This window comes from Lingula anatina, chromosome 7 (genome assembly GCF_051362555.1).
Source record: "Lingula anatina isolate TDL-2025a chromosome 7, LinAna3.0, whole genome shotgun sequence".
Classification (NCBI taxonomy): Eukaryota; Metazoa; Brachiopoda; class Lingulata; order Lingulida; family Lingulidae; genus Lingula; species Lingula anatina.
Window position 1 is genome coordinate 22140541 of NC_141773.1, and position 121896 is coordinate 22262436.

At 36.8% G+C, this 121896-nt stretch overlaps 10 protein-coding genes and 1 long non-coding RNA gene across 13 annotated transcripts in view; 7 read left to right on the forward strand and 4 right to left on the reverse strand.

Moving 5' to 3' along the window:
• The window catches only part of LOC147760902 (uncharacterized), a 2485-nt gene extending 1688 nt beyond the window's left edge, over window positions 1-797 (reverse strand). The window contains exon 1 of the long non-coding RNA XR_015335492.1: window positions 1-797. This exon is cut by the window's left edge and continues 251 nt beyond it. This is a non-coding gene — a long non-coding RNA (uncharacterized LOC147760902).
• An 8991-nt stretch (window positions 798-9788) lies between these two features.
• Window positions 9789-28832, forward strand: LOC147760903 (uncharacterized). The gene is made up of 25 exons (XM_087018108.1): window positions 9789-9903; window positions 10840-10930; window positions 11430-11753; window positions 12095-12418; window positions 13375-13668; window positions 14041-14370; window positions 15123-15410; window positions 15937-16266; window positions 17141-17428; window positions 17717-18046; window positions 18361-18633; window positions 18948-19280; window positions 19500-19790; window positions 22788-23081; window positions 23345-23614; window positions 23833-23964; window positions 24211-24269; window positions 24549-24650; window positions 24898-25087; window positions 25530-25637; window positions 25963-26150; window positions 26672-26791; window positions 27045-27155; window positions 27401-27498; window positions 27967-28832. Exons 2-25 carry the CDS (start codon window positions 10846-10848, stop codon window positions 28142-28144), a joined length of 5340 nt encoding a protein of 1779 aa, XP_086874234.1. The 5' UTR covers window positions 9789-9903; window positions 10840-10845; the 3' UTR covers window positions 28145-28832.
• A 7940-nt stretch (window positions 28833-36772) lies between these two features.
• LOC106160585 (contactin-5-like) lies at window positions 36773-53520 on the forward strand. Its single transcript, XM_087017557.1, has 12 exons — window positions 36773-36887; window positions 37037-37131; window positions 37603-37917; window positions 38299-38613; window positions 38983-39270; window positions 39849-40124; window positions 40329-40619; window positions 40977-41288; window positions 41949-42224; window positions 51572-51694; window positions 51943-52016; window positions 52166-53520. The coding sequence occupies exons 2-12, from the start codon at window positions 37086-37088 to the stop codon at window positions 52259-52261; spliced, it is 2412 nt and encodes an 803-aa protein (XP_086873683.1). The 5' UTR covers window positions 36773-36887; window positions 37037-37085; the 3' UTR covers window positions 52262-53520.
• On the forward strand, window positions 47429-50553 carry LOC147760904 (cell adhesion molecule CEACAM5-like). Its single transcript, XM_087017558.1, has 4 exons — window positions 47429-47688; window positions 48480-48767; window positions 49349-49624; window positions 49824-50553. The coding sequence occupies exons 1-4, from the start codon at window positions 47478-47480 to the stop codon at window positions 50120-50122; spliced, it is 1074 nt and encodes a 357-aa protein (XP_086873684.1). The 5' UTR covers window positions 47429-47477; the 3' UTR covers window positions 50123-50553.
• A 3136-nt stretch (window positions 53521-56656) lies between the features above and the next one.
• Window positions 56657-67797, forward strand: LOC106156959 (uncharacterized). Its single transcript, XM_087018109.1, has 20 exons — window positions 56657-56666; window positions 57172-57558; window positions 57980-58246; window positions 58548-58835; window positions 59108-59437; window positions 59852-60124; window positions 60670-61002; window positions 61397-61687; window positions 61835-62128; window positions 62449-62721; window positions 62996-63127; window positions 63244-63311; window positions 63492-63572; window positions 63746-63923; window positions 64035-64148; window positions 64374-64561; window positions 64884-65006; window positions 65563-65674; window positions 66058-66154; window positions 66934-67797. Exons 1-20 carry the CDS (start codon window positions 56657-56659, stop codon window positions 67109-67111), a joined length of 4017 nt encoding a protein of 1338 aa, XP_086874235.1. The 3' UTR covers window positions 67112-67797.
• Window positions 67798-68382: 585 nt separating this feature from the next.
• On the forward strand, window positions 68383-75935 carry LOC106156958 (uncharacterized). The gene is made up of 8 exons (XM_013532408.2): window positions 68383-68875; window positions 69701-70034; window positions 70653-70744; window positions 71176-71487; window positions 71912-72229; window positions 72601-72729; window positions 72952-73025; window positions 74526-75935. Exons 2-8 carry the CDS (start codon window positions 69973-69975, stop codon window positions 74625-74627), a joined length of 1089 nt encoding a protein of 362 aa, XP_013387862.2. The 5' UTR covers window positions 68383-68875; window positions 69701-69972; the 3' UTR covers window positions 74628-75935.
• A 1082-nt stretch (window positions 75936-77017) lies between these two features.
• LOC106156957 (adhesion molecule nephrin-like) lies at window positions 77018-85347 on the reverse strand. The gene is made up of 14 exons (XM_087017556.1): window positions 85281-85347; window positions 84662-85021; window positions 84096-84428; window positions 83576-83881; window positions 83004-83300; window positions 82471-82734; window positions 81946-82218; window positions 81432-81734; window positions 80804-81118; window positions 80148-80423; window positions 79666-79794; window positions 79297-79327; window positions 78845-78971; window positions 77018-77237 (listed from the first exon to the last, which is right to left on the reverse strand). Exons 1-13 carry the CDS (start codon window positions 85333-85335, stop codon window positions 78857-78859), a joined length of 3057 nt encoding a protein of 1018 aa, XP_086873682.1. The 5' UTR covers window positions 85336-85347; the 3' UTR covers window positions 77018-77237; window positions 78845-78856.
• Window positions 85348-85566: 219 nt separating this feature from the next.
• LOC106160587 (uncharacterized) lies at window positions 85567-91365 on the forward strand. The gene is made up of 10 exons (XM_087017140.1): window positions 85567-85622; window positions 85757-86131; window positions 86577-86864; window positions 87111-87293; window positions 87748-87885; window positions 88351-88376; window positions 88729-88853; window positions 89193-89265; window positions 89571-89630; window positions 90041-91365. Exons 1-10 carry the CDS (start codon window positions 85568-85570, stop codon window positions 90137-90139), a joined length of 1422 nt encoding a protein of 473 aa, XP_086873266.1. The 5' UTR covers window position 85567; the 3' UTR covers window positions 90140-91365.
• Window positions 91366-91857: 492 nt separating this feature from the next.
• LOC106156956 (kinesin-like protein KIF28) lies at window positions 91858-109616 on the reverse strand. The gene is made up of 25 exons (XM_087017139.1): window positions 109407-109616; window positions 107544-107752; window positions 107130-107262; window positions 106697-106776; window positions 105908-106022; window positions 105471-105582; window positions 105040-105147; window positions 104383-104513; window positions 103880-103950; window positions 103609-103669; window positions 103151-103333; window positions 102738-102865; window positions 101774-101943; window positions 101297-101428; window positions 100330-100484; window positions 98731-98879; window positions 98145-98279; window positions 97559-97642; window positions 97182-97244; window positions 96449-96595; window positions 95951-96076; window positions 95358-95510; window positions 94951-95031; window positions 94608-94749; window positions 91858-94198 (listed from the first exon to the last, which is right to left on the reverse strand). The coding sequence occupies exons 1-25, from the start codon at window positions 109450-109452 to the stop codon at window positions 94158-94160; spliced, it is 2955 nt and encodes a 984-aa protein (XP_086873265.1). The 5' UTR covers window positions 109453-109616; the 3' UTR covers window positions 91858-94157.
• A 617-nt stretch (window positions 109617-110233) lies between these two features.
• LOC106160590 (uncharacterized) lies at window positions 110234-116323 on the forward strand. The gene is made up of 4 exons (XM_087017143.1): window positions 110234-110394; window positions 114488-114666; window positions 115092-115227; window positions 115644-116323. Exons 1-4 carry the CDS (start codon window positions 110252-110254, stop codon window positions 115936-115938), a joined length of 753 nt encoding a protein of 250 aa, XP_086873269.1. The 5' UTR covers window positions 110234-110251; the 3' UTR covers window positions 115939-116323.
• On the reverse strand, window positions 110340-119977 carry LOC106160589 (uncharacterized). Of its 3 annotated transcripts, none has more exons than XM_087017141.1 (4): window positions 119531-119977; window positions 112518-112685; window positions 112117-112200; window positions 110340-111721 (listed from the first exon to the last, which is right to left on the reverse strand). In XM_087017141.1, exons 1-4 carry the CDS (start codon window positions 119886-119888, stop codon window positions 111099-111101), a joined length of 1233 nt encoding a protein of 410 aa, XP_086873267.1. In that variant the 5' UTR covers window positions 119889-119977; the 3' UTR covers window positions 110340-111098. The 3 variants fall into 3 exon arrangements, with proteins under 3 accessions (XP_086873267.1, XP_086873268.1, XP_013392685.2); XM_087017142.1 differs by lacking the exon at window positions 119531-119977 and adding an exon at window positions 112807-113228; XM_013537231.3 differs by lacking the exons at window positions 110340-111721; window positions 112117-112200; window positions 112518-112685 and adding exons at window positions 116316-117660; window positions 118907-118990; window positions 119230-119397 and having other exon boundaries at window positions 119531-119957.
• Window positions 119978-121896: the final 1919 nt, after the last annotated feature.

A 121896-nucleotide genomic window follows, 5' to 3' on the forward strand; every position in this document is an offset into this window, starting at 1 on the left:
AGTTGCTCCGGTGATAATCCTAGTACCCGCCATGTTGAATATAGGTCACAGAGTTAGCATCGTTATTTTACATTTAGTTTCTACAACATAAACAAATTTAAAAAATGTATTTTCGCTTCATAAGTTCGTCTGCAGGGCAAACATATTTATTTTAAGGGCTTCTCACAAACCTATACATGGTTTTGACCTATTAATTTAGTTGAAGAAACAGTTTAGCATTTAAGTAGTATAAAAATTTTCGTTTTTAGGCCCTTTTTAAAATTGTTATAGTTCTTATTTTACAAGGTTTAACACAGATTTTATTTTACAAAATTTATTTTTCAACCCTTTTCTATCAGCACATACCAAAATTATATGGATACAACCTGCAAAAAAGAAGTTGTGTGCATTTAAAGAAGGGGAGGGGGTCAAACATACGGAAAACATGCCATATTAGAATCAACCTTGTGTGGTCATGACAGTGCCTTTTCAAAAAATCTGTACTGGGTATTAAAGGTCTTTCCTTAACCTATCATGTGGCTTACCTAAATAATTCCTTATGATGTACATGATTTTTTAAAAGAATATTTAAAATTATAACTTTTCAAGAGCTAAAATATGCTATATTTTGGCAAAATTGCCAATAAAAGATCTGCCCCCATATCTCTAAAACTAATGATCCAAAATAAGAAAGCCAGTGGCTCACAATATCTTTTATGTTGATGGTTTACCACACCAAAAATTATTAAAATCTGCTGACCCCCACCTTGCCGCCTTCTGACTGATCTGTCTGGCTTTCTCATGGACACGCTCTTAATGCCTCTCTTTATTTGTAAACTGATGAAATGAAGTTTTGCCCTAAGCACAGTATTCAAATTGATAACAATAGCACTAAAAGTGACAGCCAGTGAAAATGTGGATGGAAATTGATGACACTCACGCCTACCCCTTCTCAGCATTTGGGTTTTGCATGCATAGATATTGAGTGTACTGATATTGTCGCACCAAGATATATTGTTATTTTGACGTTTACAAGTAATTCACTGAGAATAATTATCTATTACTACTTATGAATGGTCCAATTGGCAAACATTTTAATATGGTAACCCAATGCCAAGTCGTTTATATTCATTAACATCTACTTCCGTGATTCTAAGATAAGTTATTGTGATGACAACTGTTTGTTTGAGAATCAAGATTACACAGATTGTAAACAACATATAAAAAATATTATAAATTGCGTTTTACGACTTAAACGGCGGTTATTGCAATCAATCTGAAATCAGTGGTAGTAAATCGGGCTTTTGATGCACTTATTCCCGTTCATCAAGCAAACCGTTACCAGTGGCGTTGGGGTGTCCCATCCATTCTCACGTTCATTCGAGACCAAAACAAGAAACTGTCACATAAGGAAGCAGACGTGCGATGCAGTTCTCAGACAGAGCTGTAAGTTGTGAGTAATGATACATTGCGTCACGAAATAAAAAGTCCAGTAATACATGTTTTGCATATATTATTCGTTATGTATACTTCGTGTATAATGTGACGCAAATGTCTTGAGGAACGTCTACGTCGTCGGGCTTTATAAATCCCAAAGTCGAGACGGCCAACTAAATGATAAATCGCGTTAGGATTATTAGCTCAATTCAATAAAGCATAAAGAATAAAGAATACGGAAGAGAAACCTGCATGATTGGACAGAGTCGCTGAGTGTGGTTACCATCAATCTTCTGTAGCCAGCGGAGAAGTACTCGGTCCCAACACAGTTTTAGGCGGCCATCATTAATTACGTACCTTTAGGCGGAAAACCGAACCGGAAAGCGTCCCAACAATAATCTCCGTGACTTTCAGTTGCGGAGAGAGGTTTTTAACACTTGTCCTATCAGGTGTGACGACTGTTTTAAGATGTAAGTAAACAGGTCCTCCAACCTGGTACGAACGTTTCAGCAGACACGGATTATTGTTCCTTTTTCATACGAGAAGTGGCCTTTATAACCAACCAATAGGTTTTGTGCCATGCTCCTTTCTTCTGTTTATCCTTCTTTTGTGTTCAAAAGTTGTTTCTTCGTAGCGACCGGCGCATTGACTTGTTAAATTAGAAAAGTCGCGAGGTACTCCTACTCACTTGGCCTTCACCGATGGAAAGGAGGTCAAGCAATTTTCAACACTTCCCCCCGCCTGATCATTTAAATGCTAGTATCTCAGTTTAGTGACACACAATAAATGTTACAATTGTTGAATTTTAAATAGTTTTTGTCTATTTGATGTTTGATGTTCTGAAAAGGGCGTTTTTTTTTTTAAATCATTTTCAACTAAAACCACCTTGTTTGCACGTTTAGTAACACCATTTCGTACTCCAAAACCCTGCAGGCGACACTAATAATGTACCAATTTTTTGTGAACATGCCCAAAATATTTCATCTCTATCGGTTAGCGAACGTTTAACTGCGTGCTCGGGGCGTTTGTCTGTGTTTGGACATTTTTTTCTCACACGTAAGTGTCACAGGTGTGATAATTGTTTTTTTTTTAATAACGCCACCTCCAGTTCAATCATTCAAAGACATTTTATCTGCAGCATCTCCTTTACGACAAGAAAACAGTTTATGGTAATTGAAATACATGTCATAATATTCTGAAATACGTTTGTATTTTGTCCAAATTTTATATTTTTCATCTTATTTCTTTCAATATATTATTATTATTACAATTAAGGGTAACTCAAAACAACCCAGCAGGCACATTATGTTGTTTTAACGTTGAAACAACGTTGAAACATAACGTTAATAAAATGTTGGGATTTAAAAGTTGTGTCAACGTCAGATAACAACGTTGTATCAACCCCAGTTGATAGACAATATGTGGGTAGGCCATTACTAGCGGAAACAACGGCCTACATGTCCTACAACAAAACTGGACCAAATTAGACAGATTTTGACCAATGCCTGGAATATTATTTCAGATTGAACTATAAAAACCCATCCCACGGAATGCCTTCCCGCTTGAGAGCGCTGGTAGCCCCCAGAAGAGGTCGGGCGTAACAGCGACCGTTGCTGTGACTAGACACTGACATGAGGGTCCTTTGTGGAGCGTGTAACTTTTTACAGTCGATAATTTGGAAAATATGGAGATCCAAAGTATCTCTTTTAATGGTTGTCGTATGACATACAATAGGCAATGTATATTTGTTCGCTTTTCTGGCGAATTCAGTTAATGAACTGATGTCACAATGGCATCAAAGAGATAATTTAAAGTTAATAAAACACGATGTTAATCCTTATTGTCATTTATCAGTTAGCCAAATAAGAATAAATGATGAATAATAATTTGGAAAAAATCTTTCATGTTAAATGTCAAGGCTGTATAAACAGGGTACATGTGCTTGTGTTTATCTGAGGCAGAAACGAAAGGGAAAGTCGGGGGCTTGCAGCTTATTTAAGGCCGGTGATAGGGTTAAATACGCTTAAAATCATGTTTTTGAGTTTTTTGTGTGTTTATATTAATCAAAAAAAGTATCTAACGTTGGATGTAATAATTTTTATGAATTTGCATCGCAAAATGTGTCTTTTGATGAGTTTTTCAACCGGCACGCGCCCCAGTCAGGCTGACAACTAAGCCACGCCTCTGTTACTAAGGGCCGTTGCCATGAGGGGGTCGGAGCACAGTTAATGAGTTATAAGCCGATTACATGTGCGGTAATAGGTCATAAGTCTTACATCAGCTTAGCAGCGAAGAAGTCTAGCTAGTACACTATGGGGAAGAGAAAAGTTCGTGTTAAAAGTCCATTTCCAGAGGAAAGAAAGAAAATTTTGAAAGAGAGTAGGGCCTATGCGAGGCGGTTGGGGAACTGATTTCTGTATACCTAATAAATGGGTGAAAGAGTTAATCGAATCGCCTAAATTAATTGACAAATGAAAGAAAAATCGATAAATAAATTTAAAAAAACGCTAAAAAGGATACTTTTAGCCTAGCTCTTAATTTTTGCGATATATATCGGCGAGCGTATCTGCGACACGTTACGAAACCGGAAATGATTGTTGGTCGCCGTTTGCAAAAGGTAAATCTAATGTTGACAAAATAAAATTTTATTCTCCAAGAAATGATATCATGGAGCTTGAGAGACACGCGAAAAATTGTGATGTGAATGGCCAAACGAGAGAAATCCAAGCAAGGGTTGACAGCATGATTAAAACAATAAAAATAAAAACGCATGTTAGCGGCTTTGCATTTTGCGATGTTTGGAGAAAAACAATTTCAAAATCACTGATCAAGCGGGAAGAAAGAGTTCAAAATGTATCCAAAAATGAAAATCACAAAAAGACCCCGAAAATAGTCAAGACTAGCAGGTAAAAAGCAAATAGGGTCTAAGTGTCATGTGTGTAAAAATAAAATATTTATTCAAAAGCCTTCTCTCAGTCACTTTTACCGCTGAATCTTGTGCAGCTGAGCGTCTCCCCTTTATCTTAGCTGGCATTTTGAGAGAGACCGCTCTGAAGTAATCACTGGATTTTTCCGTTGATCTGACGATTACCAAGTGCCGTGCAAAATAATCCTGCAGCGTTATCCGTCAAAAAACTCTTATTAACACAAGTGACGGCCACTTGCTCTCGACAGACAGTTTTATCTGATCACTTTGCCGATAACAGAAAAGGAATCTCTCAGGTAAAATTACTCGTTTGCCGAGGAAAAGCCATTGAAACGTTCAAATGCAACTTCACACCTCTTAATTGCGGTTAAATGTAATCGCTTTTGTTAGCGCTTCCTTCTACATATCCTTGACACCCTACTGGGCATCACTAGGCTAGGGCCCTCTCCAGAGCTGTCAATCAAAATGGCGGCACGCTTACAAGCCTAACGAGTGGTCGGAAAATGTAACAAAAGCACGATTTTCTGCCCTTTCAAAGCACCCAAACAAAATATTTTTAGATGACAATGAGCAATGGTTCCACCTGATCGTATAACCGATAACAGGTAAATTTGCCAGCTAAGCATTTGACTAATAAGCTCTGTTAACCAACCTGTGAACGTTTTTGGCTGTTTAACAGCTTTCTATATTGACGAGATAAGTGAATCGCTGCCAAGTATATCTCACTATCTGAGCAACCGATCGTTACAAAAGTTGCACCTATTGTTGTTGGGAATGTGGACTACAGCATGATATCAGGGGTTTAAGAGGAAATTGTTTGTTTGAAAGTTATCGTCTTTTGAAGTGAATAACCCATTGAAATATGGGGTAATTTAACATAAAAGATGATAAAATCAAAAGTAAATAGTTTAAGACAATTCCCTGGTACCGCGCTGAAGTGCTTTCACCCAGCTTTATGAGGCCTTTTGAATCACTTGAATAGCTGTCTTGGTTATAGAGAAAATCCCAATTCCGAAAACGGCATTTCCCCCCCAAAATTGGCGCTATAGCGTCATCCGTTGGACACTGTACTTAATCCCCGTCTTTAATTGGCCTTTTGGGAAGTTTGTTTTAATTTTTTATAAAAAGTTATAAGCCCAGGGCTTTGTTTCTATGACTTTGGTCCTTTTACTATTAGTGGCCTTAAATGTTATATATGCTGCAACAAGTACCTGCAAGCCTAACTTTCGGAGATTACCGTCTATGTTATATCTGGATGCTCTATATAAAGTGATTTGGTGTTCTGTATGATATGTATCTGAAATAGTTTGGTTGCTTCCATCCCCTTTTCTTTGGGCACGTGGGCCGTGGACCTCGTCTTCTGCTATGGAGATGGGGTGAGAAGCATTATTTGCCATCTTGACCAACGTGTCTGTATTCTTAGTTATTTAGAACATTAAAGTAAAACTTATATTACTTTGGTCCACTTATGTAGATTGAACAGCTACATGTACACGCATTACTCGTTTGTAAAATTTAATCTTGAGAGCAATTTTATGTGGCCTTGAACTTGTTTACGCAGCACATATTTAGTTATGTCTTCCACGTGATTATCACCTGCTGAAGCCCCAAGGACAATGTTATGATCTTAATGCGTAATCCAGATGGAGTATGTACCAAGTTATCTTGGAGTTACTCAGAGCAATAGGGTGACGTTGTGATTAAATAAAGAACACTGTGTTGCTCTCAGGTGGGTCACCCCGTGTTCTTGTAGTGTATTGGAAATTATATTGACATCTTTTTAATTATTGATTGCAGTATGACCCTTTCTTGTAAAATGTACTTTTGAAGATAATTCAATAGATTGAACAACAACATGGGTGTGGTCGCTTGTGAAATGCGCTCTTGAAGACCATGTTATAGAGCGCACGTTATCTGGCCCTTAACTTGTTTACGTGACCCAGTTTTAGTTTTGACCTAAATAGTGATCATCACCTGCTGAAGTGCAAGGAACAATACTGTGGTCTCTTAATATGTAATCAAACTGGACTTTGAAACCGTTGTGCATGGCTTTCGTGATAACTTAACTGCCTTAACATTGTTTTACCTGTGGGAATTGAGTTTGTGGTCTGACGAGTATGTCATTGTGCTCTTTGAGAAACACATGGCAGCATGTGGTCATTGTTTCCCCATGTTACTTGCCGAAAATATTAACAATTATATTTAACCAATGATATCAAAGGCCGAAGTTGAATTTAGTTACACGATTCACTCGAAATGTTACACATAGGCACTGTGGTCGGTTTGTCAGCATACATCTTTATAAACGCTTTGACCGCAATATCGCCACCTTCACTGTAGTAGAGTGGAGGTGAGACGACTGATACTTGCCATAGCATTTGTTAATACGGTGGTCAAAGAACAGCTTTTCCCTGTCCCTCATCATCTCGCAATCGATTAACATTGGTTGAAACCGAACCGACATGAACAATAATTTATTGACGCATGCAGAGGTGAAGGCAAATACATGTAGCATCCATTATATCAGCTCCCAGCTCTGATCGTGAATCAAAACTCTGAAAGGTTTTAAACAAAATTATTGACATATGCCAATATATCAGCGATCAATTAGTTTGATGTGACATAAATATGTTCATAATAATCTACCAACATCTTATTTCATGATATTCAAGTGTCATTTTTAATATTAGCCATCGTAACAAGGACTGGATAATTAAAGTTGCGGTGATTACTTAAAATAACAAACTGAAGATGTTGAACTTTACTTAAAATATATAAAGGATTTCAAGTTCAACTTGTCTAAGGGCAAGTTATACCTTTGATCATTTTGTGTGGGTTAAGGACTTTGTAATTTGCAAAGCTATTTTGACAAATTAACTGTCAGAAAAGGATGATTAAATGAAAACTCGTTAAGTAGGAGTGTTGAGCTTTCAAGGGGTACATTTAAAGGAGACTTTGTTCCACTTACTTGGATCATTATGGTCAGTATGTCCTATAAAAAGAAGAAATATAAAAAAATGCACGACAAAACATATTCTTTCCAACTGTGCCCAAATAAATAAATTATCATAACAGCCGCCATTGCATCAAGAATAACTGTGTGATTCCAAAACTGCACTGCTTATTCTTGATATGCCTCAACATAACTGGCATTGGGGAATGGATGCTTTAAGGGTCAGAAATGTAATTTTCTTTCTCAAACAGGCCGGAAAATTCCAGAAAGCCATAAGGTCTAATTACACACACTGGACAAAAGAAGTGTCACCCCTACTGAGCCAATACTATGGGGGAGATAAATGACTGTGGAATGATATGCTCCTAGTATCATTTTATTAACATCAAATTTCACAAAAAATCACAAAATGAGAACAAAATATACATTCTACCAAAATATGTAGTTTCAAGTCCAAAATTAGTACTTAGTGGCATAGCCACGTGACCTAATAATAGGTGCCAGTCTACGAAGCAAGGATTCATTTAATTGTCTGATGCGTTCAGGGCTATTGCTGGCCCAAGCATGAAACACTGAATATAACAGAGTTTCTCTGCTGGTTAGACGGGCATTTGTAAAAAGTTTTGACATATCATTCCACACGTTTTCTATTATGTTTGTATCCGGACTCTGGGCAGGCCACATCACCCTGCGAATGTACTGTTGGTCAAACCAATCATTAACTGCTCTGGGCCTGTGACAAGAAGCATTGTCATCCTGGTGAACAGATGGATTATTCCTTTCACCAAACATGTTAGTAATAGATGGTAGCAAGCCTGACTCCAAAACATCGATATATTTCTAGTGATTCATGTTTCCATTAACCACTATCAATTCGCCCAAGCCATGGATGCTGATGCAGCTCCACACCATGATGAATATGCTGCTCCGGGTTGGAAAATTCAGTGCATGTGGTTCAAATGCTTTACCAGCAGTTTGCCAGCATAGTACCCGTCTGTCATCAGAGGTCAGACCAAAGCGACACTCATCAGAAAAAATATATAGGACCAATTGTCATGAACTGTCCAGTTCCAGATCCTGTTGACCCTAGTTTACTCTACGTTGCCTGTTTTGTAACGATTTAAGAGGTTTCAGTCTTGCTACCCTGCTGTACACTCTCTGAGCATGTAACCGACGCCTAGCAATTTTCACAGACAAATTCTTATGTGTGAAATTGTTCCACTGTGTTGTCAACTGACAAGCAGTGTCGAACTTTGGCAACCTGGACATCAAAATAAGTCGTCGGTCTTCACGGCCAGTATTTTTTCTTGGACGACCCATCAGAGGCAATTTGTCTCTTGATCCAGTGTTTCTATACCGAGACCAGACCCTCTGCACGGTTCTGACTGAACAATTCAATTGTATCGATATTCTGACATTGCTTATATTCCGCCTCTTCAGGTTAATAACTTGCACCTATAACCGTTAGATAATTACCTGTATCTTGCCATACTGGAGGAAGACAGGAATAACATTTGCTGTACATGTACAAGACCAACAATACAATTCCTCGGTATAGCGGTTTTATACTCATTAGTCACATTATAAGTAGACCAGGCATTATAAGTACCCAAGATCTGCCTACTTTCATTACTCTGAGTTAGGGGGTGACACTTCTTTTGTCCAGTGTGTGTAATTTTTTCAATATTTTTTATCAAAACATTAAACCGAAAATCCACTTATAACATCCGCCAATTGTTTTTATGTAAAATTAAAATTATTACAAATGGATGAAGGCATTCTATGCATCGTACTTTAAAGACAGACATTTCAAATCTCCCTTTACCTGAATGATTTCCTCAGGAAGACAAGGCCCCACATCAATGTCTACCATATCTCTAAGCAAACATCAATAAATATCCATTGAACAAATCACGAGTGTCGAAACCTCTTTGAAATCATTTGGGATATATCATGTAGTATGACCTTGGTTTCATATTCGGATCATTACAGATTTAGGATCATTTTTTTTTACATACCGACTTTTTTTTCTGACTATGGAATAATCTTAACATTGTGTACAGCGTTTATTGTTGACAGAGCAGGATTGTGGAATAAACTAGTGTGAACTAGAAACAGAATATTCTATTTTGCTTTAGTTAGTCATTAACAGAAGAAAACACCACCGATGTTTTTTAAACACTGTAGAAAATTATCTTAGATAACATGAAAGTCAATAAATCAACTACTCAGAAAGAAACCCCGTTTCTTGTTTACTAACATGCACATTTTAGGATCTCCAACCACCACAGTAATGACAGAAGTCATAAGCACAATAAGTAGTACCAGCACCATGGTGATTAGTACAGTTGGTGAATATAATAGCATCACTACGGTTTGTTCATTCTTGTTTTATATGCCAATTAAAATACCCATTTGTTGTCTCTCGGCCAACCTGGTTTTCATCTACTTATCTAGGGTCTGTCGGATGAATTTTTTTATTATTCTTAAAGGGTGAAAAGTGCACGTAGACGACGCCAAGCCCAGGTGATAACTTTATGTGCAGACGCATAGGGTATGCAAAAAGAAACTGGTTTTCAAGTCACCGACTGTGTTGTCTACAGTTTGGGTAATGTATAACTACTGATACTTAATGTATTAACATTTATTACTTTCATGTGACTTCGATATCTTAAATAAATAACCTTTAAGGGGCAAGATAACGCAGAATGTTTTGGTAGGCATGCTCGCACCAGGTGCAGTCATATTTCAGGTCAGATCACGAATCCTAAAGACAAGGAAGACGGGAAATCACAGAGAGTTTAAGCAGAAAGGTATCACATAGTCGGTATTGGATTAAAATAGCTATTCACGGCGTGCTATACATGTGTGTGTGTGTGTTTGTGTGTGTGTGTGTGTGTGTGTGTGTGTGTGTGTGAAGTGCGGGGGCTGAACAAAAGTACTGTGGCTTCCACTTGCTGCGGTGACCTTTTAATTGGGCTAGCAGATTTGGCTGCCCGCCAGCTTTTCTTTTGCTGCATAATATGCTGAGTAATTACTGCGGACTGCTATTTGTGTCAATACAAATTTCTAACATTTGAGTCGGTCACCTTCAAAAAATGCAGATACATGTACTATGCAGAATTTGAATGTTTTAACTTCACACGCTAACGACCAGCGAAAGAAGGGGTAAAAGGGAAAGAAATAGCTACATAAACCTCAGAAGCTAATAAGGACCCGACGCTGTTATGTGTGCATGTGACTTTCATTTTACTCAGATTTTTGGACGGAATATACATACAGTTATGACCACCTATTGTTTACTACAAAAGGAAATAGTGTCATTTTGATTTAATATTTAAACTCTACGGAAATACCACAGTGAAATAGTTGCATAGAGTTTTTTTTATAATTAGAGTAGAAAATAGACAATAAAATTGAAACACACACGCTTATCTTTGGCACGTTATATTGTTCAATTGTGGAACTTGGAACTTCGCTGATTTATAACTATCATATACAATGCGATTGCACTATTTATATGCATACGTTTATTTTTTTAAAGACCATCATGGTTTACAGCAACAGGAACGTTCATCTTAATTGGGCATGTGTCATGGTGTGGCTTTGCACCAGTATTACCTGTACGCTAAAATGTAAGTATGTCAATGCCGACACACACATGGACGTCCACTTACACATAGAAAGATTGCTGGAATTGAAATCTTTCACAATTGTCTTTAAACTTATTTTTATTGAATTATTTATTTAATTATGTTTCAGTTTTCAGTATACTTCAAACTTTATTTGCCATTTTAAGAGATGTTATTTTCAGGGTGTCGGGGAGGCATAAGGATTCCTCAATTAGTTTGATCTTATTTAACAAAAATATACTCAAACACATGTATGTATGGCATCTAAACATTTTGGCAAGTGCTTACAAGTTTAGGTAATTACAATATTATGTAGTTGAACATGTATTTTTCCCGTTTGTTCATTACAGAATAAAATCTGTCGAAAATGACAATTATGGGAACGATTTGGCAAAATGAGGTTTAATCTCATAATAAACGTATCCCATATCTACCAAAGGCATACATATCGATGTCTTTGTTTGAAAAGAAATACTGTTAACGTTTCTGTCGCTTTTTCCAGACGCCGCCTCTGCCAGTCCAGTCATTGGTTATGAAGGAGAGGCTATTGAAATGCAGTGCCGCTCTGATTCATCAGGAACAATAACCAGTATACAGTGGTACCTGACGGATCCTGAACCTGACAAGAGAGTAGCCTTCTGGACAGGATCGGGTTTGCCTACGTATATTGGACCACTGACCAATGGACGAGCAACTGTGGCGACACCTTCAGGAAACCTGACCATACACAGTCTGATGGCATCTGATGCTGGAGGGTATGAATGTAGAGTGTATGATGAGAGCTATTTCCAAATACTTGTAGTGGAGTACATTTTGACAGTATTTGGTGAGTAAATTGTATTATAATGCATGATATTATAAAACGTAAGACAGTTTCCGTTATTATCCATATTAAACCTACCACATGCAATTTTGTGGACACGCTGTTCTTTTTTTTCCAGAATACACCACTGCACCTCCCCTACACACTAATGCATTGTATTTTAAAATATATTTACAAAAGATTGGTGCCAATTTGGTGGCCTTTTCATGGCCTCCTTTTTATTACCACAAAGGCATGCGGATCCCTTGCAAACTCTTAACACTGGTGTTACAGATAATCGCTATACATACATTATTCAAGCTGGGCCAATACCATGAAGAGAATTTCATTTTTTTTTCTTCCAGTGAGGCCCACCAATCTCCAGATAACAGGTCTGAGTGGACTGGTGACAGAGGCTGTATCTACCAGTGTCCAGTGTACTATAGGAAGAATACTTCTACCACCTACAGCTACATATGACGTCTACTTCAAACAAGGAGATGCTGCAGAGTACAAAGTGACACGTTTATCAACCTCCAGTAATTCTGATGGTACCAAATCTGTCACAGCGTCTACAACTGTCCAGCTTAATAAGTCAGACAATGGGAAGCCATTCCAGTGTATTGTGAGGGACAGAGGAGGAGGAGGAGCTATCTTAGAATCTACCAATACCACTATGCAGGTGGCATGTAAGTGTGTTTTTACATATTTGAGTACACACAACACGGATTATTGTTCCTCTTTCATACGATGAGAAGTGTCCTTTATAACCAACCAATAGGTTTTATGTCATGCCCCCTTCTTCTGCATATCCCTCTTCTGTGTTCAAAAGTTTGTTTTTTTTTCTTCACAGCGACCGCCGCATTGACTTGTTAAATTAGAAAAGTCACGTGGTACACCTACTCACCTGACCTTCACCAATGGAGAATAGGTCAAGCAATTTCCAACACTTCTTCCCGCTGTTCATTCAAATGCTAGTGTCTTAGTCAAGTGACACGCAATAAATATTACAATCGTTGAATTTGAAATAGTTCTTGTCTATTTGGTGTATAATGTTCTGAAAGGGGCATTTTGTGAATCATTTCCAACTAAAACCAACTTGTATGCCCGTTAAATAACACAATTCCGTACTTCAAAACCCTGCAGGCGACACCAATCATGTGCCGATGGAGCTTTATTTTTATTTATTTTTCTTATTTTTTTATTCTTATTATTATTATTATTATTATTATTATTATTATTATTATTATTATTATTTTATTTTATTTTTTGTGCACATGCCCAAAACATTTCATCTTCATAAATTAGCGAACATTTGACTACGTACTCGAGACGTTTGTCTGTGTTTGGACAGTATTTTCTGGTACGTAAGTGTGACAGGTGTGATAATTTTGTCTTTAAGTATGCCACCCTCAGTTCAATCATTTTAAGACATTTCATCTGCAGCCTCTCCTTTACGACAAGAAAACAGTTTATGGCAATTGCCATATGTTATGATATTCTGAAATACGTTTGTATTTTGTCCAAATTTTATAATTTTCATTTTATTTCTTTCAATCTGTTATTATTGCAATTAAGGGTAAATCAAAACACGTGCGTTTGAAAGATTTTAAAACGATATCAAAGGCAGAATGGTTTGTTTCAGACCTTCCAACTTCAGTCTCCTTATCTCTAGAAGGGATATCGTCATCAGACCCCATATTGGCTGGAAGTTCTGTCCAGTTTAACTGTACTGCTATTGACGGTAACCCACTTCCACTGCTTCAAATAAATCGAGCAAATACTACCTTGGCAAACTCTAGGGGCGCCACGAAGACATACGTTTATACTAGACATGTGGACACTTCTGACAACCAAGCGATATTTACATGCACAGCTATATTACCAAACAGCAGTGCTTCAAAAACTTCGGAAAACCTGACTTTGTCCAATGTCCATTGTAAGTAAAAAAGCAACAAATTAATGAAAATATAAGCATAGCGACTTGATGAATTTTAAACTAAACACCTTAATATAGTAAATATGTTGTTTAACTTCTTGGCATGAAAAGGGTATTAATTGATGACTTTACAGAATTATAAAGTTTATAATGACACCCCATGAATTCATCCTTCTAAACATTGAGAATTTATTTTGCTTTACATTATAAAACATCAATTTCTTAATGCTGCATTATTTCTGTACGTAGCCATTGCAGAATGTTTTCAGCTTCCAATACATTGCAATAAATACTTTCTGAATCTCCGTTTGTAAAACAGAAAGTATAAAGTTGTAAATAATTTATATTAATATGCATGTTTAAAACATTTAGTTCCCCCAAACGGTGTAACCCTGGTGAAGTCCCCAGTTGGTCCAATAGTAGCTGGCAGTCAGGATATCACATTGACCTGTAGCACGTCTTCAGCCAGCAACCCGGCTGTCTCTGTGACATGGAGTCGCTTCAGGAATGGAACCATTGCTGACATATCTTCCTCTGCCACTAACCAAACATTAACTGATGTATCAAACCACGGTACTAATATAGTCAGTATTCTGACTCTCACTAAACCAGGGACAGAGTTTGATGGTGATCAGTATATGTGTGGAATGGAGTACAATTCTTCTCTACACTTTCAGAATAATGCCACTATTTCATTGCTTTGTAAGTAAATATTTGACGTGTTTGTCATCATAATCTATAACCTAGACAATGGAAATTTTATATGGTCGCAAACCTAATTTTAACATCATACTGTATCTAATCTACAATTGCTTATATAAAACAGTTTAACATTGCAAAGGATTATGCCCCATTTTCAAAATCTTACAAAACTTATGCTGAAATGATGCACGTGTTTTTCGTCACGTTGGGCAATGGGGTACCTGATAATTGTCTAATTAAAACTGAATGCACGCACTTCTGTGACAAGGATTTTTAAAATATCAGAGCAAGGAAAGGCTACGATAGAAAATTTACTATACGTACACATAACTACATTTAATAAATATGTAATTAAAAGGTGACTATTTAGCACTTAAATAATTAAAAATAATACGTAACGCTGTTCTACTTACGAGTTGCATTTTGGAACAGCCCAGTATATATGAGTATTATTTGTGTAGAAATACTTGAACTGCTAGAGGTTAAGTTTTTTCAATATGCATATAATATTATAACATAGCCACTAACAGGCCCACGGGTTTATAGTAGCTGTTATTTTATTATTTGTGATGTTTATATTTTAAGAAACCACACCATGCTTAATAAGAAGGCAATCTGCTGAAACCATACGGAATCAAACCATACCAACATACATATTTGTATAAATAGAAAAAGTAATAATATAATGAGATGGAAACTTTATGCGCTTGAAATTTTATTTATCTGTTCAGACCAAGTTATTTTAATTACAGACCTCCCAACATCAGTATCATTATCCCTGGTTGGCAAAAGTGCATCTGACCCCATCCAGGCAGGTTCCCAGGTTGTATTCCAGTGTACAACACCAGATGGTAACCCCGCACCAATACTTCAGATATACAAAGGAAGTATTAATGTATCTAATACAGGATCCTCACCACTGAGCTACACTAGAACCATATTGGACAGTGATAACCAGGCTACATTTACTTGTAATGCCACTGCTACCGGTCTTACAGGAGAAGCAACATCTAGAGAAATAACTTTGACCAATGTGCAATGTGAGTGTTTATCTGATATTTTAATGTATAGCAGTATATCCTGTGGTTAATGTGTGGAATGATAAGGTGTATGGTAGCGGGTGAACGGCATTTACCTTACAGTTAATTCCATTGTTATTTTACCTAAAGACATTCTGGATCAAAATGCGTTGGAGTAAATGTAAACGTAGCCACAATCAACATTTTGTATCGGCCTCACCAAATCACCTTAATATCTAATCAAGCAATTTACTTTCTTTAATATTCTATGGCTCTCAAACCAAGCCCCACAATCTCATTTTCGTCGCTCTTTTACAGAATTATAAAAAAAGTTTATAATGACACCCCATGCATTCAGTCTTGTAAACATTGAGAATTCATTTTGTTTTGTATTAATAAACATCGATTTTAATGTTATTTCTGTACGTAGCCATTGCAGAATGTTTTCAAATACATTGCAATAAATACTTCCTGAATCTCCGTTTGTGAAACAGAAAGTATGAAGTTGTAAATAATTTATATTAATATGCATGTTTAAACCTTTTAGTTCCCCCAAACGGTGCAACCCAGGTGAAGTCTCCAGTTGGTCCAATAGTAGCTGGCAGTCAGGATATCACACTGACCTGTAGCACGTCTTCAGCCAGCAACCCGGCTGTCTCTGTGACATGGAGTCGCTTCAGGAATGGAACCATTACTGACATATCTTCCTCTGTCACTAACCAAACATTAACTGATGTATCAAACCACGGTACTAATGTAGTCAGTATTCTGACTCTCACTAAACCAGGGGCAGAGTTTGATGGTGATCAGTATATGTGTGGAATGGAGTACAATTCTTCTCTACACTTTCAGAACAATGCCACTATTTCATTGCTTTGTAAGTAAATATTTGATATGTTTGTCTTCATAATCTTTTACCTAGACAATAGAAAATGTATTGTTCCAAACCTTATTTTAACATCATACCGTATCTAATCTACAATTGCTTATATAATACAGTTTAACATTGCAAAGGATTATGCCCTATTTTCAAAAACTTACGAAACTTAGGTAAAATGTGGTTTCTATCATGTTGGGCATTGTGGTACTTGTATATTGTCTAATAAAAGCTGAATGCACGCACGACTGCGACAGTAATTGTTAAAATATCAGAGCAAGGATAGGCTACGATAGAAAATTACTATATTACCATTTGATAACCGCTTTTTCTTCGTAAACATATACATCACTACATTGACTTGAAATGTAATTGAAATGTAAGTATTTAGCTCTTAGAAAATCCAATTCGTAACCCTGTTCTACTATTTGAACACAATGTTGTAATTTGGAACTGTCTGGTAGATATGATTATTATTTGTTTGGAAAGACTTGAACTGCTAGAAGTTAAGTGTTTCCATCATGCATATAATATTAAAGCATAGCCGTCCACAGGACCATGGGGTGATAGTAGCTGTTATTACATTATTGTGACGTCTATATTTTAAGAAATTAATAAGGAGGTAAACTGTTGAAACCGTGCGGAATCAAACAATACCAACATACATATTAGTATAAAAAAGAAAAATAGTTTAATGAGATTAATAGTTTATGTTCTTGAAATTTTATTTCCATATGATACACAACAACTATGGTGTTTATAACATTCCATGGCAACTAATATATTTTATGTTTTATTTTTTAACATTTCATGACAATATATGAAAGACCAATATATCCAGTGCTGCGTAATTTCATTCAACCATTTGTTACAGATCTCCCAACATCAGTATCATTATCCCTGGTTGGCAAAAGTGCATCTGACCCCATCCAAGCAGGTTCCCAGGTTGTATTCCAATGTACGACACCAGATGGTAACCCAGCACCAATACTTCAGATATACAGAGGAAGTATTAATGTATCTAATACAGGATCCTCACCACTGAGGTACACTAGAACCATACTGGACAGGGATAACCAGGCTACATTTACTTGTAATGCCACTGCTACTGGTCTTACAGGAGAAACGACATCCAGAGAAATTACTTTGACCAATGTGCAGTGTGAGTGTTTATCTGATATTTTAATGTATAGCAGTATATCCCGTGGTTTATGTGTGGAACGAGAAGCTGTTTGAGTGTATTGCAGTGGGTGAACGGTATTTACCTTAAAGTTAGTCTCATTTGTTATTTTTACCTAAAGACATTCGTGATCATAACACTATTGACGTATAAATAACAACAATTAACATTTTGTATCGGCTTTACCAAATCACCTTAAGATCTAATCAAGAAAGTTACTATTCTTAATATTCTATGGCTCTCAATCCAAGTCTCACAATCTCATTCTAGTCGGTCCGCCTAACATATCCCTGTCCCTGTCACCAAGTGGTCCGGTAAGAGCAGGTTCCGGGGACATCACACTGACATGTAGAACATCGTCTGCCAGTTACCCTGCTGTCACTGTTGCCTGGCAACGTGTCAGGGGCGGGGCTACCACAATTATTACAACAGCAGCTCAGACCAACATCAGTACAGATACTTCTAACCAAGGCATCAATGTGATCAGCACACTTACTTTTTCCATACCTGGGAAAGAGTACAATGGAGATCAATATAATTGTTTGATGACTTATAAAGCATCTACACCATTACAGAAATATGCGGTTTTAAATATCATATGTGAGTAGGTCTTGCTATTTCTTGACGTAATAAACATTCTGTTTTTACTATGTAATGGAGAAGAAAATACTTTATAAAAGATACACAGTATCATTGATAATGAACTACAAATGTTGTCTCTGACATTTATCATATGAGTCATAACGACCACAATTCTATTTTAATTGGAAATCACATTTTGAAGGATATTACCGCGGGGTAACTTTGCAGCGTTTTGTAACGTTTATACTAATTTTATTATATTTGCTAGGTGAACAGCCTTTTATAACACAATATGTTATTTTCCCCCTGTACCTGTCAAGTCAATGTTTCAGATCCTCCTGATAGTTCAAGGGCAGTGGTTAGTCCTGTGACGGTCACAGAGGATCAGACACCAGGTCCAATACTAAGATGTGAGTTTGTTGACAAAGGGAACCCAGAGGCCGTTTCCTTTGAGTGGATTCTTCCTGGACAGTCTAATGTAGCCAGGACAGGGTTAACATACCAGATATCACCAGTTAGCTTAACATCTGCTGGCACATATCAGTGTAGACCATATAGCAGTGTTGGCAGCGGTCAGGCGGCTAGTATTATAGTGGTAGTGCAATGTAAGTACCTTTATTCCTACTGCTCTACTAATGGCCAGTAATATCTATATTTCAGATGATTATAATCTATGTTGTGTTATTGAGATGTTACATTTTAGGAAAGTTAGTACCATATATATCAAATGTTTGGTACATTGTTTCCACATTAATTGACACGATCATAAAGTCATTATCAGGTCCAATTTTGTCACATTACAATGGTAACTCTTTGCACAGTAAACTACCTTAAATATAATGGAATAACATTATAATAATTGGATTATTATTATTATTATTAACATATAATTTAAGCCATACCGCATTCAATTCTTCAGCTACCAGTTATATAAGCACTGGACCACAGAACATCACAGTCAATGAGAATGATGTATCTGTCCAGTTAAGATGTGAAGCCAGGGGAAAACCAGTGCCCAGTGTAACGTGGATATTTAACAGACAACCTGTCAGCACCCAGTTATACACAGTACAGAACACAAGCCAAATTAACAGCGAGACACAGTATGATACGGTGAGCAGTACCTTAACACTGGCTGGACCTGGCCGTATTGGGAATACAGTCAATAGAACAGACCAAGGATTCTACACATGTGAAGCAAACAATGGAGTGGAAAATACAGCAGAAAAGACGTCTTACATCAATGTTCATTGTAAGTTTTTTTGTTTTTTTTTTTGTATTCTTATGGCCTATACGGACATGTACAAAAAATTATGTATCTCCAATTATTTGGAAATGATGATTGATTCTTGATTACACTGAATATTGATCATTGCATTTGAAAATACCTTTGTTCTACTTCCAAAGTTTTGAAGCCAGTCTATAATTGCATGTATATTATATATTTTACTTTTGTCGTTTGCTATTTCAGATCGTGCTGATCTCAATCCAGACAAGATAACAAACAGAGAGGTTGCCATGGATATCAACACAGAGGCAGTGTTAACACTGTATGTCACAGCTAACCCTGTTGCCACAGTGTACACGTGGTCAAAACAAAATGGAAGTCTACCAACAAATTCAACACAAGAAACAAATATCGAAAGACAGGAAGCCACACTAAGAATTCTAGATCTTGTGAACAGTGATTACGGCACATATATTTGTACCGTTCTCAATGCTGTTGGCGTGTCACAGTTTGTATTTACATTAGAAATGACAGGTGGGTACGCACTAAACAAGTGACAGTTATAACCTCTTTTTGTATGTTATTACTTCGTCTTTTAAGCCTCGGTCACAACCGGTCGTACGGGCTCTTACGTGCTGTTTGCGTCCAAATTTTGAGCAGACTCTCACGTCCCACGCAAGTCCTTCTTACGCAATTTCGAGTTCGCAGACAGCCCGTAAACACGTAAAGCTACTCTTACAACCGGTCGTGCGTGCTTCTACGAGCGGTTTGCGTGCAAAAAATGGCCAAGTAGTAAGATACACGCACGTGGAACGTGCTTTTTTTGGTGGACGCAAACACGACGCAAAGCACGCAGCCCGAAAACTGGCCGGCCAGTTTTTCGCTACGACCTATCTGCGACAATTAGAACGCCTGGAGCACGCTCGTAGCACGCAAGACAAAAGCACTGAGTAAGTGCGCTAGACGTGCGTGTAATGCAGGAAAAGCATGCCGAAATTCCGGGGTATTTTACCACGAAGACGTACTTACCACGCAAGAGACTCGTACGTTCAACTTGCTTTCAATGTACGTGTTAACGAAAAGGGGGGTGAGTGCACTTCCTCCGTGCGTTTATCTTACTTCCAAAGTGCGTGGCGAGTATTTCTACCATACTTGTGAAGTGCGTCACACTAAGACGACGCACGTGCCCAGCACGATAAAAGTGCAGGCGATCCCGAGCAACCACTGCAAGCATTGCGTCGCGATCTTCGGCCTCCTCTAGCATTAGCAGCTGTAGAAGTCGATGGCGCATCCTTCTTGGAAGTGCCATTTTGGAAGCCAAAACAGTGAATGATGAAGAGACTCGGTGCTCCCTTTTATATTATTTTGATTATCCGTGCGTTCCACTTCCGTGCTCATTACGTTTCTCTTACGTTTCTCTTACTTCGTAAGTACGATTTCTGAAAACGTACGCTTCACTTGCTCCTTACTTCCTCCTACTTCCAAAAAAAGGCGTACAGACCACTTGCTGGCCCCACGTTTAGAGCACGACACACCTACTCTTAAAGTACTTACTACTTCGTCCGCTGCGATTTAATTTTCATCCTGCGACAACGCTACGTCTGACGAGAACTCCGAGGACGCACGATCTCTAAGCACGCACGACGGGTTGTAAGAGAGGCTTAACCCTCAAGAGACCAAGCTATTTTACTGACTGAAATGACCAAGTGGGGTCATGTATGACCCCATTGTGCTCTGTACAGGGATCCTTATTATAAAAGGCTGTTGAGGCTTTATCACACCCATACTACTCCCAGGATTTAAGACAAGTATTTAAGAAAGATCTAATGTAATAAGTATTTGGTAATAATACTTTTATTGCATGAAATAACCAAGCACAGATTTTAAGAACAACATTACACCAGTATTTAGACAGACCTTGTCAGTTTCCACTTGCAGAAATATTTCTCTTTTTATTTACCACACTAAATGAAAAAAGTACATTACAAAATTACTTTGAGTAAAAATATTTTGATTTATGTTGAGATAGCATCCTGCTAGCTTCAATAAGAATAATTAGCGGACTTGCTGAGTAGGGAATACCCTAATGCTGGTAAGGAAGTCATACTACTCAGAACACATTCAATCAACCTACATGTATGTTACTACCACATCTGTGTATAAAACAAAATCCACACAAACAATTTGTTAATATATGTATAAAATGATATCGACAGAATTCTTTAGATTTTCGAAATACCCGAAAATTGTAACCGTCAAAATGAGAGACCCAGTTATGAGAACAAGTTCCAACAAAGCTACTGAAATTAGATTCAGCGATGCACTATTAGTAACACCTCAAGCACAATCTTCACAAACCACTTATTTGTGCCTATGATTTGGGCACACTGGCGTTGCATGAAGCACATGCATGTGACATTTTCCTGTCAGTGTTTCGTGGGCAAAACATTTGAATAAAATTTAAAAACTTATATTTAAAAACCAATGCTTCTCTTTGGGGTCATAAATGACCCCACAAGAGTTTGTGATGTATACGTCACACCAATTGGTTGATCCCCACAAAAAACTGTGAAAGTGTGTAGGATAAGTAGACTGACAAACTCATGCAAGGAAAGAAAATTCGAAGAAAAAATAAAGAGATGGCACAATAAATCATATGGCTGGGGTCGTAAATGACCCCACTCGGTCACTTGAGGGTTAAGGAGGATGTTGGACATGTCCAAAAAGATTCTACGAATAGCCTGCGAACAGCGAGGCCGCAAGCATAACTTGCTCCCCTCGCCCGGGGTTAGCAAGAGAGACGCGCGTTGTGCAAGACGCACGTCGCAAGCAATGAAGGAGCAAGTGCCCTTTGCGTGTTGAGTAAGGCGCACGCCCTCCAACTAACGAACAAAGTCGAGAGCACACAGGGAATGCGTCGCACGTACGTCACCCCCACGCCTGGTGTACGCTCGTGTCTTTACAATGAACGTCGACTGTGTAACGTGTACAACAATTTTCAAACTTTTCAAATTTTTGCTCAGTATAATTTCTAATATGCCTCCAAATGACAAGAGAAAGAAGCTTACATAGTAAAAAAAGGGAGGAGGAAGAAGAAAGAAGAGGAGAACAGGAAGCAAAACTGACGTACGCCGTCATTACGTCACCACAAACGTGTGAGGCAAGTGTGAAGCAAAACTGAAGCAAAGGGCACTACTTTCGCTGTGCTTTGCATTCCCTTCGTAAGTGGTGAGTGTGTTCCACGTACACAGGAAGCAAGACATACTCAAGAAATGAGTACAATTTCCACGGCCACCACTCCTTGCAATTAGCGTCCCTGCCTGAAAGGACATCTCATGTGTCCCTTGCGACTCGCAAGGCAGACTTTCCTCTACCTCTAAGACCTCCACGGCCTCCGCAACGCCCAAAAATCGCAGGGGACGTACGATCCTGAAATTCGTGCGTCCGGTTGTGACCGAGGCTTTACAATGTGAAACGTGAAATGACCTATCAATAAGTGTGGACACTTTTAATATAAACTTTTTGTTTTAGGTATACCCGGTCCTCCTTTGGACTTGAATGTAGTTGCTTTATCTGCCATATCTGTAACCGTGGAGTGGACATCAAACAAAGACGGTGGACATGTACAAACGTTTGTGGTATTTTACAAAGAAGCAGATGGTGACTGGCAAACTGTGGCGAACATACCCGATGCTGGATATAGGCAACCTGTGCGACAAAAAATAGAAAATCTCAGAGAAAACACAGGTTACATATTCAAAGTGGAATCGACCAACTCCGCTGGTAGTGGGGGCTTTTCTAGCGAACTTAATGTGAAGACAAAAGGTAACATTTTTAACGTATTTTAGAAAGCGTATTAACAAAAAATTTCCTTTAACCTATGTATGCCTACATTCAATGCTATTAAAATGTTTTGTCAACTGACTACATTGTAGTTGCATTCTGCTTTATTGCACATTCCATTTAACTCATTCTGCGGCTATTTATAGATTTTGATGTCGGTCCTGATTTTTATTTGGCCATTTAGCTTTATTGTAACCAATTAAAATAATGAGAATATATATATTGTATACGTTCATTGTTTTCAGCTAAACCCACTATCAGTCAGACAGATTTCTCGGTGCATATCGTAGATCAAGTTGCCACAGTTACGTGGTCTCGGCCAGAAGGAGAGTTTACAAGCCTTGGAATACAATACTGTTTACAATGGACGGCGTTGCATTGCAATATGCAAAAGATCACCAACATATCTGCGACATCGGTGAAAATCAGGCTTCCAGACGACCGCCAGTATGACTTCTACTTTTTTGTATATCAAGGCGATGACGTTGTTGTAACTTTACTCCCACCTACTAAAGGTAGATTTTCACACTTTCAACACAGTTAGTCACTTTGTTGTTTTAGAGCACGATATTTAGCAAATTATTTAATTGATAATAGATAGTATTTACATTTCACGTTTCACATTTCATGTTTTATTACTGGTGACCCAAGTTCCACTATAAAATCCAATAGTTGACAAATTCACGTTTATTCAATATCATAGTTATGCTAAGAACATATAAAATCGTTTTAGAAAATGTAGCTACAGAGCAGCCACCCGTAACGAACAACAACGGTGGCCTTATTGCAGGAATTGCAGTCGGTGTCGGTGTACTAGTAGCAATCAGTATTGCTATTTGTTATTTTTGCCGTCGCTGTCATAAAGGTAATATAACCTTTACGGTATAAATGCTGCGGAACCGCCCATTCTGTAAACGGAATCTTCCTTTAAAATGTAATGTGTTTCGTAATATTATCAGTATAAACGATGAAGTGTAAAATTACATTTATCTATGCTGTATACGGTAAGTGTTCATATGACACGTTGTAACACTTGAATTGTGTATATTTAACGCATCTTTATCATTTAATTTTTCATTTTTTTTTCAAATTTTGAATATTTACATCTAAGGGAATGACCATGTACAAGTTGATGTCACTGACTGTAACGAGTTAATTTTAAAACATAAGGTAGTGTTACGTTTAATCCATTTATTTAATAAGTCATCTGTAAAAAAGAAATACCATTTTCTAATACATACAAATGGATGCGGTATTTAACTATCCAGTTACATTGCAATAATGCCCTTTTTGCATTTGGTCATTAAACTTCTTTCTCCAGGTGTGATTAGATTACATTTTAGTTTATAGTAGACCTAATAAGAGAGTGATATTCTTGCACTAATGGTGTTTTAATGTAGATTGCATGTGCATGACGTTCCTTCATTATTGTCATGTTTTCTGTTCTAGGAACAGGTGTCACAAACTACATGTAATCAATCCGAATATGAAAATCCTGTGGAGGTGGCTGAAAGCTCTTTCTACGCAGGACTGCAAACTACAGAAGAAAAGGTAGAGTCAAGAAATGACAGGTGTATTCCTATGTCGTATGTATCCGCATGTTACCATTAAAAAGCATTTCTCTGTATGGATCTTTTTGTAAAAACTATTAAGATAGGTACTTATGATATACATAGTGCTATTCAATACGATTTTAATACGATTGTGTAGTAATTTATTTAATTACACTCACGTTTTCGGAAGAATACTTAGGAAATGTTATTTATTTATTTATTTATTATTATTTTTTTAAATAAAGGTACTTCATAAGGTTACCGACGATTCGACATATGTAGATATTAAGAAACGAGACGTCGAGATAGACAGACGTAATGTCAAGATTTTGGAGAAAATAGGGTGCGGAGCATTTGGTGTAGTACACAAAGGAGACGTTTTCGACCTAGATGGAAAGAAAAAGTGGATAACTGCTGCTGTTAAATCAACAGAAGGTTACTATCATTCTAATTAAAAGAGAGTGTTCAGGATAAAGTTATTGAGAAGCTGGGGGTAATTAACTTTTGTATGCGGCTGGCTGAAATATGCCTTTAGAAGCGTGTAATGCAAATAAGCTTATTACGCTGACAGCACTTTAGCGAGAATCACCGCATAAATAGATCAATCCTGCTGGTACGATAAGTTTATTCTGAACGCTGACTAATATTTTTGAATAATAATTAATTGTTTATAGTGCCCTCTATGTGCCCGCTTTATTTTCATAAGCAATTTAAGATAACGTTTCGATTGAAGCTGGTGACAATTCTATATAGTTTCAATGGAATTGTACAGTAGAGCAGTTTTAAAAACAAATGAATTAATGTGATGGTCTCAGCACCTAAACAGATTAGCGTTTCCTTGTCCATGGTATAACACTGCATATGTTATTTGTTACAGATGATCCAGCTTTTGTTAACGATCTCATGAATGAATTGAAAGTGATGCTAGAACTTCCACCTCATCCAAACGTAGTCAGTCTACTGGGATCCTGCACACGAGATGGGGGTATTATAATAATAGTATTATAATAGTCATCGCAAATTTATATTGTGTAAATCGTAATATGCAACTATATCTGGAATATTGTCAAATAAGTATGTGATATCGTTATTTATAAGTTATTTCTATTTCGTTGTGTCACTATATTTTATTCTCACTTACCTTTCATTTACATTCAATATATAACTGATGCAACGTTGTATTGCTTGTAAATTGGCACTTAAAATAATGGTGTTACGTTTACCATATATGTCTAATATTTTTGATGCAATTTGGTTTTCATCATCCACATTTTGTGCATACGATATTAGCATTTAATTGGATATTTTAGAGACACCACTGATTATTACTGAGTATTTTCCAAACGGAAACCTGCTGGAATTCCTAAGAAAAGACGGATCTAAACATAAAACAACGTACAATAACTTGCATGGTACAAGCTCATCTTTGACTTCACATGACCTGATGAAGTGCGCCTTAGATGTGGCCAATGGGATGGCCTTTCTCTCTTTAAGGGCCGTATGTATGATTTAGCAATGATTTCGACAAGTCACTGCACATGAATTCGATGTTATATACCATTTGCGTGAAATTATTTAGATCTAATGGTATATTAACGAATTAACCAGCATATATTCCTACATATTTGAGAAGGAAATGCCGACAATTACTATTATTTGAGGGATATTTCCGCTGATAATTTATTTAAATTAAGAAACTTTGCAGGATATATGCATATGGACATAGTTGTAGAATATGTGACTTTGGGGTAGTACCAACAATAGATACGATACATTTAAGTAACGATCTCTCTGTGGAGAATAAAAAGTTCACAAAATGTGTCTGCCCAAATGATTTTCACCAGTCTAAATTAATAGATATGTTAACTGGCCGGCTGAAATATTTTACTGCGAGTGAAAATGTTTGTCTCCGTCTTGTATATTATGTAATGCTAAAGGATGTAGAATCCAGCTTAATTTCATTCACAATCCCCATGATCATTTCGATTTTTCCTCCAAATTATCATCTATATTATTTAGATTCTTCACAGAGACCTTGCTGCTAGAAATATTTTGGTGGCCGAAGACAAGACCTGTAAGATTTCAGACTTTGGCTTTGCCAAAGACATCAATGAAAGTCACAGCTGTGAGAAAACAAAAGTAAGCATACGTCATATTTGGTTTTCAAAAACCTTACGTGTCTTTTTAATCGGTTAAAATGCATAATCCCAATTTTACGGCACAATAAAATATGTGTCTGACACCAATTACCTAGATTTGATCTATGTATGATAGTGTTTTTCATAGTATTTACTAACATTTGCATTGTTTGTTTTGTGCCATATACGTGTGTACCGAACTGTATTGAGAAATTATACCCCAGTTATGCTACAATCCAAAATATATTTTGAAGGGTCGTTTACCAGTCCGCTGGATGTCTCCAGAAGCTCTGCATGACAACATATATTCCACGCAGTCAGACGTCTGGGCGTATGGTGTACTGCTATGGGAGATCGTCACATTGGTATATTGATACCTTACCATAAACTATTCAGTTATATTTATATTTTCCAACGCTAGACAGTTTAAATAACATACCATATTTTGTCAAAACAAAGTATAAGGATGCAAAGACAATACAACTGCGTTTTAAGCAATGGCATGTGATGTTGTAATTAGACACTAACTATTAACAATCTGGATAAATGTGCTTTATTCAAAGAATCAATAAATCGGTGTATGTTTTACTGCATGTGGTATGCTTTTCAGGGTTCCAGCCCATATCCCGATATGTCAGCTGAGCAAGTGATAGAGGCTATAACTAAGGGATACCGGATGCTACAACCACCACACTGTTCACCGGAGCTGTAAGTATATACACAGTATAGTACACAGTCTATATCTCAGTATATCAGCCAAGCATGTGATGGAAGCTATAACTGAGGGATACCGGATGCCACAACCACGGCGTTGTTCACAGGATATGTAAGTATTTAAGCATGCCAGTTTAGTGCACAGTCCATATGCCAGTGTGTCATCCGAGCAGGTAACGGAGGCTCGTTTCATGTGAGGAATAACAATAATGTCTAACTCTGGTACATGTATGTCAAGATAGCAGGCGTGGAAATCTTCATCAGGGATCGGTAGATTAGAACATGCCACCCTGTGCTTTATTTCTTTTATCTAATTGAATCATTTGGAAAAAGGACATTAACCCAATCTCACCAAAATAATATTTTTAGACTTTTAAAAACTTAACTCAAAGTAAGATAAAATTAAACAAATTGAAAATGTCCACTCCTCGACTGGCATTAAAATTCACATTCATATTTCAGTTATGATATCATGCTGTCATGCTGGGAGAAAATACCGAGCTCACGACCTTCATTCAAAGCATTAACGACATCCCTAGATGACTTGCTGTCTAGAGACTACGACGTCCTTAAACTTGAGGAGTTTGATGAGCAGATATATGAAGAGATTGGCCAGCACAACTCTTATGAGAAATGCTAACTGATTGTTGCTAAAGCAGATTAAGAGGCAATGCATACGTTGAAGTATCTTACCAATTATATTGAATTGAACTCATATACTATTTCAATATTAGATATCTGCAAAAAAAAGACACGATATTGCTTGACGGTAGTCTACGTTTTGTTAATGTACTACGGAGTGTTTATGCGTAATATGCGCAAATCTTTATAACGGTAGTATGAAAATATACATATACATGTATATTGTACAATTTTGCTATGTTATTCTCCCTGGGTGTGCGAGTGCCATTTTATTCATTTTATTAATTATTTTTACTGCAAAAAAAGTTTTTTACTAATTCACATAATTACCATTTTAAGCATAATTTCCAAGGCGTGTCACCTGAATTGGGGTATCAAGTGCGTGTATTTTAGAAAACGGCTCGTGTGAAGACGGGTAGTGGGGTCGGTCTCTTTTGCAACCCCACAACTGAAATTTCTGCAAAATTATTTGTAAATAATAACTTTTGCTTAATCGTCACATCATAATTTTTATTGATGATTTTTATCGATAAGTCTTATTGAAAATTTGATATATACTGTTATCCCTAAGACCATAACATTTAATGCAGGGAAAATTTTGTTACATTGTTATTATTGTTAAAATTATTAGGATATTGCCGGTTATATAATAAAGGCGGTCTTGCTTGGCGAAATCTCGAACAATCGATATTCTTTGTTGCCTTCTTTCTTGTCATAAATGGGTATTTGAACGTTTGTGGTGCATTGGGATGGAGGAGACATAAATCAGATTCTGTAGGTTTGTCATTCATTCTTTCAAACATTCCACCATGTTATGAGACCCAGTAGGTAAAAACAAGTGCAGATGAAGCAGCCAAGGCTATAAACATAATAAGTGAGCTATTGGATGGATGGGTTTTATAACCTAGATTTGTTTTGTTCAGGTCGACGACAATATCATGTTAAAGAATGTTTAGTGATATATCCCTGTCTGCAACATGAGTTTTAGTCTACCGATTACAATGCATGTATTATAAGCAGTGGATTATGTACGTTGTAATGCTGGTTTTACAGCGCAATTTTTTGCACGATGTCTGTTTTGTTACATCAAACAATACGGGCAGACTGCCGGTTTTGAACATTCTGCTGATCAAATTCATATATTGGTGTTCTTCTCTAACTTATATCTCGAAATGTTTAAGCCACAATCAAGAAGAATGTATGCAAGTTATTGTGGCTTGCGTGTTTATCTGTCTGTCTGTGTGTGTGTCTGTGTGTGTGTCTGTGTGTGTGCATGTGCGCGTGTTCGAGTGTGTGTGTGTAAGTGTGTGCCTGTATGTGTGTTTGTGCGTGCGTGCGAGTGTGTATGTGTTAATGCTCATTTTTTAATGTTTAACTTTAGTAGCATATTTCATAAATTCTACATAACAGACACTCGCAGACAGGCAGACAGACAAACATATGCGTGTGTAGACCTGGTGCTGTTTCACCACAATCCAGACCACAGTTTCAAAAAAATTTGGACTGAGATTTTTTAAAAAAGCAGTATTAGCACTCTAACATTTCTTTTGTACAGAAGCACATCGTCTTGTGAGATACCAGTTTTATTTTAACTGACCGGTTTTACGTTTATATTCAGAAATTAAAATACCCGTTCAAATAATGTTGCATATCAAATACTTCGAACTGGATGTACCGTATTATCACATGCATATTCATATTTTTATGATTTCAAAGTGGATGTGGATATGTTGCAAAAACCGAACAACACGCAACGACTGATCAGCATCCGACGTCTTTATCATGCTAATTACCACCATGGAATGGGAAAGCTTTTCCAACATATAACAAGTAGTTTTCTCTTTTTCCTTTGCTGATCACAGAGTCGGTAGAACGCAAAAGACTGGTGTGGACAGCCAAGGTAAATGACTTTTTTTTCTTATTCAAGTTTGTGGATAAAAGTAATGAGCTTATAAACCATTGATAAATACTAATATGATCCATAAAACAGTATCACTTGCTACAGAACTACACACTCTAACACTGTCCCAGATGTGAGACAGGTTGCGCCTCCCCCGTCTTTGGTCATTGAAGATCTTTGACCCAAATGTAGATGACCCCCTGTACCCTTCGGTTGAACCGCAGGGGGTCATGGGGGTCATGGGGTCATGTCCACATTGGTCCAACTGATGGTGTGACCAGATGCTTAAACGTTGATGCGTTTTTCGTTTATTTAAAGACTGGCGACATTAAGAAAATGGCCGCTAGCTATTTATTCAGTTATTTAAAAAAAAAAAACATTATTCACGTAGGCATTTTTCTGAGACGTTAGGCAACATACTCACTTCCTGACAAGTGGCATGTTCTTCTACTCTAGATTGCTTGGGAAATGTGACAGTAACGGAGGTTTAAAATGATATTTTTCAGATTTCAGAACTACCATCGTTGTAGAAAGACCTGCACCCAACCATGATGTTCTCCAGTCTATTGATACTGTGTTTGTCACCATGTTGACTGGTGACATTGATTCCTTAATGGTTATACGGGATAAAAAGGTATCAAAATTATCTTTGCTGACCTACCAAAATTCACCTTTATGTAATGGAAATATTTCTCGCAAAAGTTATGACAAAGAAATCGTATTTGTCATTTTTGTTGTTTGGCGGTAGAAAAAAACATACGGTTTGGCTAAACTAATGTTGAATTGTAAGGTCAGTGTTAGCAGTTCAGGTTCATGCTTATAATTCATTCAGAAATAGTGATAAGATCCATAAGACAGAACTGCTCTCTACAGAACTGCACACTATAACAATGTGAGCCATAGGCAGTAAACAGTGATGCTCTCAGCACAGACTACCAAGATACATAAAAACCAAAAACATGTTATTATATTACTATAATTATGACAGACAAAAAGTATCGGGAACATCAATAACGGTGAAAAATTGATAGAACCCTAAATCATAAGATGAATGCATGTTTCTCTTACAGGTACATGATGAGCCACCAAGTGATATTTGGGCTGCCAAATGGAGATATTTCATAGATATCCTGGACATAAACGGAGATGGAAAGCTGGATAAAAACGAATACGTAAATATGATGGCAGCAAGAGTAGGTGCAATAACGAAGTCTGCTGAGAAGGAAGAGGAAATAAGAGCTTATTTGCAGACTGCATGGGACAAATGGTGGAAAGAGCTTATGAATGACCAAAACTTAGAAAGCTTAACCGCAAACGATGTGAGCAAAAACAAAGCTGAAATCATTGTCAAAATGGTTGAGCGACATAATCTCGACATCGAAGACAATTGGGCTCTTACATTCCTTAAGCTGGTGGATGCAAACGGGGATGACATTCTCGATGCAAAAGAGTATGACAATTTTCTCAAAATCTTCCACGCTATATTTTCTGCAGACATTTTCTCTGAAGTGGATTCCAACAAAAATGGTGCTATTAGCAAAGATGAAATGGTTATAAATCAGTTGCTGTTCGATACAAGTGACACCATGAAAGGGGCAAATTTTTACGGGAAGGTAGTCTTACCTAATGGCCCTTATATAGTCTCAATAAGTGAACGACTACGAGGTTACGAGTCGAACGACATATTTAACCAGAGTAGGGCCTCATTTGTTATTTTTGCTTGATTATCAAGCTGAACGCAGTGTCGAATGAGCCTAAAACTACACTAAAATGTTTTTAAGTTCAGTTGTATGAGATTATGTAAGAAACTGTTATAAACTGTTTTAAAATGTTATAAACTATGACCAAATATATATTCGCAATGTACAATTCTTGTGTTTTGATATACAGGTTCGTCCATAAGAAACCATTTGAATTGAGATGGAAAGTAAAACAGGTAGTTTTTATGGACCACCCTGTGTATTCAACTGATCTGCTAGTTATTCTGTGAGGGAGTGTAGTACACGGTTGTTTTGTCAATTTGTGAATCAAGAATCTTTTGTCATTTAATCTGTGCACCACATAAGACACATAACGCCAGAGATGCAACGCCGTGAAGCATTTTACTTGTAAGATATAATCAAACAGGTAGTTTTTATGGACCACCCTGTGTATTCAACTGATCTGCTAGTTATTCTGTGAGGGAGTGTAGTACACGGTTGTTTTGTCAATTTGTGAATCAAGAATCTTTTGTCATTTAATCTGTGCACCACATAAGACACATAACGCCAGAGATGCAACGCCGTGAAGCATTTTACTTGTAAGATATAATCAAACAGCCATAAAAGTAATGATGCTTTCATTACATGATATACATGTAAGATACTACATAATCAAACAGCAATGAAAGTAACAGTTCTTTCATAAGTATTGTGAATTCAATGTATTGTGAAAGTCGAGACATTTGACTGTTCAAGTATTTTCCGTAGCAATCATTTTATTCTGACACCATATGAAAACAGGATGTTTTTGAACAGACATGTTATCAAAACAGACAAAAGGCACACACGTGTCGCCGGTCTAGTATCTTTATCATGCTAATGACCCTCATGTGAACAGCCCTACGACAAGGGATTACGTATGCAAAAGGGAATAAGAATGCAATACCCATTTATTCCTGTGCTGATCAACGGGATCGGGAGATTGCAAAAGAGCTTTCTGATCAGTAAGGTAAATCAAAATATTTTTGTATGTTTTCCAGATTCAATATATTACTATTAGTGACATATATTCTAAGTTTGATTAGTGTTAATTTTCATGACGTATTTTGTCATAATTCATGTTTGCCATGAATTTCTACAAAGTTTGTAGCTAAATCCATATTCCATGCGTAGGGTCTCCAGTCACCTATTACTGAGAGCGATGAAATCAATGACACGCTTCAATCCAGCCCCGCTTTTGTAGGATCCATTGGATGTCATATAATTTAGTTTTCATCTGTTTTGGATCAAATATATTTTACTTCAGTTTTACAAATGACGGTATTTCATTAATTGGTCTCCTGTTGTTTTACATTGTAATCCTTGGCAAACGTACAAGTGTGAACCATTCTAAGGGCTCTCTTTTTCCTTTTACTCCGTCTTGTCAAACCCTTCATTTTTTCTGCTGTGTGTCTTTATGCAAGGCATGATTCGATGGATATTAAGGTAGGGATAAGACCTAAGTGTATTCATCATTTGCTTCAAGTTAACATTCAGATATTCCAGTATTTATTTTCTATTATAAAGTTCTTTAGTGTCACTTCATTACCACAGTTTGTCTTTAAGATCTGTGACTTTTTTTTCTATTTTTTTTTTCTAATTTTTTACAGACCTGCACCGAACCATGATGATCTCTTATTCAATGGTAACCGTTTTTGCTGCCATGTTGATGAGTGACAGTGTTTCCACGCTAGTTATACAGGATAAAAAGGTACATAGGTCATTATCTATACTGTCACTAAATGGAGTTTACTTTTTTATCTTAGAAGATCTATTTTGGTAAACAGTTATTTCAAGTTTTGGTTCGTACGGAAGGGTCATATAAGACAATGGAATTGGTATGTTTCCGGAAAAAGTACATGGGGATCGTTGTACAGTGCAACAAAGGGACCGCCGCCAAGTGATTATACCACTTCAAATCCGTAGGAGCTGCAAAAAAATAAAGAAATTAAGAAAAATATTTCAAATACTGTGTTGACTTTTATCAATGCACTGCGGTATATGTCTATCAACGTTTCGACTTTGATAATTGATTAAAACAGACTAGTAGATTTTAACCATGTACATGTAAGTCTCATCATTTCCACATATTTCGTACTGATATTTAACACTTACCTTTCAGACGCCTGGCGGTATGGATATTTGGGCATCCAAATGGAGACATGCCTTAGAAGACCTCGACGTAAATGGAGATGGAAAGATGGATAAAGACGAATATGTCAACGGGATTGCTGCCAGAGTAAGAGCTATAACAATGTCCACCGAAAAAGAGAAGGAAACCAAGGCATATTTGAAGGGAATATGGGACAAGTGGTGGAAAGGTCTTATGAATGACGATAATTTAGAAAGTATTTCAGTTGACGACTTTATCTCAGCCAAGACAGAAATACAAGCGAAAATGGTTGATAACCAATACCTAGACACGGAAGTTAAATGGATTCTTACGTTCTTTGAGCTGGTGGATGCAAACGGAGATGGCATTCTATTTAGAAAAGAGTTTGCCAATTTCCTCAAGATTTCCCACACTCCATTTTCTACGGATATTTTCTCTGAAGTAGATACCAATAGCAATGGTGCTATAAGTAGGAGTGAAATGGTCATAAACCATTTGTCGTTCCTTACAGGCAACAGTATGGAGGGGAAGGATTTGTATGGAAAAATAGAGTAATCCAGTTGCAGGGAATAAAGAAAGCGTGAGGGAAGGACCCTATTGCATAACCCTTGTTCTTTTTCAATGACATTTTGAAGATTGAACAATATTATCAGAAAATAACTCTATTTTGAAATTAGCCGAAACCAAAAGAAAAATTGCCTATTCAAATTTCAACTAACACTGTTCTAACTCTTGGATGCTAACTTAAATTGTCTGTCAAGAAAGATAGGCACGCCTTAGTACTGAAAATACAATGTCAATCTATTTTCTCCAGAAAAAAACATTTGTGGATTTGATAATAAAGGTGATGTCGCTACAAGTAAATGTAAAATGGTTACAGATGGTTTGTTGAGGGGTAAATCGATGTTATCTTTTACCTTATAGTTCGAGTTTAAATATAATATCTAAACTCGAACCCACATAATAAAAGAAAAAAACCTTGTATAATTTCGCAACCGCTTAAGGTCTAATGAACGCTTTTAAAAATGTGTAAGCCGGAAAACGTGTAAGCCCGAAAATGTGTTAGCCCTATAATGGCTCATACATGTGTTTTGACCAACACGTTGCTTGCTTTCTTGAAATTCTATTGAACCACCAATAAAGTTAAACACGCTCTCAAACAGTAACAAAGTTAATAATGTAAAAATAAATATGCAAAATAAAATTTGAAATGGACTATTATGATTTTGTTACTTGAGAAATAAGACCCACTTAAACAGGTGTTGAACATATATGCTTTACCTTTCTTTACATGACTTACTTACTTATATAATGACTACATGTTAATTTATCAACACATGAATCAGTACTTACAAAGCTTAAAAGAACAATGATAACCTTTGACTGCTGACACTTTAATTGTTAAAGTATCAATAAATAAAAAAAGCAGAACTGCATGTAATGATATTGCTAACTGAATAATTAAGAATGAGAAAATAAAGCGTGTGGCCATTTATACTTATGAATCTCTTTCTTCTGAAGTTCACTTCTCATCTAAATAAACTGTGATTGCGCAGAATGTGCTAGGTAAGACTGAGTGCGAATTCTAAACATTAAACAACCTATCTTAAACTAGAAAAATAGAATTCTAGCTCCCAAAAGGGCTATGGACTTAGGTGAGACGTGATACAAGTTATTCATTTTGATTATCCCCACCAATTAACTGAAAAGTATTCCCTATTTGAAATACTACATAGGACCTCATAATTTTTGTTTGGTGCGGTTTCTTCATGAAATAGAAATATAACAATGGTGGCATAGAATCTGCTTCACGCACCAGATATATTCGCTTCCAGCACACATAGGCTATCTATGTATATACCTGGAGACACGCTTTTTAAGAGGTTTGCCTTAATTTATTCTTTCTGAATTGTTTTTTTTTTTTTTTTTTTTTTTTTTTTTTGAGGATTTATAGCAAAATTTCAATCGTGTGTGTACATGTGTGTGTGTGTGTGTGTGTATGTGTGTGTGTGAGAGAGAGAGAGAGAGAGAGAGAGAGAGAGAGAGAGAGAGAGAGAGAGAGAGAGAGAGAGCGTGTGTATTTGTGTGGGGAGTCTATGAGATAAAACATGGATCATATTATCAATTGATCATGTTGTGACCACAATTTTCCAAAATTTGATTCGAAATGCGAAAAAAAAATTGAGATAGAGGGTGAAGCATGTACGATTTTAGTTATGAGAGAACCATCACCCAAGCTTCCCTGTGCGTCTTTGGCAAGGGGGCGGGTCCAGCATTATTTTAAGGGAAGTCCGAAACGACAGGCCTCGGATGCGAAGTGACTCATCATGACTCTTCCCACTAAATAACAGTATTACCCGTTTGAAATTCTATTTCAGGACCTCATTAGTTGTGTATGGTGTAGCTTTCTTCGTGAAATAGTACTATATGTAGGATGCTTTTTGTTTTGCTTCTTGTTTTGTCTGCTGTGAGTATGCGTGTGTTTGTGCAATTAATAACCTCTAGTAGACTTAAACGTTAACTATGCTGCAAATTAAAATGATGACTTACATGTGATGTTTCTTTTAAAAACTGTCGATTTTTAAATCGACTTATATTACCTAATGTCCTAAGTAAAGTAAGGTTGGAATCAGTCTAAAGGTAGGCTGGATTAAGACCATCAGAAATGACACACGACTAGTGAACTGGAAAGCCACATCTGTGCCAGTGACGTTATATGTGCACAATTTGTTACATGTTACCCTAAGGTATACATGTCCCTTGTTATCAAAATGAGTAAGCAGGTCAGGTCACCTAAGACTGATCAGGCAGTATAAGGAAGAGGAAGTAAGTACAAGAACAAGTTGAGTAGTTAATCAGAACGACGTATTGTGGGTCATGGACCACATTCAGTGTCATAGTCAGTTTACTTTTGCTTGATTTATCTGATATTGCTGTTTACAGTCGACTGAGGGGATGATGAAGGGGGAAGAAGGAAGCACCTAAGAAGGTTGGAATCGAGCATGTGAAGCCTTTCTTTTTCCACCATTACAGTACGATATTTCAGTGATAAGTGCATCTGGTTATAACCGTAAGTCACCTTTAACATAACGTCATGAATGTATATCCATTTAACTGCACCGTTCCCTTTCTTGCCAGGGGTGAATTCAAGGGCTACGTGTAAAAAAGAGAAGAATACTTAGTAACCATGGCGGTACTACCAGTGGTGGTTTGGTTTTATATTTCACTACACGGTAGGTAAGCAAAATCCCTACTTTACAAATCAATTCATTTACTGGGAAAGGAAGAGAAAGGATTTTGAGGTCGCTGGGCCAAAGGATAATGACACAGTCGCGTTCAAAATAAACATTTGTCCGATCAATCAATAAGGGATTTGCGGAAAGGTTTGTCATTGCATATAAAATGTTCGACCAATAAATAGAGTAGCTTTTGCCACCGTCTCAGTACATGCATTTGGTTGGGCTTTTCGTCATCACGTATGGATCACTCTTATCACTTACGAAATAACTATTTTAAATATTTTATCAAAACACGATTTGGCCTACCGGGGACTTTTGTGCTTTATAAACACTTCTTGGTTTTTTTATGTCGGGGAATCGTGTATTCCGTATGCAACACTACCTTGGTATCGGTTTCAGTTTTCTGAAGACAAAGGTGCCGTTTGTGAAACTTTGCTTACCGTCGTGTTATTATAATTGTTACAGGTATTTCATTAGCCATTACTGTCCGAAAATATGAAGGAGAGGTTGTTAATCTTTTCTGCCCAGACAACACAGCTAATAATTCTCTAATTTGGCAGAGAGGTGCCGTACAATTCGCGTCATGGGATACATTCAGTAGCACACATATCTTCAATACCATTCCCTCTCTACAGACACGTGGATCAATGGAGGCACAGACTGGGACATTAACCATTAACAGCCTAGTGGTGACAGATGGTGGGGTTTACTTATGTGAACTTGTAAACCCTTTATCGGGTTTGATAATTAATACACTGGAAACAACTTTGTCTATAGACGGTAAGTCAGTCAATGGTTATCCCTAAGTAAAAGTCCAGCTATATGATTAGGATTATATGTTTAACCTGCGCTAGTAGATTTAGTTTATACAGAAACGAGATTTTTCCCTCCCGACCACTCCCTCCCTCCCACCCCGTCCGAGCTTCTACCGATTTTTCTGGATAATAAAAACGATACAGTCATTATGTTTGTTTCAATGGGTCAGTTCTTCACTCTTAAAGCTTGTGTTTTAGGATGTTTTAATTTTAGAAAGATAAATATCATTGCAAGCTTCATGTATGTTAATCACATGAGTGCATGAACATGTGACAGTCACTGTCTCTTTAATTGTTGAGTATATCCTTCTTCAAATATAATTTTCAACAATGACTCGTATTTCAGTGAAACCCTCAGGTATGGCAGTTACTGGTTTGGGTAGCCTTATAGTGGAGAGAACATCTACCCGTGTTCAGTGTACTATAGGAAGGGTGCTTCTATCAGCTCCATATGACGTCTACTTCAAACAAGGAGATGCTACAGAGTACAAATTGACAAGTATATCAACCTCCAGTAATTCTGATGGTACCAAGTCTGTCACAGCATCTGCATCTGTCCAGCTTGATAAGTCAGATAATGGGAAGCCATTCCAGTGTATTGTGAGGGACAGAGGAGGAGGAGTTATCTTAGGATCTACCAGTGTTACTATGCAGGTAACATGTGCGTATCGGGTTCCAGCGCTCAATGCAGTACAACGTAGATAACAAATATGTCTGAGCTACTGGTCAAAATCTATATAGGCTTAAAATATCCATAAACAATATAAACTTTAAAATATTTTATAACGTCATTTCCCCTAAACAGGAATGACATCCCGACTTATGTTTCATATGGAATGGGAATTCAGCATGGTGCATTCTGTCACCGTACTGGACTTGAACTAAAAACGGACAAAAGTACAGAAGCTTATGAAACACATTGTTGTCATCACAATAATGTAATGTCCGTTTGTTCTAATGGTGTGCACACACTATTCAGGCTTACATTAGACAGTAATCAGAAGTAATACTCACTTTATGCTTATTCCAGATCTCCCAACATCAGTATCATTTTCGCTAGTTGGTAAAAGTACATCTGACCCCATCCAAGCAGGTGTCCAGGTTGTATTCCAGTGTACAACACCAGATGGTAACCCAGCACCAATACTTCAGATATACAGAGGAAGTACTGCAGTATCTAATATAGGATCCTCACCACTGAGGTACACTAGAACCATACTGGACACTGATAACCAAGCTGCATTTACTTGTAAAGCCACTACCACGGGACTTTCTGGAGAAGTAATGTCAAATATACTCAACTTGACTGAGATACATTGTGAGTTTATATATAATGAATGTATTCTTCTATATATTGTTATTTCATAAAAATGATTCACTATGTGGAAAATGCTGGAAATAGGTAATCTAAATTTTGTTTCAAATGTTTTATTAATAACTACGAAAATTGATTTAGTATATTTGTCTTTTTTCTCACTTACCAGATGTAAATATATACATATTAAAATATGTTTTTCCGATATATATAATGGGATGGGATAAATGATAATGGGATTGAAGCCACATGTATAATGGTATTAAAATCCTACTATACCTGTATATCTGGTAAGTGAAAAATATTACAAAATATGTCAAAGACATAAATATATATTTTAATATGTTTTCCCGGTATTTCGGTCTTGTGTGTATGCCTACAATGTACTATGTCGGGAAAATATGCTTACCCGTGTTATTGCAGCTTTAACATGGCCCAGTACGGTGAATCCTCCTCACTTCCATCAGATGTCCAACTGCCGTAAATATGGTAAAGATGGACCACTATAGATTGGCAAGTATTAGTTTGTTGTTTTCATTTTTATTGACTTATAGTACTTTTTTTTTTTTTAATAATTTCAGATAAGCCAGCAGTCGCAGTAACAGTTGAGGGTAATCCGGTGACAGTGGCCGAAGGGGATGACGTCACGTTACAATGTGCTGCACATGGCAACCCTCCTGTATATACGGATTATAAGTGGACACATATTACATTTGGTAGTCCGGATACTGAACTAGTGTCCACTGGGAGAGAATTGGTGTTGTCAAGTGTCACATATCTTGACAACGGTGAATACGTTTGTGGTGTTAGAAACAGCGTAGGGCAAGGGTTGGGAAGGAAGAAGCTGGACGTATTGTGTAAGTAATGGGATATAATAGGATATGATATGAATGCAATATATGGTATCCATATGTGCTGAGAGTGTAAAAAAGTAATGTGAATTTAATTTGAGGTAAAAAAATAACTTAGTTGTGAAATTCATATCTTACATGTAAATGAATTTTCAATTAAATGTTTAAAAACAGTTAGATATAAGTGATTATTTGATAAAATCATTTCAGATTCACCAAGGATCGCGGTGGAATCACGTATAGTTGCTGCATCTATCGGCGAACCAGCCACATTGTCTATATCAGTTACAGCTTACCCAGCTAATGCTAAGTTTACCTGGAAGAAGAGTAACGGTGATAAGAGGCTGTCAGTTGTAGGCGGTATTGTCCTTACTGATCCAAGTTCATTGAAAAGTAAACTATTTATTCCCAGTGTACAAGGAAGTGATTACGGACAGTATGTGTGTGCAGTGTCACACACAGTGGGTAACCGGGAATTTACTTTTGAAATCAGACCAAAAGGTACATGAAAATAATTATTTGACAGTGTAAATCATAACTTGCGTGATGTTTGGAATCCGTAAAACGATACAAATATTAATATTGACATATGGATTTTCTTTAATTCATTTATTGGCATTAGAGAATCTAACCATAACATGTTCGTTTTTAATCTGCATGAACATTTTTCACACGTTGTGTCCGATATCAATGAACACTTTACATTTTAATTAATGCCAGGACCCCCAGAAAGACCCACAGATTTCAGAATATCAAGCTGGACGTCAGCACATATTCGTTAAGCAATACTCACATTATATTTTGTGTATGCTGCATTTAATACCCGTGAATGTATTTTTACCTTTTATTTAACGTCAGGTCCCCCAGAAAGGCCCACATATTTCAGGATATCAAGCTGGACATCGGTTTCCGTCACATTAACCTGGATGTCCGGGTTTAACGGAGGCAGTAATCAGTCATTTCACATCCAGTACAAGGAGACGTCTAGAACTCGGTGGCAAAAGGATGATCGACTTGTCTTCCCTGATCCTGGTTACCTGAAAACATCCAAGGCAAAAGTACCCAACCTCAAACCAACCACGTCGTATGATTTTCGTTTGGTTGCTATCAACAAACACCCGTCCACCAATAGCAGTGGCTTTACTGGTGCTTTTACACAGAAAACAAAAGGTAGTTTTTGTTGTTTAAACGTTGTCCAAAAGCAAGAATGTGGCTTTGGATAATTTCAGAAACAGTGCCTAATTTCGCTATGAACCACACATTAAACTTCCACGTGATTTACAGTTCATACCCCAAATCTATCAAACTATGAGGCAATTAAGAGTGTCTTTACTGCTCTGTATTGAAGAAGTTGTAAAATAAAATATCGAGGTATATATGCAAATAAACTCAGTTAAAGGTACATACGAACCGAGCATCGGTGGAGCGTGGATTCCCAGTAACACAATAAAACCACTTCTACTAGATTCTTATATGACTCAAATAAATTTGACATGCCAAGGGATAAACTGAATAGATCACTTGATCAGCTATAAAAGACCTTTAGACTGCTCCTTTCTTTAAATTTTTGGTTGTAAATTTAACCTACTTACGTGACCTACTTTACTGCCCCATTGACATACAGCTTAGAATGCCAGCAGAAAAATCTGTTCAAACATCATTTTCGGGTAAAATTAAACAATGCCTTTTGCTAATTCTCTTAGTTATACTGCTTGAAACTATATGCTGGCATTTGGTTGGTTTTTGTGACAAAAAATTGACTTTGTATGCATCTTTAATGACTTAGCAATGCGTCGTATATTCTATGAAATAATGGCTCCTTTTTTTCAGACAGACCTAGCGTTATAGGCGATAAATTATCCGTCTCCATCACACCCACTGTGGCTACTGTTATTTGGACAATATCAAGTGGAATCGAGGACATCACCAGCTACGTGGTTAAATACTGTGAGAGGGACACTGTGGTATGTAACAGGCAGAGAGTGACAAACTGTACAGCAACCTCCACCGTCATAACCCTAGATGAAGGATTCCAAGACTACACGTTCTCACTGCTGATTTATGAAGAAGATGATCTGGTTAAGGTTATAGATCAACCCACATCAGGTGAGAACGGTGTCAAAAACGTTAACTTACTAAAGCAAAGTGATTGCTTCATGGAAACATGCATATGTCAAATACTTGTTTTAATCCATTGTTTAATAGCCAGCAAGTTGACAATTTAATTTTCTACTTACACACAAAAACATAACCCTCTTTTTCTGTTGAAAAACTTGATATCTACATGTTCGAAACTGTTATCCGATAGCACAATTATTAAAAGACAATTGCTGTTATATCTAATACCTGTTATTTACCAAAACACTTGCATCATGTATGCAGACCCATCCCCAGTCCAACAGCAAGTGGGCGTGATAGTTGGCATTGTGGTTGCTGTACTCGTGTTGCTCATATTGGCCGTGATAACTGCAATTGTTATTCGTCGCTTCAGAAAGTCGAAAAGTGGAAGTGGTTAGTTTTATTTTCTTTTGTCAACTCAGTATAAATAACATATTTTAGTTAAAGAACGAGCGACAGCCTGAGAATATATTGTACCGCAAAATGTCTCAGTTCAGAAAACATTGAAAAAAGCGTCTTATCACATAACTAGAATGGAAGTTGTGTAAGAATTCATGGAAAGATTCATCACATAAAATTCAATTTGACACTTTTAATTTATCCCAAACCATTAGATGTACCTAATCGAGAGACAGCAGCGACAGGTGTGATAACTGAGATGAAGGACCTAAATTCTCAACCGCAAGTGGTGAGTAGAATGCGAGTTTTAGTGTTTGAAAACAAGATTGTTTTGTGTGTCTCCGTTGTAAGACTGCGTTTCTACAGTCAGTGTCAATGTTTAGATGTTGGTATGATTTTATTTTCTCTCTTGAGTATCTGCTCCAAATATGCCACAGTTGTTCATTTCCTTTAAGGTTATATAATGGCTATCCATATCCGTGCTTTTAGCAATCAGTGCCTCGTTGGCCAGATGCAACTGTGGACTTGTAGTCATATTTCGTGAGGGTGTGGGTTAGAACTTTCATATCGTAAACAAACATCTGGTCACTAATTTTCAAATTTTTCAGAGGCCCCCGGCCACGGAAAGCAGTATCTATGATGTTCCTGACCATCAAGCAAGTCAAGCACCAATCTACACAGACCTTCGGCCTCCTAGCGTTATGTGATGGGTCCTGACAAGAAATATCAGAAGCGATAGTGAACATTCCTCAAGTTTGTGAACATTGCTGCCTTTTTACCATGACTTCGAGACACAACAGTATGATAAATAAACCAATAAATAAAAAAAATAATGAATAAATAAATAAACAACTGAAAATATCTTGATTGATTCCATTCTATGTTCAATTAAATGGCATCTATCATCATATCAATAACTGTATTGTTGAACGTGCATCACAGATTCACAACATTTAGATTTTATTTATTTATTTCTTTTTTTTTTTTGAAAACAACGATGGTTGAGTGCACTTTGGATAATAGCAGAATAACTTGTCATGCATGTTTATATTTAGAATTTGTACACTTCCAATAGGATAGAAGTCAATATGCCAATAGCTTTTAAAGCAAACTGATACTCTACTAGCCAGCACTTTGTCTATTATAAAAAATATATATAATACTAATGTAAAAACCGAGTATGAAAATCGACAACATTGTCCGTGAGATCCAATTGCCATAAATAACTACTGATTGTGCACATAAAATAAGAGCATGCTCCACCCTGAGCCTCTCTACATAAAAAACACCCAATGCCCCAATAGCATTTTGGAGATCGGGTATTCTGAGATTCGGTTAAGTTGCGTTTTCATGTTGACTCATCTTGATGGATTTTACGGAAATGCTTCTTATATAACACTGCATTGTCTTTTTTATTTATTTATTTATCTATTTATTTATTTTAACACTGTTATTTAAGTCTTGCAAAGTGTAAATGTAGTAGTCGGGTTGTCCTTCAATATACTAGGTCATACCGTGTATATACCAGTGCATATCTGTAGGTTAGGGCTGTTGTAACCTCCATGAAACCAAACAATTTTTGAGGGGGGGGGGAGAGAAAAATGCCGGCATCTTTGGAAACATTCGGTTTCTTTTCGCAATTTAAACGTAAAATTAATTTTATCGAAAACAAAAAACAAGTCTTTTGTGCAAGTCGCAGGAACGGTGTCAAAGGAATGGTAGTCCTAGTAACACAAGTCTGACTGGACACTAAGCAGGAATGTATGTTCACTAGTAATACAAGTCCCATCTTAAAAAAATAAATAAATAAATAAAAAATTAAAAAATTAAAAAAACAGGAATGTGGGTCCCATGAGGACTACCATCGTACCTAGGAACCGACTTGCGTTACTGTTAAAACGGTTTAGTTGAACATGCGTTATTACATACACCGCTGCAAAGAAAAACATAAAACATGTGCTTTGCAATCAATGGAAGGTCACTTTCCCTTGTAGTCATTTCCGTTTCTTTGTTTTGTCTTTTTGGAAGATAGGGAGCCCCCGTTATGTAATAAGGCATATATTAACCCTACGATTAAAATATATTAAGCTTTATGAGGCCTTATATTGAATGATTTCTCCTATTGTGAATATACGTGTATATATATGTAAATATAGACACTGGCATAAAGTGTGTGTGTGTGTGTGTGTGTGAGAGAGAGAGAGAGAGAGAGAGAGAGAGAGAGAGAGAGAAAGAGAAAGAGAGTGAGAGAAAGAGAAAATGGCTACGTTAGGTCAGACTATTATTTTATTTCCAATATGGGAATTAAAATGGTATATATTTTATATTTATTCTAAAAGTAATGGATATTTCCTGCAAAATTCTAAATTTAAAAGTATAATATACACCCCTAGCAAAAAAGTGTCACCACTACCGCAATTATATACATTGCTACAAGGGTACGCAAAGTGCCACTATCACTTTACAAATAAACATTGAACTACCTGGTGTTACAAATGAAATACCCCGACACTAAAAGAGGTCATGCATGCTCACTAATCTTAAGTGTCACAAAAGTTAAGATATTGCGTGAGTATTAAGGAATTTTAATTAAGGATGGTATTTTAAGGGATCTTCCTATTATTAGAACATTCCTCTACATCTTACCTATTCTTTCTACGCGGAATAATTGCGCATTTTGTGCCATATAAATATACAAATATACAAATAATATTTTCACACCGAGGTCTAAGAATGTGCAGTTTATCAGTGAGGTCAATCCACCTGCTTACAACTAAGACGCGGAAGTGGGTCACAGAAAAATATTTTTAGCACTGAAAAAGTTTCTTTAGGAAGTAGAGGGATGTGTGTATGCGTGTGGTATATAGTGCGCTTGGAAACATTGACCAGTTGTGATTTTGAAGAGGACTAGGTTCCAGATTGTCTGACTTCCTGTTTCAACATGTAAGTTTATTATCAACACGGCGTTTATAATGAAATGGTGACACCCCATCTCTTCGTTCGGCCAATTATAATTTCGACTAATTTATGATTAGTACGACATGGCCAATTATTACACACGGATAGTTTGCTTCATAAATTACAAATTAAATATTGATGCCTCGATGCACTGATTGAAATTCTTGCTTATGTCTTGCACGTAACCCTAAGAAACATGTATGTTTGCAGAGAACTGCATTTAATTCGCCATCATAGAGACCGCGGAATAAGGTGTGGAGGGGAATCAGACGCTTATAATTCGCAAGAAAGAGTAATAAAAATATGCTTTGAATAGTTCTTTGGAGTTATCAATAGAAACGCATTTATTAGAAATTAATGTTCCTGCATGTATATTGCACTTGTGCACTGATAGGTACTTCGATCTGAATTCATATTGTTTACATGTTAATTCATATTCGATGTAATTTGATTCAACCACCATTTTTGATGTTACATTTCAGAATAAGATGGTGAAAATCCACCGAAGTCTGACAGCTGAACTTGGAATTTTATGGGTGCTCAGTATTCCGATTCTAACAGGTTACTTAGAAAAATAATTAACATTTGGAATAATGTCAGAGAAGTTATTAAGTATCACTGGAAATGCATGTTTTTTTTTTTTAACTAACTGTCTACACAGTATTAATCTGAAAAACAATCAAAGCACTGTTTCATTTGCGCCAATTTGTCCATAAAATATCAAGTGTGCTGTAGAAAATTATAAACCATCCAAGATGAATTATTTAGTTTCTATTTAAATGAGCATAATTCATAGAGTTGTGAGGATTCTTTTGTCTATAGCTACTTATATTTGTCTGATCTTACCATCAATATTTCATCTGCTTGCAGTCAGACTTCATCAGGGAATGAGGTTGTGACAGGTATGACAACCTATCACCCCCTCTGGTGTGCTATTTGGTCAGTCCTCCCCCCTTGCCTGCCCCTGATGAAGTCTGACTGCAAGCATATTGGATGGTAAGATCAGACAAATATAAGTAGCTATAGACAAAAGAATCCTCACAATCTATTACAATAACATGGCTAATGGAACAGCATAATTCATATTTTTACTCCTGGTATTGTTTGAGTATAAGTTCAACTGGCACCATGCATGGTTCTAATTACAGGTGCAGTGCCATGTGATGACGTCATTCAAGTCACCCTGCCCTCATCTCACTTTGTACGCACCGGACAGAATGTCACACTGCAGTGTACATATACTCCTGCTGCAACATCAATTGGTGATAGATACCGAGTGAAGTGGCAGAATAATTCACAGGCATATGAACTGGATATTTTACCTGGTATCAGGACAACTGTTCTACAGCCAGCATGGAATGAAAGGTTGTCGTTCCAGTCTCCAGCCTCACTTGTCATCAGTGGTGTCACTGTCGCAGATTCTGGGGCCTACACATGTGGGGTGATGATACTCATTATAAACCCTGCAATATGTGACACAGCAAACAGTCGATACTTTACGAAACGGACAACTCTTTCTGTTCTGGGTAAATAAATAGGATTTATTTTAACTCTGTTATTATCACTAATGTTTTGCAAATATTACTTATAGTTTATTCATAAAAAGTAAAATGGTCAACCTTTTGACCCTTGTGTTGGGAGGTAGTCTGACTGTGGTCAGATGGTTAATAAAATCAGTGCAACTAAGCTTTCTATGTTCAGCATATGATAATGATGTTGTGTAAGGTTAACTATCAGAGGGCTTATAACTGTAAAAGTAACGCTATAGCTATCCTACATTTTGTGTAAACGTAATCACTATATGCCATTGAGAATCACCCCCTCTCAGCTCCAGTTGGAGGTGTCTCTGTAACCCGTTCACGTGCCACAGGACATGATGTGACCATGGGAGACACCGCATATCTGAGTTGCATAACAGCTTCAGGGAAAACACCTATAACATACACATGGCTCCTGAACAATACACCATCACAGCAGACTAGCAGGGAGTTGACGATCATCAACATACAACCAAACCAAGCAGGACCATACACGTGTAATGCCAGCAACCCTGTATCATGGCAACAGTCTGACACGTTCACATTTAATGTATTATGTAAGTGCCACTTTGTATAATGCTGTCAGTACTGTGCCGTCTCAAAAGTACAGGCTACTGGTCAAATTTTTATCAAGTTATTTTGTTATCGAGTTGCCAGAGTTTTTCTCTTCTTGTCGGTGTCGGATGTATTTTAGACCAAAATCAAGCACTGTGGACACAGGCATGCTTGAATGCAGTTTAGTCCCAACTCCGTTTTGAAGTGCACTCACTCGTGAAACAATTGTAGTCAGAGCCATTTATAGACTAACAGCAAGCAGCCATTTGCAGCACCTAAACGTTCGTCAGATTGTTCGGACTGACCTTTTTCCACATAATATTCTGTATATCAGTCATTAAAACACCTTGTATTCACTGTTGCTTGTACACTGACAGCTACTTAATTGCCTGAATGAATTCCTCGCATGTTGCCTTCGTTTTCTTTTATACATTAAAATATAAACGAAGTGCTGATTGGTTCAAAATGGGAAGTAGGGGAAATGAACCAATCTTAAACCTAGGTTTCAATTACCTTTGCATTGAGCTTATGCACAGTTATGTGACGTGTAAGAACAGCAAAACTTGTCCTCTTGTTTATATCGGACGTAAAAATGTGAAAATAATATGGGCTTTTTTCCCTATTTGTGCCATTTTAGGTGGGTGGAGTTTGAGAAACAAATAATCAAAAATATTCTGCCTGGTACTACTGCTTTTACTGGGGAACTCTAATGATGTTTTCATTTGCTTTTATTATTCATATCCAGATTCCACAGTTACGACACATAAAACTTCATTTTATATGTTACTTCTAGACCTTCCAACATCAGCATCATTATCCCTGGTTGGTAAAAGTACATCTGACCCCATCCAAGCAGGTGCCCAGGTTGTATTCCAATGTACAACGCTAGATGGTAACCCAGCACCAATACTTCAGATATACAGAGGAAGTATTAATGTATCTAATACAGGATCCTCACCACTGAGGTACACTAGAACCATACTGGACAGGGATAACCAGGCTACATTTACTTGTAAAGCCACTACCACGGGACTTTCTGGAGAAGTAATATCAAATGTACTCAACCTGACTGAGATACATTGTGAGTTTATATTTAATGAATGCACTCCTCTATATATTGTTATTTGATAAAGTTGATTCACTATGTGGAAATGCTGGAAATGGGTAATCTAAATTTTGCCTTATATTTTGTTTCAAATGATTAATTATTGACCACGAAAATTGATTTGGTATATTTGTCTTTGACATATTTAGTATTTTTTCTCACTCACCAGATGTAAATATATAAATATTAAAATATATTTTCCGATATATAATGGGATGGGATAAATGATAATGGGATTGAAGCCACATGTATAATGGTATTAAAATCCTACTATATATCTGGTAAGTGAAAAAATATTACAAAATATGTCTAAGACATAAATATATAATACATTTCGGTCTTGTGTGTACATGTATGCCTACAATGTACTGTGTCGGGAAAATATGCTTACCCGTGCTATTGCAGCTTTGACGTGGCCCAGTACGGTGAATCCTCCTCACTTCCATCAGATGTTCAACCGCCGCAAATATGGTAAAGATGGACCACTATAGATTAGTATTAGTTTGTTGTTTTCATTATTATTGACTTATAGTACTTTTTTTTAAAAATAATTTCAGATAAGCCAGCAGTCACAGTAACAGTTGAGGGTAATCCGGTGACAGTGGCCGAAGGGGATGACGTCACGTTACAATGTGATGCACGTGGCAATCCTCCTGTATATACCGATTATAAGTGGACATATATTACATTTGGTAGTCCTGAGTCTCAAGTAGTGTCAACTGGGAGAGAGTTGGTGTTGTCACGTGTCACATATCTAGACAACGGCGAATACGTTTGCAGTGTTAGAAACAGCGTAGGACAAGGGTTGGGAAGGAAGAAGTTGGACGTATTGTGTAGGTAGACATCATAATTGGATATGATATCGGACAATCAAATATTACTGGAGTATATAGTATCCTTATGTGCTACGAGTACATTTAAAAAGCAATGTGAATATAATTTGACAGTAAACGTGGGTTCAATATAAATGCATTTTTGAATAAAATGTTAAACAGTTAGATATCAGCGATTATTTGATAAAACTAATTTCAGATTCACCAAGGATCGCGGTGGAATCACGCATAGCTGCTGCATCTATCGGCGAACCAGCCACATTGTCGATCTCGGTAACGGCAAACCCAGCCAATGCTTCGTTTACCTGGCAGAAGAGAGACGGTGATAAGAGGGTGTCTGTTGTCTCCGGTATTGTCCTTACTGATCCAAGTTCATTGGAAAGTAAGCTGTTTATTCCCAGTGTACAAGGAAGTGATTACGGCCAGTATGTGTGTGCAGTTTCACACACAGTGGCTAGACGGGAATTTACTTTTGACATTAGACCAAAAGGTACATGAAAATAATTCTTTGACAATGTCAGTCATATCTAAGCGTGTTGTTTGGAATCCGTAAAACGATACAAATGAAAATATTGGCATATTGATTTTCTTTGATTCATTTTTTTGGCATTAGAGAATCCAACCAGCACAAGTTCGCTTTTTTTTTTAATCTAACCATAACATGTTCGTTTTTAATCCGCATGATCATTTTTCACACGCTGTGCTCGATATCCCGAACGCATGACACTTTACCTTTTACTTAACGTCAGGACCTCCAGAAAGACCTACAGATTTCAGAATATCGAGCTGGACATCGGTATCAGTCACATTAACCTGGGTGTCCGGGTTTAACGGAGGCAGTAATCAGTCATTTCACATCCAGTACAAGGAGACGTCTAGAACTCGGTGGCAAAAGGATGATCAACTCGTCTTCCCTGATCCTGGTTACATGAAGACATCCAAGGCAAAAGTAACCGACCTCAACCCAACCACGTCGTATGACTTTCGTTTGGTTTCTATCAACAATCACCCGTCCACCAACAGCAGTGGCTTTACTGGTGCTTTTACACAGAAAACAAAAGGTAGTTTTTGTTGTTTAAACGTTCTCCAAAAACAACAATGTGGCTTCGGATAATTTCAGAAACAGTGCCTAATTTCGCTATGATCCACGCATTAAACTTTCACGTGATTTATGGGTCATTACTCACATCTATCAAACTTTGAGGCAATTAAGAGTGTACGTTTACTGCTACGTATTGAAGAAGTTGTAAAATAAAACATTGAAGCATACATGCAAATATACTTAGTTTTAACTTATTATTAAAATAATTAAGCAATGCGTCGTATATTCCATGAAATAATGACTACTTCTTTCAGCTAGACCCAGCGTCCCAGACGATAAATTATCCGTCTCCATCATGCACACTGTGGCCACTGTTGATTGGACAATATCAAGTGGAATCGAGGACATCACCAGCTACGTGGTTAAATACTGTGAGAGGGACACCGTGGTTTGTAACAGGCAGAGGGTGACAAACCGCACCGCTACCTCCGCCGTCATAACCCTAGATGAAGGATTCCAGGACTACACGTTCTCACTGCTGGTTTATGAAGAAGATGACCTGGTTAAGGTTTTAGATCAACCCACATCAGGTGAGAATGGGTTAAAACATCAGCTTACCAAACCAAACTATTTACCCCACATTAAGTGCACGTACTATATAGTCACCTTTATAATAAAGTGAATTTAACTTAACCTTTGCCGTCTTATTCAGGAAGATATGCATATGCTATATATGTGACTGCATTGTATTTTCCGAAAGCGATATGTAAGCCATAACCATTTGTATAATTACATGTTGAATAACCCGTTATATATGAATGTGTAGGCCGATGCATTATCTACAGTTCTGTGCTTATAGTATCTAATGACTGTTATTTACCCAAATATTTGTATCATTTTTACAGATCCAGTCGAAAACCAAGTAGGCATGATAGCTGGTGTCGTTGTTGCTGTTCTCGTGCTTCTTATATTGGCTATCATAACAACGGTGGTAGCGAGTCGCATTCGAAGGAAGAAAAGTGGAAGAGGTAGGACGCTTTTGTATTTATTATTCAGTGACAAATAATAAGTACACATTATAGTTTTAATAGAAGTGACACATAGCATTACACATGTTAGTGTAAGCAGGAGTGACTATTTGTAATACGCAATGTGGCGACTTAGTTCAGAATAAGAATTAAAAAAAAAACATGGAGCTTATATCAAAATAAAGAGAATGGTTAATCACCCAGTACAAAGTACAACTTGATACACCTGAATTATTCTTAACATTTAGATGTACCTGATCGACAGTCACCAGCGAGAAGTGGGATAACTGAGATGAAGGACCTTAACAGACAAACCCAAGTGGTGAGTTGTATTTATCTGAACTTCATTGTTTGAAAACAAGGTTTTATAAGGAAGTATGATTCTTTTATTTCTTTTTCGAGTTTTCGCTCCTATATAACTGGTGGTATATGGATAATAACTTTGTTTGCCAATGTTTCTATTTTTTTCAGAGTTCGACCGAAACAAGTGTGTATGATGTTCTTGACCAGCAAGGCCGTGAAACAGCAATCTATACTGACCTGCAACCCCATAGTGAAATGCGATAAGTCGCCGAGGATTTGATACTGTATGTAGCTACGGTGCATCGCGATCATTCTTCAAATGTGCGACCATAGCCAGTGTTCTGTTTCATATCCTCCAGACATCACCATGAACATAAAGGATATGTACAATTAAATGTGTTATTCATAGATCCAGTATAATGTAAGACTTGGGCTTTAAAATATAGGTGGCACAAGGAAACAGCACGCCCCAGCGCGTAGTACATGTAGGCATTTATCGTGCACGTGGGGGTCACACGCGCTATTGATATCAATAACTGTATGTAAGTCGCTTTAGAGATACGTGTATGGATTGACGAAATTAGTTGTACATGTACCTCTCTTTGAGGAATTATATGCATTTTTTTTATTTTAATAGATTAATTCTGTTTCCAAAAGAGCTTATTTACAGGGCCCGGGGGTATATTGAAAATTTATTTTGCATTTATAGCAATTAAACATTTTGTATCTGCGATGATACAGCAGCTGATAATTAAAGAACATTTGATGTTTGTAACAACCCTTGGGTTTTATAAGGTGTACACAACCGTTTGAGCAATGTGTCTTATGTGACTTGATTACCCCTTGTTTTCGATAATGAGATTTTTGGCAAACTGTACAAAATGAATCGAAGGAAATTAGTTTGGAATAAGCACTAGTCTAATACGATTTTAATTGCCTCGCAATTGAAGCATATTTTTGATTTAGCTCCCAACAAATAATACTAAAGGCAAAGGAATATAGTTAACACATGTGGTGAATCAAATCACAAGTGATATGTTCTATTAGAGTTAACTATGTCGATCAAAGTGCATTTTCACGCCATAGAGAATATGAACTTTTCCGTCATTCGAAATCGTGCTCGGTAGGTTCTTCCAGCAAAGAGTTTTATGCAATTTATATATATAATTACGAATACGCTAGGACCACTGTATGCTAATGAAGTGTCTTTGAATGAGCAATGAAGTGACGCGTTACTTCGATCACAATGTTTATGTAATATTTAATACTAATTACTCACTGATATATCTAAAGGTTTAACAGTATGATTCAGCATAAATAATAATATTGTGAAGTCCATGTCTCACGGTGACCGATCATTGCGTTAGCTGACACAGACTGCAACGACCACAACTATCACATCACAGTATATTCCATTAGTGTCACTGCCCAGTACAAATTCGGTATCCTCTTTTATTTCACTCGGCACATTTAAGGTTAAGGTAAACAATGGCCTGCTACAGTTTTTGGTCCTTCTGTGAACGGTCAAGTTCCTTCTTAACACGAATTCATGCACGTTTTCATTTTATACATCAAATATTAAATAAGACTCGTCATGCTAAATATGATGATGTAATGAGTCTGTAAAATCTGGAATTTTCGCGAGTGTTATTAAAAAAGAAAATCCAGGCAGTGTACTGTAAGTATCACACCAAGTCCACCGTTGCCGTGGTTGGCTACAGGACATAAGTGAATAAATAGGCCCTATGTGTGCCGTTCAGACAATCAAAGCAAGTGTCTCGTCTACCTTTCCCCAGCTATTGGGTTGATGTGCGAGCCAGAAATGGATTGGACATAAGATCCCTTGGCTTTCATCTGTATGTTTCAAGTTTACCTATGATAACCACAGGGTACCTGTGAAACGGAGATCTACAGACATATTTACGGAATGATCGCTCACATAACAGAATAGTTTAATTTTACATGGCAAAGGTATGTCTTTGACATCATATGTGAAAGTATGTACTTAGACATGCATGTCTTAATCTTTGAGACAAGCATACATGTATGAATACACTAAACTTCTTTTGTTAATATATTATTTTCTAAGATTCAGTATTGTTGGTCATTTACTACAGTAAATTATGCGAAATAAGACATCAGTGACCCGCAGACATAAATAAAAAAAATGTTTGAATATTCCAAATAAATGAAAACGCACACTACAGTGCATAGACTTGACGCACGCTTATTCGAAGACAATATCTTCAGATTCCCAAAAGATATCTAGGCCTATCCAGACACGGCACGGAAGGACCCAAAATACACCGTAGGTCGGATCACGTTACCGGTTTCCAAGGTGTGTATCAGTACGTGCTTCGAAGTAGCAAAGGCGGCATCCCCGTATCACGTTAACATATTGCGTACCAAGCAAGAGGGTGACGCGACAAGACGTGCAAGATTTCAGATTTCGACCAAGGACTGGTTTGAAAGCCACCAGTATAAGAGAAAGTCACAAGTACTAAGGGTTTGATTTTTAGAACTATTCTAAATATTTAAAATTTTCTTTTCATTAAACTGTTCAGCGCCACTGGTTGTAAATTATAAAGCGTAAATACCCCACAAAAAACTAAAATGTTAGTAGTTCGCATTTGGGAAACACGTCAACTACTACACATGTTGTCTAATACTACATTTTTTCATACAAGGGCCGTTATCCAATCCGCTGGATGTCTCCAGAAGCTCTGTATGATAACATGCATTCCACACAGTGTGATGTCTGGGTGTATGGTGTACTGATGAGGGCGATTTTCACATTCGGTAGAGTATTTATGTTTTTCATGCCGATATATAAATATCATTCTCGTACATTGCTATTATTTGAAGTTTTAACAGAATATTACTGTGCTTGGGGAGATCATGCTTCTGTGGGCACGCTTGTCGTATAGTTTGCAGCAATATTGCAACAAACTTTTCATTTTGCTGAGGGACATCACTTTGAGGGGCATTCTCAGGTCAATCCCTTGGGGCCAATGGTGAGAAGAAGCATACATCCATTCTCCAAGCAGTCGAAAAAGGGATTGGTCCAAAGAGTTTGAATAATGAAATTCGGCTTATAAAATGCATAATGCAGAAGGATAGAGTTATTATAAGACAAATGATTCGAAATAATAATTGCATATTAATGAAACATTACCAAAAAAGATAAAGTCAATGAATGGACGAGGAATTTGGGGAATTGCTCCTAGACTCTACCCTCTGATAAATATCTTTCAAGTTAACCACATGACGCAGTAAGAAGTGCAATGTTTGGTTTCATATAAAATTATTTTCAAATGACTTTGATAAACATCACGGGAAACGCATCTGGGGTGCTCATACTTATATGTACCGGTATGTCACCATACAACCACTTGCATATATATTGGATGCTAAAAAAGAGGAAAAATGTTTAAATCAGCTTCCAATTCACAATCCTCTGCCTTACTTTGTGTGGAATAAGTGAATGTGTTGACCTAAGCTCTATTTTTATACCGATGCATACGACTGTACTATTTGTCACTGAGGTCAGGTCAAGCAACGCGACAACAGCCAGGATGAGGAAGTAGGTGACAGCAAGGGATTTTTAAATTACAAGTAGTTTCATGAAAGGAGTACGTCTATATATATGTGATATAACGAGAATATCATCTTCAAGTATTGTTCTCGATGAATAATCGACCGGCCTAAGTAGTAGAATTCATGCCTAACTTTTCGTTATTTGTGTCTTGTTTTCAACAGGTAAGGCTTACATTACGTTCAGTTCGTTCATAAAATACGACATGAATATGGAAGCACATTGTACGTATGCATATTTTGATATTAACATAAGCTTTTGTTTGTAAATGCATGTATCCGTAATTACCACCATTTTCACTAGTTTAATTTAGCATTTGGTGGGATATTTGATTAAGACTTAGTAATACATTTGTACAGGGGGTGACATTCTCTATAACTGTTGTAACCTTTGTATCAGGCGTGTTTATTCCGATCGTGGGCTTCTTTCTTACGTATACCCCTAAGTCAAGTTGATAAAATTTTGTGGTTTTGCCAATGGACGGTGATTCTTTTACTGTGTACTTAAATGCTGCCTTAAACATGTAACGCCCTGTGCATCTATTGTAGTTGTCATCAAAGTGCAGATAAGAAAATTGAAAATGTAATTGGGAAAGTTTATAACGGTCATAACAGTCAGATGGAATAATGGAGAGGTGCATACGTTCTGAAAAATATTTAAGTTGATTAGATTCATCAACACAGCAGAGATCACGATTAGAAGGAACCTTGCTAACAGGTGCGTGTACTCCTAAGTGAAATTATTATTAATTTTGATAATGACGAATATTGTTCGAACATTGGATTGTACACTATAATATATTTTCTTCTTTATTTAGAATGAGATGGCGAAGATCTACAAATATATTGTAGAGAAACTGGGGTTTTTATGGATATTTAACATTGCTAGCGTAACAGGTAAAAATAAAGAAAATGTAAAATTGTTTCTAAAAATGTTACTCACCTGTGAGAATGCATGTATTTCATCTGAGAGCAATCAAAACTAACATTTCATTAACGTTTTTCCTTTCAAATGATAATTATAATATACTGATATGTGCATCAGCAAAAAGACATTGCAATTAAATGGCGTTTGGTATAGTAGACCTAATAATTCAATTTGTAGATATGTTGTAATTCATTACACGAATAAAAAATATTTTTAGTATAAACTCAGACAAAGTATTAGAGGAGGAAGCGCTCATTTTGTTTATTTCACATTTTTCATTGTGTATTGTGGTACAGACAATCATTAGATCGATGATGCTATACTGGTAAAGTCGCTCCCCTTGCTTTCAATTAACAAATACATGTGTACAGATTGTAAAAGCTAAAAACACGTTTTGCTACACTGGATTAGACGAAACAGGAATAGTCCTGTGTCCGTAGTATAAGTTTAAGGGAGAAGAAACGTCTGAATGTCTTCGGATACAGATGACTGGTTATAAGCAGTACAACTTTTATCTTAATGTATTGACACGTGTATGTAAGGCAAAACTCCCTGGGGAAAATAAATCGTCCTATGTTTTCGTACCTAGAATAAATTTATTAATTCAATAGTAAATACGTGTACCCTGTATTATAACCGTATTCTTTTCCAGCTTCCTTGCCTAGTTGTGATGACGCCATTAGTGTTACTCTACCTTCGTCTTACTCTGTACGCACGGGACAGAGTGTCACACTGCAGTGTACATTTACTCCTCATGCAGCCCAGTACCAAGTGAAGTGGTCGTGGAATTCAGAGGAGTATGAACTAGTTGTAGGCAACTTAACTGGTTCACCTGCAGTACGCCCCAATGGTGTTCTACAGCCAGCGTGGAATGGAAGGTTGTCATTCCAGTCTCCAGCCTCACTTGTTATCAGTGGTGTCACTACAGCAGATACTGGGACCTACACATGTGGATTGAAGATAATAGTAACATACCCATCAACATGTGAAACAGCTAACAGTCGGTATTTTAACACAGCTACAAGCCTCCAAGTTACAGGTAATGTTAATCTGGTAGGTGCGGGCCTTGCAGCACATATTTGATGAAGCATTTGAATTTAATGTTGCTCTCAAGACCCCTGTAAGTGGAAAGACATCGTCAGGACCTCATTCCTAATCCGCCACTGATAGCCATGCATTTGCACGTTTAACTACTCCAAGTAAATAGATATTTTATGAAAATATACCTATTAGGCTTTGTCCATCCTAATAAATTGTTAATATTATATTATACAGCCTGAAACATCACAGATAATGGTTAGATATTTACTTCAAAATTTGAGAGGACAATGCTTACACATTGGGTTTTTAAGTAATATATATATATATATATATATATATATATATATATATATAATAAAACATTAAGAACCACCCATATTCACTTTATACTTGTATCATTTACAACTCACCTCTTGAAGTTCCAGTTGGGGGTGTTTCTGTAACCCGTTCACGTGCCACAGGACATGATGTAACCAAGGGAGACACTGCATATCTAAGCTGTACCACATCATCAGGATCGACACCCATAACATATACATGGCTCCTGAACAATACACCGTTACAGCAGACTGGCAGGGAGTTGACGGTCAGCAATATACAACCAAACCAAACAGGACCGTACAGATGTAATGCCAGTAACCATGTATCTTGGCAACAGTCTGGCATGTTTACATTTAATGTATTATGTAAGTGTCACTGTGTTAAAGTATTATATTTTATGACATAAGAACCCTGCAAATCTAGTCTGCTTACATATTCCTCGTCAAGCTAATTTGTTATATTGATTATCTGAACCATTGAAAATTATTGAAGAAAAATATATGTAAAATTTACATTGTCCTGTTCATTCAATGAGCAGATTTAAAGTACTGATGTTAGATATACATATTACAGCTTTCACTATAATGCCATTTTCATCAGTAATTTTATTCATATACATATTTTACAGTACTCACATGCAATAACAACAGCACATGTTTATTCCAGATCTTCCAACATCAGCATCATTATCTCTGGTTGGTAAAAGTACATCTGACCCTATCCAAGCAGGTGCCCAGGTTGTATTCCAGTGTACGACACCAGATGGTAACCCAGCACCAATACTTCAGATATACAGAGGAAGTACTGCAGTATCTAATACAGGATCCTCACCACTGAGGTACACTAGAACCATACTGGACAGGGATAACCTGGCTATATTTACTTGTAAAGCCACTGCGACTGGTGTTACTGGCGAAACAACCTCTACTGGGATAACTCTGACCAATGTGCAGTGTGAGTTTATATCTTATATTTCCGCTTATACACTTAAAATTGTGTTGTTTAAACATTTACTATATTAGTATTCTGCAGATTAGCCAGGGAACAATGGCATATTGTAATATTACCTAGACATTTTTTTGGATCAGAACAACACTGATGAATACATTGATAGTTACAGTCAACAATTAGTATCAACTTTTTCTCGTACTAAAATCAAGAAAATATTATTGGCGTACTGAATCCTATGGATCTCAAAATCCCATAATTATTTTATCTCAATCTAGTTCCTCCCTCTGCTATATCCCTGTCCCAGTCACCCAGTGGTGCAGTAAGATCAGGTTCCCAAGACATCACACTGACATGTAGAACATCGTCTGCCAGTAACCCTGCTGTCACTGTTGCCTGGCAACAGGTCAGGGGAGGGGCTACCACAATTATTACAACAGCAGTTCAGACCACCACCAGTACTGACACTTCTAACCAAGGCATCAATGTGATCAGCACACTTACTTTTTCCAGACCTGGGAAAGAATACAATGGAGATCAATATAATTGTTTGATGACTTACAAGACATCTACACCATTGCAGATATCTGCCGTCTTGAATATCACATGTGAGTAGGTCTTGCTATTGCTTGACATGAATGATGACGAAAAAATTATATGAAGTCGATATAACAGATAATGAAACTGCAACTTTTGTTTATGTTATTATTCATTTATTCACAAAAATTGTTCTACCTTAAGATAGGATGCAGCATATGAGTACAGAAAACTTGACAGCATTAAGTCCGGTGATTCGTTCCGCCTGAGGCCCTCTGTGAACTCAAAATTAGACGCTCCCCTTGCTCTTTATGCCATTACACAGGGGGTAATTGATTTAACACCGACTGTGATGTCCACAAATTTACGTTGTTGAGGAATTTATTGTTATTGCTGATAATTATGATTATTGTTGATAACTGCATACACATAAATCGCCTTTTTTTTCTCTTCTATTAAACTTGATTGATTAAGCATTCTTTCAGATCCTCCTGATAGATCAACAGCAGTGGGTAGTCCTCTGACAGTCACAGAGGGTCAGGCACCAAGTCCTATACTAAGATGTGGGTTCGTTGACAAAGGAAACCCAGAAGCTGCTTCCTTTGAGTGGATTCTTCCTGGACAGTCTAATGTAGCCAGGACAGGGTTAACATACCAGATATCACCAGTTAGTATAAGATCTGCTGGGACATATCAGTGTAGACCATATAACAGTGTTGGCAGAGGTCAGACTGCTAGCATTATGGTGGTAGTGCAAGGTAAGTAACATTATTCCCACTGCTATAGTTACATACATGTCCAATAATATCTACTTCTCACATGGCTGTCATTGTTTATGTGTTGTGTACATTTTTCAGAATATTGCCCTGCTACTGTTGTAAAAACTCATTTTTCAAAATATTAGCTATCACCCAGTGAAGTTTCATTTAGGCACTAAATTAAAGAAACATAACACAACATCTTTATTAATGCATCCAGTACATCTTTAAATATGCTGTGCCTAAGATACAACTGTACGTTTGAATTATTAGTGTCTTATGCAAACTCATTTCACATGATAAAAAAGTAAAGTATTAGATTGTACTCCGAGGTTTTTATCCATTCACATAAAGTATTTTATGCATGTTCTCATTAACATGTTATTAAATGAGTACTTTTAAGATGTGTACAGTACATACTGCATCAAATGGACATTTTACTGCATCAAACACATTTTCAAAACTCTTTCAAGTTTAAAATTTCAATTTGAAGGTATTTAATGGAAGAATATTGTTCAATCAAGGTGTTCCATATCATGTTTCAGCTACCAGTTATATAGGCACTGGACCACAGAACATCACCGTCAATGAGAGTGATGTATCTGTCCAGTTAAGATGTGAAGCCAGGGGAAAACCAGTGCCCAGTATAACATGGACATTTAACAGTCAACTTGTCAGCACCCAGTTATATACAGTACAGAACACAAGCCAAATTAACAGTGAGACACAATATGATACAGTTAGCAGTACCTTAACACTGGCAGGACCTGGTCGTACTGGGAATACAGTCAATAGAACAGACCAAGGATTTTACACCTGTGAAGCAAACAATTCAGTGGGAAATACAACAGAGAAAATGGCGTATATAAATGTTCAGCGTAAGAGTTTTGTTTTGTATTTTATAATCTGTAACGAGTTATGTTACAATGCATGTATAGCAGCTGTATGTAATTGAAGTGTACAAAGAATGTATAATCAATTACTCTTAAATAATAATGTGTTTTTGATTACGTTAAATATTGAGTTTGAAAACAACTGTAAAAATGGGTATACATTTTAAGCGCAAGCTTTTCTTCTACATAGACTCTGTTACGAGTTGTTCAGCAGCACTGACTTAGTTCCCCACTTTATGGTTTTTGGATTCAACCCACAAACTACAGCACCGGTCGCGAGCACTGTCCCATGTTAAGTCATCCAGACCAGTCTTCGGGTTTGGATAAGTGAATCAGTGCCTATATATATATTTTTTACTTTTACGGTATTTTGTTTCAGATCGTGCTGATCTCAATCCCGATAAAATAACAAACAGAGAGGTCGCCATGGATATCAACACAGAGGCAGTGTTAACACTGTATGTCACAGCTAATCCTGTTGCTATTGTGTACACGTGGACAAAACAAAATGGAAATCTACCAGCAAATTCCACACAAGAAACAAATATCGAGAGGCAGGAAACCACATTAAGAATTCCAGATCTTATGGACAATGATTATGGTACATATATCTGTACTGTACTCAATGCTGTTGGAGTGTCCCAGTTTGTTTTTGTTTTAGAAAGAAGGGGTAGGTGGTCTTTTATTATCGGCAAATTTTGTTCCCATGGGCTCTTTAATAAGCTATTTTAAAATTTAAATTAAAAAAATCATATCGTATTGTGTATTTAAACGAAATCAATGCTTTACTTTTACGAATTGTTTTTTATGTATTTAGGAAAACCAGACCCTCCGTCGGACCTCAAACTTTTGAGGTCATCAGCAATATCAGTCACTCTTCAGTGGACATCAAACAAAAATGGTGGTTACTCTCAAACATTTTACATTTTTTATAAAGTGTCTGGTAGTGATTGGCGGACTATAACTGATATACCAGATCCAGGATACAAGCAAAATGTCGTAGCCAAAGTGGAAAACTTGCTAGAAAACACAGAATACATTTTCAAAGTTCTGTCATTCAACTTCGCAGGCAGTGGGGGATTCTCTAATGAATTTAGAGTGACCACAAAAGGTACACAATTTAAACTTATTACAATACGTATTACAAACAAAGAAATTTTATTTAGAAGAATTATCAAATTGGCAATTTAATCGGCAGATGTATGTCGATATCAACTAGTTTAACTTAAACTGGTGTTAATAAATTTTACAGAATTACTTTATGATTTGATAGAAATAGTGATGTAAGGAGTGTCGAAAACATTGATAATGTTTTTACTCAAATGTAGTAACGTTTCACTTATATGGCTTCTGATTGTAATTTTGACTATTTTGCAATGTAAAAGAAATTGTGAAAAGTACAATCCCTGCATATTTCACTATACTTTCTAGATAAACCAGTGATCACACAATTCGATTTAACAGTGAGTGTATCAGGTAATGTAGCTACAGTGAAGTGGTCCCCACCTGAAGGATACTTCACAAGTTATGGAATACAGTACTGTGTTCAAGGAACAACTCTGTGTGATACACTCAAAATTAATAACGTGACAACAACATCAGCTGATATAATATTGCCCGGTGGTGATGGTCAATACGAATTATCTCTGATTGTGTACCAAGGAGACGATGCTGTGGTCAATATTTCTTTACCTTTCGTACAAAGTATGTATATGCTGTAGTTTTTAGCATGTTCTCAGGTCACGTGTTAAAAAGAATACTGTCATTTCAGTAAATTCCGCCAGCTTATTATTTTTCTGGAGCTATAGCAGACACCAATAATCAAATTTTGTAATTTTTTTTTATAAACACAATGTAGGATATTCTGCATTTGATATAACTTTGAAAGTTATCACTGTACCTATGGAATATCAACTTACAATCAGACTGAGGGACTTAATATGCTTGAGCAACATTGAAATGTTTCCTTTTATTTTAGAAGGACCAGTGGCTCAAGGCAGTTCCCCTGTTGGGGTGGTGGTTGGCGTGTTAGCTGCAATGGTATTGGTTGCTGTTCCTGTTGCGTTTGCATTTATATATCTGAGACGTAGAAGACAAAAACATAATAATGGTATGTGTGAGATTATAGACGATGAAAAGTTTACAAATACTTTCTGAATACTAATGCAAACGCCCTACCTGACACAAAGCCATTTTGTATCTCATCGTATCTGTTTTATGTTGTAGCAAACAGGAATTTTAACAGGAACAGAGGAAATGGCGCCAATGAGTTATCCGTTATACAGAGTAGGAAGGTAACTCAAATACTGAAACTACTGAAATACATATGCAACTTGTTAACAGTATTTCAGGCATCTTACTGAAAATGCCAAATCACCAAATTGACATAACAGATTGAAATATGATTTGTTTCAAATATGAACAGGTTTTAATGACGCGTTGTGGTTCACATGCTTCCTTTTGTTCCATTTCAGGAAGATGAAGTGTATGAAAAACCTAACCCACCTGATTACACCGAATCCACTTACACTGTTCTAAAATCAGGGAATGATCAGGTGTGACTTCTGTGTTTAGTACATATATCCATATGTAATCCATTTTTATTCGATGATATGATTGCAGTCCAGTAGCATTTGCGATCTGAAACAATTGGTGTGTCTGCACTGTACTGTGCACATGTACAATAACATTGTATGCGCTTTATAATTGTATTGATTGTTGATTTCAGGTAAGTGGAGATTCAGTTTTTGCTGATATTCAAAAGCGTAACTGGGAAATACGAAGGCGAAATATCAAGATTCTAGAAAAAATTGGCAGTGGAGCATTTGGTCAAGTATTCATGGGCAAGGTATTCGACCTCAATAATCGCAAATGCTGGACAGCAGTAGCAGTGAAAACAATAGAAGGTAATGCTTTTTTATTTACTTTTGACATAAACCTTTTCAATATGTGGTGTCGTCTTAAAAAACTATATTCAACCAAAAATCTTACTTACTTACTTCCCAAACTCTATTTAGATGACAAAGATGCAGCTGCCCTAAACGATCTCAAGAATGAAATAAAGGTGATGAAGACACTTAGCCCTCATCCTAATGTGATTCAGCTACTTGCTGCTTGTACGATGGACGGTGGTGAGATTCAAAAATCGTATTGTCTTTTGAGATATTCCACTTGCATAAATTATTCGTTTGAGATCATTATCTGTGTTTTATGCATCAATCAAACCATTCACGCTGTGAATATATTATATTTTAGGTTAGAAAAAAGTTACGTTTATATTAAAGATGCATATATAGGACTGTAAGTAAGCCATAGATGCTGGGCAACATATGAAAAAAGGACTTTGTAAATTTTAGGTACACCATTGATTGTCCTGGAATATATTCCAAATGGAAATCTGCAAGACTTTCTTCGTAAAGACCGGTCGCAGAACAAAGCAGTTTACGGAAATTTGTACGGCATCAGCTCTTCCTTGACATCACGTGATCTGATTAAATTCGCCTTAGACGTGGCCAGTGGAATGGTGCATCTCTCTTCAATGGAAGTAAGTGCAAATTGCCAAAACGCCGTAAGTTCGCTGCAGGGTTGTAACAGTAGTTGAGAAAACACAGCGTTGTTACTAAACCCGATTCATCGATTTGTATTTTTGTGGCTTACCAGAATAATAAGCAATACGATTGTTTCATTGTACATCAGTTAAATGTAAAATTATTGCGCTGTACACATTGTATTTGACATTCAAATAGGAATGTTGTGTGGATTTCTCGATAGAAATTGATTTGAGTAATTTGGTTACAGCTTTTAGATAGTTAAGATTAATCTACTCTAAGAATTTGTCTAAATTATTTGGTGTAAATGTATTTCAGATTCTCCACAGAGATCTTGCTGCTAGAAATATTTTGGTGGGCGAAGACAAGACCTGCAAGATTTCTGACTTCGGCTTTGCAAAGGACGTCATTGAAAGTCACAAGTATGAGAAAAAAACTCAGGTATGCATAAATCCTGCACTTTATTATGAAGGGTTTTGGATCATTTAAACTGAAATATTGTCAGTATGTTCAGTCGATTTGCATAATAAACTTTTATATTACTATTATATTATACTGTATTTAATGCAAGGCCTCTTGAATTACAGTTTAAATATTTGTAAAAACACCCTTACGTCATGTATAATTAACCATGACTGAATCACTACAAAATTTATTGGAGCGCGGTATAAAAATTGAAATTAAATGACCAACATTATACTTTACAATTTCGGGCTCTTTGGTTAATGTGAAGACATGGTAAAATTAAAAACTGAATTTTAATTGAGACAGTCGTGGATTTCTGTTCTATACTCATATATGTTTAAAAATGAATACAACTTTGAATTCATTCAATTTTTATGGACACTACAGCATGTGAAATGCAGCTCCATATTGGGTTTGTGAGTCATGCGTCTTATATACTTTCGCTGTTGCAACAACTTTCTACAACCAATGTTGTAATATGACATAGAGTACTAGTACTTAACCAGAGTTGTTTCATTTTAACTTTCTGCAGGGTCGTTTACCAGTTCGCTGGATGTCCCCAGAAGCTCTGTTTGACAACATATTTACCACACAGTCTGATGTCTGGGCGTATGGCGTCTTGCTCTGGGAGATTGTCACACTAGGTGAGTAATAGGCTATTAATCAGCCACGGGTACATGCACCGGTGCGTGTACCTAACAGTGAAAATGCGATTTGTTCTTTTCTATCAATAATCACAAATAAAATGCAGTATAGTTATACTCTGAATATTAAGTAAACTAGGGGCATTGCCTCTTAATAATTGTGTTCGGTCTTGTCTTTTTTGGCAATTTGTCAAAACCTTTAGAATTCTAAATTACCATTGTCTTTGATTAAAGACCTATATGAATCATGTATTACAAATGCCACGCTGCCTTAAATGTCTTTATTATATATATATATATATATATATATATATATATATATATATATATATATATATATATATATATATTTTTTTTTTTTTTTTTGTTTTAATCTTGTACAGGTTCCAGTCCCTACCCCGGTATGTCGGCCAAGCAGGTGATGGAAGCTATAACTGAGGGATACCGGATGCCGCAACCACCACATTGTTCACAGGACATGTAAGTTATATATCTTATCTTAAACAAATTTAAAAATAAATCTTCTTACTTTGGTATACCAAGTTTTAGGTAAATAATAATAATAATAATAATTATTATTATTATTATTATTATTATTATTATTATTATTATTATTAACTGGATTGGTTTGTAGCCGTTTACATGGCCTGTGTCTGTGCTCTGGCAAAATATCGAGGATTTGCACCAGATATTTTACCACCACCCCCAAACACACTTCCCCGAGGAGTGGTAATAGAGGCAAATGAAACAAAATATATCGATAATAGCTACACCCCAAAACATGTGCATAAGTAATAAATGCGTACACCACTCAATACTCTAACCTGGTTCATATTTGAATTCCGTGCATCATTTACAATAAAATAAGTAGTAAGTTGGCTCGCTTTACGAAAATATAAAAACTGTGCCACACTTAAGCCTTTGTAAAAATACCTTGTTGGAGATATATACTTAGTTAATACTTAGTATTTTTACATATGTCCTCAAACTGTGTTTAACGTTATTCTTCCACATTTGCGGTTTCCATGTTGGTATATCCTAATATATCGCTTCATAGGGCCACCACATACAACATAGCTCAAATATCTTGTTCAGAATATGTTTAATTGCGCATTTAATCTATGTTCAATAAAATGCTTAAAATGTACATATATTATAGAAAAGAAAATTAAACAGGTAACTAATATGATATATTTCTGTAATGCGATATTTTTCCAACAACTTTATCAACAATGAAAATATATATTATTATGTGCTAGGTATAACATCATGCTGTCTTGCTGGGAGGACATTCCAAGTTCACGACCTTCATTCAAAGAAATAACAGTATCCCTGAACGACTTGCTGATGAGAGACTGCGACGTCCTTACCTTTGAGAAGTTTGAGGAGAAGCTTTATGAAGACATTGATCAGTACAAACTTGATGAAAAATGCTAAAAATATTGCCTATACAGTTCGTGGCAATTTCCGTTCCAGACATGCTTTTTATTCCTCCGAGGACTGCATATACTGTCTTAGTGGTGTAGGTATTACACTGCACAGGGTTTACTTACGATGTGCGCGAAGCTACGTACTATATTAATCGGAAAAAGAAAATATACATTTAACACTATATATCGCTTAATGAAATACATGTACTTCTTTTTATCTTTATTTGGAGTGATTTTATAGGTAATATATATCAAAGCTATCTTAGATTGGAATTATCGACTTAATTGAATTCAATAGGCTTATTGGTGAAAAAAGTTTGATTTATGACAATTATTTGTCAAAAACAAAGCTCAAAGAACTTCATGATTTGGTGTTATTGTATATACACTCTTAAGAACAATCGTATGATGATAAAAATGTTTTCTTTTTTAATAATTGTTTGGATGATATAGTACAGGAATGACAGAAACGAACAAATGGTAACAGATTATATATAGGCTAAAATTATATATATATATATCACTAAAAAGGCAATTAGTTACCTTGAATGTACAAATTAATAGCGCTTGAGTTTGGACAGTTTGGGTTTATTTTATAAATAAGATTAATTTGGTCATATATAGTCGCTGACTTTGAGCATTGAACTTGATATAATCCGTGTAGCAGATGAAATAATGAGATTTTTACTTTCAGGGATATTTGATATCGACAACTGCAATAAATCTTGTCTTATTACGAGTCTGTCAATAATAGATGGAAAGATAATCCGTGAAATACACACGTTTATATTGATCAATTGATCATACCAAAATATAATTCATTAAATATATGAAACAATTTATTATTATTTTTATTTATTTTTATTTATTTTATTTATTTATTATTTTTACTTATTTATTTATTTATTTATTTATTTATTTATTTATTTTTTGTTCTTTCATAACACCGAATCTGAAAGAGATCATTTAAGACAAGAGGAATCCAAATTTACAAACCGTTACATTTAATGTTCAACCGACGAAAAATATGTCTCTGATAATGTTAAGATTTCCCCATGATCAATGTTGATAAGGTTAATATGAGTGCAACATTTAATTGTTTATAGTCATTTAAAGTGCTAACACATTCATTTTCATGTGTATCTTTGATCAGTGTAAATTAAAACTACGAATCTGAGCTTTACTTTTGAGAATGGCATATATTCGCCTAATGCCCATTATCTTTACTTCTACTACCCCAGGATAATTAGGATAGAAATAAGTGCGAACTATTTGAGCAACAAGGTGTAGAGCAGGTGAACCATTGCTATAGATGTGATTGACGACAGCTGGCGCAATGCAGTCCCAACGTTTGACGTGTTTTATAACATTAATAGATACACATTATTGAACGTCCACGTCTACCTGTGCGAGGTATAATGTGATGTCAGTTACACTAATTGGAATTTTTCTGCGATAACTCACTATGTTATCTCTGTCCATATTAACAACGTTTTGAAATAGGCCATAAATTAACAAACTGTTTTCATAATTGTTCAACGAGCGTTTGCTATTAAGTCCGCGTTACACTTTATAATGCTGCTAGCTTTTAAAAGTATGAATACAGACCTATTCAACTTAGGGGTATGGCAATGTGCTACCATTGCCTCTATTGATCGGTTGATAAAAATAGCACATGTTGCAAAGCGGACTACCTATGAAAGGAGTTGAAATCAGGCCAGGTCCCTTAATATAGGCCAGTGTGGGAAAGGGAAGTGACTGTATTGACACGGTAAGTACAGATAGCATTGCTGTAACCTAATGCTAACTGTGTGAAAATATTAAACATACGTCTTATAACTTACTTATCTACGTCTATATTAGTATTAATACTGAGTATTTAAGTGAGTGTTTTTTAGAATCTGTATAATGTAGAAATGACAAAACCAAATGCAATAAGTGCAACAATCATTGGGTCATATATTGGCTGTATGAAAGCAAGATAGCACCACTGGGCTTATGTTCACAGGGTTAAAAGTGGGCGACAAATTCGATTTGTCATTGTGTGATGTTTTGCACACAAAACACATTACTCTCAATGAGGTTTCCTCCAAGTTGATTAATTTTGTTTGAACCCACGTTTATTTTATTAGAGCAAAGCCATGGATAGGCATTGTGTCGTCGTCTTACAAATCTTGATCATAGTAGCGGGTGAAGCCGCGTGAAACCTACGGGGGCACTATTACTTGAGGGTCTTGACTGTCGGGATATCATGTGTCAGCCTGTTTATAGAATAGCTTGCTGCATTATGTTTTATGTTTCTCGCCTTTATTTTTAGCATGATATGTGTATACTATAATATGTAATGGGTTTAATATCTCAACGACCCCCCACCCCCTCACCATTCCATAATCTTATAACTTTTCTCGTTATTAAGGACAGGCGAATGAAAGCTTATTGTCTGCTGCAAATTTGAAACAATCTTAATTTTTATTATACAGATAGAACACGGAATTCTACAAGCACTCTGTTTTTAAACAGGTTTTATATGTGCCTATAAGTCTTATCTCTTTTAAAGTGTAAAATGTAAACATGTCTTACTTTTATAAATGTTCAGGAGAATTACAAACAAACATCGTTGGCGGCTCCATTCGTCGGTTATGGAGAGGCTAATGAAATACACTACCGCTTTGGCTTATCTGGGACCATAAACCTCATACAGTGGCACCTCACAGATCCTGATCCTAACGTCCTTGTAGCCTCGTCGACAGGACCAGGGCAGACTACGTACACTGATTCTTTGACCAGTGACCGCGCAACTATGGCCACATCTTCCGTACACCTGACCATACAGAGTCTGATGACATCTGATGTCGGAGAGAATATCCGATGTGTTTGATGAAAGTTATTTCTCATTTTTACAGAAGCGGAATATACTTTAGCAATGCTTGGTGAGTACTTTTAGCACAGCACATTGAATAAGGTCTTGAGTAACAAGGTAAAATTAAAAAAGGACGCGGAAGTAAATTGTGTCACACATTGAACACCAGGGACATTGCACACACAGCTTAATCAGTTAGTTAAATAGTGATTAAATAAAATATTGATTATTAAGTAATGCGGAAATGTACTCGCTTTACCAGTCTCTCTCTCTCTCTCTCTCTCTCTCTCTCTCTCTGCGTGTGTGTGTGTATGTGTGTGTGTGTGTGTGTGTGTGTGTGTGTGTGTATGTGTGTGTATGTTTGTATGTGTGTGTGTGTGTGTGTATATGTGTGTTTATGTGTGTATGTGTGTGTATGTGTGTGCGTGTGTGTGTGTGTGTATGTGTGTGTGTGTGTGTGTGTGTGTGTATGTGTGTGTGTGTGTGTGTATGTGTGTGTGACGGGGTGCATTTGAATATATTAAGTGTCGCTATTTGTCGATTGGATCACTTTCTGAATGTATGAAATAAAGACAGAAAGAAAGAAGACAGGAAAATACGATGAAATGAAAATAATACCGGCTGTGTGTATCTAAACGAGTGAGGGAGATGTGCCTGTGCTCAGCTGATGTTGCTATTGTCGTTTCAGTAATACGTTTGCGACAAGCAATATGGCTTTGAAAGAAGTACTACTTCTAGTCGTTGTAGGAATCGCATATATTCCCTTACACATTGTGACAGGTATAGTGTTTACTAATTATTATTTTAGGTATTGAAATAACACAACTGCTAACACAGTTTCTCGCAGTTTTCTTCTTTATCGATTTAAATCTGTGTATGGCGGTGGGAATATAACTTTATTGATGTTTAAAGATTTCCAAATGAACCAAAATAATTACTTGAATTTCCCCAGTCTTACTTAATTACTTCAAGTAAGTTGTTTTCAAATGTCATAATAATTAATAGCTAATTGGCCCATGTACAATTATTATATCTGACAACAACTCCTTCAATGTTAGGACGCACAGCAAAATGTTAATGGTGTAAATTAATGCCGAATATGATGAGAGACGGTCATAGTTATACAGGTACATGTTATCAGTGAATGAAAGGCACATATATTGCACTGTACGAAAGTTTTCTGAAACATCATATTGACTTCATTTGCACAGGTGCTAATATAGATGTTGGGCCTTCCACAGCTGTCATTGCTTCAGTAGGAACATCAGTTTCCATGTGGTGTAAAGTGAATACAGTGACTACTGGATGGTACACGCAGTGGGTGAGGGGGGCGAATAATAATCCTTCCCTACTCACAGAAGGTTGTATATCTGTTGATGCAGCTAAGTACAGTGTTAACCCATGTGATCAGACCAACCACAACTTTACACTCGTTATATCCAATGTGCAGTTCTCGGATGGTGGGGGATATGCATGTGGCCACAGTGGCATGAGCAGTGACTGGGTCATTGTGTCAGTGATTGGTAGGCGTCTTGTGTCATTAAAGTTATCAGTCATCCAGAAAAAAATGCCTGAATGGTTTTCCTATAATTAATTTCGCCTGTATAGCCGGTACTCACAATAGTACGTACAAGTAGCTGACATTCTTAAATATGTACATGGTATCCGCAAAGTGTTTTTCGTTTACAGTCCATAAACGTAACATCCTAGCTTTGCATTCTGTTCTTCAATAAGAAATACATCAGCAAGGTACAAAAAGAGGCAGAATGTCAAGAATTATTTATATATTTGTCTTTCAAATGCCATCATATGTTAGCCCGAAAAGCAATACGTAATTTTATATTTTTAAAGAAATCCTGATATCCTGCCACGTATGTCACATGCTTTCAAATTATTTTGCACCATACGAAAGGTCGTGATTTCAGTTTTTAACCCTGTCAATGCTAGCTGCTCCACGAGGAACTCGTCTCCTCAATGCCACAGCAGACCTCGAGGTGAGAGCCCAGCAGGACACCACGTTTATGTGTGAGACCAAGGCGTATCCAGCAGCAACTGTTACCTGGGAGATAGATGGCACAGCAGTGACATCTGGTGTTACACACATTAATTCAGCAAGGGACGTCACCACGCAGCTTATTACAACTACAAGTACCCTGAAGTACATGTTTCAAAAGACCCAGGGTTCAAAGACTGTCACCTGTAAGGCCAGTAATAGTGCTTCTGGATCGACTCCTGCAGTGGCCTCTGTGAATGTGGATATAATTTGTAAGTAATGCCAATTATGAAGTGACTATAAATAGGAGTACGTTGTGCTTCTTTTAAACGGTTGCTATAATTTATATAGTAAAATGAAAGAAATCAAAATGAAAATGTCACTGTACATTATAATTATTTAGGTAAGAACAGACACGCATTGCATTACAGGTAAAATATTCAGTTTCAAATATATTTATTTAACAAGTTTTATTTATTTAACAAGTTGACAATTTCATTTTCGACTCACACATAAAAACATAACCCTGTATTTTTCTGTTGAAAAAAAACTTATATCTACATGTGAAAAACAATTATTAAAAGACAATTACGGTTGTATTCAATAACTGTTATTTACCAAAACACTTGCATCTTGTATGCAGACCCATCTCCAGTCCAACAGCAAGCGGGCGTGATAGTTGGCATTGTGGTTGCTGTACTCGTGTTGCTCATATTGGCCGTGATAACTGCAATTGTTACTCGTCGCTTCAGAAAGTCGAAAAGTGGAAGACGTTAGTTTTATTTTCTTTTGTCAATTCTGTATAAATAAAATATTTTAGTTAAAGAACAAGCGACAGCTTGAGAATATATTGTACTGCAAGATGTCTCAGTTCAGAAAACATTGAAAAAAGCGTCTTATCACATAACTAGAATGGAAGTTGTGTAAGAATTCATGAAAATATTCATCACGTAAAATACATTTTGACACTTCTAATTTATTACAAACCATTTAGATGTACCTAACCGAGAGACAGCAGCAACAGGTGGGATAACTGAGATGAAGAACCTAAACTCGCAACCCCGAGGGGTGAGTGGAATGTGAGCTGTAGTGTTTGAAAACAAGATTGTGTTGTGTGTCTCCGTTGTAAGACTGCGTTTCTACAGTCAATGCCAGTGTTTAGATGTTGGTATGGCTGTCAGACTGTTGTAGACATTGGTGATTTCATAACACCGAACGTGTTTTCGTTCTTTAACATATGTTTGTGATTATATTTTCTTCCTTGAGTATCTGCTGCAAATATGCCACAAGCTGTTCATTTTTCTTAAGGTTAATGGCTATCCATTTCCACCTCTCCTATATTTAAAACTGTTTGACAAAGTGGTAAGGCCAATACTCCTCTATGGCTGTGAAGTTTGGGCCCAAGAAATATTCAAAGAAAAGAAAATGACCCTGAACAAAATTAACCAAATGCCTTTTGAGCAAGCACATTTGAGAATGTGCAAATGGGCACTGGGTTTGAGTAAACACGCCAGCAACAATGCCAGTCGCGCAGAGCTCGGTCGTTATCCTTTATATTCTAACATTGTTAAACAGGTACAACGATACTGCCAAAGATTTGGAAATCTACCAAATAACAGAATAGTTAAACTCACCCATGATGCAGAACTGACAATAGGGGAAAAAGGTTGGCCAGGAGCGATTAATACTATGTTAACAACTTGGAATCTTCACAGTGAAAATGTCCCAGGGGTTCAGCAAATCCAAACACATTGCAATATTGAGGAAAAAATCAATGCTAAAATTGAAAAAATGTTCTGGGAAGAGTTAACTGATCCTCAAAGCACCAAGTTAAAAACTTATAGTCTGATAAAAAAGTCCTACAAAATTGAAAAGTACCTGCTAACTAATGCCCCTCAGTCATTAAAAAGGGAAGTGGCTAAAATTAGAGTCAGTGATCATATTCTGGAAATGGAAAGAGGACGCTACACCAGACCTAAAACACCACGCGAGGAACGATTCTGTCCCCACTGTCCTGCAATCGAGGACGAAGTGCACTTCCTACTAGAATGTAGACACCATGTAAAAGAGAGGGAGGGCACGTTAAAACAATTCCCTAAATGTGACATGCATCACCTAGCAAGCAGTGACGAGAAGGTTAAAATCATACTAAGCCCAGAAAATGAGAAAGAATTGTACGCTGTTGGTAAATACATTCATAGGGCAATTTCCAAAAGAAATGAGCATCTGCCACACTGAAGTAGCCTCATCCTGCTATATATTATATGAACCATAAGTATGGCACATTAGATACATATAGCTATTAGCCTATCAAAGAAAATGTGTGTTCCCTCAGTGTATTGAACTATTTACAATTGTAATAAGTATTTTAAACAACGTATACACTGTAATTAATAATCTTAAACACTGTATTAGTATTAGTAGTAATCCATAGTGATGTATAACTATTTATTTATTTATATATTTGTAGTATAGAGGGCTAACAAATGTAACTGCCACATTTAATGCTCGAATAAATTATTATTATTATTATTTCCGTGCTTTTAGCAATCAACCATAATTTTTCAGAGGCCCCCGGCCACGGAAAGCAGTATCTATGAAGTTCCTGATCATCAAGCAAATCAAACACCAATCTACACAGACCTACAGCCCCATAATGCCTTGCGATGAGTCCTGACAAGAAATATCGAAAGCGGTAGTGAACATTATTCAAGCGTGTGAATATCGTTTTCTTTTTCCCATGACATCCCGACATAATAAATACCAGCAGACTTCCTTTGCTAGATGAAAATCGGTAAAACTTCGAATATGTAGAATCTGTCCACTTTCATTAAGATTGCAATTTTATTGCCAATAACTATAGGTAGAATTTTTTTTTACAAAAAGTGTATATAATCCTATTGTAAAATCTTGCATGAAAATTTGACACTATTGTACATAAAATCCTATTGGTACACCATTATAATAAATATAAATATTCATTATATTCAATATTCATTATAAATACTGAATGTGCACATGAAATAAGAACATACCCCATCTAATATCTGTGTACATAAAATGCACCAGATGTTCAGTGTATCACCAAATGTGCCAATAGCATTTTCGAGGTTGCGTATTCTGAGATCGGGTATCATGTGCGTTTTCATGTTGAGTGATATCAGTGCATGTCATTCTATTTTTTTTAGACTAAACTTGATAGTTTTTATGAAGTCATTGTCTTGGATTTTTAGTGTAGGTTATATATACTAGTATATATTTGTAGGTTAGAGCTGTACAGGGTAGTAAACACCCTGACACTAAGAATACAGACAACTCATTGCGACAGCTATCTAGGTGTCATTGTGACAGCTATCTCACCTAACACAATGCTAGCGTGTAGGTCCATTTGGATTGAGGCTGTGAAGAGAGAATCGTAGCTCGTATTTCGCGCATATGTACAGGTTATATTAATTCACTTTTTTCGTTAGGAGAAAGAAATAATTTTGTATTCTGTTTGTATTGTATTTTGTTTGTAGAATATACATGGATTTTAGACTCCAAATGAATAAATGTATTATTTTTACTATTATTATTATTATTATCATTATTATTATTAAAAAGACAATACAATAGTGAGCGATTAAAACCCAGTATTCAAAGCCAATCATTTTCTCCCCTGTAGACATATGGTGTCTTCGTTTCTTTATTCTGTCTATCTGCAAGCTAAATGATATGAAGCCCTTTAGTTAAGCCTGCAGTGAGCAGTGTCGTGGGAAAGAGAGGTTTGGTGTTATGTGATAAGACATACGATAACCTTAGCTCAAGAAATAGTTGCGCTTTATAAGGAACTTACTTGCTTTGAGTCACTTCTATGATACATATGGTTGAGTAAATATGGAAGATAAGAGAAATATTATGAACGTGTGTGTTTATATATACCTGTATGTGTGCTTGAGAGAGAGAGAGAGAGACGAGCAAGGGATGAAGGAGGAAGATGAATGATAGTGTCACGTACATGTATTACACATCCAGACAGTTGGAGGAAGATATAATATGTCTTATTCTGTATTAAACTTGTAAATACACTTTATTCGTGTCAGTAAAATACAGAAGATTTGAGTGTAAATGCACAACCCACACAAATGTTAGCGCCTTCAAGTTTTTCATTCTCTCGTTTCAATGACCACAAACTTCCATATGGGACTGTGCTGCAGTATAACTAAGCAAGGCTTCTCATCTCATTAATGTAGATAACCAAATCATATTTCCCCAATTCTATAACTTTCTATTAAACAATATTTTTACAAGTCATTTTAATTAACATTAACACAGCTGCGAAAAAAAGACTATAAAATTCTGTGTGTAAATTTTCTTTAGAGACAATGGGTTTATCTGTATCTGTACTTTAATCAATAATGTCATATAAATTGACAAAATGATATATACCGGTAATCTATTAATTGCTTTGATTGAGTATTGGGAATCTGCATTAATATCTATAGATTTCCTATAGAGAATATGCACACAGGATGAAAATCGTACTGGTATCGACGGTAAAAATGTTTGCAACTTGCCTCTGATAATCAGATAGAAATTCATATACATTTTATCGTCTCAAAAACAGAAGGTTGTATAACGTTAAAAAAGTCAAGTGTAACTATAAAGTATATATTCTATTATACAAGCATGGATTATGTATACAAAATTACCATTAAAAAGATAGTATACCTTAAGTTCAGCTGTAACATTTTGCGCTCATTAATAATAAGAAGCGTCTGTTTAAATAATATGCATACACAAGCTCAGCCGAGAAATTTAAAATAGGTGAAGTAAAACAACATATACTAACATAAAAAAATAGACAATATACTAATATTATCCGCGAAGAAAGCGTTTTAAATGCCACATTTCGCTACACTAAAAACAAGTAGGTATATACGTAAGGGTCACACAGCTGCAGTGATAAATAATTAACACATTCATGATGCAACAACTAAATGTAAATTGGATAAAAGTAAAACTCCTTTTATATTATACGTTTACTAACCGACAAGAAGTTCCAACATTTCTTTTTTTTTTTTTTCATTATCCGCCTTTAACAATTTTTGCTTTTTATCTACATTTTCCTTACTTGAAACGGAAACTTTAGTCGGAGACCGGCGGGTCTTACTTGTTAAAGTCAATCGTTCCGTATCTAACGGCGTCATTGGTCCGGATGATGTCGTCTTGTTTGCCCCTGGTCGAGGTGAGTCTTGAAAACGTGAGGTCAGCTTAGACCGCGCCGTCTGGACCGACTGCCTGCGTAACACAAAGTTAAAAAGGTTGTCATTGTGATTTTAATATTCAAGTTTAAACTTAAAAGGCACGACGAAACAAGAAAGAAATAATGCAGTCAGAAATTAATGCAGATAGATATACCGACAACCAGTCACTATGTGTGTATTGAATGATTAATCGACACGTTTAACAGCATGAAGAAAAGACACTTTACGATCGAAATATTCCACATGTTGTTAATGTTAATGGGCAACAGAGACCTATAGCACAGTTATACATGGTACAGTAATATTTAATAAACACTACATAATGATACCGGTACATTTCATGTGATCAAGAAATGTGCAGGATGATCTGATGGTGTGCACGAGCAAGTGCGAAGTAAAACCTCCACAGGAAGAAATTGCAACGTTCATTCTGCTTACCATAGGGGTGAACAAAAACAGTGGCGGATTTAGGGGGGGTGTCAGGGGAGTCCCGACCCCCTTTCGATTTCTGAAAAAAAATCACACCAATAGTCCCCTCTTGAAATTAGAATTTTGATAAGTTGAATCAACGAAATAGCACCGCTTGCCCTCTAAAATACCAAAAAACAACTTGGGGCCTTCAGGCCCCGAACCCCACGCCAAGAGTGGTGGGGAGGTGTAAATGTTGGTTTCAAATAATCCTGAATCCGCCCTGCAAAAAGACGTATATTTATATGATGATGTCCACCTTTCTACACGTATATCTTTAGATCTCTCCTGTCAAATGTGTTTAGCAGCACTTACTTAATTGATAAGATATGTCGGAATCCCTGTCACACTTAAGGAGTGATAAAGATATAAAACCGATTGTTTGTGTTTGGTTTATCTATATTCACATTTTATTAGATCTGTTTAAATAAACTGATGCTCTAATTCAAGCAGAATGCACTCAACGGTTGTTGACAAGTTTTGGAAATAGCCTAATTTTGAGTTGTAAAATACACCAAGGCGTAACCATGATATACAGCGAAAAAATATACATGTATAAAATATATGGTAAGTCTTCATAGATTAAAATAAGTAAAGGAACTGTGTTGGAGAAAACTGTGAAACTCAGCAGCCTTTACTTTTTTATGGATACACTCACATGGAAAATGTTTCAAGTAATGTTCAAGTGGGCAAGTTCATGCAAAATGCAGTACCTATTGTGCTGTACGATGCACTGGCCAGTATCGGTGAATTAAAGGCCTTACACATGAACACGTCACTTAATGTTTACCCTCTTTAATATACTCTACAAATCAATTTGATTTTAAAAGGCCATGTCAAACAGCTGACGACGGTACAGTATTAGACACCTTATCGCACAGAATACGACCTTTGGGTCAGCTAAGGTCGTGTAAATGTAACATCTGTACACTCTTCAGGTGTGAACTTTTGATACACGCACCATGGAAACAACCGGCTATGTCTTCATGTAGCTGACACGATAATATATTTCCAGTCTTGGATGCATCCGCGTAATACTAGTCCATGTGTTGAATGCAAAGGCAATTAACAGAGGCAATTCTGTGGAAAAAAAATGAAAAAAATAACACACCCCACTAGTTGATCATATATGAACCATTGCTGTCAAAGTAGACATGACGTTTTTTTTTTTACCTTTACTGTACTTTACTCCGTGACGTCAGAATCGGGTCCTCTGCTGGAGTGGTTTTCGTTGGAGGTTTCTAGGGCTGGGTTGGACACTCCATTTGACCCTACATGCCTGGTATCAGCAACCAGGGAACTACAACGTAGAAAATAATGTCTCGTCCATTGTTTTCACGTAGTAGAATTAAAAACATAAGCATTTCTCATATACAGACTTTTCAATAAGCTGCAGTATTATAAGGATCAAAGTAATGTAACCCTCAAAACTTTATTTCTATTTCTATTAGTTTTCTTTTCTGATTTCTTGGTTAAAAAAGCTGTTGCAAACTTGAAAAGGAGTATACTGTGACTTTTTTCTTTTTTGATAAAGACATTTATGCAAGGATAACTACTGTATTTAGTCACTTTATATTAAGTTAATTGACAAAAAATTAATTATTACTTAATATTCAGACACTTACTTTCGAAGTCCCCTTAACTCCATCCTTGCATCTGAAAATTCATTAGAACATAAATGGAACATATATGGTAAATGTGTTTTTTTTTTTGGACTAGTTACAGCTGACCATATTTATCTTAATTTCCTAGCCTGTACGAGATAATTTCATCGTTAGTGTTTTGTATTTGTTTGTGGGAATAAAACGCTAATTTTTTTCTTTTATCGACAGCGATTATTAAACTTGTTGTTTACCTCCAAACGCTAGATGGTTTTCAAGGGCACCTTTATCTTGAATAGCCATCGGAGGAAAACAGTAAGCCTGTTAATAAATTGTTTAATGTATATTGTTTGTTAATGCTAGTTCCCCCCCCCCAAAAAAAAAAACACATACCGCTTGCTTTCTGTCTTCTTTTTAGATAAATCCCCCCTGCAATGATGGCAATCATTACCAACGCAGCTCCGACACTTAATGCGATGATGATAGTGGTCGTTTGATCGGGGTGCTCTGTTGGCTGTACAGCTGGAATTTTATAAACGTGTTTTATTTTAAAGTGTGCATTAATCTTAAAAGACATCAACGGTCATTATCTATGTAAACAGAGACAAAGCGTCTGATCCAATATCCTTGACTTAACGCAGTTTCGCCTTCTCAAACCCCTTGTAAAACCTGTAGCAGTCAGTTATATATGCAAGAAATAAATAAGCAAAATCGAGTGAAAGCACATAAATGTATTTTGTGTGTATCTCTTTCTATTGAGATCAGTTTCCACTGAATACCTTTCAAGATTTATATTTGGAAAGCATCACATTTAAACCTTTGATGGTCCTGTATATTATGCTGACATGAAATGATATACATGTATGTATACTCACTACTTTGTGTTCTCTTCTGAGATTCCACCACAACATCTTCACCTTGGTATATAAGTAAGCGAAACTCGTAGTCAAATGAGGGGTTAATCGAGAACTTCGTCGACAGTGACGTTTTATCAGAGACTTCGTGGACTCTGCATTCTTGTGGGTTTGCTCCAACTACACAGTATTCTATAGCTAGTGAAGAATATTCCCCTGTAGGAAGTTTCCATGTCAGTGTCACTGATGAACCAGAAATCTCCACTGTCAATGATGTCTCTTCAAATACAGGTTTTTCTTAAACAACAAAATAAATAATAATAATAATAATAATAATAATAATAATAATAATAATAATAATAATAAACACGTGTTAATGGACCATTACACATGTGAATATCATATAATACAACTCATTACTGTTTAATGCCTTCCAAGGGATTCCCGTCAAAGCTCTCACGTTGCCTGCCTGTTTGTCTCTCACATTAATTGGGTCGCGATTTATACTAACGTAGCCATTACTATCAGTTTATTGTAACATGCATTTGGTTTGGAATTTTGAAAACTACTTCAGGGATATGCAAAGCCCTCATTACCATTATCGCTAGAGCTTAAATGCATTTTAATAATCGAAGCATTTTCCATACTATAAAGAGACAAATTATAGAAAAGAATACCTTTCGTTGCAATAGAAATCACATCAGAATAGACACTATAACTTCCACCATTGTACGAATTTTTGGCTTTCACTCGTATATTGTAGGCAGTAGCAGGTGTCAGATTGTCAATTTTGTGGGATACATTCTTTACTTCGCCTGTATCATTGATGTCAGAGGCAGAAGTTTCCCATATCTCCCCAGCTTCATCTTTGTATTCTACCACGAACACTTGGGTGAGGCCACCACTGAAAGCGGAAACCCATTGAACTTGGGTCGAGATTGCCGTGGTGCGACCAGGAATCTCGTGAAGGCCTGTTGGAGCCAATGGTGGACCTAAATAATAATAATAATAATAATAATAGCCTTCATACATTGCCTATTTTACATTTTGCTTGTTCGAATATGTGAAAATTTGCCTTGGGATACATTGCATTATTATCTAAATCGTAGTTTGCAAAGGAATCAATCCAAACTCAAATGTTATTGAAATTTAAGTATATTATTTTATTTTACCACACATATGTGAATATCTTTCAAATTTGAAAAGTTATCAATGAATGCGCTACATGTTTTGCTTTATTTTAAATGGGGTAATACATTTCCATTAGCTCTAGTGCTTTAGGATAAGAACCCAAACCTATCTTACCTTGGGCGCTTACGTTAAAACAAACTTTCAGTTTTTCACCGATGCCATTGGCGACCTCACAGCAGTATTCCCCGTAGTCACTCTCCTTGACATTCCCAATAGTCAGATTTGAAACCAACCCGTCACTGGACGCAAGCTCTGACACATTTCTTGAAGCGTTGTCTGGTTTGACTTTCGTCCACACAAAGTCGTCATGTTTGGGTTCGGGGTTTGCCACAACATACAAGGACAATGTGACGTTACCGTTGACGGGTGCCACAACTTGTTGGCTAGCTTTCCGGTAGGGGTGAAGTTTGGGGGAATCTGCCCCAAAAAGACAATATATACGATGTTATTATGGCCGCCTGTGCATTACTTTAGAATGCCAAAATGATTTATATTCTATACTTTAAGGGATGTACTGTATGTACATCCGTTAAACTAAAGACCTACGGTTTTTAGATTATGCATTTACTTCTCTTGTTTAAAAAAAAACACGATTCTAACTTCGAAATTAACATGCGTATTCACTTACGTAAAATGGGCAACAGCTTGCTTCCTTGCCGAACTAAAGCACTGTTATTAACCACACACGTATAAGTTCCAGATTTCATGTAGTTGATATTTTCCAGATGCAGAGTTCTGCCCCTTGTCCCGTTAAGCAACTGTGTGTCGCTCATGAAGTACGACTGAAAAGTCCAATCTTTGAAATCGTACAATGAAGGCACTCCCTCCGCCTGGCATTCCAGAGTAACATTGTCCCCCTCCATCAAATTGGTTTCTAGTATCGCAATTTGGACGTCTAAATCTGGTTTAAAAGAACATAGAAATAAGGGTATAATTGTGTTCACACACACAAACCCACACACAATCACACACATGCAGAGAGAGCGAGAGAGAGAGAATTACAGACGCATGTTATAGATGAACATTCTAGATTCATTCATTTCTAAATGCGTTTTCATTACGTGGTTCATAGTACAATGATGAATATATTAGTATATAATGAATACGTCTTTAACATAGTGTAAAATATTTGTGAAATTCAAATGAAACTTACAGTTAACTGTTATTGGCAAGTACTGAACAGTGATCAGCTGCCCGTATCGACTAGATTTGGAAGCGCCAGTACATGAGTAGTTTCCGGTATCTGTTCTATTCAAGTTCAGGATTGTTTGGTTACTTCCAATCATGCTCCATTCGCCGTGCCCCAACCTGTATGTGATGTTAGAAGGGTTCCCGTAGCCTGAGCACATAAGACGGACACTATCATGCTCGTTGACCATATTTCCCGGCAAGGCGGTTAATTTTAGTTGTGGATGATCTGAAAAGGGGAATAGAAGTTACCTTCCAATTACACAGAGAGGTAAATATTTGCATATTTAATGAGGATGTATTGTTCTGAAGCAAATCAACATTAATTAGCAGCATTACAGACATTGATCACCATATGAGTATCAAACATATCCTGTCAAACAACGACGGTACCTACTAGAAATATAGGCAAAGTGTATTTATAAAGACGTACAACACATGCCAGTACCATGTTTGTAGATTTGTCCCAAGCCAAACTTATTCACAAGTGCAACTTACATTCCACGTCTAACTGTATGGCCTTGAACACCCTTCCTTTCACCGCCGTGTAACTGTTCCTCGCCTCGCAAACACATACCAATTTGTCATCGTCCACTCCAACAATAGGGACCACGGACATGAGAGACGGACCTTCTGTTCCATTCTGTGTACTGTTCTCCTTGCACATCCATGACAGCGTCGCCGGTGGATATCCACCAGTAGCGGTGCAGTTCAGTGTGGCGTTGACTGTGGCGTTCTCTCCGGTTGCAAGCCAGGGCAGCGGTGGGCTGGCCGTTATGTCCAGGTTTGGTGGATCTTTAACACATACGAAATGTGTGCTTTAATGGTTAATAGTGCTCAATGAATATGTATTCTCGGCAAAAATAGATCTTTTATGACGTTATAATAACATATTCTGGTTGTGTAAACGTTTTGGTAGCGTTATTGTAACGTTCTTTGTTTGCTAGGTTATATATCCATGAATCTATCAATGTTAATAAGACGCATTTATAACAAAGATTTATTACTGGGGTATATTACGTCCCTATTTACTCAAGTTGTTACTGCTGTTGGATGACAAACAAACTCACGGGCTATGAGCAGGGTGACATTGGAACTCCTCTCTTGTGGCGACGCGTATTTCTGAAATGCCGTACATGTACACACGCTGCCGTGGTGACTGGAACTGGCTACAAACTGTAGCTGAACCACAGCCTCTGTGGAGGACGACAAGTCAGTCTGACTTCCGTTGGGACATCCAGACCACGTGAGTTGAGATAGCGGGTTACCACCAGGTACCCTGCATGTGAGATTTACAATGTCTCCGTCATACATGGTGTCTGCCACTTGGTTGTACCTTCTGAGTATGGGGACACTGCTCCATTCAGGTGGAGGGACTGTAACATTGACACAATACCATTATACAATAGGTGATAGATACTGCACAAATCATCGATATAGTGTGTAATGTAAGTACGATCGAAATAATTCGTAACTTGGCCAATTTTTTAATAAACTTACATTTAATACATATTTAACATTTTATGTCTGTGAGAGTGTTTTAAAGCATACTTAAAGAAATCGTTAATTCATTGTCTCGACTCTACTTACAAAGTATGTTCAAGTAAAACTCAGATGAGTTGCGAGTCTCTCCAGTCACCGTGTTGTTTGCCTGACATATGATTCGGAACCCATTGTCCAGCTCGGTAACGTTAAAAATTAAATGACTGATGGTAGTGAAAAGATAATTATCAACTGCTGTTACGTTTGATATGCTGTCTCCGCCGATGTCAATATATTCGTTTCTTTTATGCTTGAACCAGTTTATAGTTGCCGCGGGTCTGGATCTCTTGGCAGTACATGTTAACTTTAATTGTTCTTCCACTGTAAAATTCCGTGAGCAGCCATGGCTGCAGTTTTCTATGCTAAGGCTTTCGATGTCAACTAAAATGAAAAGGCTAAAAGATTTACATTGCATAGAGAAGAACTGTATACAATAAAACACCTTGACTGTGGTATGTATTTCCAACTTTCGAATTAATACGTCTGTTCCTTTTCCAACTGTTCATCTGTATTTACTATGCATGTACAAATTATTTGTATATTATCTGGAATACACAAACTATGCCAAACTCTGTGGAGCTTTCCTTTACTATAGTAATAAACTTCATCATTACCTTCAACATCCAGAAGTACTTTTTGTGATGCATTTTGGTAAAATTGATTTTGGTTTTGTATTTCTTGAACATAAGATATCCGACAACCATACAGCCCGACATCTTCTACAGAGGCGTTTACAATAGTAAGCTCACGCCCACCGTGACCAATCGTCGCTCGGCCTTTGATACTGACGTCGTAGTCATCTTCCGATCCCTCTGCATGTCGTGCAATATAGTTTTTCTCGGTTAATTCATCCTTTTGGAACAAGACATATTCCATCATATTGTGTATTTTTTCAGGGTATTTACATTCCATACTAAAAGTCATACTTTCTTTCACTCGGTTAGGTGTCAGCGTGAAGTCAACCTTTACATCCGCTGAAAATGTTAACAATTTTAGTGTTTGTGTCTGCAGCGTGGTTCTTTAAAGAACTGTTTACTTTTAAGGAATTTTGTTCAATTTAGATGATGGTATTCTAAACACACCGTTATCACAACGATACATACAAGTTACAGCAATAACTTAGACACATAAACAGTAAGATCTTCAACGAGATCGAGCCTTTGAGTTATCTATGGATTTTTCACAATTAACATTCAGCATTCGGAGTCACAGCATGACCAATTCAACCTTTACCTGCTAGTAAATAAACCAAGAGAAATACCACCAAGAGCAATAAGATTCTATCCATTTTGGTATTATCTCACAGCTGTAAGTAGTAACGCACGAATATCATCGTTATGTTTTGTACTGTAGTATAAATTGGCCCTTTCAACAATTGTAGATATATAACTCTCCTTTCCTATCTCCTTATTATGGAGTACATTCTACAAATACACATTAAGTAAAATGGGAATGAATGGATTGTCGTATTTAACATTTTATGAAAATTATGTGTATCCACGTGTGTAATTAATATAAGTATGGCTGCTGGGAGAAACACCCATTTCTTGTTCGCGTTTATCCTGACAGTAGCAGGTATGTGGCAATTTTAACTTTAACACATATTAGATATATGGAATATGGATGAACGTATTATTTGACAAACATGAGGTTACAGTCAGATTAAAATTTGTTATTTTTATTATTTATTTTTATTTATTTATTTTCAGACTGTGGTGCAGTTATAGTTGACTTATCGATAACAGGACTCCACGGGACAGATTATAACACATGGGCTCCACTTAACCAAGACGTAGTCTTTCGATGTGCATTCACCACGCCATATAATGTTACGCTTGAGCTTTACAAAGGGACTCCTATTTTCAACAACCTAGTTTACAAATATCATTTTCGATTTAGAGAACCCCTGATACCCAACAGTCCCTTCCATGGACGTTCTCAGTCTAACATAACTTTGATACACAGTGGTAAAATGTGGATAACCCTGCAGAATGTAACAAAAGAAGACACTGGGAATTATTCCTGCTACGTGAGAGATACACACAATAACGAAAATTTTTCACAAGTAGTTTTGACAGTCGCAGGTAGGTGAAAACGTTATAGTAGGCCACAAATGCCAACTAGTACTAGTACATGAAAACACTCGCGTGTACGGGTATATGAATGTGTATTTGTGCGTGTGTTTGTGTACGTACTTGTGTGTGTGTGTTTATGACTGTGTTTGCGTGTGTATGCATTATGCATGTCATGAATCGTTGAAATTGTCAGTCTGTTGATGCGTACGGATTCTTTCATTTTTTGATTCAATAGTTTACATAACACCTGCTTGTCTGTGAACAGGTATTCGTAAAAGTACACATTCATACTTCTATAACAATATACACATTGTACACGTATGTCGAGGTATCTTAATTGGACTTGGTTTAAACCAAATAAACATAAAGGACACTAAGAATTGTTTAATAGATAAACCAATAAACGATACCAATAAGTTACAAATTGCCAACTAAAATCATATATTGATTACAGCCCCACTTGACGTTAATGGAATTTCAATCACTGAGATCGACGACATGGACCTGGACACCAGAACCATGAGGGCCGTTCTAGGCCTTGCCTACCCTGTGCCTGATGTCCACTGGTACTGTGGAAAGAAACAGTTTGTCAGTAATGACAGCTCGGTTTGTGATGAGACGTGCGCGACAACGAGCGTTGTCATCATACCTGCACCCAATAGAACGACCACGTGTAGGATGCGGGTTCAGCACGTTACTCTCTCGGCGGTATTTGAGAAGGATTTTACTCTGCGTGTTGTAGGTAAGTAGGTTGTATTTTTTCATGAATTTTATTCAGTAATAAGAATTGGCATCCTCCACAGGTAGACCAGAGCGTCAATACACAGTCAGTATCTTGGCCAAAAATGACCAGGCGTACAAAAGCTGGCAGTTGAAATACCATTAGTGAGAAAGAGACAAATGAAATCGACATCGGCAAAAATATCAACTATTTAATTTTACATAATTTTATCATAGTACTAAAGCAGATCATCCCTACTTATTACAGTTCCAACCACCATCCAACCTGACGAAACAACTGTAACTGTGTCTAGAAGTACTGAAGTAGATACAAGGGAAACGTTGAACACCACGCCGAGTTCATCTGTGGAGCCGTTGCAATCTTCAGAACAACCATCGCAATCTGTAACACACCCGACTACGGCACAACTACCACATTCGTCGAGTCCAGGTATGAATCAATTTACTAGTTACATCTATCTGCTTAATTTTTCTCAGAAGATGACTAATATTTGTACATTTGGGTGATTAGAATACTATAATGAGATGATTTGAGAAGGAAAAAGATGGAGATACCTCTATATTAAACCGCTCTTTTATTCGCTTACATGTATAATCAAGCCATCTATCTTTCGGCCTGGATCTTTACATTTTGCGATTCTCTGCCAGGCAATGCAAATAAAATTTAAATTATGATGTAAGTTTTTTTTTTTTTTTTTTTTTTTTTTTACAAATATGGAATACACGTTTTTAATGAAGAAATATTCCATTGAACCACAATGTCGGGTACAGTGTCAGGAAGGTTAGCCGATTTAGTTGGTATAAATTTTGAACGGAAATAGCCAAAGTAAGCATGTATTCATAGTAAAAATATGTATACGGCAATTTCTCCCGCTGTTTTTCAGCCAGTATATTGGATACGTTAAAGGACCCAGTAGTGATCGTTGGAATATCATTCGGTGCCATTATCATTATAATAATCATAATCGCAGTAAGCTGCAGATTCTGCGGCCGGAAGAAAACAGCAGCAGTCGCAGAAATAGGTAGCGTCACTGAACCATTTTTCTAACGATTTATTGCATGGCAAAATAACATTGCTTCTTACATTAGGGCGGTCACACAATGCATGGATAAACACGTACAACATTAGCTCTGAAACAAATTTAATGACTCTATACATGCACTAGTTGCCCCTGTGTATAATTGGTATCAATGGGAACACATAAACGCACCCGGCTCGTAATGTCTAGTTATATGTTAGCTGTGCTTGCTACAGCAATGGTTGAGAACGTAAGCATGAATGGAGTACTTGATTAAATAAAATTCAAATTTTCGAAAGGCCGACTAGTCTTTATTCTAAAGTCAAACTGACCATACATATTCCACTTAGGACTTGCTTTGCAACATGATATTTTTAACGCTGCTGTTTTGACAGATTTCAATGCGTGTTGTAATGTATATTAACATTCTGTATTGGACATTATGCTTTTATGAAATGTATTTTTCAGGTCTTGACGTCTTGCACTCTCTCCGGGTACGTTTCTCTTCTCTCTCTCTCTCTCTCTCTCTCTCTCTCGGTAAAGTATATTCTTCAAATAACTATTTTGTATCTTTTAAAAGAACCATCTACTTGATATATTAATTAATTTAAGGTGTTTTGAAAACGTTACTGTCTTGGTTGGTGTCTCTTCTAAAGTATACATTTAGGTACCATGTCATGTATGCCATACAATTTTTAAAAGAATTATCCATGATAACGACATTCAAAGAACAGCATGTCATTTCATTTCTCTTGAATAATGGAATTCTATCCGAAAATGTATTTAAATGGATTTCTATATAAACGGTTAAATAGTAATATAACTTTTCGATATGATTTTCCTTAGAAAGGGGACGAAGTAGCAGTTAAGAATATGGGGAACGATGCTGAAATATCTATGGATTTGGCCGTATTTGAAAGGGCAGTAAAACCGTCTTACTGTGAAGTAAAATTACCGAGGAAAGGAGACCGGTATGATTGCTATTTTCCTATAACCTCCCGTGTTCGTTTTCATACAGTAATTATCTGCATTGTGTGAGTGGTTCGCTTATTTTCCTTTATTTACATTGAATAAAGATGTTAAACGGACAAACAGGTTTTAGATAATCCTGAATCCCACAAAACCATATTGCATCATTGCCAAGTGCTCCTTATATAAAACGTATTGTGCAATGTCAAGGCAATATGTGTCAAACAAAACCCGTTATCGAACACAATGAGAACAATCTTGCTTCATCAAGGTGATTGTTTAACATGTTCATTTGCCACGGTGGGAGTTTTTTTAAACTTTTTAATATATTTCATTATCAGTTTATTCAAAGTTAGCGTCAACAAACTGGTGGCTTTGAATTCAACCTCACCAAGTGAACTGAAGATTGGTATGGTAAGTATTTAAAAAAAGGCATTTGCATTTGTAGTAACTGAAAGTACCAATACTTTTAAAGCATTATATGAGCCTGAAGTTGATACTATTTGTGGGGTTCTAAGTATTTTTTTAAAAGTTTATACCAAATTATTTATTACAATGATCGACAAACTGAAAAGTAATCATGGGTAGAGATGTCCAGAAACCCATATTTGTGAATTATAAACCCATTATAAAAATTACCATGCAGCGCTGATATTAAGATTTGGCACATTTTCCAATACATTGCAAAGAATGTCACATTTAAAATCTTACTACTTCAGAGTGTTGTAGCCCTTCATCCACTGGTGTGGCGTTTTTTCGAAGGAAATATTCAGGGAAAGGTACGATATTAATGCGATATAATTGCTTGCCTAGGAATTCTTAAAGTTCCCGTGCAGGTACGGTTGATAGTTTTAAATGCGTCTCTTTGTAGAAATAATCGCTTTTTGTGTCTCTGACGTACATGAAGACAAATGCCTGGCTGTGCATTAGTCCCTACGTGATGTGTATACACGTTAAAACAACGGCATGTAAAAACAGCTTTTTCATTATCATGAAACTGTTAACAACACTGACATTTAATTATATTTTTTATACTTTAAAGGTTATAGTGATGAATTAAGTAACATGCTCTTGTGTCTGTGTTTTTCAGTATAGATCGCATCTTTCTTAGTTGGACCTAATTAGTGCTATACTAATGAAGTAGGGAAAGAAAAAAATACTTATTTTAAATTAAGTGCATGCTTTTTAGGTCGGAGAGGACAAGTACAGCATTCGGTTTAAGGGAGAAGAAGTTGAAGACCACATGGTGGACTTGAAATACATTCTGGATGTGGGATGTATCAACTGACGAGTTAATGCATGTTGTCGATAACAGTATTCTTCATTGGATTTGGGAGTCCAATTTGAGTTTTTGCAAACGCCTCTATATCCACAAACAGTTATTATATCATTAATACAACTTTGTGTGTCAAAGGTCTGGTTCGTATTTAAAATGCATGATGCAGTAACATCGCTGGACTATCAGAAAAAAGTCACCGCTGTTGCAAATGGCACCCCAAACATGTACAGAACCACCTCCTCCAACTATTGTTTCCTGGATATTTTCCCAGGGAGCCTACGCACTCTCATTTCTTGTTGGAAAACGTTTATCCACCATATTTATTTTGAAAATCTCCAACAATAATGAATATAACCGTAATAAAGAGTAAGCTTTGTTGTAAAGTCTATTAAAAACCTTAAATTGATATTTTGTAGATACAAAACACGTCTGAATGACCTATTTTTGAATGAGACGTTCCAATCGCAAGTAGCCCAATAGAAAAGAAAAATGAGAAAGTAAATCACAAATAAAACAATAGGAAAGCGCAATCAAAAACAGCATAATTTGCTTTAAGCTATTTATTCAATATTTTGGAAATAATCAGCATAAATGGTATTTTCCTTCCCCATCCACAATCATACCGAACCCTCTACAGCATTTGTAGGCCTATAGATCATAAAACTAACGTAATGTTAAATCAACTGCCAAAGCATCAAGGAATCCATTGGATATGATATTCCTGTCTTACATCTCAACATAAAAAAATATTTTGGTTTATTTTAATGAAATTTGACCTCAGGTGACCTTTGTCCACCTGCTTGATTTCAGCTGATGTCACATAATTTTCTTTACTGTTTTCTTTTAGGACAATATTTTAAAATGGGGTAAAGCCATCACTTTATCTTATTTTATTGACATACTGTAAATAGTTTCCTCCCCCTATCCCTAATCTTTTTAGATGTTTTCATTACCGGTTTAAAACATTTACACACTGAAAGCTACCGATTTGAAGATGCTACCAAACAGAAGCTGATTCCTGAATAAATGGACATATGATACCAATGGAATTTGGTCGCCCTATTTGTACTGATGACCCAGGTTTAAGTAGTCTATTACGGTTGCGGCTATGAACGGGCACACCTACATTCGTATGTCTTAAATTTCATTGACACACTATATTCTGTATTGGGATATTTTGAAACAACTTATGATGAAAAATAGTTTGTAAGATACTGTGTATTTTCGTTCATCAATTGCGGGTAATGACTGCGTTTAAACTATACGCATTTCTTTATTGTTTATTTTTAAAATTAGCCATTGGTACATGTAGTTAAATTGTATATAAACCCTTCTTAAATGTATTGCTTTCCTCTAGAGAACATAGTCAGATAATTCAACGAACACAGAAAATAGAAATAATTGAATGGACAAATACACAGGTTAAAGAATTCACGCCCGTTCTACAAATTGAATTCCGCTTATTAATTGGTAAAAGAAAACCGCCTGTGCTCCACATTTGTCTACAGTGGCAGTGCTGTTTACATGGGGGGCCTATATGTGTATGTTGGTGTGCAGCAACGGCACCAGTGACTCTTCAGATCATCGATTCAAACACTGATTCTATATTATAAAATGATAGATACAGTTAAGTGAAATGTTCCTTATTAAGATGGGTCAATAATAACAATCATTATTTCATGTAGTTAAAATGGCATAGATATTTGTATACCAGTAAAGTGGATTAGTTTCGATTTGCGCAAGATTTTTATTACTATTATACTTTTAATTACAATAACAAATCGGCTGACAAAAGCCGCTCTTTACAGCAACGATACAATAAAAAATAAGAAGGGCACAGCAAGCCACGCGTCACACCTTTGTATATGTACACAGTATCACAGCTTCTTTGACAAGCTACCTTTGCATTGTATGTGTCACCGTCTATGGGAGAAGATCTGAAGCTAAACGAACCAGCACGAACTGACAAAGCGAACATTTTGTGGCGTTGTCTTTTTCTTAAAAACCATTTACAAATAGCAGGGCTAAGCGTGGCATCAATTCTATGATGAATTACTGCTATGGAATATATGTAATGAAGTTTTGAAGGAGATAAATAGCAACTCATGCAGCAAACATTTCAAAGACATTCAATGGAAATTATAGGCCTAATGTATACGAACATGGTCAACATATACCAGAATGAAGCATACCGAGTCTCATTTCCTATTATTTTACTAAACTTGCTTAAGTCTAATCTCAGCTCATCTTTAACTAAGCCGAGACAGCCAAGTATTGCATTTAATTTTATGCAGGACCCCATGTGGCTCACCTTCAATAATTCCCATATTCTGCACTTGGTGAATCTCTTGAAGTAAATCTATGGATTTTAACACACAGCTTGAAGTAAAGGAGAGGCTTAAGAAAAGACCCATGCTGCACCCCCTTTGTTTTCTAAATCACAAAAGCATATATTTGTGTTAAGAATGATAAGTAAGGTCGCAATAATTCATTTGCCGATGTCCAGATAAACCATCCATGAGCGCAATCAGAATTTGGCATTTGGAATAGGGTTTCTGAAGTTCTTAAATAATTTCAAAGGCGAATCCGGGGTAAAGTTCTAGTGGTAGGCCCTCTATACTACACAGAAATACGTATTTTCTCTTTTTTTTAGGAAGACAGCAAGGATCTAAATTAATTGCATCCAGATACACCTTTAAAATAGTTGCACGTTTTACCAAGACATCCAAGTTCATATCACAAAAAATCCGATTAAATACAGTAAAAGATGTAGTTGTAACTATATATGAATAAAGAACAAAAAACTTCATGGAATGTCACATGAAAAACAGAGAAAATCCAAGCGCTTAAATGTAACTCTTGTGCGTATATATAATACATAAAGGATTGAGCGTTTGCTATGTATACACTTCAATATGTACATATACTGCATCCCAATACAGTGATATATTATTTCCTTTTTTTGCAAAGTGACGGGTATCTGGAGAGATAAATTGAAAAAATAGTGTTCAAGAAGATAAATGAAAATATAAAAAATTGCATTTTTAAATACCTTTAAGTGCACTTCCTGTATGTTTATCTACAAATATATACAAAAAAATCTAACAATATCATGATTGCAATATAGAAAGAGTTATTGGTCCTCACATGACACACATAATTGTGTCATAAGAAAACAATCTGAACTGATTTTTCATTTACGCATTCCATGCACGAAATGCATCTTGTTGGCAACCCTATAACATAAATGCATATGTGAGTGTCCACAAAAAATAAAATCATGTAAATAGATAAATAAATGATACATTTACCCTGTGATGTGCAAAAATGCATAGGCTGTAGAGAACCTGATTTATACACAAGTTGCATAAAAGACAAATTGCAAATGAAAAATGAATGTATTGGTAGAGCCTGAAAAAAGTATTAATATGGATTTTTCCAAAAGTTTCATTTAAACAATATCAAACAAAAATTATGAACAGAACAATAATTTCAATGAGCAAAATTTCAAAATTTTGCTTGCATGGACACTGCTTCTATCACCATATCATTAACGACTCTATCTTATCACCCTGTTGTAATCAATGTACCCAATATTGCCTATAATTATGCTTTGCTATCCAATGAAAAAAATACATTCACAAATTAAAACAACCTGTTTTTACCCTGTTTTTACCCTCCTCTTTCATTAAAGTGAATCCTTATAATCACACCTGCACAGCAGGTATCGAGATATGCATAAATATTCTGTCTATGGACGGACAGCGGGTCTTAAAAGGGCGACTAGTACATTGGTGTATTTCGTATTGTCTGTTGACTCCTAACATCTTGGCAACTAGACAATCTGGTTTTATGCTTCTAACTTTAGTAAATAGTATATATATTCCAGGTATATTCTAATACCCAGTTTGATATGTGCCAGTGGTGGCAATGTATATATCAAATGGTTTGGATGTATTCAGATCAAACACATGGATACAGGTACCAGAGTTTGGGTTGTAGAGAAGAAAGTACTTCATTCTTTCAATTATAGGATGGTGCAGGCTCCAGACTTTGGGATTTCATCACCTGGAAATGATATAAATTTATTTAATGGCAATATATATATTTTTTTTCTAAAAACACATGTATAAAAACCATATACACCTACACTCACTACACTGTACACTGTGTGCCTATAAAAAAGATGAATTAAGTTTACCATACAAGATCCATTTAGGATATTATACAAAATGAAATACAGACGTCCAAAGTCATATTTCAAGTTGTTATCTCTGTTTGCTTATATATAAGGATAGAGAAAAATATATTCACACCCAGTCACATGCATTTACATGTACAAGTACAGTATAAGGCAGTGATTACATACCTAATAATTATAATAGCAAATTAACCATAAAGAAAGATCACCATGAAAAAGAAAACATTATCCGATATAAAATAAACATATAATTGGCATATGAAAATAGATCCCTACCTCCAGAGTCTTTAGGGATTTTATTGATCTGTTTTTCAGCTTCTTTCCAGCTGGAAGCATTCAGCACTTCGTTGATGACTTTGGTCTCGACCCTGACCTTGTGATGGCTGTTGGCGACATTTACCATTTTACGCAACTGACTCTGGAATTGGAAAAAATGTCGTGTATCATTTATTTTTAATTTTGGTGGTCAGATTATAAATAAAAGTTGTATATTTACTATAATATGCTTATGCCAAAATAAATTTAAACAATGGCAATAATAATTTCAAATGAAGTCATCAATAAAACTTACTAATATCTTCACATGAAATGTGTATAGAAAAAAATATCAAACATTTACCATTTTTTCTTCATACTTCTTCTGTCTCTTTTCCAGTAAGGCACTCTGCATCATATATTTCACTTTACCAGCATCCACAGTCTGAAAAAATTTATGAAGATATAAATGAAAGTAAGGGAACAAAATAATCAAAATAACCAATAAACATATCTCATGAGTTACCACATTGCATATAGCTGAGAAATGATTTATATATTAAATCATATGCTACCAGTATTGTCACAGTGTTGAGTGTTTCTTAATTTGCGGTGCTTGTAATCCAGATTAAAGAAGGATGTCTTTAATCTAATGGGTAAAAAGAGCAAAAAAGTAAAGTGTGATCCACAATACATAACTTTCATTTTTTTTTTTCTCGAGTCTTTATTTCATAATAATTTATAATTATTGTTCTCACAGATCATACTGACCTTGACATTTGCATTCCCATGATGCACCTGCTGTGCTGCCATGGACAGTTTCTCCATCTCTTTCTTGGTGTTCACTGATTTTTTGGCCTGTCCTGACTTCTGATCGCCCCATATCTGCACCATCATAGCACCGTCTCTCAGCATCTTCACATGCTGAAATAAATATTGGGACATTACAATTAGACCCCTTATACAACATTGAGAAATTTATCATGATTGGAAAAAAATTGAAAAAAAAAAATCATTTTTAACTCAATATAATAAAATTGTTGACAGATAGATTATAGCAGTGAATGAGCTAATAGTTGAAAAATTTGGGGGTTATAGAAGGAAAAATCATTTTATTTTATTTATTTTTTTATTATTATTTTGGAGCAGGACAAACACAAATCGTGGCCAATATTTCTATTTAAAGTTCCAAATGGGGTTGCTGGTCCCATATATATATATATATATATATATATATATATACACACACACACACACATACACACACACACACACACACACACACACACACACACACACACACACACACTGGTATATGTCCCTTACCCAAATCCCTCAAGGGGAGACAACCTTATATAACTTACCTCTGGTTTCACCACAGGCAGATCATACTGTTTCTTAAAGTTCCAGTTGGGGTTGCTGGTGCCAGAAATCTGTGCAGTCTCAGTGAAATCAGTCTGTCCTGGCGCTATAAACCTGGCATACAGATCCTGGAAACATACAAATAATCAGTCAATTAATCAATTAAACAATGAATTATTATTTAGTTAATAGATTCATTAATTAAACAGAAGATATACCCTGTACATAGGTGTATCACTATATACATATATATATATATATATATATATATATATATATATATATATATATATATATATATATATATATATATATATATATATTTGGCATTCATGTCTTACACTGGTGGTGGGTCAGGGAAATATTAATTTGTGGTAAATCAATCAAACAATCAACTAATTGGGGGGGTAAAAAAGGTCTGTTTTTCAGCAAACAACTCCCTCCCCTCCACCACCTTAAACTGTTTTGCTGTACTAGTAGTTCTATTACTGTCTACTCACAGTGTATCTGGCAGGGATGCCCCTGGCACTGTTGACTTTCACCATGAAGTGAAGATCCTTTCCCACCAGTTCCTCAGGGTCATCCACAAAAACATCATCTGCCTCTGTGTACTCTTTACCCTTCTTGTTACATGGAACCACTTCCAGCTAGATAGTGATTGAAACAGAAATTTATTCCTATTTTTTAAAAATTAAAAAATTAAATAACTATAATTGGTCATGGGCATATCTTCCATGAATAACCATGGTAATTCTTACAGAAACTGCAAGTATCATAATGTTATAACTTCATTCAACTGATAACTGTGTTGTTCTTAGGTTGTAAGGACTTTTACTGTTCTTCCACCACATCAGGTCTAAAGCATGTTAGTATTAACACTAAAGGGCACCTCTTAATGTTGGCTGAAGATCAAAACTGTCAGCTAGCTGACATTAAAATTTATCAGTGAGTATTTAAAACATGACTTTGTGGCATAGTAACATTTGCTAGCTAAACATGGTAGGCTGCAGGGTAAATTACAATAAGACACAGGCCCGTAGCCAGCAATTTCAAAAGGGGGGTTCTTTTTCTGAAAAAGTGGACCTTTTCCCATAAAAACATAATATACCTAGTTCAATTTTTACCCAGAGTGGACCTTTTTCCAGCAAAAGGGGCAGTTCTTTTGAACCCCCCCAACCCCCTGAACCCCCCTGGCTATGGGCCTGAGACAAATATTATTATTTGCACACTTACATTGAATATTCCCATCTGTCTTCCTCTGAAATCAGTAATTTCCAGTTGTTCCTTCAGCTCAATCTACAGAAAAATAAGTACAATGTAATTAAAATGATTTTACATTGAAAATTAAAATAAATAAAAAGCAAACAAACAAAAAACAACAATAAATAAATTAATTAATTAATTAATTAATTAATTAATTAATATACCTAGACTTTGTTTTGTATAAAAATAACTAAATCTTGGCCTCTCCCTTACAGAGATCCATACGTACATACAAGTGATGGGGACTTAAAAAACAATATGGATTTCAAAATATTGCATTAATCAAACAAGAGAAAAACAAAGCTCTCTAAAATCTCTCTAGTCCAGTTTTCTACATGCCCACCTACCAGATAGGCCAGAGATTGCAGCCACACCTTCACACTACCAATGTGAACTGGGTCCTCTGGGTTCTCATAGAATGGATCTTGCTCCTGGAAAAAGTAAGTAAACTTGGATTTACTGTATTGATTTTTTTTTTTACATTTTAATGCTGTCATTGAACAGATGAAAATCCATTGATTGTTGCCTTTTTATGCTACTGGTATATTTTTCCTAACAATTTACCTTAAAATAGGAACTTGCACTACTGTGTTAACTAAATGCATCTGGCATGTTTCACATAAAAGTAGAGTAGTATGGTATCTACGAATGTGAAGTTTATTCTTATCATAAATTTATTTAAAATTTAAAGTAATCCCGATTGAGATTGAAAATATAAAAAGAGTACTGAGAGAACATTCATCATTTGTATTTGGTGTGACATTAAATTTTCAGTCTGTTGTGATTTAGGAGCATCAGTTTCATAGTTTTCAAGAAAACAGTTACTATTTATATGAAGTGTATGTATTTAACATTGCGCTAGGTGTGACAGAGACTTCCCTGATTGTGTTAGTTGTGACAGAGATTTCTTTTATTGTGTTAGGTTGTACTTACGGGAGGCACATCCCATGTCTCACCATCATCATATTTCTGGAAAAGTTCCTGCATCACATATTTCCTGTCGATGAACTTATTCTTAGACCACACCCACTCATAGCCTGTCTCCAGGTTGCTGACTCTCACCATCACCTGGAACAATAAAGATGAATATTGATAGTGTGTTCACCCTCCCAGTGTGTTAGGTGTGACAAAACGCAAATCACCTAAGGTCACGCTTGCTAACAGCCTCTTGGCTGACTACTTCCTCTGACAAGAAGATAGATTACTGATAAAATTGAACTGAATTCATGTACAATAAATAAATATATATTGAACAAAATCACAATGAAGTAAAAACAAAAGTTTATTCAACTGATAAGCTGAATTAATGTTAATGTTTATGTTTCACACTTCATCACACATAGTTTTCATCAATTTATATGCCAGACTAACAATCCACTTTACTTTATGCCAAGCAAGGACAAAATAATCAAATTTGCAGAGTTCCTAGTACAGAAATTACCCTGAAAGCCCCCCCCCCCCTTAAATAAATGTTCGATGTATTTGATATATTTTTATATAAAATTATTAAAATACTTACCTCGGTTCTTCCAGACAGCTCTCCTCTGGCCTCTGAACTGACGATGATGATCTCAAACTTGAGCTTCTTGTCCAACTCCTGGCTGATAGAGTTGGCCTCTTCCACAGCTGGGATCATGTCTGCCAGGTCCTCCTGCAGCAGGAGGTCATCTAAGAGAGAAAACAATACACATCTAACTACATGCAGTATGTTTTATTCATAGTTAAATTCCCTGTGTTCTTTTTTCTACCCTGCAGGCTATGATATCTGAGGGAAGAAAAATAATGTCATACTCTTTAGTAATTTATTTTCCATACCTAATGACAATATATCATATAAGCCGGTAAAAAATATTTTCTCTTAATTCTCCACTTTTCCTGACATACTTGTAAATTAAATTGCCTCCACTTTCCCAAATGTTCCTGTTCCTACTGTGTATACCGGGGCCGTAGCGATAGTCCGAAGGTTCATTGGTCCGAATGTTCACTATAGAACCTTCGGACCAATGAACCCTTGATTAAAAAATCGATGAAAATGTTACCACTTTTCGGACCAATGAACTTTCGGACTATCGAGACGACCCCTGTATACCTACCATAATCCACAGAAATGAGACAACATCAGCCACTGGAGGTGACCCTGACAGTAACATATGACTGAAGTGTCCATGACTCCAGAGACAAGGATGTTTTAGAACCACAATTAAGTGATTAAACCACACACTCAGTACATGACAGCAAAATATGTATGTTTATCTGTTACCATAGGAACTGGCAATAATGATCGAGTGTCCTTGAACCTAGTGATATTTAATTAATACATACAGTGTATCTGAAGGGTTTGTACAGCTAAGATCATGGATGATGCTTACCAAACTGTAGATTAAGTAAGTGACAGTTAAAACAAGATGAAGAATTTTGACATACATTTCTAGTCTAATATGTAATTGATAACTAAAAAAACACAGAGTGCAGACTTATGCCAAGCAGCTCATTTCTCATTAATCAATTAATTGATTACCACCAAAATCAAACCAATTTTTTGTTGGATCATTTGTGATCCTGAAAAGCTTAATCAAAACCATGCAACAATTTCTTACTTAGTTTTAAAAAACCAAACATAAGGCAAAAAATACATGTCAAAGCCTAGCTAGCTTGTAATTGTATGGTGGAGGTTGTTATTACTCCAGTGCTAGTGCCTACTGTAGATAAACAAGTACCTGTCATCCTAACTAGTGACTTGCCATGCTGATGTTGTTAAAATGTGATACTTAACAATTTATATATCACTGATGAATTAATAAATTCAGTTTTATAGGTAAATTCATGATCAGAATAATAAATTTGTAACTGAAGTGAGTCCCCTGGCCTAGTCGACTAGGATTTCCATGAGAGAGCTGTAACGCTGTTTCTGATAGGGTAAGGTGTGCACATGTGACTGGGAACCTGACTTTTTTTTTTTAATAATATTTTTTTTTCTAAAATTGGGGCCAGATACTACTATTCTGTGACAGATATGTTGCAATAATCAATAGCTGTGCACATTTGTGTATTGTACAGCGAGTATTTCTGGACAACATTCATATCAATGGTTGTGGAGAGGTCAAATTAGCCAACATACCTTGAGACTTGTTCTCTGTATTCATGTCAAAGCCAGAACAGGCAGCTATTTCATCCTGTGCCATCTCAAATGTGATTTCTGGGTACGGAGTCTTGGCAGCATCTCTCTCCTTGGGGTTCACGAACAAATACAGCTGGGTGGTGCCAAACATCAACCTGTGAAAATAAAGGGCTTATCAACATTGGAATATACATGAACACAGCTATTACTATATATATAAAGCTTTTACTATATTTTAATGAGAACAATGTCATCCTGGTACAAGGTCAAGTTTTTGACTGTTCTCAGAACATATTTACTTAAAACAAAAATACTTCACATATGTGCTTTTAGAACAATATACATGTATCTAGCAAACACCTGTGTAAAGCTCTCTTCACTTCCATGCTGTATAATGAACAGCTTGTTTAATTCCACAGCTGCACTGTAGCTTTATACCACCCTGGCTAATGACAGTCATGAAAAATGCAAGCTTTGCAACAAAGATATATTACCTGCACATCCAGTCGGAAATATATCCCACAATTAAGTTGCTTCTCTATATCGAATTATTGCTGTGTGTATCTATGCATAAATGATCTATAGAAAGTAAGAATTTTATTGCTCCTCTAGGAATCCTCTGTCATCAAACAAAAAATTATAAATTTACACCTTCAAAACACTATAAATTACCCCAACAACTCCCAGTCATATATAAGTAGTTTATTTATTTATTTATTTATTTATTTATTTATTTCAAAGGGAGTTAAGAGGTTGGAGGCTTACTTCAACCCATTTTTCCCTAATCTACCTCTCTAAATGGCCTTTTTTATAATGTTATTATCATTTGGTGTGTGTGTGGGGGGGGGGGGGGGGGCTGTATGCGTGTCCAAGCACCCCCTCCCCCCCCCCCTGTGCCCCCCTTCCAATCCAATACTCAATCCTACTAGCAATTAGTCTCACTGGATGTTTCTTTTTCTTACAGTACCTTGCATTATGTTTCACCTCCGTCTTCTGGTTCACCGGGTCGCCATTCATCAGCAGGCGTGCATTTGCGGCCATCTTTTCCAAGAAGATCTTGCCTCCTTCTACAGTGAACACTGCATGCTGTGCCATTATGCTGAGGAAAAATACAGCATTTGCTTAATTAATAATATACAGTGTATATTCATTTTTTTACCTAAAGATATTTTGAAGTAGCAACATGCAGGCACCAGTACAAACTCAATTACTGGTATGCATATAATTTTTGTATTTAATAAATCAATCACCATTTTTGGCCTTAATTATATTGTACCAAGTACTCAATAATTGCAACAGTTCTTTTTCCCTCATCCAGAAATGTACCAAAAATGTTTTCTAATTACCTACTTCAGTAGCATATACTTCACAAGTAAAAAAATGTGAGACAAGTTCAGCAAGAAAAAAAGTGTGGATTTTTTCAACTATCAACATGGCCACCAACCTTGGACCAGCCAGCACAATGTCAGACTGTTCTCCTTTCTTGTTGCCGACAGTCTTGGTGTCCCCGTCAATAAAGTAGACAATTTTCCCCGTCAGCTGTGGGTCAAAGTTTAAGTTGGAGAGATGTGGCACAGTCTGTTTCTTGGCTTGGGTGTCTGACAGTGATGACGCCTAAGATTTTAAAAAGTTTGAATTGTATTTAAATACACAATGACATTACAATGCAGTGCATATGTGTAGATTGCATCTGCAATTCACTGCATATCTTAAACAATCATTCATTACTATATAAATACACAGATTCTGAAAAAGAACTCACTTATAAATTAAGATACTAAGAGATACATTCAAATATTTATCACTTGCATAATGAATATTCAAGTACTTATTACATTTTTACTGCACTTGTCGATACTATAAAATATTAAAAACTCCATTACAAACACAAAAATGAGTTAAAGAGAAATGGAATTGATTTCTCCAGCCAAACAGGTCTCCAGCTGAATTAATAAAAAATAAAACATAGAGGCACATACATGTATATAGCCTCATAGGCTGGTTCTCTATCAAAATGGTAACTGTTAGACTGCTACATGTATAATTAAACTAATTATACTAATATTTACTGCTACTGATGCTGGTTCAAGGGTTTATTTTAGCAAAACCACTGGAGAATGTTATCCCTATTAGTCTAAATAAAGGATAAACTTGGTAAAACATGTATGTGAACAAGATCTAAAATAAATGTCACAGTGTCAAAAGCACCCAGATATGATAAATGGCACTGGATTGGTACATGGATGATGTTTATATACACATGTCCAGTATAGTATATTCATTGAGATATCTATGAAAGGATTGTATTATACCTTTGATATGATCTGGGTATAGTTAAGTCTCCACCAGTGAACAATTTAAACTATATTCATATGTACATACATGTATATTATTAAAAAAACACTGACCTTGCTATCCTCCTGAGATTCTCTCAGTTTGTCTTCATAGGCCTTCTTCATCTCTTCCATTTGCTTGGCATTTTCCTCTAACTCTGCCTTGTACTCCTCCTCTAGCTGCTTCTTCAGGGCAGCAATTTCTGGAGAAAAAAAACAAAAACAGTTACAAAAACAAGCAGTGAAATGCTGACGTACATTAAACAGGCTGTAAAATGTACATGAACATTTCCAAACCAAAAGTTACCGTTGCCCTTTAAACTAAGGTTTATTCTTTTGTTAGAAGGCAAGTGGAAAAAAATTATAATTGGACTGAGAACTTTTTTTAAACCTTTTGGATGAATGACTGACATTAACTTGACTTTTGTTATATAGTGTAACTAAGGAATAATTTCTGCAGAGAGAGTCATTTATTTCATCATCCTCACCCTCTTCTGACATTCCCTCTGAAGCCTGAATCTCATCATCGCCATCACCCCGTGGCACCTGGATATTTCCTCCCTCCATCATCTTCTTCAACCTCTCATTCTCCTCCTGAAGCTCTCGGATCAGTTTCTCTGTGGGGTCCTCATTCACTGTGGCCTTGGTCTTGATCTGCTTGGCTCTGTCAGCTGGAGAAGAATGCACACTTTGTCACATCTAACACAATGAATTAGGTTGCATCTAGCACAATGCATCTGAGTCACATCTAACAGATTTAATCTGACAGAATGCAAAAAAAGATTTCTTGTGACCTTCGTTTTGACTTTAGACCAGCTCAAGCAAATCACAGCACAATATGCTTTACGGGTAAGCATATCAATAGTTGTAGAGAATGTTTATTATTATTATTATTATTATTATTATTATTATTATTATTATTATTATATACCAAAACCTGACTCACCATATCTCAGTGTGCTCAGGGTTTCATCATAGTTGATGTCAGCTGGACTCAGAGCAGCTATCTGCAAAAATACGATGGATCATCTTTTAAAGATATGCAAAAAATGTGAAAATACTGGTTTGTTTTTATATACATGTACATAAACCAGCAAAATTCTCTCACTGTTCCAAATAACTAGCAACTAAACTGAGACTGTATGTATATCACTTAGATAGCTTGTATTTGGCAGCATGTTGGTTGTGATCACTATAGAGATGGTATAAAAACCCACCATAATTGTCTTGCTGTTTCCACCCAAGGCATTCTTCAGCAGCATAGTTAACACTGAGTTACGGTATGGTACTAAAAAAGAAAAAAAAAAGAATAAATATTTAAGTTTTATGATAAGCTTAGCAACTGCAAAGCAGAACCACATTTCAAATTACTTCCTTCAAATATGTTTTGCGTGAGAAATACCATAGTTCAAAACAAAATGATAAAAATTAATCTTCCCACTTACTTTTCACCGTAAACTGGGATGTGCCAGTAAACATGTGCATGTCTTATCATAATTTAAAGATACCAACGGTATCTAAAGACTACTAAAATCATTTATGAATTCTTGCACAACATTTAAAGAAAAGATACATTATTTTAAGGATTAGGGTTAGGGTTATTTTAAGAAATATTGTACAATGTATCAAGAAATATGGTGATACATTAAATCAAAAAAAAAAAAAACTTACTCGTTAATTGAATCAATAATGCTGTTTATATCGGTGTGATCATATTTACCTCTGGTATTTTTCCCTGATGATTTCTCAGCCAGTGCCGAGATTACATTACCAAGAGAAGACAGCGACTGGTTGATAGCAGCGCCCTCTTTCAGTCTGTCACCTGTGGCACCTGTGCTGTCAGCACGCTCACTGAATTGCAATAAAAACCATTATCATCTATTGAAGCAAAGTACTGGGAGGATTTTCAACGTTGTATTGAAATGCTTGGGGTGAAATCGGAATTAATACCCCCAACTGTTGTCCATTTAGACACCTATAGATTGTTATAGAAATTTTTAAGTAAATTGAAAATACTTTGAAAAAATCATCATAAAAACTGTTTTAACATGAATGTATGAAAAGTGATGAAAATTAATAAACACACCTGTAGAAAAGTAACTAACTTAGGTAATTACTTCCAGTATGTATTTTTTTTGTCTCTCTCTCTTTTTTTTTTTTTTTTTTTTTCGTACCTACTGTAGCAGTTTAAATATCATTTAAATTCTAAATATTCTAAACTTTGTGTTCTGACGAAGGTGAACATCAGAGTTGAGAAAGTGACAAGAAAATACCTCAATGAAGCAAGTATGCATGCACATGTACACACTCATTCAATAAAGGGAAAATAACTAATATAAAAGATATTTATACACTCAGTGGGGTCGTCGTGACCTACCTTCCAGCCAGATCTACCAGGTTGACAATCCCAGTCTTAGCCGTCTCTTCTCCTGCAGCATTCTTGAACTTCTGTATCAGTGTGATTCCAACGATGGTGTGAGCACGACTGAAATTATATATGCATAGATTGGGAGATTTCCTATCCTAACATGTATTCATCTTTTTCATTGTTATTATCCATCAAGCAGAATTTTACCACTTCACCATTTACCATGCACTCAAAAGATTACATCAGCACGGCTAAAATTGTTTTATATAATCCATTGTATTTTGCTTGATTATTCTCTATTTAATTCAAAACTTCTCTTTATTCAAAACAAATATTCATCTAACCCTTTAAAATAAGCTAGACAGAGCACCAGGAGTAACTTCTCATAATATTTATTTATTTAATTATTTATTTTTATTTTTATTATTATTTTTTTTTACCTGCTAGTAGCATTCATATTGGTGGCGGCCACAGTTCTGTTAGTCGTGCCTTCCTCCATTTTCTTCTCAATGTCATTATAACTACTCACCAAGGCGCTCGTAAGGCCTTGAGCTAGAAGCAAACAGATAATTCCTTGATTAGTGGAGTGTCTGGCAACAATGCCCGAACCAAGTACTTAGAGTTGATATTTGCGGCAAGTCAAGCCTTACACACCGCAAAAAATAATAAATAAAATAAAATAATAATAATAATAATAATAATTATTATTATTATTATTATTATTATTATTATTATTATGAATAAAACCTCTTACGATGATGCAACCTGTTAAAGTATTTCTAACCAGCGGAAAACATTTTCTCCAAACACTGCATAACAGAAGCAAAATATTTAAGATTTTATTCTAACTGCAACCCCAACATTTTAAATGACCTACCATAAAATCCTTTCTTAGGGTGCTGCCTGACCTTCAGGCCGCCTTTACCGCCAGACCCTGGGTTCAGCAGGTCTCTAACAATTTCATTGTATATCTCCAACATACTGAAGTTCACCTGGAAATATAAACACACAGATTTTAACTTAAGACCAGAGAATATCGGTTTCTTTCACCCCATTTCCATAGATTTTTAAATCGATCTATCCCTGTGGGGAGTCTCACTAGATTACTGTCAGCTTGGCCGGCTTAAGCGTCTGTCCCGCCTACTAAAAGCTGTAAGGGGGTAATTAACTATGGTGCCCGCTCGGCTGATTGCAATTTAGCGTGAACCCCCAGGGAGTTAGGTTGATCTAAAACTTAATCCTTAGATCGATCTAAATCTCTGGGAAAGCACCCTTATTGATCAACTACTCTGTAACCAGGGCTATAGATATGAAGTATACTTGGGTTGTTGTTGAGTATGTTGACTTTCGGATTTAAAACCAGGTGTCAAAATTTGACAAATTGTTTCGGTACTTATTCTAAAAGTAAATTGGATAATCAGAGAGAATACGTATATCATCATGCACACGCGTATACTTAACACAAATGTTCCTTCGACATTGGCGATAGGTTTTTTTTTTTTTTTTTTTTTTTTTTTTTTTTTCGGAATCTGCCGACTCTTTTTACAATGTTATCGTTGTCCAAATTTATATATTTGCACAAATTAAAGAACAATATGATAATTTAATAGTGAAAATATGGTGCGATTTAACCATCGATTTTTTTTTCAAATTATTCTTATCCTACCTCAAACTGTGTGGAAGATCCGTTATTCTTCTCCGCGTCTACTCTGTTGAAGACTTCCTCACAAAACTGGGGCACAATGCCTGGAGGGGGGAAAAAAACCATGATATGTGACGCATTTTATGTTATTGGTAATGGAGAAAATAGCATTCAGTACTCTGTATGTAATCGTGACTACATGAAAATTCAGTGTGCAAGATTTTGGAGTGAAAATGAATTAAATCGACAACGTTTTCTAGGGATCATAAACGATAAGTGTTTTTATCTGAAAAATCTAAAGAAAATGCTATACATGTACACATAAAATAGCGATAGGTTCATTGGGAATGAGTAAAATGGACCCCCTTCCCACAAACACACACACACACACACACACATCCAATATAACTGCGTAATGAAAGAGTGGTTTAAAATCCCCTAGCGCGCGGTCACTCACCTCTGTTGACCCCGTATCCCACCACTGACCAGCTCTTGCCGGACCCTGTCTGTCCATAGGCGAAGAGGGTGGAGTTAAAGCCGTCCCAGGCGTTGGTCAGTACTCCCATACCAAGGTCCTGAAACACGGTTTTCTGGAAGAGAAATGGAGACGGCCATTAAAGGTTGTGATCTCATCAATATGTTTGGAATTATGCATTTAAAAATCTTTATCCTCAACATCTCTATACTTCACGCATTTAAAACAAAAACACAAGGCGTAAGGATAATCATATTCTTGTAATACTTAATTTTTATCACATGTCATTCAATACAAATTAAATATATTCAAATTCAAAAATTAAGATCCATTTTAATTAAAATTCAAATAAAAAAATATTGAATATCAAAATGACTTTAAAAAATCAAACCTAACCTGGTCAGCGAATTTTTTCCCATTGGGGTGACCGGGATCAGGTGCGATGTAGCCGTCGCCCTCCAGCTTAGAGCCGTCGTGGGACCAGTAACTATAGTCGAAGGTGAACGACTTGGCCTCCTCGCTAGGTGCCGAGGGGTCTTTGATGTACGTCGTCGGTCCCTTCATGTCGATAATTAGCGTGGCGTTGCGGGCCTTCTCACGACTGTTGTGAGACTGGTTAAGGAGTCAGTAACTAGCACAGGGTATGTGACTGGATGTTTTAGAGATAGCCTTGCCCATATATGCTGGACTGATATATTATGCGCCATAAACTGGGTGTATAGATCAAGCTTGGTAAATGATCTGCGCGCATATCCATTAGTATAGCCGTCTATATAACTGTTATGATCATTTATAAATGTATCTATTAATTTGTGCTCTGTTATAGTTACTTGTGCTGTCATTGAATGTATCCTGTATGTGTAGGTGTTTTTCAATACCGTATTACTTAGGGGCCGAACATTTTATCATCATTTTCACAAGTCTACAAACCATACGCTGGGAGGGGGGATTGTCCTCTGTAAGCTTATGAAACATGATAATTAACATTGGTGACCCAAGTTGATGTCAATGGTCATCCTTTATAGCCTTTCATCTTGTAACAAATATAATTGTACTCCTTGTGCTCACCTTGTACATGTATATTTGAATTGATAGGACTGGGGAAAGTTAACTCTTTGTAAACTTGTGAAAATGTTGATAAAAATGTGTATGTGCGAAAAAAATTTAAACTATATGTATAGAAAGTAAATGACAGTAAAATTAAGATAGCGGGCCGAAAAGGTGTGTGTGTGTGTGTGTGTGTGTGTGTGTGAGAGAGAGAGAGAGAGAGAGAGAGAGAGAGAGAAATTAGGCCTTCTAGGAGTGTGTGCAAGACTCAAGCATGGCGAAATGCGTGCAGAATTGAAAGGAATCCATACCCGCGTAATTATAATCAGCAACTGTCACAGATGCAGTGATGACGCGTAAGCCCTATAATTAACCTGCCCTGTATCAGTAAACCATCGCAAGCCAAGCAGTTAACACCTTTACACTATATGTCAACATTTACCAGCACAGTCTAGAGGTCTCTGCCTATCACCCCATTTCCATAGATTAGATCGACCTACTTTAGATCGACCTAACTCCCTGGGGGTTCACGCTAAATAGCTGTCAGCCGGGCGGACACGAAAGTTAATTATCCCCTTACAGCTTGTAGTAGGCGGGACGGACATTTAAGTCGGATTATCTGAAAGTAATCTAGTGAGACTCCCCGCGGGGATAGATCGATCTAAAATCTATGGGAATAGAGCCTATGATTAATAGGCACACCCCAAGAAAATATTTAGCCACAAACACAAACACCATCCGCCACACTGGAGGATGCAGAAGTGTATGTCTTAACTTTGGATTAAATTGTGTCCAGCATAATATATAACCGATTTAATCTTGATCTGCCGCATCGTTGTATACGTGTATAACCGTGTACTTACTACATTTAATTGTCACATAAATAGGTCTTACACCCTCCATATAAACTGAGTTCTACCAATACTATAGGCCTAAGCCCCTAACCTACAGCAGGCTCGTATAGTGAAAATATGTAGAGCCCCATTACGTAAGTACCGAATACAAGACCTCTTTCAAATAGATTCAAACTATACTTTCTACAGACAGTATGGATTAATGCAGGTATCATTTAAGGACATCCATACACAGTTTGTGCTTAACGGATGTGGCTTGTTCGTTATCAATTAACTGCGAGTTTTAAAATAAGTTTCACTAGTAGGGCTATATGGGTACAGGTGCACGTACTTTGTAGATCGTGTGATAACAAGGATATAAATGGTCGCAAGCGTACCGCCACCTTGACACTCTCCTCTGCCATCTTCGCAGCTGACTCGGTACTAAAATCTAAATGTTATCCTGCAGGTGCGTCCAAATCCGTCCACTAATTCCTACGTTATTCCCAAAAGTTTCCAACTCAATTACTTCACTGAGCTCCCGCGTCCTCCATGTTGAATCGGTTTACAAGGTACATGTTGACACGTTGCCAAGACGTTGCTAGGGTTTGTCAATAGATTGAGGTCAGAATAGATGACACGGTCAATAAACCCCTTAGATTGTTATGGTTAGATCAATAACATGTTGAAATCAGCTGTGGTTACTGTCTCGCGGCTGTATTGTATAATACTTAAAATAACGTCATATTTCACAATTTCTTTTTGAACTTTTTTCAATTGTTTTTAGTCTGTATTGCAGGGGTACTCAATCTGTGATTAGGCCCACCTAATTTTCGAGCATGGTGTAAATTTATATTTATTATAATTTATTTTTCTCTTATTTTGGAAAGTTGACGTTGCGTTTTTCTTTGTTAAGTAGAAAACAAAATATTGAAAAATGGATCGTTAACCATTTGGCACATAAATTGTGCTGGTAACACGCGCACCTTCAATTAGCAATTAGTGGTAAATCTAAATGTATTTAACTTAAATAAAACACTACATGATCCATTTGCTTTAAAATCGGTGTGACGGCTGCGTTCTTCAGAATAACAAACACTTACTGTGTGTGAATTAATTAATCAATATGCTTCCATTGTTGTATATTTCAAAGCTGTTGACCCCCCCTCCACCCATTCTCCCCTTCACGCCCACATTTCGTAATACCTGTCACATGATTGTCACATGACAGTCAAAATGGAGGACAGGGGAGTCCGACTTGATATAATCAACGACAACATCGCAGTTATTCGTCTAGAAAATGGACAAAACAGAATTAATGCAAACTTTATTAAGTCATTCAATCAGGCACTGGATACAATCGAAAGGTTGGTGCAAGTTAAAATGTATTCTAGTGCAGATATTTTGACGACTAAAAAGAGCTATTCGTTAACATTTGACTTTTTAAAATTCATCTAACAAGAATGCAAAGGTTGAGCATTCCACGCAATGACCCTATATAGCCTAACACGAGAGCCAAAGTCAAAATTAAGCAAAATAGGAATATACATAATCTGTGCCAGTGGTAGGCCTACTCAGCCCGAACTTGAGCCAACCGCGTGAACAATACATGTACGTGGGCCCTACATGTGAGTATATTAGGATAATGCTCTACAGTATGTAGAGATGAAATTAATCTTTTACGCAGGCACGAGGTCAAGCATTTGCTTCACTTTTTGTTAGATTAAACCAAGGATTCGTATGAGTAAATTATAGGCTAACCACAGGGTATCTAGGTAAATAAAAATGTATCCTACATGTTCTCATGTCTTTATAGTCACCCTATATATGCATGCTACGGGGCTTTTATCATACATTTAAGTTTGTATCAAGCACAGGCGTAATCTGTATTTAAAACAGCCCAATGACTGGTAAAATATTTGGTAAGTGCCGGCAATCATATCGTCCACAAGTTGGACATAATAACAAATTCGTAATTTTGTCCACGTCCACAATAAATAATTATAACAATTGCGTGGTAAATGTACTGTAAATACTTGCAGGACCTAGATGGCAGCTGCTAGCACGCAAATCATTCTAGTCTGGTAAGCACGACGTATCCGTGTCCTTCATTTTTCCCGTCAATGCCTGTCTGGTCTGTCCCAGCGTTGTAGGAGCCTCCTCCCCCTCCGCAGGAGTTGCTGTTATTGTCCCCATTTGCCCCGCCAGAGTAGCCGCCCCCTCCGCCCGCTCCTCCGCCATTTCCGTAGGCACCGCCCCCGCCCCCGAACCCACCGTTCGCTGTGTTGTACTGCGCATCCGGCCAGAATTTGGTTCTTCCTCCTGCACCGCCGTTCACAAACGCCTTTCCGCCCTCGCCCCCTGTCCCGGACCCGCCGTACTTGGCACTGCTCCTCCCGTCGGTTAGAAGACCACCCCCTCCTCCACCTGAATTGCCGGAGTCGGCTGTCGAAGCACCCTGTCCGTTACGACCACCCGGCCAAGCTGATCCTCCAAACCCACGGTTGCCATCGTTACGCGCTGTGCCGCTGCACACAGCCTGTCTGCCCGTGGGGGATTCCACCCCGCCTCCGCCCCCAGCCACGATTAACGGGTCGTTGTCAGCATATGTAACAAACGTCCCACCGCCGCCACCAGTGGAAGATTTGCTGTGCTGTCCTCCCATCTGACCGACCAGGATTTTAAGTTGACGACCTGAAATGCAGGAAAAATGTTTGTAATTTTTGTTACATTTAAAACATCTGTCAGATAAATATAATTCCAAAAAAAGACGCACGCATGTGTACACACAAACAGACACTCATAGTGACACACACACAGGCACAAACAATTACATATAAGTGGTTATAGTGAATGCAGTTAATTTCAGAATTTCTGTCTTTAAAAAAAGAGAGTGGTAGTCGCACCTATATTTCAACTTTTTTTTACATACAGTGTACCGGTGCGTACATAACAATACCAAAATACCCCTTCGTGAGTTATGTTAATATTATAAATAAGAAATTAAAACTACATTTTTATGTCCTTTTATCTCCTAGTATATGCTATGTCTAATGTCCCAGCCTGTGTTTGCGATACGTTTAATTTACCTGCATCTAAATTGAACGTCCCGGCTACAACAGCACCGCGGCTGCGGTAGTTACATCCTCTTGCGTCACAGCCCCCTGCAGCGCCTGGTGGACAGATGATTAACAAAAAGTAAATTAGAATACATGTCCCAACAGAGAGAGAGAGAGAGAGAGAGAGAGAGAGAGAGAGAGAGGGGGGGGTAGCGACGAAAAGGTGGAAAGATGGTGATCTTACTAGTGAACACGCACAGGAATAGGCAGACCAATTATTGTTATTTTGTTTTTTTTTACTATTATTATTAATGTAGATATATCTTTAAGTACAAAAAACACTTTATGATAATTCTATCTAAGGGACATCAATGTACCGGTACACAACCTATTTAATTTACAAAATAATGCTAACGAAGTATATAATTTACCAGCGGCACGTATCCTGTAGAGACCGGAGACAGGGATGGTAAAGAGCTGTGTCCCGTTCTCTAAGGTCACCCTGCCCTGATGGTCCTGGCCGTCGTAATGTTTACCAACTGAAGTCGGCCCAAGTCGTCCCGTCGCACCGAGATTTGTGAATGTCATATTCCGAAACCCTGAAAACAGATATTTCTTTGTAATTAAATCACCGCATTGGGCAGGTTTTAAAGTCCTTTTCCGCTGTGACTGACCTTTCAAACTAGTTAACTGTATATAATATCGTCTGAATCGACTTACCTTTAACAGTGCAATTTTCATAATTGGAAACTAATTCTCTCAGAGCAGAGACCCCTGCCTCCAGCATTAGTTGGTCGGAAGTGGGCGCTTCTCGCTTAGACAGTCGGCTCCTCATTGCCATGACGTCCCACCATTGGTAGTTGATGCTTTCCGGGCAGTACTTTACAAGTGCCTGCGTGAACTTTGCAATGTACTGGGAGACGACTCTGTGATGCACCTTGCTTGCAAGTACATCTTCCAAATTTTTATTCGGGTCTTTGGCCAGCTGAGTGGTCTGTGATTCCCCATTTTCAAGACAGCTGAAAAGTAAAGCCACTACTACTAGCAGATACATGTTCGAGTACATGAATATCTCTACTGTCAGGTTTCTCCTTAAGCTCAGCTACGACTCTTGCTCTCTTTTATAGTGCTGCTTTGCTGCAACGCAGGGGCTGCACCTAGGCCTGGCGCACTCGATAAGGAAGCAGGATGCAAACACGAGATAATCATGGTAAAAATTGGGAAAATGTCCGCAGATCCCGGATCTTTTAGTTTTTGGTACTGTGGTGATTTCATTGCAGTAGCAACATACCGGGATAGACAGTTGAAATTATTTATGATGGAGTTTTAAAGACTGCCTGGTTCTTAAAGCGGCATGTTCACTCCTAAAGGAGGGTTTTTAATGGGAGCGTGAATTTCCAGTAACGCATTTTAATGGGAGCGTGAATTTCCAGAAACGCATTTTAAGTTAAAACTAGGAAACCGTTTATGCAAGTTTCTTATAAAAAAAAAAAGTCGAAAAACCAAGGATTTAACCGAATTAATCACTTAATCAGCCATGAAAGTACCTTAAACTGCACATCACATTCTTCATTTTTTGGTTGTTAATTTAACCCTCTGACATATATCTGACTTATTTATCTGCCCCGTTTTTATACAGCACAGAGATCGAACAGGAACAATCCTCAAAACAATCATTCTTCTGGTAATATGAATTTTTTTTTTTTTTTTTTTTTTTTTTGCATTTGTGGCAAAAATGACTACAAATACATCTTTGAGTGAAATTTTGAATCAGTTGAAGCACTAACCACACGTGCTTTTTTGATGACATTTTATTCCTGTGAGTCGTCGTGCACAAACACGCCACTTAACATCACGAGGTACAGTTCCCGCTAGTTGCATTGTTCTTTTCGTCGAAGATACACAGCGCATGATCGACTAGGAAAACCGCAGTGCAATCCCGCTTTGCTCACGGGATAATATAAACAACCGCGCGTCAAAAAATTCCTCTTGCATCTGATATTTTAAGTTCTTCGCGAGCACTGAAAAGGCAATGAATAAATAGATAAAAAGATAAGCACGTTTATAGATAGATAGATGGATAGATGGTGTAATAGAAGTCAAAGGCGTGAAATAATATATTGAAATACTTGAGTTCATAAAATGTAATTTAATATGTAATTTTGCTATTAGAAATTAGAATTGTTTTCAAATTATAACGTCTTAAGGGATTTATGCTAAAAAATGACACAATAAAGAAGCTATAGAGTGGAGTTACGTGTAGAAATTAACATTTCTTTAAATATTCATTTTGTTTTAAGAATTACATATTTCTTAGAGGAATCACATTGCTTTCAATACGATAATTTGGTCTCGTGTAAATTCGTATGTTTCAATTGTTAATACAAATGCCTTTTTACAGCAAATCCAACATCCAAGCGCTGATAACTACAGGAAAAGACAAATTTTATAGCAATGGACTAGACCTGGAGTGGCTGGGCGGTTCAGGGGCAAACGATCGGGAGGCATTCATGAGTGCATTTAATGCCCTTTGTGTGCGAATCCTCACATTCCCCATGCCCACTATAGCAGCTTTAAATGGTGAGTTACCGGAGGGCTTTGCGGATTGCGTTAGATGTGATTATGTCGCATTTTGTATAGGTTGAGAACAAGATTACAGTTGAAGCGTCTACGGTACGATACTGTAATGGTCAGATAGTAATCTTCGTAATGTGGGTTTTATATGGAAAGTGATCTTAGCATTCTTTGCTATGGAATATCATAAACTAAATGATCGACATAAAACGCGTCGTAGTCATAAATTCATATCTTTCTCTCGCAACTGGGGACATATTGTACATAAAATGCTCGAGATTGTATGGCTGTAGGTTTTCTGTGCTTGCTTACTTATCACCTAACCGGTATACATGTATATCACTGTAAGTGTTTTGAAATGCAAGATACCTATCGCTTACCTCCTCCCCCTCCCGCCCCCAATTTTTTCCTTAAACTCCCGATCTTCCTAGGCCACGCCTTTGCCGGGGGCGCCATGCTTTCCCTGTGCCACGACTACCGTGTGATGAGGACAGGGAGAGGCTGGATTTGTCTTAATGAAATAGACCTCAAGACGAGATTCACAAGATTCATGTTGAACCTAATACAGTAAGGAACTTTAATGGTTGACAATTCTGTGCATATATGTATCCTTTTTTTTTTTTTTTTTTTTTTGGGGGGGGGAGTATAACTGGGTCACAAGGACATTTCTGGGAATATTAGTTTGTCTTATTTTGCTTCTTACATCTGTTGTTGTTGTTCTTCTTGTGCTTTCTTCTTTTTGTTGTTGATCCTATTATTATTATTATTATTATTATTATTATTATTATTTGTAAGAAATCAAATATGCATGTTACTTTTTTATTTTCTGTTATTTTTTCTCTCCTCCTTCACGTTACCTCTCATGTATCCCCCCCCCCTTCCCTCTATTGTGTCTCACGTCTCCACAGTACGCTCTCTTCTGTGTTATTTGTTCTGTTTCTTGTTATCTGAAGTTATGTTGTGTTAATTTGTTCCATTCCTAGGTCAAAGGTGAAGTCTTGCATCGTTGAGACGGACATGCTAGTCATGGGCAAACGCTTCGCAGCAGAAGACGCTCTCACCGCAGGTCTAGTCACACTAATAACAGGTCCTGATCAACTAATAGAGAAAGCAGCGGGGTTAGCCGAGCAAGTGATCGGAGCTAATGGTTATGACAGAGGTGCTATGAAAGACATGAAAAGGGACGTGTACGCGCGTGTGGTAGCACTAGAGCAAATGCTTAGAGGAAAGGACGCTGCTGCAAAACTTGATCTCTCTGACCTTATATCTAAGTTGTAGGCCGCATTTACAATCAAATTCGGCCAATAGAGTCCAAGTCACGTCGTATGGCTATGGCTTGCACATAACAGTGGCATTTTTACTAGCAAATTTGTAATGGGGCTCTTAGGATAAAAAAAATCACTTGGGTCGGGGAGGTTGAAGGTCATGGAATATACTAGTACTGTACTAGCAACTACATTATTTGTACCGCTTATGGTACCAAAGAAAAAAATAGAAATTATCCATTACCCCCCCCCCCCCCCCCCGGTCCCACACTGTAGTCTTCATAGATATTTGCCTGGGCCTGGGGAACATATACATGTACTTGACCTGTTGGTTTGAGTTCCTACGTACTGGGTACGTGTGAAACCGTAATTGAATAAAACAATGAGCTATTAGTATATCAGTGTGTTGTTTATTTAATGATGGGCGGTTGTCAGCATTACAAGATAATGATGATGATGTTCACTTCAGCGAAGGAGTTGGATAGACCTACTCCTTGCTGTAACACGAGTTGCTTTAACTACATAAAGATACATGATGTACAGGTAGACAGAAAGATAGATAGATTGATACATGTACGGTAGACCAGTTCCATTTCCCGCATCATCTTCTTACATTTTGATTTCATATTATCTTAAATGTCACCTTTTTATTTACTTCATTTCTTCATTTTATTTTTGTTGATGCCCTTGTTACATTCTACGTCTCCCTTGTTTATCTATGGGGTATGTTTACAGTTATTTTGGACAGTCTCTAGTGTACCTGTAAAATATCAGTTTTAGTTTTAAAGTAAACACTCAAAATCCCTTATCTGCGCTCGGATCGTATCGTTTTATGGGTTTCTACTTGTCTCTGTAAAAAGCTACACATCTTCTATTGCAGTTATCATAACGTTAAGTCAGAACAATCACAGGGAAATGGGAAAGTTACATTTCCGGCGCCCCAAATTTATTGTTACACCTCTGCACGCTAAAATACCTTCCTTTGGTCCATATTGTCGTACTACTTTTGAACAGTACTGGCAGTCATAATATCCACAATAAACATAACAATCGAGTGATCAGTGCACCAGTAGATACATGTAGGCCCTAGATGGCAGCTGCTAGCACGCAAATCATTCTAGTCTGGTAAGCACGACGTATCCGTGTCCCTCATTTTCCCCGTCGATGCCTGTCTGGTCTGTCCCGGCGTTGTAGGAGCCTCCTCCCCCGCCGCAAGAATTACTGACGTTGTCCCCACTCGCCCCGCCAGAGTAGCCTCCCCCTCCGCCCGCTCCTCCGCCATTTCCGTAGGCACCGCCCCCGCCCCCGAACCCACCGTTCGCGGTGTTGTACTGCGCATCCGGCCAGAATTTGGTTCTTCCTCCTGCACCGCCGTTCACAAACGCCTTTCCGCCTTCGCCCCCATTCCCGGACCCGCCATACTGGGCACTGCTCCTTCCGTCCGTGAGTAGACCGCCCCCTCCTCCCCCTGAATTGCCGGAGTCGGCTGTCGAAGCACCCTGTCCGTTACGACCACCCGGCCAAGCTTGCCCTCCAAATCCACGGTTGCCTTCGTTACGCGCCGTGCCACTGCACACAGCCTGTCCTTGATTAAGTTTTTCTATTCCTCCGCCGCCACCAGCCACAATCAACGGATCGTTATCAGCATATGTAACGAACGTCCCACCGCCGCCGCCACTTGATTGGTACCTGTGCTGTCCTCCCATTTGACCAACCAGGATTTTAAGTTGACGACCTGAAAGATAAGACGAATGTTTGGTATATTCTTTCTTAGTTGTTAAACATCTACTAGATAAACCTTATTGCTAAAGGCCCTATTTCACACAGACCACGAATCCCACGAATCGCCAGGAATTGACAAATTTTAGGATTCGGCTGGAATCGTGAGATTTTGCCAATTTTCTGGTCTAATTCGACACGCTCTACGATTCAGTTACGATACAGGTGCGATAGTGTTACGAATATTCGTGGGATTCGGCTGGAATCGCACGAATATTGTCCAGAAATTCACTACGATTTTTTGGAATCGGGAGTTCGTGGCCAAAACTATGAACAGCTCAAAATTTTTGCCACGAATTCCCGATTGATCAAGAATTGCAAGAACTTACTACGATTATATACGAATCTGTTAAGAACTTCACGAACTGATAACGATTCAACCAAATTTTCAATTTCTGGCGATTCGTGGGATTCGTGGTCTGTGTGAAATAGGGGCATCAAAGTTTTTGCCACCCATTCCTGTTGGTCAAGAAGTGCAAGAACTGACTACGAATAGATACGAATCTGTTAAGAACTTCACGAACTGATTACGATTCAACCACGAATGGTGAAATTTGTCAATTCATGGCCATTCGTGGGATTCGTGGTCTGTGTGAAATAGGGCATTAAAAGATAGCTCGTGCGCACGCACGCTCTTTCACACTCACACACACACACACACACACAAACACACACACACACATGCTAAAGTACTGGAAAATAACTTAAGCAATAGTATGTTGGCATTATATGACATGCATGATGTTAGATATACGTTATCAATTTATCCATTTTCAGTTTTAACATTTGCTGTACATGTTCTCCTAAGTCATTTTACTATGCCTACATATCCCGCAAAGCAACTTATCTTTCCTAAATTCAGACCTTTAAAACTACAAATCCAATCAAGTGATAGTAAACTTTGATAGTTCCTTCTTCAATTAATATGGAGAAATGACGTTCTAAGAGGCTGACCAGGCATTAAGAACTAAATCATTTCATTGAACATTGAATAAAATATTGGATCAAGTGAAAGACGGGGAACAGCAATGATTAGGAAATTTTTGCCTTCTTTTCCGAGGGAAATAGATTTTGCTGAGTAACTCCTGGACAGAATACCTTTAAGTTTCGCTTAAAAATGCCCTGTATCTTGTTCGCTTTTTTTATTTCAGAGTTTGCCAATGTTTAATCTGTCTTAACAAGTTTTCAAAGGAGGATTTTACCTGCTTTTAAATTGAACGTCCCAGCTACAACAGCGCCGTGACTGCGGTCATGACATCTACCATTGTCACATCCCCCTGCAGCGCCTGGTGAACAGATAATGGATATATCACAATTTAAAAAGTTAAGAGAGAGAGAGAAGGGAAGCAAAGTTGAAGATCATCAAGAAACGTAAAAAGAGTACAAGTCATTATTTTCTTAAAATCCAACAAAGAATGGTAAAAAAATAATTTAAGCATAAAAAGAAGATGTATAATAAATTCTGCAAAGGAATATTGATAGCGTCTTTAATTTACAAAATGTTTTAACAAAATATATAATTTACCAGCGGCACGGATCCGGTAGAGACCGGAGACCGGGATGGTAAAGAACTGAGTCCCGTTCACTAAGGTCACCTTGCCCTGATGGTCCTGACCGTCGTAATATTTACCAACTGAAGTCGGCCCAAGTCGTCCCGTGGCACCGAGATTTGTAAATGTCATATTCCGAAACCCTGCAAAAAGATATTTCTTTGTTATTCAATCAACGCATTCGATAAATTCTAAAATCGTTTTTCCGCTATAACTGACCTTTCAAACTAGTTTTAACAATTAAAATTGCATTTAATATCGTCAGAACCGACTTACCTTTAACAGTACAATTTTCGTAAATTGAAACTAATTCTCTCAGAGCAGAGACTCCTGCCTCCAGCATTAGTTGGTCGCTAGAGGGTGCATCTCGCTTGGACATTCTGCGCCACATTGCCATGACGTCCCACCAATGGTAGTTGATGCTTTCCGGGCAGTACTTTACAAGTGCCTGCGTGAACTTTGCAATGTACTGGGAGACGACTCGGTGATGCACTTTGCTTGCGAGTACATCTTCCAAATTTTTATACGGGTCTTTGGCCAGCCGAGTTGCAACGGTCGTGGTCTGTGAGGCCCCATTTTCAAGACAGCTGAAAAGTAAAGCCACTATTACGAGCAGATACATGTTCGAGTACATGAATATCTCTCTTAACAGGTTTCTCCTTCAGCCCGCACGTTCTGTCAACTGCGATGCTCGCTCTCTTTTATAACGCTGCTTTGCTGCATTCAAAGGGGTTATACCTGGGCCTCGCCCACTCGATAAGGAAGCAGGATGCGAACGCGAGATAATCATGTTGAAAAATTGGGAAAATTTCCGCAGATCCCGGATCTATCATATTTTGTTACTGTGATGAAGTCATTGAAGTAGCACGTACCTGGACAGACACGTTGAAATTCTTTTTAATGCAGTTTATAGTGACTGCCAGGCTCTCAAGCAGTATGACCACAACTGAAAGAGAATTTTTAAAGGAATGATCTCTTGTATGTTTTGTGTACTTTATTTTCTCTTTATAAATACTGTTGAAACAATTGTATACTTTAATCATTGTGCAGCCATTAATATTATAAGGGTGCAATCCATTCTGAAAAGCGCACTGTTACATGTGGTTTGTACCATATACACTTTGCAAATAATAATAATAATAATAGTATGATAATAACGGCGTTAAAAATAATATGGTTTGTAATGATGAGAAGAACTCAAACTTGTATAAAATAGAACATTTAGAGTATTTCTAAGGGTACATTTGAACCGAGCGTCGGTGGAGCGTGGGTTCTCAGTAATGCAATAACAAGTTAACCACTTCTATAAGTTTCTTATGCGACACAAAAATTCGAAAAACCCAAGAAATAAACCCATTAATCACTGAGTCAGCCATAAAAGATCCTTAAACTGCACATTCTTCAGATTTTTGGTCGTAAAGACCTGCTTACATACATGTACATGTAGAATATCTGACCTATTTATCTGTCCCGTTTGTATACACAGACTTTGAGCAAAATAACCCTGTCAAAAACCATTTAACTGGTAATGTTAAGCGATTTCCTTTGGTATTTCTTTAGCTTACGCTTCTTGAAACAATATGAATGCATTTGATTTTGTGGCAAAAAAATTGACTTCAAACGCATTTTTAAGTAAAATTATGAAACAGTTGGATTACTGACCGTGTGTGCTATTTTGGTGACATTTTCTTCTTGTGAGTCGTAGTGCACTAACACGCCACTCAGTCTCACGAGGTAGGGGTGTCGCTAGTTGTATTGTTCTTTTCGTTGAAGATACACAGCCCATCTTCCAGGAAAACTACAGTACAATATCATTGTGCAGCCATTATATTATAATGTGCAATCCATTCCGAAAACCGAACAGTTACATGTGAGTTGTACCTTATTCACTTTGCAAAAAATAATTATAATAATAATATGATTATGATGGTGTTAATAATAATAATATGGTTTGTAATGATGAGAAGAACTCAAGCTTGCATAAAATTTAGAGTATTTTTAAAGGTACATTTGAACCGAGCGTCGGTGGAGCGTGGGTTCTCAGAAACGCATTAACAAGTAAACCACTTCTTTAAGTTTCTTAAGCTACACAAAGAGTCGACAAGCCAAGAAATAAACCGATTAATCACTCACTCAGCCATAAAAGATCCTTAAACTGCACATTCTTCAGATTTTTGGTTGTAAATTTGACCTGCTTACATAGTATATTTGACCTGTTTATCTGTTCCGTTTGTATACAGCACAAAGATCGAGCAAAAAATTCGTTCAAAAACCATTTTTCTGGTAATATTAAGCGATTCCCTTTGGTATTTTTAACTTATGCTTCTTTAAACAATATGATGGCATTTGGTCGGCTTTTGTGGGAAAAAATTGACTTCAAACGCATCTTTAAGTAAAATTATAAAACAGTTTTAGCACTGACCATGTGTGCTATTTTGGTGACATTTTATTCTTGTGAGTCGCAGTGCACTGACACGCCACTCAATATGACGAGGCAGGGTTGTCGCTAGTTGCATTGTTCTTTTCGTCGAAGATACACAGCTTTTCTTCCATGAAAACTACAGTACAATATCGCTTTGCACACGGGATAATGAAAGCAACCTCCAGTAGAAAAATGCCCTCGTGCATTTGAAATTTTAAGT

Coding starts and splice junctions, on each gene's coding strand:
- LOC147760903 (XM_087018108.1), top strand. CDS start 10,846: ATGGTTTACAGCAACAGGAACGTTCATCTTAATTGGGCATGTGTCATG. Junction 14,371..15,122: donor TGCCACTATTTCATTGCTTT/GTAAGTAAATAT, acceptor TTTTAATTACAG/ACCTCCCAACATCAGTATCA. Junction 23,965..24,210: donor TTGCCGTCGCTGTCATAAAG/GTAATATAACCT, acceptor TTTACATCTAAG/GGAATGACCATGTACAAGTT.
- LOC106160585 (XM_087017557.1), top strand. CDS start 37,086: ATGGCGGTACTACCAGTGGTGGTTTGGTTTTATATTTCACTACACG. Junction 40,125..40,328: donor GAAGAAGCTGGACGTATTGT/GTAAGTAATGGG, acceptor AAATCATTTCAG/ATTCACCAAGGATCGCGGTG. Junction 41,289..41,948: donor TTTTACACAGAAAACAAAAG/GTAGTTTTTGTT, acceptor CCTTTTTTTCAG/ACAGACCTAGCGTTATAGGC.
- LOC147760904 (XM_087017558.1), top strand. CDS start 47,478: ATGGGAGACACCGCATATCTGAGTTGCATAACAGCTTCAGGGAAAACA. Junction 48,768..49,348: donor CAACCTGACTGAGATACATT/GTGAGTTTATAT, acceptor AAATAATTTCAG/ATAAGCCAGCAGTCACAGTA. Junction 49,625..49,823: donor GAAGAAGTTGGACGTATTGT/GTAGGTAGACAT, acceptor AACTAATTTCAG/ATTCACCAAGGATCGCGGTG.
- LOC106156959 (XM_087018109.1), top strand. Junction 58,247..58,547: donor GTTTACATTTAATGTATTAT/GTAAGTGTCACT, acceptor TGTTTATTCCAG/ATCTTCCAACATCAGCATCA. Junction 66,155..66,933: donor CCACATTGTTCACAGGACAT/GTAAGTTATATA, acceptor ATTATGTGCTAG/GTATAACATCATGCTGTCTT.
- LOC106156958 (XM_013532408.2), top strand. CDS start 69,973: ATGTGTTTGATGAAAGTTATTTCTCATTTTTACAGAAGCGGAATATAC. Junction 70,035..70,652: donor ATATACTTTAGCAATGCTTG/GTGAGTACTTTT, acceptor TTGTCGTTTCAG/TAATACGTTTGCGACAAGCA. Junction 72,730..72,951: donor AAAGTCGAAAAGTGGAAGAC/GTTAGTTTTATT, acceptor CAAACCATTTAG/ATGTACCTAACCGAGAGACA.
- LOC106156957 (XM_087017556.1), bottom strand. CDS start 85,335: ATGGATAGAATCTTATTGCTCTTGGTGGTATTTCTCTTGGTTTATTTA. Junction 85,022..85,280: donor CTTGGTTTATTTACTAGCAG/GTAAAGGTTGAA, acceptor TAACATTTTCAG/CGGATGTAAAGGTTGACTTC. Junction 82,735..83,003: donor CATACAGTTAGACGTGGAAT/GTAAGTTGCACT, acceptor TCCCCTTTTCAG/ATCATCCACAACTAAAATTA.
- LOC106160587 (XM_087017140.1), top strand. CDS start 85,568: ATGGCTGCTGGGAGAAACACCCATTTCTTGTTCGCGTTTATCCTGACA. Junction 86,132..86,576: donor AGTAGTTTTGACAGTCGCAG/GTAGGTGAAAAC, acceptor TATTGATTACAG/CCCCACTTGACGTTAATGGA. Junction 88,854..89,192: donor TTACCGAGGAAAGGAGACCG/GTATGATTGCTA, acceptor TTTCATTATCAG/TTTATTCAAAGTTAGCGTCA.
- LOC106156956 (XM_087017139.1), bottom strand. CDS start 109,452: ATGGCAGAGGAGAGTGTCAAGGTGGCGGTACGCTTGCGACCATTTA. Junction 106,777..107,129: donor GGGATACGGGGTCAACAGAG/GTGAGTGACCGC, acceptor TCCCCCCTCCAG/GCATTGTGCCCCAGTTTTGT. Junction 101,944..102,737: donor AATCTCAGGAGGATAGCAAG/GTCAGTGTTTTT, acceptor TTAAAATCTTAG/GCGTCATCACTGTCAGACAC.
- LOC106160590 (XM_087017143.1), top strand. CDS start 110,252: ATGACAGTCAAAATGGAGGACAGGGGAGTCCGACTTGATATAATCAAC. Junction 110,395..114,487: donor GCACTGGATACAATCGAAAG/GTTGGTGCAAGT, acceptor GCCTTTTTACAG/CAAATCCAACATCCAAGCGC. Junction 115,228..115,643: donor TTCATGTTGAACCTAATACA/GTAAGGAACTTT, acceptor TTCCATTCCTAG/GTCAAAGGTGAAGTCTTGCA.
- LOC106160589 (XM_087017141.1), bottom strand. CDS start 119,888: ATGTACTCGAACATGTATCTGCTCGTAATAGTGGCTTTACTTTTCAGC. Junction 112,686..119,530: donor CGAAAATTGTACTGTTAAAG/GTAAGTCGGTTC, acceptor ATCTGTTTTCAG/GGTTTCGGAATATGACATTC. Junction 112,201..112,517: donor CTACAGGATACGTGCCGCTG/GTAAATTATATA, acceptor TCTGTCCACCAG/GCGCTGCAGGGGGCTGTGAC.